The following is a 144179-nucleotide window of genomic DNA, read 5'->3' on the forward strand; positions in this document are numbered from 1 at the left end:
TTGGTTAGATTTATTCCTAGGTACTTTATTTTTCTTGTTGCTATAGCAAATGGGACTTTTTCCTGATTTCTGTTTCTGATATTTTGTTGTTGGTGTACAAAAATGCCTTTGATTTCTGAATATTGACTTTGTATCCCACTTCATGTATTAGGTTGAGTAGTTTTTTGTGGAGTCTATAGGGTTTTCTATGTACACTATCATGTCATCTGCAAACAATGACAGTTTTACTTCCTCCTCTCTAATTTAGATGTCTTTTATTTCTTTTTCTTGTCTGATCGCTGTGGCTTGGATTTCCAATACTATGTTTAATAGAAGTGGTGGAAGCAGACATCCTTGTCTTGTTCCTGATCTTAGTGGGAGAGCTTTTAATTTCTGCCTGTTGAGTATGATGTTGGCTGTAAGTTTCTCATATATGGCCTTTATTATGTTGAGGTATGCTCCCTCTATTTGCTGAGTGTTTTTTATCCTAAATGGGTGCTGTACATTATCAAATGCTTTTTATGCATCTATTAATATGATTGTGATTTTTTGTTTTTCCTTTTGTTTATGTGATATTATATCATGTTTATTGACTGTGAATATTGTACCATCCTTACATCCCTGAGATAAATCCCACTTGACCATGGTGTATGATGGTCATACACCTTTTTAATGTATGGCTGGATGCGGTTTGCCAATATTTTTTGAGAATTTTAGCATCTATGTTCATCCACGATACTGGCCTATAGTTTTCTTTCTTTGTTGTGTCTTTATCTTGTTTTGGAATTACGATGATGCTGGCTTCACAAAAAGAGTTTGGGAGTCTTCCATTTTATTGGATTTTTTGGAGTAGTCTGAGAAGGATAGGGGGGTTAGCTCTTCCCTAAATGTTTTGTAAAAATTCTCCCGTGAAACTGTCTGGTCCAGGGATTTTGTGTGCTGGGAGATTTTGATTACTGCTTCAATTTCTCCAGCTGTTCTTGGTCTGTTCAGGCTTTCTGCTTCTTCTTCATTCAGTTTTGGAAGATTATATTTTTCTAGAAATTTGTCCATCTCACCTAGGTTTTCAAATTTCTTGGCTACATAGTTGTTCATGGTAATTTCTTATACTCCTTTGTATTTCTGTGGTATCAGTTGTAATCTCTACCCTTTCATTTCTGATTTTGTTTATTTGGGTCCCTTTTCTTATTTCTTGATGAGTCTGGTTAAAGTCTTGTTGATTTTTTTCTCTTTTCAAAGAACCATCTCCTGGATTTGTTTATCCTTTGAACTGTTTTTTTTTAGTCTCTGTGTCATTTAATTCTGCTCTGATCTTAGTTATTTCCTTCCTTGTACTTGCTCTAGGCTTTGTTTTTTGTTGTTCCTCCAGTTTTTGTAGGTGTAGGGTTATGTTGTTTATTTGAAATGTTTCTTTTTAGGTAGGCCTGTATCACTATGAACCTCCCTCTCAGGACTACTTTTGCTATGTCCCATAGGTTTTAGAGTGTTGTGTGCTCATTTTCATTTTTTTCAAGAAACTTTTTGATTTCTTCCGTAATCTCATTCTTAAGCCATTCAGTATTTAATACAGTGCTATTCAATCTCCATGAATTTGAGTGTTTTTGAGTTTGTTCTTGAGGTTGGTTTCTGGTTTCAGGCCCCTGTGGTCCAAGAAAATACTTCAGATGACTTCAATTTTCCTGAATTTGTTGAGGTTTGTTTTGTGTCCTAGCATGTGGCCTAATTTTGAGAATGATCTATGTGCATTTGAAAAGAACGTGTATTTTGCATCTTTGGGATCAAATGTTTTTTATATGTACCAGTTAAGTCTATTTGTTCTAGGGTATTGTTCAATGCCTCAATATCTTTGTCGATATTTTGTTTGGAAGATCTATCCATTTTGACAGTGGGGTATTAAAATCCCCTTATATAAGAGTTTTGGCTGTCAATATTTTTCTTGAAGTTCTCCAAGATTGTCCTTATGTATTTGGGTAGTTCCTATGTTGGGTGCATATAAGTTTATAATGTTTGTATCTTCTTGATGGATTCTTCCCTTGAATATTATAAAGTGTCCTTCTGTGTCTCTTTTCATGGACTTTGTTTTGAAGTCTATTTTGTCTGATATAAGTATTGCTATAGCAGCTTTTTTTTCCTGCCCACTTGTTTTGAATATTTTTTCCAACCCTTCACTTTCAGTCTGTGTAGGTCTCATGTTCTGAGGTGGGTCCCTTGTAGGCAGCATATGTGCGGGTCATGTTTTCTTATTCATTCAGCTACCCTATGCCTTTTGACTGGAGCATTCAATCCATTAACATTTAATGTTATTACTGATAGGTACTTATTCATTTTTCCCTCATTGTACCTGTTCCCTCTCTCTCTCACTCCTTTTCTTCCTCTTCTGAAAGCAGACCCTTTAGCAAATCTTGCAATGGTGGTTTGGTGTAGGTATATTCTTTTAGTCTAGTTTTGTCTGGGAAACTCCTATTATGCCTTTAATTTTAACTGAGAGCCTGGCTGGGTAGAGTAGTCTTGGTTTCAGGCCTTTGCTTTCCATTACTTGGAATATTTCTTATGGTTCCATTCTGGCTTGTAGTGTTTCTATTGAGAAGTCAACTGCTAGCCTTATCAGAGTTCCCTCATATGGTACTTCTGGTTTCTCTCTTGCTGCTTTTAAGATTCTTTGTCTTTAAAACTTGGTATTTTAATTATGATGTTTAATTATGATGTGTCTTGGAGTAGGCCTCTTTGGGTTCATCTGGAATGGGACCCTCTGTGGTTTCTGAACTCCATGGCTTTTGCACTCTCTGGGTTTGGGAAGTTTTCTGTCATAATTTTTTCAAACAGGGTTTTTTATCCCTTGCTCCTTTTCTTCTCTTTCTGGTATTCCTATGATTCGAATGTTGTTGCATTTCATGTTGTTTGGCAGTTCCCTTAATCTATCTTCATTTCTTTTTGAGTCTTTCTTCTTGCAGCTACTGTCCCTGTGTATTTCTTTCTACCTTGTCTTCCAGCTCACTAATTTGGCCTTCTGCTTCATCCAGCCTGCTTGTAATTACTTATACTGTATATTTTATTTAAAAAATTGTATTCTTCATTTCTTCCTACTTCTTGTTTATAGTTTCTATTTCCTTTTTCATGCTGTTGTAGTTCCCACTCAGTTCCTTGGAGCTGTCTATGAGGTCCTTGGCATCCTTATAAGCATTCTTTTGAATTCTATATCTAATAGTTTGCTTTCCTCCATTTCATTTAGCTCTTTTACTAGGGAATCTTCCATTCCTTTCAATTGCAGATGTTTCTAATCTCCTTATTTCAGATGACTCATTCTGTTTGTTTCTGCAATACCAGATGCTCTACTTTGCCAGCTGTCTTTGTAAGGTGAACTTTTGTGGTAGGGATTCTGTGGAACTCAGTGGAGTGGTCTCTTTGATCTTCTTGTCTGGATTCTCTAGGGTTGCCCTTTCTTCCATTTGTGTGGGCTCTCTTGTACTTGAGCTTTCTCTACTGGTGGCTCCTTTGTTGGTGGGTTCTCCCCTCCAGCAGGTTTACTGGTATTCACACCTCCCACCTTGTATGCTGTTGTACAGATGTTGGTTAACACAGAATTATTACCAGACAACCAATCCTACGCCAGCAGAAAGAACCCCCCTACCACATCAGCAGTCTCAACAGCAATTGATCCAAGATTAATAAAAGTAAAGAGAGACAGCAGATATTGTAAGCTATAAAAAAAGGAATATGAAATGACTAACAGAGGGGGAAATGTTGTTGTGTGGTTAAGGAGGAGAATTGATAACAGTTGGAATAGAACCAAGGTAAACAAAGGGAGAGAACAAAATTTACGTTAAATAAAACATGAAAGAGTGATGACAACAATGGGGCAAGAAGAGACATAGTATACTAAGACATTTGAAGCAAAATTGAATAGGTGGTGGACCAATGGAAGCAAAATTGCAGATGAACCTTTCTACAGCAGGGTTGCTAGCAATGACAGCTGAGTGAAGTTTCATAAAGGTGGAACAGGAATAAGTATATTGTGAAAAGTGAATATGAGATGTCACAGTGAAGAACAATAGAACATAGTATGGTTGGGGGAAGAAAACTGATAAGAGTAAGAGTAAAGCCCCTGTTGAAAGAGGGGAAAAAAGAAAAAAAAGGGAGAGAGAAAACAATGAAATAAAATTCCTCATTCAACTGATCAGGAATAGGGTGAAGGTGAAATGGAGTAAGATGGCGGGAGAGTATTCTATGGGATTTGAAGTACAAACAAGTATTGAACAAGCAGAAGTTCCTTGGAAAAGTACAGCAATAACCCTGATATTTCATCCAACTAGCCACTGTTTACAAAAGGTGAAAAAGAAATAAGACTCTTATTAGAAGGGAAAAAGAGTGTGAGCTGACTTAATAGAGAAGAATGCTTAAGCAAGGTTATATGGGGAAGAAATAGTAAGAGTCAGGGGTAGGAATTTGGTGCAGTGTGAGAGAAAATAAAGTTAACCACAACAGTAATAAAGCTCAGGAGGATGGTGAAATGGATTAAGACCAGGTAAGCGTGCTGTGTGGGATTTGGAATAACAATAGTATGATAAGAAGTACATAATCTGAATAAAAAGGATAAAAAGTAAAAGACCAAGAATAGTGTGTTATTTGTAATACAAGTGAAGTGAAAGAAGAAAAATTAAAATGCAATATGAAAGTGAGAATAAAGACACAAACCAAACAATGAAAACAAACAAAGAAAAACCCAAAGTAAATGGAAAGGAGAGAAATGAAAAAAAAAAAAAAAAGCAAGTTCTGAAAGGTAGCAAAGTGAAATTTGTCCCAGCTGTTGGTGTTTACCTTCTGACTTCTTTCTGGATCTGTCTCTGATTTTCTCACAGCTCTAGGTCTTATTGTTTTACTCCGGAAAGGAGAAAAAAAGCCTCCTGCTGATTTTAAACCTGCCAAGCCTGTTTTGAAGGTCTTCTTGGATGTGCAGGCAGACTGGGGCTGGGCGCCATTTCCCCCTTTCCTGTGGTTCACCAGGGATAGGGCTCAGTCTGGGCTACAATAATCACAGGTGCCCAGTTTCCAGCCCACAGTGTGTGACCCAAACTATCCATTCTGTGCATTTGTGTCTGGCTGGTGTTTATAATCTACCTCATTTTGCAGCCCTTTGGACAGCACTGAGTGGGAGCAAATTGAGCCCACCCTCCTCCCTCTTTGTTGGCCTGGCCACTGAGTGTGCAGGAGGTCCCTGCATGGAGGGCTCAGTTCCTCTATTGAAAAAAGTCTCTCTGATTGTTGCTGCCTCTTTGAGCCCTTGCTGACCCCCTTTGATCAATCCGTGAGGCACCTTGAGTGGGAGCAAATCTTACCCATACCCCTTTGATGGCCCGGGCAGCTTTGTGCAGCAGTTGAGTGTGCAAGGTTCCTGCGAGGCCGAGGTCCTTGCATGGAGGCCCAGTTCCTTCTTTGACAAAAATCCCCTTGGGTGGCATCTGCCACTCCTAACAAGCACCTGGCTTCCCACACAGTCCAACTCTGACCAGTTCAGAATCTGTTTGGGTCATGGCCAATCGTGGCCCATCTCTTCTCCCAGCTTCAGGTGTCACACAGCTCCCCAGTTTCTGTGGTACTGTCCTAGCCAGTGATTACTGCCCCAGCTGGGGTACACCTCTAACTGTGTGTCACTGACTGCCTCTTTATCCCCCACAGCAACTTTAAGAGTCCAGGTCTCTTATGGAGCAGGACTGGGACTTCCTTGCCCTGGGAGGGGTGAGAGCTGCTAGGTTGCTACCACTGACCTAGCTCTCCTCCAAAACTCCCATAGCAGCCCTGGTTTCTGGCTCAGGGTCCAGGGACCTTCCTGTTGGACTACAGAATCTCCTTATGACACGTTTTTAAGTGTCCTCTGTACTCTTTGGATTCCAAAGTTTATATTAGCTGGGGTTCTGTTGGCTGTTCACTCTGCTCTTTGGAAGATCAGCTAGGTGTCCCAGTTGGGTGCACTAGCAAGTGGGCTCAGCTTTCAACTACATTGTCACCATCTTCCTACTGATAAGTTTTTTTTAAATGCACGCTGTATGACAGCTGTCCCAATATTATCTAATGAATTGTTTCATAAGAAGTTAAAGACAACTAATTACCATTAAGGACTTCTTACAGAAAAAAAAACCTTTTTGGCCAACCCAATATTGTGTATTACATGAATTGCTCTTTAGATGTTAAACCAACCTTGCATTCCTGGAATAAATCCCACTTGGTCATAAAACATAATTCTTTTTATGTATTGTTGGATTGGTTTGCTGGTATTTTGTTGAGGATTTTTCACAGTTCTTGACCCATTTTCAAAAGATATTTTGCTGGATAAAGAATTCTTGGAGGTTTTTCTTTCATATTTTCAAGGTATAGTTTTATTGTATTATGACCTATATACTTCTGATCATATATCAGAAATTACATACACATATAAATTTTTCCTCTACAACTTTTGTTTCTCTTTTCCCTGACTTTCTTCAAACTATTGTAATAAGTTTTGATTTTTAGTAGCCTGACTATGATATGCCTAGGTGTGTTTTTTGTCATATTTATCTTGTTTAGAATTTTCTGAGGTTATTGCATATATGGTTATACATATTTCATTAGTTGTATGTAATTTGTGACCATCATATCTTCACATAATTCTACCTCATGTTCCTTCTCTGCTACCTCAATTATGTATATGCTATACCATTTGATACTAAATTCAAGACATTGTATATAAAATAAAATTGGAGACAGATGTATTTATAACTAGAAGTGATGATTCTTTTATCTGACTATTAATGTAGGTTTGTTGATGTCAACAGAAATAGAGTTGGATTTGGGTTTTGTTTAACCACAGGCTTACATTTTTCTAATGGGTCCTGTAGTTACCGTGTGCTTTATGTGAAACTATGAGTGCTGGAGAGCTTGCAGCAGGTCCAGCATGTCTGTACCAGAGACGGGGCCTTTCTTTTGCCTCTCCAACTTGTATCTATGCCCATTTCTTCTATGGATCACTTCTTTTACTTCTGTGATTTTCTAAATATCTGCTCTCTTATAGTTTGAGTCTCGGCTCTGAATTCTTTCCTAGACAGAATGAGAGTGCCGAGGTTGCTCAACCAAGGTCTCGTCTGACCCCACAGGTCTAATACCCGGTGCTCTACCAAAGGTGAAACAGCCTGTGTGTTCCGTTCTTTTTCTGAGGGGTTTGTTAGCCTTTAGAACCAATTTACCTTGTTGCTTTGGACATACAGGTCTCTGATGGACAGAAAAGGTGATAGTGTTTTTATTGCCCAGTTTTCTTTTGGAGTATTGTTGTTGGAGTGGAGTTTACATTCTACTTGGTTCTCTGTGTTTTGAGTAGAAGCAAAAGTCCTAGTACCATTTATTTTGAAAAGAGCTGTCTTTTCCCTTCTACTTCCAGACCATGCCTAGTCTGGTATCAAAGCATAAAATGAGTCTCTCCACATTCCTACCTCCTAGGAAGTGTGTTCCCTTTATGCTTATTAATGTCTTGAAGCAATGTGGGGGCATCCTAGTTAAGTAGGAAAGATACATGGAAAAGGGCATTGCTCCTTCTTACATAGTGACTGATGATTCCCCTTTTAGATATTGGACACACTAGATCTCTCAGTATAGATGAACATTTCTACTCACTGATGGGCAGAGAGTGCTGGAGAGGCAAGTTCAGGCCTAGGCTAGTGGTGGGGCCTGTGGGACCCTTCTCCCAACTCTTCAGTGATTTTCCCCCTCACTGGTCTACCAGCCCCGGCAATTTCTAGCAGCACAAAAACTTGTTGAAGGAGCTGGATTGTTTTGGTGACACAGTGTCTACTACATGGTAGGGAAGATAGTTTCAATTTTCCTGGACAGTTTACCATCCCCACATACATGATCTGAGTAACTTACATGTTGCCTAAGAAAACCAATAAGAAGTCACATTTTTGTATAAACAATACATACATTTTGTGTCCTGTAGCTAGTCTCCTACATTCTTTCTTTTTAGTTTAGACTTTTGTACCTGGGGAAGTAAATCATACTCTGGGACCTAAAATTCTTTCTGTCCTTGGCTAGATAGAGATAGAGTTTCCAGGATGATAATTTCTACATGTAAAACACTTTACTGAGGAGCATTCATTGGAACACTGTTTTATGACTTTACTGGTTTAAACAATTTTCAGGGTGTTTCTAGTGAGATTTTGTTTTTCAATTTGGGAAAACAAAAAGTAATATCTGGGGGAGTTGGGGGACACAGTTCCATTGTCCAATTATTGCATCTTTCTCTTTCCTTGCTTCCTAACGAGATTACTTCCATTAGAGTTATGCTGGTCCTTTCCATATTAACAGTTATCAAAATCCAATAGTACTAGTCCCCAACTTTTTCCCCCTCCTCCTTTCCCACACAGAAGTGAAGAGGAAACAGCCCTGGAAGTTTTCTTAGGCCAACTGTCAACCTTCTGGCAGGGATGTTTGCCTCTAGCTCAAGAAGGAACGTTTCCTCTGGAGACCTGGGCTGCGGGCGCCAATTCCATGACGTCCACGCCCGCGGGCTGGTCAGTTGGAAGAGTCGGAGCAGTCAGTCCCCAGTGTGAGCCACGCCCTGGCCTCCGCAGACACCCCCTGCAATGCCTGAAGCCCTAGTGAAAGTGGAGCCCCAGGCCACACAGGCTCAGCCTGCGGGGAGCACGGTGCCCAGGGAGGCCAGGGAAGCCATGAAGGCCAGAGAGACCGGAGAGACCAGAGAGACCGGAGAGACCGGAGAGGCTGGAGAGGCCGGAGAGGCCAAGGAGGCTAGGGAGGCCACAGAGGCCAGGGAGACCAGAGAGGGCAAGGAGGCCAGGAAGGTCAAGAAAAAATCCCGGTTAATCAGGGCGCTTTCATTTTCCGTGATCAGTTTCGGCAAGAAAAGAAAGAAGGCTAGGTCCCCACCCTCTGTTGTCAAGAACACGGGAGAAGAGAATGAAAATTTGGAGAAGCTCTGTAGCTTGGGCTGGATAGTTATTCCCAGCTGTCAGCGATTTAATAATATGCGCTGCTTTATGGTTTTCTTCTGCATCCTGCTGATCTCTCAGGGTGAGCCTGAGGGGGCGGGGTGGGGGTGCATGGGTGGGGGAGGCAGCAGAGGAACCAGGTGGTTCCCCTGGAAGCAGCTATCCTTTCCAATGCTCTTGAGGTATGACTAGGATAAAAGCTTGTTAAACAGGCTGCCACCATGGCTTGGGCTTCTGTTATCAAACACCTTATTGACGCAGTTACCCCTCACAGTGTGGGTAATAGGGGACCGTAGTTTTTGAGTCATTAGTATTTTTTGGTCACCAATACTGAGAAGCTCAGGGTTGAATCGCTTGCAGGATTAACCTTGAAGACAGTATTGTGACCACCAGGATTTTTCTGCTTCTGCTCACAATTTTGAGACAAACTGGCCATGTCATTTCTGCCTGGATCTTGTTTCATTGGGGGTGAACTGAGGAGGTGGAGTTGGAACCTCAAACAATCTATATGAAAGAACCCAGACTCCAGGGTGTGCATCTTTGCCCACACAGTTTGTGGAAGAATGTGAATTTGAATGCTTTTAGAGAGTCATGCATTCCCTGCTCAGCCAAGGCCCTCACCATTACGATTACACTTAGGTTCCTTATCACTGGCCTGTTTACACTCATGGCATTGGAGTTTGCCAAACATGATCTCTTTTTTTTCTCTAAAATGCTGTGTCTAAAAGTGCAATGAAAAAGGACTAAATGTGATTAGAATCATATGAGAGGAACAAATAAGTAGTCATCAGTTTATTTTTCAGATTATCGAAGAAGTTTCTCTGAGGAAGAAGCATTTGAATTATGCCTTGATAAATAGGTATAGATCTGATATCCCAGGAGGTAGTTAAGGAATTTTTATCGAATAAGGAAATGAATGAATAAATGGGAGGTTTTGATATAAATGTTCAGATACAGGAAAGCCTTTTTTTCAGAATGCTGAATGACAGGATAATGTTACCTAAGAATCAGAAAGGGTAATTATATTTATTTTATTTGTTGTCCCCCAACCCAGCCAGGACCTAATATAGTAAGTGACTGAGGCAAAAAAGATAGTCAATAAATATGTATTGAATACATAAATGTATAAAAAAGGAAAAGACAAATTGTGGCTGCATTATAAGGTTATCTAAATACCTGGTGGAGAATTTTGAAAGAACACTAGGTGTTTATTTCCCTCTTACGTACTAGGTGATGAGTAAGGTTCTTTGTAGGCACTTTCTAACTTGACATAACCTCCTTATTATGTGGGTAATGAGCCATTTAAGTCTTTTGAACAAGTGGTTGACAGTGAATGGTTTTAGTTCCAATACCTACTAAGTGACTTCATGCAGGTCATTAGCTCAGTTTAAGTATAATATTGAGTTTTCCATTCATAAAAATGGTATATCTCTTCGTTTACTTATTTTCAGTTGATATTTTTATTGTTACATTTTAAACAATTTTGAAATGATTTCAAACATACGGAAAGGGTGCCAAGAATTCCTGAGTGTCCTTCTCCCAGATTCTCTAGTGGTTTACATTGACCACATTTGTTCCTTCTCCTTTTCTTTCCCTATACATACCAATTTTTTCAGCATGGTGTCCCATTATTGCTAATACTCCAGTGGGCATCTTCCCAAAATGAAGACTCTCTCCTATGTAACCCCTCCTCACCCTCCAGTCAGGACTGTCAGTGCACACTAACCTCAAACTTGGAATTGATGGCCCTGTGCAGGTGTTACCAACTGTCTCACTAGTGTTTCCTTTCCTTTTGACCCCAAATTCTATGTAGGCACACATGATGCATTTAGTTGTTATATTTTGGATGTCTTCTTTAATCTGCAACACTTCCTCCTCATCCCTCACCCTCTCTCACTCATCTTATGTCCATGAAGTCTTAAAATATGTGGGTGTTTCATTCCTTATGCTGGACTTCAAGTTGGACATGTTTGATGTTTCCCAACAAGACCGAGGCCATGCATTCCCGCCTGCCTGTCTGCCTCTCTTCATCCCTTTCTCCCTCCAGTCTGTGGTTTGTTTTTCTTTTCTTTTTTCACCTATGTCTTTTTTGATGAAAAAGGGATTCAGGTTTTAAATAATTTTTTCCTTACTGATTGATGAAAGAAAGAGAGAGATTTGTTGTTCTACTTATTGATGCATTCATTGGTTGATTCTTGAATGTGCCCTGACCCAGAACTGAACCCAAACCTTCATGTATCTACATCCAGATGACACTTTAACCAGCTGAGCTACCCACTTAGGGCACTGTTCAGTTTTGTTGAAGTCCAATTTGTTAATTTTTAATGGTTCATTCTTTTTTGGTTTCTATCAAAAAACATTGCCTAAATCAAGGTCATGAAGAATTTTTGCTTTGTTGTCTTTTAGAAATTTTATGATTTACCCTGGCCAGCATGGCCCAGTGGCCTGGGCATGGTCCCACAAAGTGAAAGGTCACCAGCTACGTACACATCTGTGAATCAGCACAGTTTTACTTCCTTCTTCCCAATCTGTATGCTTTTTCTTTTTCTTGCTTTGCTATACTTGTTACATCTTCCAGTAAAAATGTTGAGCAGGAATTCAAAAAAAGAAGTTCATGTATTTTTATTGATTTTAGGTAGAAATAATTTAGTGCCTCACAATTAAATATGTTAACTAGATTTCTTTTTGTAGATACCTTTCATCAGTTTACATGTCTTCCCTTTTATTCTTAGTTGGTTGATAATTTTTTTCCATGAATTGGTACTGAATTTTATCATTTTTTGTGTATCTCCTGAGACTCTTATATGGTTTTTGTAAAGAAAATATTTATTAATTTTTATACAGAGGGGAAGGAAAGGAGAAAGAGAGGGAGAGAAACATCAATGTGTGGTTACCTCCTGAGTGCCCCCCACTGGAGGCCTGGCTTGCAACCCAGGCATGTGCCCTGACTGGAAATCAAACCAGCAAGCCTTTGGTTCACAGGTCACTGCTCAATCCACTGGGCCACACCAGCCAGGGCTGGTTTTTCTTATTTATTCTGTTAATGTTATATACTGCATTCTTTTACTTTGGATATTTTAACAACCTTTCAATTCTGGGGTAAACCCTTATTACTGAATTATTATTATCTTACATGTTATTGGATTCAATTTGCCAAAATTTTGTTCTGTCCTCTTTCACACTGTCTGATTTCAGCCCTTGAGTGTTTTATCTCAGCCCTAGAGGAAGTGGCTCTTCCTTATACTGTTTATTTCTATATTCCTTAGCATTCCCTTTACTTCTTACTACCTCATTCCTTGTTACTTTAATTCTCTGTTATAGTTAATAATCCTTTATATTAAACTGTCTTTGTTCAAATTACTGTGTAGTTTCTCTCTCCTGATTGGATCCAGACTATTATGGAATTGCTATGACTAGTGGTCCCAGAAGATATACCCACAAAGACAGGATTTTAGGAGTTTTTATTATGCCTTTAATCTTGAACAAAGTGCTGAGCTCTCTGCCAGTACAAAATGGATTCTTGTCATGCAGTGGCATCATACTTCATCAAGTTATCACCATGTCTGGTTGCAATAAAGCGCCAACTGAAGCATATACCTTGAAAACCCAAGAGGTTCCTGCACTTTGGTAGAAATGGTGACTATAAGAATCTGGTGTTGGAACAAATCTTTTCAGTGACCTTAAGCACTTGTGAGGAGTGATGACAAACTCAGGTCTCAACTTTTAGCTCAAGGTATGGTCTGAGAATTCACAAACTCCCATCAAAGTTCTAAAATAAGCTCTCATTTTTATTTAACCCCAGAGCTGACATTTCTGGGGATGAAACACAAAATTTAAATGTATGGCTTGGTGAGTTATGATGACAGTTAAATTTACAATCTCATCAAGTTTGCTGTTTCTTTCCCTCTTCTACGTATCCAAAGAGTTGTTAATTTTTCAGTTTGTTAAGTTTGTTTCTAGTTAGGACAGAGTGGTGACTTCCAAGGTCCTTACACATAGAGCAGGAACTGTGTATAAGTTTTTGTGTGGAGAGAGATATATGTATTTTTCCCTCTGGGGTTTATACCTAGGAGTGGAATTTCTGGGTCATATGGTAACTCTATTATTGACTTTATAGTTGTGTTGTAGAATTTTCCTATACAGGATGGGACAAAAGTAGGTTTACTTTTATGCAAAAGTAGTTGTTCATATTGAAAGTAATACAGTAACTAAAAAATAATAATGAAAGAATAAACTCTGTGTTTTATATACTCACAACTGTAAATCCACTCTTCTGTCCCACACTGTATGTACTTTTTATCATTTTGGGAAGGTTGCCTTCTATTCCTAGTTCACTGGATATTTTTATTATGAAAGTATATTGAGATAATAATAAAAATTTTGTTATCTCATTTATTAATTTTATTGTATTTTTTACATTCCTTTTAGTCCCCTTATACACCCCTGCCCTGCAATCAGCACACTGTTGTGCATGTCCATGAGTCCTTTTACTTTTTGCACAATCCCTCCACACCCTCCCCTTCCCCCCACACCTCGGCTGTTATCCTGCTCTCTATCTATGAGTCTGTCTCTATTTTGTTTGTTAGTTCCATTTCTTCATTAGATTTCACATATGAGTGGAATCATATAGTATTTATCTTTCTCTGACTGGCTTATTTCACTTAGCATAATGTTCTCCAGGTCCATCCATACTGTTGAAAAGGGTACAATTTTCTTTCTTTCTTTTTATGACCAAGTAGTATTCCCTTGTATAAAAGTCCCATAGTTGTTTTATCTACTCATTTACTGATGGACCCTTGGGCTGCTTGCACATCTTGGCAATTGTAAATAACACTGCAATGAACACAGGGGTTCTTATGTTCTTTTGAATTAGTGTTTTGGCTTCCTTTGGATATATTCTGAGAAGTGGGATCTCTGGGTCAAAAGGCAGACCCACTTTTAGTTTCTTAAAGTATCTCCATATTGCTTTTGCCACTGGTTGCACCAATCTGCATTTACACAAACAGTGCAAAAGAGTTCACCACATTCTTGCCAGCAATTGTTTGTTGATTTATTGATGATGGCTATTCTGACATCAAGTGTGAGGTAATATGTCATTGTGGTTTTAATTTTAATTTTTCTGATGATTGGTGATGTTGAGCATCTTTTCATATGTCTCTTGGCCATCTGTATGTCCTCTTTGGAGAGAAAGTGCATTGGGTTTTTGTCAAATTTCTTTTTTGGCATTCTGATATTCATGTTGTTTTTGCTTTTTATTATCTTAATATAGTGAATGACTGATTCTTTTTCATATATTACAATGAAATTAATAAGGGGTATGGCTTTGCACATTTACCTTTGGAAAATGTTTAAAATAATAATAAATACAGACAATGTATTGAAGAGATTTTAAAGTATGTGTCAAAGAAAGATTCTATGAATGATTTTCATGTGAAATATTTCAGTATAAAACAGGACAGGAACACTATTTAGTAGTGTTTTCATAGATACAAAATTGTAGAAAGTATTTTCTCAATTAAAATATTATAATCTACAGTGAAGAGTCTTTAGGAGGCCTTAACAAACTTCAAATTTGTTTACTAGTATATTGTATGTCCATATGACTTCACTCAGACTGAATGATTCAATAGAAGGACTGATGACCCAGAGAATGATGTTGTACTCATGCTATGATTTATTAAAGTACAAGGATAAAATCAGCAAAGAAAAAAGGCACGTGGGATAACATCTAGAAGAAACAATGCCCTAGCTTCCATATGTCCTTTCCTAGTCGGGAAACGTAGATATGCTTAATTTTTCAGCACATGCAAAGAGTTTCTGACCAAGGAAGTTCACATGAGCCTCAATGTCCAAGATATTTGGCAGGAGGGTGAGTCACGTAGCATGCAGCATCTGTGTGACTGACTTTAGCTACTCAGACCTCAATACTTTCCCTCATGTTCCGCCCCAGCAAACAAGGTGTTCAAAACCTAAATATATTGTTAACATAAGCTAATTAAACTGACACAGCCTCAGGCATACAACAGATATTCACCTTAAACCACCCTGTTAGTATAAACTACCTGATCTGATTGGCACTGTGTGGCCCAAGGCTTCAAGCATATAAAAGCACTCTTCTGAGGCAGAATACTGGAGGGCTTGGAGGATTCCAGGAGCCAGAAGTCAGTCTCGAGACAGGTGTGGTTTGAGCAAGCGAGTCTGGCTGAGTCAACTTTTGCTGTGGAACTACAAAAAGCAGCTTTGATGGATTGTAACTAAATTCATGAGAACTGTTAGAAATGGGATCATATTAAAATATCTATTCTTCAGATAAATATTCATAACATTTCATTAGAGAGAACCATGACTAAGAAATTGATTAATGTATGTATCAAATAATATTCCTTGTAAAAATATTTTGAGATATGAAAATGTTTGAAAAGTTTTTGACTAAACTTTTAGCTTCACCAATGTAATTAAACTAATTGACCTATAAATCGCAAAAATCATATAATTTTTTATATAGTACTTCTTCATACCAAGCATTGAATTAGGACAAAACAAACAAACCAGCCCTCAAAGATGGGAATCTGGATTGGTCATCTGACCTAATTGGGCTTGAAAGCAGTAAAAACACTATTCGTGCCTGTGGAATATGGTACACTGGGTACTCCATGGCATATGCTGACAAAAGAGTTATTTCAAATGTTGCCTGAGATAAAGTCGTATTGAAAGCAAGCCTTTGGAAGACCAACAGCTTCTGCAGTTGACTTCTATGGTGGAACCTTAGACTACAAAGATTCTGGGGTTGACTGACTGAGTCCTTCTGACTGTGCGGGAAAGTTTACAGGAAGAAAATTAGGGCATCATTAGAAAACGTGTGAGCTTCTCCGATGGTTGTAAGAGAATCTCATCACTTTTAGCCACATACTGCATATTTTGAATAGTACCATACCAACCCTAATTCATGGTTGTAGAGTTACAATACAAGTTGAATTCATGGATTCATAAGACCACGCATGTGAGAGTTGGGGCATTGTTTGACCCTGAGAATTGGGATGAAAGCATTTGGTGGAATTCGGTGATTCTGAGGACCATCAGTCCTGAAATTCCAAATCTCCTTTCCCAGTAGGAGCAACTTTTCTTGCTATAACTGAGGAAAAAGCAATTCCCTGCTTGAAAACATGAAATTGTCTTACCTGAGTTAAGGGAGCGTGGGTTGCCCTCATGACCCATCTCACCACCCCTTACTGCTGTCACACTCATAACTAGACTCAGATCCCAGCCTTCTCAGAATGACTTACCTGAAGTCTGCCCTGGGAGATAATGTCTTCAACATCCAAAATTTTCCTGCCACTTCAGTGACGTCTCTAGGGACCAGTTGGTTTGGAGTATGCAGGGCTACCTCTTCTAACATACAGGAAAATTTTCTTTGTACCACTCACTACTAAGAAAGAAGCATAATCTTTTGTGCCTGTGGTTTTTGAAGGTGGAAGTATGCTATTGTAACATAATAGTCCCACTCAGAGGTGTCCCTGAAAAACTGAGCAAACAGGAAATCCTCCCAGTGGGCAGAACGTTGAGCAGTATAATTTGATTGTCTGTATTTCCTAGATACCATGCTGCCATTGCCCAATAATGACTAGGAGGGCCAGATACATGGTGTCTCTGAATGGGCAGAGTTACCCTTTGCAAATGTTCACCAAAGAAATCCATTGTAGGTGAAGCTCTCAGTAATGAAGTACATAGATAACCATCCTGTGAATATGAGCCAGCCCCTTTTCCCAACCATTGTATGTCTTGTTCAATGAGCTCATGTTCAATTGCATCAAGCATGGAGTTTATGCAAGAGCTGAATCCATAGATTTATCTTCACTGGAGGTGATCTGGCTATTGTACTGAGTGCCTGACTTACCAATCAGGAAGAGTCATCACAATCCAGGAAATGGCTCCATTCCTGATGAAATCAATCAGCTACCTGGAGGCAAATCGATTGCATCATCTGCTTTTATTATGGCATGGACAATAATTGCTTCTCATTGGAACAGATATTTGTTTTGAATATGGATTCTTTTATCACCATATTTCTGCCAAAAAACAACTATAATTGGACCTCACAAATGCCTTAAATACCATTGTGATCATCTTATTTATTACATTGCCTTTAATGAATAAATTCATTTTATAGCAAAAGAAATACATTCAAAGAGTTTGTATTTATGGAATTCACTGATCTTTCTCTGTATCTCAGTAATGAGAAACTCTTGGCCTTGTAGATAATTATAATGTCCTACTGAAGATTCAGATAGGCCTTCAGCTAGGAGACAACCATCAAAAAGTTTGGGGTGCTGTCCTATAAGGTGAAGTATATGCTTTGTAATAATGTATATGTTATGTGGGTTCAGAGGTAGAAGAGGAAGTGAATAAGGAAGAAGGAGGTTATAAATATCAACTATGTCTCATAACTGCTTAGAGAAATAAAAACTGTAGAAACTATGCATTTTTCTTTCTCGTTTTTTTAGGTATATACACAGTCCATTTGTGTGTGTATTCCAACTTTTTATTTTTTCACTTCCCTTTCTGTACTATTTTATAAAAGGGTACCATGTGCTATAACTTGACAATTTCATCTCTAGGTTAAAGGATATTCCTGAATTAGATGGGGAATTAATACCCGAACCCCAGAGCTGGACATAGTTACTGACAGGACATTTTTGCCTGGGATAATTCCTTCTTCGCCATATCTAAAATGATAGTTCTTAACAAATGAATAAATAAAATGAAATGAAAATTGAAAACATTGTTCTCTTGGATGCAGCAAAGTATTTATGTCTTGTTTTCTGCCACTCTTGGACTGTTCAATTCTTGTGGTTCTAAGTTGGATTTATGGTGTCTTGCAATATAATTCCCTCACAAATTTAATTAGGCCTATTATATGTTTGCTTAATTACTTATTTATAACTTTTATACTTTTCTATGCCATTTATACCTTTGCAAATTAGTTTTTATGTTAAAAAATCCATTCATGTGTGTGATTAAACTAGAAGAATAACATTGCCTTGATATGGATACTATAACTGATTGAACTATGTACCTCCCATTTTTAGGGAAAGAGTAAGATGGTTTTTGTAAGAATAATTGAAACACATTAGGAAGATGCATGATGGTGTTGTTGCTATTAATTTGCTATGGAAATGTAAATATGGGGAAAAGGGTGAAAATATATCCTGAGTGGTCTAAAATGTGAACTTTGCAAGTTGTTTGTCTGTTGGCCATAAACTCCATTGCTCCCCTTTTGGACTCATTCCTGTTTGGTAAGAGACTGGCAGCCAGTAAACTACATTTCCCAGATTTCCTTGCCAGTTAGCTTCACCTAGGTGTTACCAGTGAGAAGCTGTAGCAGATTTGAAAAAGGAACAAAGGGAAGCCTATTTTTCATTTGTTTGTTTTTTGTTTTCTGGTCCCTGTTTCTGGTGATATTTTTAACAACAACAGTAATCCTGGGGTTGAGAAGGCTCCAGGATTTAGTCAGTAATCAATGCAGCTGTGCCAGCAGCAAGGGTGGATGACTCAGCAGCACAGTGCTCAGGGGCTGTCTCTGGGAACTGGAAGAGCAGCAGGAGCAGCAGTGGACCCCGCAGCTGCCCATGCACCAGCAACTTTAGTAACATTGGATATCATGAGTTTTGATTAACAACTATTTCCCCTTTCCAATCCAACAAATGCAATACTTTGTAACCAACCTCTCTGTCAATTTCCTTAAAAGAAAACACAACGTTTAGAATGATTATTTTTTTCCCAGCTGGATGCTGAGTGAACATTTATTTAATGCTCAAGAACATGACAAACAATACTCTGTATTGTCCAAGGATGTATATATTTTCAAAAAAGTGTTAAGAAGGCTAGGAAATGGTGAACTTCAAGGATAGGACATGTGTTACAGAGGGAGAAAGTAGAACATGTTTGGGGAGTACATGTTGGGCTTCAGCTATTTTTTTAAACTTTTGATAACATTTTATTTTCTGTTCTGGATGGTAGATATTAAATTGTTAATTATTCATTTTTACTCATCTAACCAAAATATACATCAAAGTAAATATTAGTACTGAGATGATAAAAAGATCATACTCTTCAGTAAATTACTCGTGAACGTAGTTTTTAAAAATGGCCATTTATAATATTCCATTAGCAACTATTTCATAGAGGTTAAGGCCTATTAGTGTTTTTAAAAAGGGAATCCTTATATGCTCATAAATCTTTAACATTCTGAACAGTGTGAAATAAAGTTAAATCACTGTAAATTAAGTTTTGCTCTGCAATGATTATAATAGTGATATATTTGTCTGTTAAAATGCATGTTGTTTCTTTCTTTTTTCTTTTCTCTTTGAGGTATGGTGTTTGGTCTTGTAATTCTGAGTATCAACACGCTTGAGACTGGCAACCGTCTGAAAACCACTGAGGCTATGTTGTTGTCCTCAACTTATGATATTTCGTCTTTCCTGGTAGTCCTGTTTATATCATACTATGGAGGGAAAGGAAACATACTAAAGTGGATTATATTTTCCTCCTTTTTAGTAGGACTTGGATCACTTTTATGTGCTTTTCCTTACACTATTGGTGAAAATTATGACCTGGATATTGCAACTGAAGGTAAGATTTAAATGACACTGCCATACTTCAAATCATTAATTATTTAAATCATTGCCTGTAGGAATTTAGACTATGATACTTGTCTGTCTGTACATCCATCCATCTGTATCTATTTATATGACCAAGTTTATTAAACTAAGTAATTGTAACTCCCTTGTTACAATTGTAATGTATACCCATTCTCTCAACTTCTCATGATCATATTCCCCTTCATGTAAGAGATGGGCCTAGGAAGAAGAAAGAATATTTGGGGAAAATTATTTTGTAAAATTGTTTTTCTTTTATCTATTTCTGTATTTAAATCTTTTGAGAACTTCAGTAATTCTCTATGTCTTCCACAATATGCTTTAATTAATCTCTTAATTTTGACTTCAAAACACATGCATACAGCACAAATACAACCATTTAAAAAAAAAACAAAACCTCCCCTGGCTGGCATAGCTCAGTGGCTTGAATGCAGGCTGTGAACCAAAGCATCATAGGTTCAATTCCCAGTCATGACACATGCCTGGATTGAAGGCCTCGGCCCCCAGCAACCGCACATTGATGTTTCTCTCTCTCTGTCTTTCTCCTTCCCTTCTCTCTCTAAAAATAAAGAAATAAAAAAATTAAAAAAAACCTGAACACACACAGGAAAAGATCAGACATTTTCTAGCTACTAATGAGCCTGCCCTTTGACCTAGGGCTTTGAATCTAAAATGATTGGTGGCTTCCTCACTTTGTCCTTTGTCAAAAACTCATTCCACAATCTTTTTGTGACTCCCAGTTACTAAAGGCTATTTGAAGTTTCGTAGTACTATTTCTGACCCTATTCACTACTTTTCTGTTGTGAATAGGCTTATGAAAGTGTTGGAATGTGTCCACTGATTTTGGCATCTTTAAACTGGGATTTAGCAGGACATGATGGAAAAACACATGAAGGTGTCTCTGTGTGTGTGTATATGTATAAGCTTATGATGTTTAAAATGTATGTTCATAATGTGTATTTACAATGTAAATAAAATAATTCATATTAATCTAGAACTAAATGAACATAATCAATAGTTATATACTATAAAATCTTGCGTTAATATTCTGATAGACATTGTATCAATAAATGGACTATATACTATGCTCATATATTTATAATGTATAGTATGTGTGGAATATAAATATTTCAAATGAAAATATTTATTTATAGAATATATTTTAATATACTTATCGTATTTGTTGAATGGACAGCTAATTGAGCGAGAAGGTGATTTATGGGAAGAAGGGAATGAAAACCACATCATTCCTATTCTTCCCTTTATCCTGTCTTGGTCAGAAAGGATGAGAAATTAGGAAGCACTGCTTGAGACATATTTAATATAGTCCTTGATTTGCATTCAATAGGAGCCATGAGAGTAGAAATAGGACAATCTACCTCCCTTTGTGTCTTTAAGTCATCTTGATTATAGCTTATAAAAGGTAAAATATTTCATAAAAGATACTGTATATTTGTTGTATAAGTTTTGACTCATTTAACAAAAAATTAAAATTATCTCTTCAAAGATATTTGCAAAGAAGCGAAGGTTATGAAAGCTTGCAAGAAACACATATCATTTCAATCAAAATATGTATCTTTCTTCCTCCTTGGGCAGACTGTGCAGGGAATAGCAGGAATGCCTCTTTATATCCTCGGAATCAACTTTATTCATGAGAACGTTGCCACACACTCAGCTGGTATTTATTTAGGCAAGTTTTTTTTTCCTTTCTAATATGATTTACCCATTCTGAAGTTTTATTGAGATTCTGTATTTTTTTGGTGTGCATATTTAAACTGATACGCAAGTGCTAATTATTGGTTCTTATAATAATATTGGAATGAGTGCTAACTGGTATGCCTAACTTCAAAATCACATTGAGCTGCTTGATTCTGAAGATCTGCTTGAGATTTGGAATTATAGACAAGTCATCTGAAGGCCACCCTAAAAGATATAGAGCAAATGCATTCTTGAGTAATAAAAACTGTACTCTTTCTAAATATACTGCACACACACACATGAATATATGTATATACACACACATGTGAGTGTATGTCATATCAAATTATATAGGCTGTATGTAGTTCATTTTTCTAGAAAAAAATCTTTAAATTACCAGGTTGACTCTCCTGAGTAGTTACATGCTTAACCTTTGGGGATATGTGTGGGAAGTTGCTGCCATCATATTGGAAATATGAAAGATGGAAACATTGTGTTATTCCTCTTCAGTACTGTGGTGCCAAAATAGTCATCATTGTATTTGTTCTTTCCATATATTAACCTGGTCTTTTGGGGGGCTCTTATATTTTGTAGTTAATCAGTACAACCTGGTTCATCCCTTCCAGGAGAGGAGTGATATGTTACTTAATTGACCACAGTGTAGTATCCTCCATTTACACTGTTTTATGCTACTGTATCCTACAAAAACTGATGCCAGGGTACAACTCAGAATAATCTGAATTTCCTTATATTGCAATAGCTTCTAGTCCTGGTGGGTCATTTATTTGTACAGGGTTATTTAACTACCAGTTTTTAAAGAAAAAATAAAATTGTTTTTCTATACTTATTGTGAAGATGACTTAAAAGACAATAGCATTTTGAACCAAAATAATAATTTTTTCATCAGAGGTAAGGAAAGTCATGCCAATAAGCTAAATTAGATGACATTAATATATATGTTTGCTTTTAGAAAAAAATCTAGCAGTGGTTTATTGGTCTCATGTGAGGTGGAAACAAATATCTTTGTTTTACACTTGGTTCTACTAAATAATAATTAAAACACACATCTATATACTGTGAAGAGAAGCTGATTTTATTGCCACCTCTTGTCACTCTAGCAGCTAAGATGAAAGATGCAAAGGTGATGATAATGTATCATCATAAAGTATCATCTTATTTTAGTTCCACAAATTAAAGTGAAAGAAGGTATATTGAATTCATATTTATATTAAATATAAATATATTTATTTATATTACATTAAATATATAGATTAACCAAAGTACAGTTAATTATATGATTAAAGTATCTGAGTTTTTCTAATACACACATTGGATAATATGTATGATGGTTAATTTTATGTGTAAACGTGGCATAGTTATGGGAGCAAGTTGTTTGGTTAAACAAGAGTCTACATGTTTCTGTAATATTTTCTAGATGTGACTAACAGTTACAACCAGCAGGCTTTGAGTAAAGAGATTAACCTCCAGAATGTGCATAAGGCCCATTCAGTCAGTTGAAGCCTTTAGAATAAAGACTGATGTTTTCCAAAAAAAGAAATAAATGTTTCCAGACTACAACAGCGAAACTCTGAGTTTTCCCAGCCCTCTGGTCTGCCCTGTGGATTTCGACTTAATTATGCACTCAAGACTGTAACATTAACTCTTACCTGGATTTCCAACCTTCCAGCCTGTCATTCAAATTTGGACTTGCCAGCCCACACAATTGCAGAAGCCAATCTTTAAAATCTCGTACTCTAAATATCTTATTTGTTCACCTGAATGGCTCTGGAAATCCTGACTAATAAAGTGTGCTGTGAAGCTTTCACAAAGGATTCATTTTCGTGATGTAGCCTTTTATTATCTTATGACATAGCTGGCTTATACAGTTGTTTGATGTTCAGTATTCATTTTATAGGCCTTGCAGATGCTTCAGTGTCAGTTGGATATGCTTTAGGATATGCCATAGCAGCACCCATAAATGAGAACTCTGAGAATAGTACTTTTGATAACAGGTAAGCTATTTTCTTTCCCTTTTTGTCTACATTGTGTAAAATATTGGATACTTTGATTTATAAATGTAGACATTTAATTTGTTAACCATATTTTAGAAAAATATATGTAAATGTGCCTGATATGTACATATATGTTCATATAAATATGTCCAAATGTACATTTTTAGCATTACTGCTTGAAATATAATTTTAAAAACACCACTTGTAATAGCAACCTTGCTACTAATTCTGCACACAGTTTTTATAACACTTCTAGTAAAGAATATGTAATATAAAGTTTACCATCCTAACCAGTTGTAAGTGTATAGTGCAGTAGTGTTAACACTATGAACATTATTGTGAAACAGATATTTAGAAATTTTTTTCTTCCTAAACTGAAATGCTGTATCCATTGCTTGACTTCCCTTTTTCCCCTTCTCCCCAGCTCCTGGCAATTACCACACTACTTTCTAAACTTGACTACTTTAGATACTTCATTCACTTAGCATGATGTTCTCAAGTCTCACCCCTGTTGTAGCATATGATAGTATTCCTTCTTGTTTAAGGCTGAATAACATTCCATTGCATGTATATACCACATTTTCTTTACCCATTACTCCATCAATGGACATTAGGTTACTTCCAACTTGTAGCTATTGTGAATGATTCTGTAATTAACATGGGTGTGCAAACATCTCTTTGAGATTCTGCTTTCAGTCCTTTTTGATATATACCCAGAAATGGCAAATTGCTAGGCCACTTGGTAATTCTTTTTTTTTTTTTTGAGAAACTTTTATACTCTTTTCTGTAGTGGCTGCACTATTTTACATTCCCACCAATAATGCATAAGGTTTCCAGTTTTACAACATCTTTGCCAATGTTTATTTTCTGTTTTGTTTTGTTATTTGGTAACAGCCATCCTAATAAGTGTAAATTGATATTTTGTTGTGGCTTTTATTTTCACTTCCTTCATATTTAGTGATGTTGGACATCCTTTCCTATACCTCTTGTCAATCAGTAATTTTTCTGTGGTGAACTATCTATTTCAGTTTTCATGACCATTTTTAAATCAGATTTTGTTGTTGAATTGAAGGAGTTTTTAAAAATGTATTCTGCCCTGGCTGGTGTAGCTCAGTGGATTGAGCGTGGGCTGTGAACCAAAGGGTCGCTGGATCCATTCCCAGTCAGGGCACATGCTGGGTTTGCAGCCAGGTACCCAGTGGGGGCCACATAAGAGGCAACTACACATTGATGTTTCTCTCCTTCTCTTTCTCTCTCCCTTCCCCTTTCTCTAAAAATAAATAAATAAAAATCTAAAAAAATGTATTCTGGATATTATCAATTTATCAGATACACAATTTGCAAATATTTTCTCCCATCTAATAGTTTGCCTTTTCACTCCCTTGACTGTTTCCTTTGCTTTGTATTTATTTGTTTTATTTTATCTTTTTATTATATTTGTTGGGGAGAAATTGGTTAATAAAATTATATAGGTCTCAAGTGTACAACTACATAATACATCATCTGTATATTTCATTGTGTGTTCAGACATTTCTTGAGAAATATTTTTTCTGATGTATATTCTTGAGCGAGGGAAACAAAAGAAAAAATAAACAAATGGGACCACAGCAAATTTTTGCACAGCAAAGGAAACCATTAACAAAATGACAAGATAATCCACTGAATTAGAGAATATATGCACCAATGATACATCTGATAAGGAGCTAATATCCAAAATTTATTTATTTTTTCAGATTTTCTTTTTTTTTCTTTTTTAATTTATTTTTTATTGTTGTTCAAGTACAGTTGTCTCCATTTCTAACTCCCAATCCCCGCACCCCACCTATCCCCACCTCCCACCCTAGATCCTACTCCCTTTGGCTTTATCCATGTGTCCTTTATACATGTTTCTTGACAACCCTTTCCCTTTTTTCTTCCTCATTATCCCCTCCCTACTCCCCTCTAGTTACTGTCAGTTTGTTCTTAACTTCAATGTCTCTGGTTGTATTTTGCTTGCTTCTTTGTTTCATATGAAGAGCTTATACAACTCAACACCAAGAAAACAAACAATCCAATTAAATAATGGACAAAGGACCTGAAGTGGAGACACTTCTCCAAAGAGGACATACAGATGTACAATAGACATGAAAAGATGTTCAATGTCACTAATCATCAGAGAAATGCTGTGTAGTTTTTGTGTTTGATGCAGTCCTGTTTGTTTTAATAAAGCACATCCATCCCTGTGGTTTCTCATACAATGTTGTCTCTGACTAGGGAACATGTGATAAGACAAAGGAAGTGTGACAGTATGATAACTCTAGAATTCACTGATCTTACTCTCTGCCCCCAACATCCAGAAGTAGCTGGCTTGATAGAATGGTGTATGGATTGGTGCCATGAGCAGATGTTTTCGGTGCAGTCTTTGGGGCTTTCTATGTATAGTATCCATAACATCTTAAAACAAAGCCAATTTTACTTATTCCTTTCTGTTATGGATTCCATTTCTTCTCCTCCTCCTCCCCCCTCTCCTCCCCTTTCTCCCTTGCCCCTCCACCTACACCATGTCCTCCTCCCCCCACTCCTCCTCCTTCTTTTTCCCTAATCACTCTGACTAGTACTGCCAGTCCTATGTTGAATAAAAGTGGAGACTGGGCATTCTTGTCTTGTTCTTGATCTTAGAAGAAAAGGTTCCATTTTACCATAGAGTACGACATTAGCTATGAACTTGTCATATATGGACTTTATTATGTTGAAGTATGTTTTATCTATACCCATTCTTTTGAGGGTTTTCATCATGAATGGACTTTGAATTTTGTCAAATGCTTTTCTGCATCAGTTGACATGAGCATATAATTTTTATCTTTCATTATCACATTGATTGATTTATGGACATTGAACCAGTCTTGCATTTCTGGGATAAATTCTTCTTCATCACAGTGTTATAATCCTTTTAATGTTTTGTTAAATTAGGTCTGCTAAGATTTTGTTGAGGTTTTTGCATCTGTGTTCATCAGGAAAATTTACCTTTCATTTTCTTTTCTCCTAGCATTCTTGTTTTATTTTCACTGTACATTTAAATTTAACTTCCAATTAAAATTTACTATTGCATATAATACAATGCAAGGGCCAATATTCTATTTGTTTTCTCAAAGGGATATCTAATTGTACTAATGACAGTTTAGGTAATTTCATTTTTTAAATTAATTTATTTTTAGTGATATTAAATACCATCTTTATCATAAATTAAATTTCCCTGTAAGTATGAGTTTTTTTCTTATCTATCTAATCTATTCTCTGATATATTCTTCTATTTCGTGCCAATACTCCAATGTTTTAATAACTAAATAAAATAACTAATTTAACTAAACATAAATAGTTACACTTAGTAACTAAAGCTTTATCATGATTTTCAATTTGGTTGAATAAGTCCCTATTCATTACTATCCATTAAATATCAGGGGCTGTTTTGCAAAATTACTTTCTAGATATATTTGATAATCTTAGGTTATAATTCAAGCATTTTGATTTGAATTATTTAAATTTATGTGTCAAATTGAGAATAATTGTTATCTTTCCATGCAAGAATGTGGTATGTTGCTCTTTTCTCTCTGCTTTTATTCTGATAGGTTTTTTTTTTATTATTGTTCAATTGCAGTTGTCTCCATTTTCTTCCCAATACTCTCCCCACCACACCCACTCTCACCTCCCACCCTCATTCCTATCACGTTTTGGCTTTGTCCCTGGGTCATTTATACATGTTCTTTGATGACCCTTCCCCATCTTTCCCCTGTTATTGCCCTCTCCGCTCTGGTTATATTTTGCTTGCTTTGTTTTGTGCATTAGGTTCCATTTATAGGTGAGATCATATGGTATTTGTCTTTCAGTGCCTGGCTTATTTCACTTAGCATAATGTTCTCCAGTTCCATCCATGCTGTATGTAGCAAAGGGTAGGGACTCCGTCCTTCTTTCTGTGTAGTAGTATTCCATTGTGTAAATGTACCATAGTGTTTTGATCCACTCATTTACTGATGGGCACTTAGGTTTATGTCCTTCAATGAAGTTTCATGATTTTCTTTATTGAAGATATCCTATTAAGCTTATTCTTCCTGACTTTATATATTTTGTTAGTTTTTGCATGGAATATTTGTATTATTGCATTTACTAATCATTTATTTGTATGAGGAGGAAATCATTGATTTCTAAGTTTGTCATATATATGTTACATTATTAAATTATTTGCTTATGCTTTGTAGTTTTTAAAGTTTATTTTCCTTAAATTTCTGGCACTCAATTACTTACACAAATGTAAGAATCATATTATATGCAATATAATGCATATAAAAGTTTATTTGCCTTAAATTTCAGGCACTCAATTAGTTATACAAAGGTAATAATCATATTATATGCAATATAATGCATAGTATGCAATATTATACTGAATCCAGTATAATACAACTGGGTTCAAAAGTGAAAACAAAATTTCTGAAAATTATAATTATTGAGGAAACTCATACCTCTAGAGAGAGTCTGAAGTCAAAACTCTTTAGGCATAGCATGTGCCCACAGGATAATGGAAGTCAAAATTGGAACCCTGTGTCACTGCACTTTGGAATTAGTATCCCTGAATAACGTAGCAATGGATAAGGAGTTGGCCCATCAATAAAACAGAATATTCTCCACACTCTCTGAGAGACAAGGCCTATAAGCAAGCTACTCCTCGGGTGTCTGTTGGCAGTAGAGTCACTAGTGAGAAACCAGCACTTCCAAAACTGTAGTTCCTGAGGATGTGGGCCTTTTCCCACAATGGCTGGTTGGACAAGGTCTTACAGGTCTGTGAAACTGAAGGAGATGGTAATTATGTAGTAATCAACTTTCCTAAATCTCCACCCTAAATGACACCAAATAACTTCACACTATGAAACTTTTCCACAAAGTCATTCTTTGAGACAAAAAAAAAAGTGCTAATATTGTGAAATAAGTGGGAATTAAAAGAGCAAATTTTAAAATCCCAGCACAGGACTTTAACATTCCCATCCCACTCTGCCCTCTGTGAGGCTTTGTGGTTTACAAAGGTACAGCAAGACAAACTGCAGGGAAGTAGGAAGACAATGGCTTGACAAAGGGTCCTGAGAGTGAGCAGTTATGATCATTAGAAGGGTAACTCAGTCTTAGCCTGAGAGCTCAGAGAAGGGATTAAAAGCAAGAGAGTTCACAATAAATGTGATTTAAAGGGATAGCCGTACAACTTAAAAGGAGTGTTTTCACTAAAGGTCTAGTTGCGTGATTTAAAGGGACAGGAATGATTTTAAAGGAGAGATGGGATTTAAAGGGATAGTCTTCCAAGTGCACAGCTTCTGTTGGAGAGAAAGCATTAAAAAGATTCGAAGAATTACTATTCATCACCTTAGTGAACAGGGGAGAAGAAGAAAAGGGAAATATTTAGGATCATACAGGACAAAAGGGAGCAACATAATTGGAGGCCTCATAACTATTCATTCTCAGCAAAACAAACAAAGGGACAAATTAATGGAAAATGTTTCATTTCTCTCTCCCTTTTTGTTTTTCTGTTAGATTACGGCTTTGTCTGTAATAAAATACACAAACTTGAAATCTTTCATTTGTTTTTATTAAAGCGTTGAAGACAGTGATAATGATGAACACTGGCTGCAGACTTGGTGGATTCGTTTTGTTTTTGTCTCAGTCATTGCGTGGTCCACAATGGTACCATTTTCACGCTTTCCAGAGCACATACAAGGTGACCGTAGTGATACAACCCATTATTAAAGGACAGTAGGTTCCTCATCCCACCCTCATCTTCCATTCTAAGAATGTGTCTGAATTGCATTTCTCTCTGTGTAAAGGTGCAGAGACATGTGAGAGAGAGGTTTAGTTGGACAAACGAGCCTCATGTGGCCAAATACTACTTTATTTAAGTACCAGGCTTTCATTAGCACATATTTTTGTTTTTTTGTCATTTAGTTTTTAAAAACCTGTTAGGTATGGAGTTCATATATTTTTTCAAAGAAAGAAACATATATACATCTATTTACTTAGCATTATTTAATCCATGTACTACCACACAGAATAGCTGTAAAATAAAATGGTAACTATTGAAATTCTTTTAAAAACACTAAAAATACATGTAACATTAGGGAAATCAAATATTCTCTTAATGGTAGAACATTTCATTGACAAAAAATACTTTTAGTAATATCAAAGGTTACTCTTCCACGTTTTAGGCCTGTGCTGTCAAATACTGTGGTAACTGGCCACATGTGACTATTGAAATTTTAAACTAAATTATGTTAAAAATTCATTTGCTCAGTCATAGGAGCTACATTTCAAATGCTTAATGGCTGCAGTAGTGTACAGTGTAGACATGGAAATTTTTTGTTATAACAGAATGTTCTTTAGGATAGTGCTATTAGAAAAATGTAAGTTTTACTTAATTAGATTGACTTTAGCTTGTTCAAAAACAGCTCACTTGTCATTTCAAGTGAAATTAAGTTTTATAGGATGTATACGTGTGCTTATTTTTTTATATATGTGTGTTTGTGATTTGAATATGTCAGAAGCTTCTTTTGCTTGTTAACATCAGGTACAGCAAAGATCAACTCTGGAAAACACAAGAAGCTTCATTTGTTGGATAGAAAATACAAAGATCAGGAATCCAAAGCTAGTATCAAAGATTTATTTGCTTCTGTTTGGGTAAAGTAAAATATGTACATGAATAAGCCTATTAAGTTGACTCATAAAATTTACTAATAGTGAATTAAGACAATAATCATAATCTGTTCAACTTATACCTGAGTGGGACTTTTGAAGTCTTTTTTTAAAAAAAAATTGTTCAAGTACAGTTTTCTGCCTTTTACCCCCAACCCAGTCCAACCCCCCCCCCAGCTCTCCCCACCTCCCTGCCATTTCCACTCCCCCTTGTTGTTCATGTGTCCTTCATAGTAGTTCCTGCACACCGTTCACCCTTTTCCCCTGAAATTCCCTCCCCTTAATTAACCTCTTTATTTTATGGAAATGAAAAATAAGACCCAGCTTACATAAGAAGTATTTTCAAGAACTTGGCTAGTGTCAGGGACTGGTACCAAGTGTTTTCTTTTTCTTTTTCTTTTTTTTTATAGATTTTATTTTATTTGTTTTTGGAGAGGGAAGGGCAGGAGAAAGAGAGAGAGAGAGAGAGAAACATCAACGTGTGGTTGCTAGGGGCTGTGGCCTGCAACTCAGGCGTGTGTCCTGACCGGGAATCGAACTTACAATGCTTTGGTTTGCAGCCACACTCAATTCACTGAGCTATGCCAGCCAGTGCTTTTTTCTATTTTTTTTAATATTATTTTGTGTTTATTTTTTTCCTGCTGAAATATAGGTTTTAACATTATATATCTTCTGATTATGTTTAACTTAGAAATCTAGAAGTTAACAAATATTCTAACAAACATATTGAAAATATCTTATCTCAATTTCTTTTTTTTTGAAGATTTTTTATTTATTTATTTTTAGAGAGGGAAGGTGGGGGGGGAGAGAGAGAGAGAGAGAGAGACATCAATGTGCGGTTGCTGGGGGTTATGGCCTGCAACCCAGGCATGTACCCTGGCTGGGAATCGAACCTGCGACACTTTGGTTCGCAGCCTGTGCTCAATCCACTGAGCTACGCCAGCCAGGGCTATCTTATCTCAATTTCAAATGGAGAAGTGCTCTGTTACTGTAGGTGAGAAAGAAGATGTACAATACAGACATAGTGGGATTAAAGACACCCAACTTCTATATAATGATTCTGCATTCCATTTGTTTTCTATTCACAACTTTGTCTTTTATGTTGCCTGTGGAATTGTATTTCTCACATGTAGACTTCATCTAGTCATTTTCCAGATTACTTGGTAGATGAATTTCATACTCTTTTACCCTTCACAATAACATCAACTGAATTTACCCACCTCATTTCAGAATTTTATCCCTCTCTCCCCAACATTCCAGCCACTTACTCTTTAATGGATGTATTAGGTACTTTCATAGTTCTGTACCTTTGTAGATGCTAATCTCTCAACTTCTTCTCCATTAAAAAAAAAACAAAACTCTTTGTCAAATCTTATCTTACATGATTTCCTCCTTTCTTACTGCTTTCATAGACATTTGTTTAAAATGTAGTATAGAAAAATATAACATATATATGGGATAAACATATACATAGTGCTTTTTATTGTATTAGTCTAATTCTTCTTAAAATGAACAGATTTCTTATATAAAATCACAAATTTTATTTACTTGTTTTCATTCAAACACATGTGTTTATATTTTTAGTAAATCATGTATCTTTCCTAGTAATGATTTATATTTTATTCAGATTTTTATTTAATTTTAATTTTATCAAAATTTTACATATATGAATTTTAATAATACAGAAATAAATTAGGTGTAACCCCTTTTGTAGTGTTAAAAATTAAGATATATTTGTTAAAAATGCTTTTCAGAAAATTTAAACATGAACATTTTAAGTTTTTTTTAAGATAACTGCCATGCAACAAACAAAAACAAGCTAATTCCAATACCTCTCTCGGAAATACTGTTTTGATTATTGTTAGGATAACAAAAAAATATAATGCCTTGTTAACAGCCTTAGACTTTTGACTGATACCTGTCTGGGTAAGTAACTAGAAGATATCTTAACACTTTTTAAAACATTTTAGAAGCTTGGGACTTCTAGAATATTAGAGTGAGGGGCTTGGAAAATCTTCACCTTAAAAATACAGTAGCTGAAACTGGCAAAATTTTTAGCAATCATTTACAAATTCTGGAAATTAGGACTACACTCTCAGAATCACTGATCTGATTTATCAGAAATCTTTCTACTTACCCTAATTCTGAAAGCACAATTACAGAGAAGACTCTGCATATGTCACTGACCTGTACCTTTGGTGCATGGTAGGTGCCTTCCCTAGGAGAAAGGAAGGCTAGGAAAACCATGAATAACATTTTGATATTCCTAACACATTGCCAAAGGTGGCCAAGAGCAAAACATTTGTCAAAAGTGAGGTTGTTTTTCTTTAATCCCACCTGGACTTTATATAAACAATAATTTCAGAAATTCTTATTTTCAACTTTCAAGTAAGAATTGGTGTATAATTAAGTTGGAATATTTGTCACTCTTTAAAATATTTTTTATTAAAACCTGATAGAACCATACCCATTTAATTTCTAAGTGAGTACGAGTTAACAATTGTTAAAGTCCACCATTTAAAAAGGCCCTTAGATAATTTGGAAGGCATTTTTATTTTATATGCCTTAGGTTGTATTCTATTAAAAATGGTTACAATAGTATATACCTTGTATATGTGCTTAGAATTAAATGTGTTTATGTATATAAGGTGCTTAGAACTGGCATATAGTAATACAATATAAGTATGTTATTTTAGTTTTACTTATTCCTGTTTTTTTGTTTTAATTGTATAGTATGACTGTGTTAGGTATTGACAATACAATAGTAACTAACACCCATGCCTTTGTGGAGCATATGGTCTTGTGTGAGTCTCAGATTTCAAAAGAAAAAAAATCAAAACTGGATTAACAACAACTGATTAACAGTAGTTAATCCTTTGTGAAGCCTACTTTAGATGTGAGGGAAAAAAAGGCTTCACTGAACAAGGAACATTTAAATGGGGGAAGCTAAAGCATGATAAGGAATAATCCATGTGAAGAATGGTTGTTAATTAGATACCAAGCCTGAGAGACTCAGGTGGAAACACCTTAAGTCAGCAAAGATTTGGGTATGTTAAAGAAGGTCTTTGTGGCACATGGTAAGAACTTTAGATTTTGTTCTTAATGCAATAGGAAGTCACTAATATACTTTAAGTGGGGGAATAATTTGAACACAAGATAAATTTTGTTTTAATAAATTTTAAATGTTCCTGTGTAAAAATTGTATTACAATGGGAAAAGAATTGAAAATGCAGTGCAATTTGGGTGTTGTTTCAGGAAGTTTTCCCTGGGTACTATAAGTGGTTGTTTTTTTTTGTTCAGCTGTAGTATATACCAATTGCAGGAACCAATTGAAGAATCACTTGGGATTTATCAAATTCAGGGCTACTGACAATGGTTTCTGTAAGAATACCAAAAGAATAAAAATAATTTTCCAGGTATCAACTTGATCTGAGCTTCTGGAGCCTTAGAAAATAAATAAATAAATAAATAAATAAATAGCTTAAAATATGGGGAAGCAAATGTACTAAACTCTAGACACCAGCATATAATATTAAGATGCAATAGAAGGGCTTTGCGTTTAACATTGTGCCAAGTTGAGTTTCAGAAAGAAAACGGAGGGATAATGAGTCATATTTAGGGAGCTGACTAGATTAAGACAAATTCCCAGTGTTTGTTCCACGGTTTTAGCACCTGCCAAAGCTAAGTTTCTCAGCAGAGCATATCTGTGAAATGACGCTGATGAAGTTGAAGTCCAGCATGTCTTCCCTGATAATAGAGGAGTCAGCCAATTTTGCCTACTAGGTTGGTGTTCACCTATGAGTCAGTTAAGCAATGAAAATAATTAAAGGATTCATGCAAGAAGAGTCAAGTTCAGCGGTATTCATAGATATACCTTATCAGGTAAGGGCTAGAGATGCTATGAGTTTCTTCGAATGAGTAAGCAGTACAGTTCAGTGTGAGCTTATGCTTCTCTACGATAATCTCATAGGCAGAGAGATTTTCCATGTCAGGGTCTGTTACTTTCACCTAAGCCAAAAAGCTGGGTTGCACACTAGAAACTGACCACCTAGTTATCATCCTTTTCTTCTTCGATAAAAAACCTTAGAGAGAGCCAGCTCCAGCCTTCTCTTTGTGATCCATGGTTTATCCAAGAAGTAACAAGACAAACGGTAAATCAGGTCCCTCCTAACCCATAGGTTCTGACCACTTTACAGACTTAATGACTAGTAGGATTACCCAGTGGGGACATTATATAACATTTACTACTGGTGATGCCTTATGCAAATGTCCACATTTCTTTGATTCTAAGACACACACTTTCTTCCCTTCACATTTTAACACCTTTGAAATTGGGTTGGGTATTAAATTGATGGAGTCTCGAAATAGCTATGTCAGGAACTCATTGTGGCATAGTAGATACTGCCTGAGTACGGGCAAAGTTTGTCATGGTTGTTCATATTTTTATTACTTTGAGTTATAAACTTCAGTTGTGTTGCCCATATTGAGTGGAACTGCTTTTTTAACTCTTTAAAAAGATGATGCAATATTTATGTGTTGAATTATAAGGTTATTATATGTGTAGAAAGGCAGAGACAGTAATAGGACATAATTTTGACATTAGTAAAACAAATACTTGCTGTTTGGAAGAATGAACACTTGATCACATTTTCTTGCAAAGTATTATCCAAGTGTTTTATGGGACTTAAGGAAAGCATCCTCACAGTAAAGATCATTTTATTGTCCTTTTATTGGGACATCTGCAAAAGGATTACCTACCACACACCAGGCTATTCAGATGAATCAGGAATAAGTGTCAAGTACTTCTTAATAAATCTAATATATTTCAAGAGCTGGTGAGATTGATAACTGCATAGCAGTGAATTTTACTTAAGGCATTGTATCATAGTGTGTAAGTGACAGTATTATTTTTCCCTAGCAATGCATAAAATAATGGTGCCTCTTATAATTGAGGGAATTTTAGATTCAATGAAATATGGTATTTTAATCTTTCTGAGCCTCACTCTCTTTGGCTAAAAACTTGCTATTATAACAACACTTACCTCATAGAAATGTAAGGTATGTCCAGGTCCTCTGTCCATTTATTAATCAGATAAAATGCAGAATTTAAATGTCTCTATTTTTTCTGTATGTAGAATTTACAGTAGTAAAATATTCCAGAAACTTGACTGCAATCCTAGTGAATTTTCTTTAGCATTGCTTAAATTATTTTTGTCTATTTTTCAGCTAAATAAAAATATTTGCTAAGAAAAAATAAACTAAATAAAGTTAAGGGAAAATCTAGACAACTAGTTAATGATATCTACTTTTTCTTAATCTTTCTGGCAAGCTGCCAGACTCACAAATAAAAATTACAAATGGTATGGACATCAAATTATAAATAAAAATGGTTCAAACCCTCCATGCCTTTCATGGTATGTGTCTATTGGTGAATAGGAAATTTCTGTTGGATAAGTATATATATATTATATGCCATATTTTGCCATGTATAATGCACACCCATGTTTTTTGGCCGATGCTTGCAGGAAAAAAGGCTTTCATTCTAATTTTTAAATCCAATTATTTATTTATTTATTTAGATTTAGATACTTGTTTTATATTATAAAGGAATTTTAGCATTGGATTTTGAATATACTATGGTACAAGAAATTTTATGTAACAATCAATTACAAAACACAAGAACAGATACAAGGTATAAAAAACTTTTTATAATGGAAACAAATTAGTACTATCTATGTATAATGTACACCCTTAGTTTTCCCTTAAAAACTTTGGGATAATAAAGTACACATTAAACACAGCATCATACAGTGTGTATATATATATATTTTTAATTCAATTTACACTGAGAAATGTTAAATTTTTGTTGGTTGGTTTTTAACCTAAGAGTGAGATAGCTGTTCCTTTTTAGCAAAGTAAAGAAAATAATCCATATATAACTTTTTAAATTTTCAGATACTGATAAAGACGCCAGTATTTGTATGCCTGTCTCTGACCAAAGCTTCAGAATCTTTACTTATGATTGGTGCTTCTGAAATTTTGCCTAAATATCTAGAAAATCAGTTTATATTAAATCCTCATCAGGCAGCTGCAGTTTCAGGTAACTTTTCTGCTCATTGAATTCATTTTAAAATTTTAATGTAAAGTTTCCTTATATGTATTTATAAAACATTTCAAAAAGGAGAAAGTAGATGAGTAATAGTATTTGCTCAGATATTTAATACCTAAATACCCTTTGCTCAAAATTTAAAAATGAACAATTTGCCATCATTGCATCAACATTTTAAAATATAGTTTACTGATTATGTTATTACAGTTGTCCAAGTTTTCCCCACTTTGTCCCTCTGTATTCAGCACCCCCCATTCCCTCCAGCAATTCCCCTCCCTTAGTTCACCTCCATGGGTCATGCATATAAGTTCTTTGGCTTCTCCATTTCCTATACTGTTCTTAATATCCCCCTGTCTATTCTGTACCTACCAATTATGCTTCTTAATCCCTGTACCTTTTCCCCCATTCTCCCTTTTCTCCCTCCCAACTAATAACCCTGAAAATGATCCCCATATCTGTGATTCTGTTTCTGTTTTGCTTGATTTCCCAGTTTGCTTTTTAGATTCAGTTGTTGTTAGTTGTGAATTTATTTCCATTTTAATGTTCACAGTCTTGATCTTCTTCCTTTTCTTAAGTTAGTCTCTAATATTTCATATAATATTTGCTTTGTAATGATGAGCTCCTTTAGCTTTACCTTGTCTGGGAAGCACTTTCTCTTCCTTTCTATTCGCAATGATACTTTTGCTGGGTGGAGTAATCTAGGTTGTAGGTTCCTTGCTTTTCATCACTTTGAATATTTCTTTCCAGTCCCTTCTAGCCTGCAAACTTTCCTTTGAGAAATCAGCTTATAGTCCTATGGGAACCACTTTGTAGGTGACTACCTGCTTTTCTCTTGCTGCTTTTACATTTCTCTCTTTATCTTTAACCTTTAGCATTTTAATTATGATGTGTCTTGGTGTGGTCCTCTTTGTGTCCATCTTGTTTGGGACTGTATGTGCTTCCTGAACTTGTATGTCTATTTCCTTCACCAAATTAAGATGTTTTCTTTCACTATTTTTTCAAAAAGTTTTCAATTTCTTGCTCTTTCTCTTCTTCCCTGTGATTTGAATGTTGGTATGTTTGAAGTTGTCCCAAAGGCTCCTTCGCCTATCTTTGTTTTTTTTTTTAACTCTTCTTTCTACTTGCTGTTCTGATTTAATGCTTTTTCCTCCCTGTGTTACAAATTGTTGATTTTATTCTCAGCTTCATCCCCTCCACTGTTGGTTCCCTGTAAATTTTTCTTTATTTCACTTAGTGTAATCTTCATTTCTGCCTGGTTCTTTTTTATGTTGTTAAAGTACCCCAGTGTGTTCCTTGAGCATCTTTGTATCCAGTATTTTTAACTCTGCATCTGATAGTTTGCTTATGTCCTTTTTGTTTAGTTCTTTTTCCAGAGTTTTGTTTTGTTCTTTCATTTGGGCCATATTTCTTTGTCTCTTCGTTTTGGCAACCTCCCTGTGTTTGTTTCTGTGTATTAAGCAGAGCTGCTTTAACACCCTGTCTAATAGCATGGTCTATTGTAGAAAAGCTTAGATGGGGCAGAGCCTTAGGTCATTCCCAGGGCAGGGCAACTGGTGTTGCCATTCTGTGTCTCTGAGTGTGGCAGGGCTCAGAAAAGGACTATGGCTGCTGCCTGGCCTCTGGAGTTTTGTCCAGGAAAAAGCTGTCTCCAGGAGGAAGCTGTCACTCATCCTGATGCCAGTCACTTCAGTTTCTCCCTGCATGCCACTGGTGCCCTTACCCCTGCTACCCTGACGGTAGAACCCAGAAGGAGTGAGTCTGTGTGAGTCCCAAGTCTGTTGTGAGTACCTTAAATAGACTAGGAATGATGTGTATGTAAATAAAGTTTGTCAGATTGGCAGGGGAAATCCACTATATTACTTATAAGAGGCACTCCTTAAATGTGAAGATATGAAAAGTTGAAAGTAAAAGGGTGAAAAAGTTGCATTATATGAACACTAACCAAAACAAAAGGTGGTGTTAACTATAGTAACTTTTTTTATTTGATTGTTGTTCAAGTACAGTTGTCTGAATTTTCCCTCTGCCAAGCACCCCCCACCCCAGCCATCCCACTTCTCTCCCCTCCTCCTTGGTTTTGTCCATTGTGTCCTTTATAGCTGTTCCTGAAATCCTCTCCCCTCTTTCCCCCCATTGTCCCCTCCCATCTCCCCTCTGTTTACTGCTAGATTGTTCATAATTTCAATGCCTCTGGTTATATTTTGCTTGCTTACTTTTTTTGTTGACTAGGTTCCACATGCAGGTGAGAGCCTATGGTCTTTGTCTTTCACTGCCTGGCTTATTTCACTTAACATAATGTTCTCTAGTTCCATCCATGTTGTTGCAAAGGGTAGAGCTCCTTCTTTCTTTCTACTGCATAGTATAAAAGTCCTAGAGAAAAACATAGGCAGGAAAATCTCACACATTCCACACAGCGGTATTTTCACTGTTATGTCCCCTATGACGAGGGGCATAAAGGAAAGAATAAACACATGGGATGTCATCAAAAGCTTCTGCATGGCTAAAGAAACAGCATTAAAATGAAAAGAGAATGAACTGTATGGGAAAACATATTTGCCAATGATACCTCAGACAAGGGCTTGATCTCTGAAAAAACCTATAGTAATTTTAAATATAGTATTTTTCAAAGCAAGAGGCATTACTTAGTACATAAAGGAATCATTTATGATGTAAGAAGAGTCAACTAGTGAGCTAGGTAATAGAGTTATACATGTGTATGCTCTCAACAATATGATTTTAAATTGCATAAAACAAAAACTGAGTTACTTAGATATTAGTGATATTAGGTCACTTAGATATCCTTATGAAAAAGAAATAAATCTTGACCTTTTCTTCACTTCATATACAAATACAAATTCTAGATGAATTGTAGATCTAAATGCGAATGATAAAACAATAAAGCTTTTCAGAATAAGGCATAGGGAAAGATCTTTATAGCCTTAGAAAAGACAAAGTTTTTAAAAATAGGACATAGATCACATAACCCTAAAGAAAAATAAGTGGTTTTACATTAAAATTAAGAATTCCTGCTCATTAAATGTCAGCATAAAGAGTGAAAATGCAAACAAGATAATCTTGTTATAGAAATAATCTACAAAGGATTTATGTGCAAACATATAAAAGTATTTGACAATAATAAAAATTTAAATAATCCAATAAAAATGAACAAAAGACTTGAACCGGCATTCCGTAAAAGATGCTGTCAACTGGCCAGTATTCATATGAAAATGTGCTCCCCTTCAGTGGTTTTCAGAAAAATGCCATATTGTAATACTATTATTGCCCATTCATCAGAATGGCTAAGATGAAAAAGAGAGATAGATGTTGTTATGAATGAAATATTGGCATTTTTTCTACTACTGGTGAGAATGAAAGTTCATTTAGCATTTTATAAATCTGTTTGGTAGTATCATAAAAATCTGAATATATACCTATTCCCTAACCCAGAAATTTCACTCCTGATCACATACCCAACATGCTTTCCTCTCTTCAGAATATGCCCAACAGAAATGCATATGTTCACCAAAGGACATGTGCATAAATTTTAAAATAGCACAATTCACAACATCATAGTGAATAAATAAGTTGTGGTGTATGCATATACATTTCTATTCAGCAATGATAAGACATGATCTATTGTTCTATACAAAAACATGGGTGAATTTTTCAAGCATGATGTCAAATGAAAGAAGCCATAATGTATGCATACTTTGAGGTCCATATTTTATAAAATTTTGTAAGTGCATGAAAGAGCCTGTAGATCTTTTGGTAATGTTCAGTATTTGACCTGGTGGTGGTTACATGTGTTGTGTTTACTTTGAAAATTCATCAATATGTACAATTGTGATTTGTGTACTTTTTGCTACACTAATAAAAATATTTATTAAGATAAAAATTGATTGAAAGTTCTGAAAATTGCAGTTAAATTTTCAACTGTTTTGTTTCCTTTTAGGGTGGTCTTTCAAGGACACAGGTCTTTACTTGTTGGACCCCCAGTATCCAGTATTTTCTTATTGCTTAGGGTACTGTTTTTCACCTTTCTCATCTCATGGCACATAAATTAATTACTAAAATTCTGTGGCAACACCAATTATGTATTATATTTTTGCCAGTCTGACAAAAAAATAGGTATAATTTTGATTCATTCACACTTGATGGCTGTTGTTGTGATACCTGTTGTCATTTTTTTTTTATTTGACAGTCTAAGGGAAAAGAGGTCAGTGCCCCTGGCTAATTAGTCAGGTATTGCATGTTTCAAAAATCATTGTGGCACACCAGTGTGCCTCAGCATACTGATTGAAAATCGCTGGCCTGGGGCAGTAAGCCTGACAGCTGGTGGTTTCCTTACCTGAATAGGGTTCTCAGTTTTCTGCTTAGAGATGCAGTTGGTTTTCTCAGACCTACAGTTCTCATTTTCAAATTAAATAAATCTAGGCTCTTCTTCTTGGTCAATCATATGGCATGTGGGTGAGAATAGGAATTTTGAGGATCAAACATTCTATATAGACTGCCATCCAATCCTCTATCTCACTCTGTTTTCATTGGTACCTACTGCCTTTAACTTTTGTGAATCTGGGGTAAAATGTGGTTTGCTTCTTCTTGATTTCCTTACAAGCATACTTATTGCTTATCCTCTGAAGTCTCCTGATTCAGTTCCAATTCTCAGAATTTTCTGGACAAATATTGCCCCTCTGTACTTTTTTGCCTTCTAATAAATGAATTTGTCTGTAAATGTCTGCCTTTTTACAAGCATTTGTATGATGTTTACTCTCTGACTAGATGCTGTTCTAAGCACCTAAATATTAACTCATTTAATTCTCCCAACAACCCTATGATGGAAGTATCATCATTTATAGATTTTCTTTAGTAGAATGTCATACATTTAGGTATAATTTTATTATTGTTCAGTTGTAACTATTTTTAATTTTCATCATCACATTTTTATTTAATCCATGAATTGCTGAGATCTTTAGTTGCTAAATAAGTGTTTTTGTTTCTATTTTAAAACAACACTGTTCAAATCAATTAATATTTTTAATATCTTTAATAATGTCATAAACTGTCTGCTATGAGGATGCTGAGTTAAAATAGTACTTTGTTTATGGATTTTTAATTTTCTTGAAATTTGGGTAGTTAAGTAATTTATTTTTATACAATGTCATTTATTTTCATGATACATATTTTTTCACTATTTTGGTTACAAACTTTGCTTTTAAAACTATCAAACTCAATAAAGTGTTTTTACTAGTTTAATTTTACTTATTTAGTATTATTGTGAATTTTAATTAATTTTAACTTATTTGTATTTGCTTATTACCATTCTATTTTTCTTCTTTTATTCCTTACTATCTTTTCTGTTCTCAATGGTCATATTTTTTATTCATTACCCTTGTTTGGTTTAGGAAATTTTAACTCCCCACTGACAGCTCACTACCCCTACTTTTCAGGAGCATGTGTGTGCATGTGCATATGTGTTTGGTCTAGGTTACTAATTTTATCTTTTTAAACACCAGCTATAATTAAAATTATTTTGCAAGCAACATGCTTTTGGGCAGCTCTTATAATTTTTGCTTTATTCTAGATGTTATGAATGTCCCTAGCTTATTTTTTGTGTGAGATAGATATAATTGTTTAATTTGTACTCCTCAGTAGTTGAAGTGTAATTTTATTCCCAGGGCTAATATTTTTTGAATCATGGAACAATCCTCATCCTCAGTTATAGCTTTTCAAATATTGTTTTTCTTTTACACCTGTCATTGTATTTCTCACAACTGCTGTAAAACATTTTGTGGAGCTTTTTATCCTGTCATCACTGTGTTTTAAAACAAAGTTTATTTTTTGAACTGTTCTATGTTTAAAGGAAAATAAATTTGAAGATAATGCTAGAGTTTCTATATATATACACCTAGATTCCATTTTCTAAAGGTCTTACATTAGTATGATAGAATGGTTAGGATTACTGAAGCAATATCACTTTTTTAAAAAAATTATATACTGGATGAATAACACAATGCCTTCTTCCAATTTATTCAATTTTTAGATGTCTCTAGTCTGGAATTTGAGTTTTCTTTTTAACAGTTATAATTTTAAATATCTAGGTTTCTTATTTGTTCTTTCCTTAATCCACCTGCTCTTATTTTTAATTACTTTCTATTATTATTCTAGTTTTTATTTTATGAAAATTACACTGTCATTAATCTTCCTGAGCATTCTAAAATTATCTACAAGTGTGTCAGAAAATTTTATGACATAAATTTAATCTGGTGTTAATAAGATTTTTATTTGTTTTTACCTTATATTTCTCTTCCTATTTTCCTATTTAAATCTACTATTTCTATATGTTTGGGGCAGAGGAGACTGCTATCTTCATCTGATTGATTATTTTCTAATTACATTTCTTTGTTGTGAGGTTGTTGATATTTCACATACATTCACAGAATCAATGGGTGACTTGGTCTAATTCTTGGTAACGAATCTCCATGTATTCTTTTCACTATGGGAATGCCTCTTGCTATAAACCATTAATCCAGGCAGCTATCCAATAATAGCTCTCAATAAAACAATTCTCATCTTCTAGTTTGCATGGATTAAGTTTTGGGTTTACCTTAGATATCATTACCACATAAGAGCTAAATTTAACAGCTCTACTGTAAAATCCATTAGGCCGATAGTGCCAGCCTCACTCACAAATTTGTATTAATTGTAAGGTTTAGGTTTGTTGGGTTATTTATCATGGCTTTAAATTCTCTCTCTGTCTTTTTATTTAAACCTATGTTTGCTATATGTTTAGAGCAGAGGGGATTACATCAATGTATGAATTTTCTGTACTATCTTGAGTTGATTATTTTTAATTTTGTTTTCTCTTCTCCATTTTTTTAGGGCTTGTTTTAATTCCAGCAACTGCATTTGGCGAGTTTCTGGGAGGTCTCATTGTTTCCAAGTTACATATGTATTGTAAAGGCTATATGAGATTTGTCATTGTTACATCTGCTATATCACTTGTACTGGTTGTGCTTTCAATTTTTGTACACTGTAATCCCATACCATTTGCTGGAATCAGTGAAGATTATGGCGGGTAAATAGAATTTTATATGTTATATATTTACTACCAAACTCTACAATGAATTTGTTAGTCAGTTAATAATTATCCAGTAACTTTTATATCCTTATCATTTTTAGAATTATGGAACACAGACATATAAAGCACAGTTTAATCTTTCATATTAAGGACAGAAATATTATAACGATACCTGCTATATGATTGCTTATGCATTCACAAAACATAAAGAAAAAAACACTTTGAAATGATTAAAACCTAGAAGCAGAATTCTTGTACTGAAAGTGGTTAGCAACGTGGAAACGGTACTATCTGTACAAAGCGAGTCTTACTTTGTATTCCTGAATTGGTATGTCTGCTTTCTTAAAGACATCAAAGAATGGAACGGAAGTACATGTGAAAGTATGTATGAGTAATGTCTCCTTTAAACTAAAAATGCAAAATTCAAAGAACTGGGCAGAGACTGACATTAAATACACGGGAACAGAACTGGAATTGGACACCAACAGACTGAACAAGTAAAACAAGTAAAGAAATTGCACTTCCAGCTACAATGGAGTAACTTATGGCAGATCAACACTCCCACTGAGAATAAGTAGAAAAGCTGAATAGAGTTTTAAAAGATTTGTTTAAAAGTTGCTCAGATAACTAGGAATTTAAAAGCCAAAATGCTGAGAAAGGCACACTTTTGAGAGGAGAAGCAACTTTCTGCTGCTTCTTTCTGTCGCCCACCCCCACCCTGCAGGCCAACTGAGGATATTTGCTAATTCTGCACATTGGCAAGAAACTGAGAGTCTGGACAAAAGATTTGGGCAAAAAGCACTAGTAAGATAAAAAGAAACCAATATAAATTTTTGACAGATCTATGAGAAAAATTAGAGAATGGGGTGGGGTATGATATCAAAGAAAGAGGTGAGCAAATGAGATGACACTCTGTTGGGTTTTCACTCAGTATATTTGCTGAATTAGGAAGCTAAGAGGCCAAAATCAAGCAGAGTCTTGTAGAAGCAGAGAAAATGTTCAGTAGTATTATGATGGCCTTTACATAAGAGGTTAATGTGCTGGGAGGTTAGAATGTACTAGGGAGAGGAACTTGGGTGAATATAAGTTCTCAATATATTTGAAAGGCTAAGACCTAGAGTGAGGTCCTTCCCTAAAGCACTATTGCCTATCCAGGAGTTAATTCTGTCTTTAGTTGGGTTGATGTGATCAGCCAGCACTCTATCTAGCAGCAGAAAGAGACATCCTGCATTCTGAACAAAAGATGATACACAGAGCTGTAAACTGGCTTAGGCAAAGATGTGCATGAAAAATAAATTATCAGGCAAGCCAAGGACATGGCCAAAAAGCTATGGGACAAAACAGACAATAGAACAGATCCACAGGGGATCCAGATATTGAATAGCATGGGTTTGAACTCGTGGGTTGACTGACTGTATATTTTTCTCAATAAATAACAGAGTCAGCACTCTGTGTCCCTGGGTTTCACATCTGCAGATTCCCACTCGTGAATGGAAAATAGTATTTTTGACCCACATTTGGGAATGCCCATATACAATGGGTCAACTTAAGTTATACATAGATTTTCAACTGTGTGTGGGTTGGAGCTTCTAATCACCCAACCCTGTGTTGTTCAAGGATGAACTATGTGTACGTGTATTAGGTGTGTATATAGTTGCACTATATGTATCTATACTGGTCTGTTTACCTATACTACTGCCTGTTTTTGTATGGTCTGCAAGCTAAAGAGTGGTTTTAATATTAGTATGGGTTGTGAAAAACAGTAAAGAAAGCACTTCTAGTTTGTACTCTGATAAGCAAAGAGCATATAAATTGTTACTTGTCACAGCAAGAAAAAAAATTGAACTAATTACAGATTAATAAGTGTCCTTAGATTCTCCAGAGACTTGAGACCACAGGGCAAACTGCTGCCCCCCAAACTGGAGAGATAGATCAATAGAGACAATTGCAATTTACTGGGAGCCGAAGGTGTCAGTGCTGAACATTAGACAGTATTTGAATATTTTTGGATGTGGAGCTTGGACTAAGTGGAGAGTTAATAACTCTTGGACATGTAGTCTTAGGAAGAAACCCTCTCCACTTTAAGGGCTCTTATATTTAGGTGCCCTGACCAGGTTCTCGCAAGAAGAAAAATCCTCCTGTGTTTTGGATTGGGGGAGAGGGAATGTAACCATTTTGAAATATGCCCAAGAGAAGTCTGCTCCCTGTCACAAAACCCTGCTTTTTAGGGAAACAACCAGAGTTTCCTGTACCAAACTTTAGAACAGAGGGCAATTAGACAAGTGGGTCTTTCTCTAACCTTCCTGTCTCATACGAGGGAAAGAAAAAAAAAGAAAACCTAAGCAAAACTTATGAAGGCCACAGTCTAGAGACTCAAGCCCATGAAAAAACCTGAGATTTAATCATAAGATTTAATCATGAGAGTATAGAATACTTCCTCCCTACAATACTACCACATCAACATATATTATATAATGGCAGGTAATTACAACTGAAAGAGCTACAAGACACACTCTATTCAATAAAGAGTTTCTAAGGAAACCCAAAGACGATAGTGAAGACAAAATGGGGATACCACAGTAAGATGAGGCCTCTGATACCTACAGTTACAACGAACTTTAATCACAGCCTAATTCCTAGACAGATAATCGAAAAACCTTACAAAAAGCCCTATCTGCCTGATTTCTTATTACCCGATACACTCATTAGAACATTACAAGACATTCTAAGAGGCAAGAAAAAGCACAGGCTGAAAAGACAAAATAGGTATCAGAACCAAGTCAGATATGGCAGGTATTTTTGGAATGATGAGACTGTGAACATAACTATGATTAATATGCTAGGGGCCCTGATAGAAAAAAGTAAGCAGAGAAATGGAAGCTCTAAGAGAAAAAACATCAAAGTAAATTCTAGAAAGAAAAAATACAAAATACTATAACAGGAATGAAGAGTTCCTTCCTTGGGCTCATCAGCAGACTGGACAGGATTGGGAAGATTATAGTGACTCTGAAGATATGTCAATAGAAACTTCTCAAACTGAAAAAGAGAATAAAAGAATTTAAAAAAACCAAAACAGAATATTCAAGAACTATGCAGCAATTTCAAGGGTTTAACAAATGTGTAAAGGAAACACCAGAAGAAGAAGGAAAGAAAGGAACAGAAGGAATAAGTGAATAATGGCTGAGAATATTCCAAAAAATAATGACAAATACCAGGCCACAAATCCTGGAAGATTAGGAAACACCAAAAAGTATAAACATCAAAATAATCTATACCTAGGCATATAATATGTAAACAGCACAATTAAAAAACAAAGGCAGAGTTTTGAAAGAAGACAGAAGAAATAAAAACTTGCCTATAGAAGATCAAAGACAATTTATAACAGACTTTACAAATTATGCAAGCAAGAAGAAAGTGGAATAAAATTATTAAACATTGAGTGGGGGAAATCCCCTCAACCTAGGATGCTGTATGCAATGCAACTGTTTTTCAAAAATGAAGGAGAAATAAAAATATTCTCAGGCAAACAAAAAATAAGAGAATTGTCACCAGAAAACCTGCCATGCAAGAAATGTTTAAAGAAGTTCTTCAGAAAAAAAATGATGTAAGTCAGAAATTTGGATCCACATAAAGGAATAAAAGGCAAAGAAATATAGAACATTAGAGATACATGAAGATAAAATACAATGTTTTGTTATTCTTATTTTTATTTGGTATAATAGATAACTCTTTGTTCAAAAATAAAAATAGCAATAAGGTGTTTAGTGATGGTAGTTTATGGACAGTGAAATGTGCAACAGCCACCTGGTGGAAAGTAGGGAGGATTGGGAATGCTCTGGGGCACCTGAAGTGCCCATGAAGTAGAACAGCGTTCTTTGAAAATAGATTTGTTACTTCTAACTGTATAATGGGAACTCTAGGGAAACCACTCAACTGTTTTTTAAGTATGATTGCTGTGCTAACAGAGGAAAAAAGATGGATGGAATTCTATAAAATACTCCATTAAAACCCAAGAAGGCAGAAAAAGAGGGAAAGATGAAAATATGAAAGCAAGCATGAAAAAACAATTTGATGACATATAATTGTGCATAATAGTTTCTTATAAGCTTCATCTTTTGTTATCAATCTCCTTGTTCATTTAATTTCTTTTGTGAACTTTATTTTTATTGTTGACACTCTGACAGAGGCCCCCCATTTCCCCTGTCCTTCCCTTTGCTGAGTCCCAGCCATCCTCTCCCCTTTTTTTTTCCTTGGCAAGTCTAGTTAAAGATTTGTTTATTTTGTCTACCATTTCAGAAAAAACAGCTTTTAGTTTTATTGATCTTTCCTGTTTTGTGAGATGTAAGTCTCTATTTCATTCATATTCACTCTGGTCTTTATTTCCTTCCTTCTACTAACTTCAGGCTTAGTTTGTTCTTTTTCTAGTTCTTTGAGATGTAAAGATTGGTTGTTTGTCTGAGATCTTCCTTCTTAATGTAAGTAAGTACTTTTTGCTATGAACTTGTCTCTCAGAATTGCTTTTGCTGCATCCCATCAGTTTTGGTACATTATTTTTCTATTTTTATTTATCTCAAGGTATATTTTTTTAATTTTTCTGCGACCTGTTGGTTGTTCAGTAGCATGTTGTTTAATTTTCATATATTTGTGAATTTTTTTATTTTTTCTTATAATGAATTGATTTCTAATTTCATACCATTGTGGCTGGAAAAGATGTCTGAGACAATTCCAATCTTAAATTTATTTAGATTTCTTTGGTAGTCTAACATAACATCTATCCTGGAGAGTGTTTCGTATGTACTTGAGAAGGATTTATGTTTTGCTGTTGTTGGGAGAAATGTCTTAAAAATGGTTGTTAAGTCCATTTAGTTTGCATAACGAAGTTTAAGTTAATAGTTTTTTTAAATAGACTTCATAAATTTTTATGCATAATTTTATTCATTGCTGAAATTGGAATATTGAATTTTTCTAGTATTATTGTAATGCTATTTATCTCTTAAGGTCTGTTAATATTTGTTTTATGTATTTAGGTGCCCCTATGTTGACTGCATAAATATTTACAAATGTTATATTTTCTTTGTGGGTTGGTCCCTTTTCATTATAAAATGACCTTCCTTATTTCTCATTACAGTCTTTGTCCGAAAGTCAATTTTGCCTGAGAAAAGTATAGCCACCTGAACTTTCTTTTGGTTTCTGTTTACAGGGAGCTTCTTTTTCCTCCTTTCACTTCCAGTCTTTGTGTGTCCTTACACTGGAAGTGAATCTCTTGTATGAAGCATGTAGATGGGTGCTGGTTTTGTAAAAATATATTCATGTATTCTATGTGTTTTGATTAGGGAATTCTGCCCATTTACATTTAAAGTTTACATTAGTGCTTGATAGATATGTACATATTGCCATTTCATCATTTTCTGGCTATTTTGTAGTCCCTATGTTCTTCTCTTGCTCTTCCTTTGTGACTTATTTTCTTATTGGTATACTTTGACTCCCTTCTCCTTATCCTTTCAGGGGAGTCTAACCTTTTAGTGCCTCTGGGCCGCAGTGGAAGAAGTGTTGTCTTGGGCCACACGTTAGGTACAGTGAGACACATAATCACACAAAAAATCTCATAATGTTTTAAGTAAATTTGTGATTTTGTGTTGGGCCTCAGGTTGGACACCCTTGCTTACATATTTACTTAGGTTTTTGTTTTGTGGTTGCCATGAAGCTTACATAAAATGTCTTATTTTTATATGAGTTTCTTTTTAAGTTGGTAACAAGTTAACCTTAAATACATACTAGAGCTCTACATTTTTACTCCCCCTCCCCCACATTTTGGTTTTGATGTTAGTTTACATATTTTACCTGATACAAGTGTAAACACTAATTATTGTAATTCTATTTATTTTAATAACTTTTAACTAGATGGACCTTATCCATAACTATATCCTTACTTATAATTGTGATAACTAGATTAATTTTATTACTCAGACAAGCCAGAGCTCTTGGATGCCTCTCAGACCTTTGTGATTGTGCAAGCCACCTTCTTTGTCTTTAGAGGCTCCCAGTGGTAGAGAATGTTCCAAGAACTGTCAGTGTCCCAAAGGAGAGTATTGCAGTCAGCATGTAGATGAAGGTTAACTGGAAGCTGGACCCTTAGGCACTGAGAAGTATGTAGTTAGGACCCTTCAATGGAGAAACTGGAAGATGGGCCTTTTTGCTTGATGGCTTGCTTCTTCTGTGTTGGGCCAAAGTGTACAGTTGTAGGGGTTGTTCCTGTGCTTTTTAACAACTTCTTTGTTTCTCAGCCCCATGGGACTCATGAATGCAAGCCCCTTTGGCTATCAGAGTCAGGCCTCTAAATGCCCATCCCTTGGTTAGCAGCTGCAAAAGCTGTGGGTACCTGCATCCATGTAGGCTCCTTCTAGGGAGATAGTGACAATTTGGAGCAGAATGAAGAGAGAAGGCAGAGATGGTGTCTAATGACTTTCTTGGTCTCAGGAGGATTGCAGGCATCCCCTAGATACCTGCTAAATTAGGAGCCTTACTTGAAGGCAGTATCTTTCAAAGTATGCAAATAGGTCTCTTTCAGGGAAATTCTGAGAGATTGGCTATTTTCGCCTGCTACTTCCATGCTGAGCTCTGAGGTATGTAGCCAGAGTGAGTCCCAGAGAGACTGTTAGGAACTATTTCTTTACTATGGTCTTGTGGGTCTCCTGGACACAAGGCCTATTTCTTTCAGAACTTGGTAGTTAGGAGGCCCATTCCTCAGGTGTGAGTCTTAAAAGTTGGTGTACTTGATGTGAGTTCCAAACCCTGTGCTGCTCAGGAAGGAAGATGGGAGTTGGGAGCTCCTTCCCAATTATAGACTCTGTGCTGAGGATGGGGTTTACAATGAGAGTGTGTCTCAGCTTTTCCTACCCGTTTCAATGTGGGCGATGTGGATATTTCCTCATTTGCCCAAGGTGTAAGAGTCACTCAGCTAGTTCCTGGATTTCTTGTAGAGGAAATTTCTCCATGTGTAGCTCTCCACGGGAGGTGGTGAGTTCAAGAGGCCCCTTTATCAACAATTTGGATTAGAATAAGGATAGTCTTCTCATTAAATGGTGCTGAAGTAACAGAAAAGTTACATGCAAAAATAAAGGAAGGACGAAAGACTCTAGACAGAGAATTTACACCTTTCACAAAAAAATTAACTCAAAATAGATCATAGACCTAAATATAAAACACAAAACTATAAAACTTCTCAACAATAACATAGGATAAAATCTAAGTAACCTTGGATTTGGTGATGACATTTTAAATACAAAACCAAAAGAAGATACATGAAAGACAAAGAAATATGTTCAACTTTATAATAATTAAAAGCTTTCTCTTGAAAGATACAGTTAATAGAATTAAAGATAAACCACAAGTTGGAAAAATATACAAGTATATCTGATAGAGGACATATCCAAAATTTTCAAAGAACTTTTAAATATCATTAATTTGCAAGTAAATAAGCCAACTAAAAATGGCAAAAGTCTGAACAGACACTTCGCTAAACAACATATACAGATTATGATAAGCATATGAAAATAGGCCCAGTATCATATGACATTAGGAGGTTTCAAATTAAAACTATAGATACCATAACATTATCTATTAGAATGGCTAAAAGTGTAAAAAACCGATAAAAGAAAATGCCAGTGACTATGTAGAGCAACAAGTACTCTCATTTACCGCTATTGGAAATATATAATGGTAAGTGACTTTGGCAGTTTCTTACAAAGCTAACCATAGTCTTGCTATTTGTCATCTACCCAAATGAGATGAAAGTGCATGTTCACACAAAACCCTGCTAACAAGTTTTTATAGCAGCTTCATTCATAATTGCCAAAAACTGGAAGCAGCCAACACACCCTTTAATAGGTGAATGGATAAACTACACTATATTCATATATGGGATATTATAGAGTGATAAAAAGAAATGAGCTCTCAAGCCACAGAAAGACATGGAACAACCTTAAAAATACATATTGATAAGTGAAAGAAGTCAGTATGAAGGCCTACATAATGTATGATTCCAACTACATAACTATTGGAATCGGGAAAAGGAAAAACTATTCATTCACCAATTTTTTAAAAATGTACCATACTAAAGCAACATATTAATAATAGGTGAAATTGTGTATAGGAGAAGAACATGGTAACTCTATATGCTCAATTATTCTGATCTAAAAAGTGAAGTTTATTAATCATAAAAGGATGAAAGAATATACCACAGACAGTACAAGTTTTGTAAAGCTTAAAATATTTACTATCTGGCCCTATACAGAAAATATTCATTCATTCCTAGCCTAAACCTACTTATTTGAAGGCAGCAATTTCAGATTGGATGACAAGATTAAACCCCAAGTAAATGTAGTCTGTATGAAACCTACAACAAACAATGGCATATATAGTTTAAAACTATAAAAGATAATAAAAGTTATACAAACAGTAAATGAAAGAATGCTAGAAGGAGTATATTGATATCAGACTTCAGAATCAAGAAAATCTCAGGGATGAAGAGACATTGCAAAATGTCAATTGGTCAATTTACCAATAAGAACAAACACCTCTACTTAGGTACACAGCTAACAACAGAGCCTCAAAATATAAGAAAGAAAGGCTAGCACAACTTGGAAGGAGTAGAAGACAGATCCAGAAATATGCTTGAAGCTTGATCACTACCGTCTCAAGAGAGAATAAAGAAATACTAAATAACACAGTCAACCAACTCAACCAACTCAAACTAATTTGTGTCTATGGAACTCTCCAGTCAATAACAGCAGAAAAGGTATTCTTTCTGAGTACAAATGGAAAATTCAGCAAAACATATAGACCATATTTAAGAACACAAAACAAACCTTGAAAGTTTAACAGAAAAACTGAAACTATACAATATGCTTTCTACCCCAGTGAAATCAAACTATAGTCAATAACAAAAAGATAATGGGAAAATCTCACATTAACAAATTAAGTAGAAATATTTTTTAAAACCAAAATTGTACATACAGAAATGAAAATTAGGATGTGTGAGAAAAATACCCTGAATACTCCAAAATTATACATTGCAGAAGATTAGTGAAATCAATAGAAATAAAATCATGAAATCAATAGAAATAAAAACCTCCCAAGAAGGAACACAAAGACAAAAGAGAATTAGTAAAAATGAACAGAGCATCAGCAAGTTGGATGTCTTCAGGTGGACAACTATATATTTCGTTGGAGCTCCCAAGAAAGGGGATTTGGGGAAACAAAATATCTAAAGAAGTTATGTCCAGAATTTAAAATTTTCATATAAGCTATACATCTATGGATTTAAAAAAAAAAACTCAGCAAAACTTCATTATAAGAAACAAGAAGAATATTACACCATGGTTCATAATAATCAAGTTGCTCAAAATAAGTGTAAAGAGAAAAATCTTAAAAGCAGCAAGAGGTGAACAAAATACTTTGTATACAAAGGTCCAAATATAAGGCTAACATAGATTTTTACATCAGAAACAATATATACTTTTAAAGTACTGAAAAGAAGCCAACCTATAACTTTATATTGAGCTAGAATATCTACAAAAATAGAGAAATAATTTTAGACATAAAAATGTACATGATATACATGATATTGAAGTGCTAAAGGAAGTCTTTCTGCTTGAAATAAAATAATACTAGGTGAAAATATGAACTACACAAAGCAAAGAAAAACAAAAGAAGTGATTACTGTATAGTAAATATTTTTTCTTATTTAAATCACTTTATGTAATTTTTAAAGGGTATTTAACATGTAATATGAGTTAACATGAATGCTAGAATGTGTTGGTACACGAAGTTAAAGATGTATAGAGCAAATTTTAAAGCAATCACTAAAATAAAAATGAATTGGAGTTGATAAGCCCTCATGAGAGTTAACATAGCATTTCACAAAAATATCTGTTTAATCTGAAATTAAGCAGAAAATAGGAAAAAAGAACAAAGAAGAGATAAAATGAATAAAAACAGGATAGATTCAAACCTAGTCATACTGTTAATCACAGTAAATATAAATGGGTGTAATATCCCAATAAGGCAGAGAACCTCCAACTTGATTTTTCTTAATAATTAATGCAAGTAGTCCAAAATTAACCAGTGATGATACAAAAGATTTGAATAACACTGCCAACTGGATGAAATTGATATTTGTAGACTTTTAATCTAACTTTTTCATCTAACAGAGCAAAATATACATTCTTTTCAAGTGATGAAACACTTAGCAAAGTAGATTGCATTCTGCAAAACAAGTCTCAATAAATCAAAAGGATCAAATCATACAACAGAATTAAATTTCTAACCATGGGGAATTAAATTAGAAATAAATCAATAAAAAAGATTTCTGGAAAAATGGAAATATTTGGAAAATGAATAACTGACTTCTAAGTAACCTGTGGATCAAAGAATTTTTAAAAAAGGGAATTGGGCAGTCTTTTGAAATGAGTAAAAATGAAAACACATAATAAAATTTGTGGAGTTCTGCTCAAGTAGTGTTTATGGGATAATGTATAGCATTAAAAGCCTGTATTAACAAAAGAAAAATAGTGTTAAACCAGTGATATTTGCTTCTACCTGAAGAAACTGGAAACACTAAAGCAGATTGACCCCACAGGAAGTAGAACAAATGAAATTGAGATTGGAACAGGAATCAATGAAGTTGAGATAAGAAAAACAATGGAAAAATCAAAAAAAGCACAGGTGATATTTTGAGAAGATTGATAAAATTGCTAAACTTCTAGAGGAGAAAATTGCTATCAGAGTTAGAAATCTGATGTGATGTTAGTGTAGATTCTACCAGTATATTTTTTTAGATTTTATTTATTTATTACTAGAGAGAGGGGAAAGGAGGAAGAGAGGGAGAGAAACAGCCATGTGTGGTTGTGTCTCAGGTGCCCCCTACTGGGGACCTGGCCTGCAACCCAGGCATGTGCTCTTAGACTGGGAATTGAACCAGTGACCCTCTGGTTCACAGGCTGGCACTCAATCCACTGAGCCACACTAGCCAGGGCTCTACCACTATTACAAGTATAAGATAATAGCATGAACAAGTTTATGTCTATAAATCTGAAAAATTTCATGAAATGGATAAATCTTTTAAAAGCTACAAACTCACTCAAAAAGTAATAGATAATTTATATATTTAGGAAATAAATTTGTAGCTAAAAACTTTGTGACAGACCAAAACAAAAACAAGTACAGGCCTAAATGGCTTCCCTGGGGAATGCTACAAAACATTTTTAAAATATCTGATTTTACAAAAATTCTTCAAGAAAATGGAAAAGAAATGGATAATTTTTTTAAATTGTACTTTAATTGTTGTTCAAGTACAGTTTTCTGTCTTTACTCCCATCCCAGCCCACCCCCAGTCCTCCCAACCTCCCACACATTTCCACCCCCCTACTTTTTGTCTATGTGTCCTTTATACTTGCTCCTGTAGACCCTTCCCCTTTTCCCATGAAATTCTCCTGAAATTTCCTCCACTCTCCTCTCTGGTCGCTGTCAGCCTGGATAGTTTCTAACTCATTCTATGAAACTTTTTTATCATGATATAAAACTAGACAAAGACATTGTAAGAAAAAAAAATAGAGACCTATATCATTCATAATCCTTAATTCAAAACAAAATTCTTAATAAAATCTTAATAAATTAAACCCAATAATATAGTAAAAGGAAAATAAATTATGATCAAGCAAGATTTATCACAGAGATGCAAGGCTAGTTTAATATTTGAAAATCAATATAATCTACCATATCCATAAAATAAAAATGAAAATGTATATATAATCACAATCAATGACAAAAAAGCACTTTTTAAGTGCAATATTTATTCTTGGTAATCTAGGAAACTAGGAATGGAAGAGAATCTATGAAAATACAACACTGACATCACACTTAGTGAATATTATGTACTGAATGTTTGTTTGGCCTCCTCTCAGAAAATTTGTACGTTGGAGCCCCAACCCCCAATCAATAGTATTAAGAGGTGGCACCTATAGGAGATAATTAGGTTTAGATGAGGTGATGAAGTTGGACCCCATGATGATGGAATTAGTGACCTTAGAAGGGGAGGAAGAACCCAAAGCCTTCCATCTATTAGTCCTGTGAGGGTATACGGAGAAGTTGGTGGTCTTCAATCCAGGAAGAAAACCCACACCAGAAACTGAAGCTGTCTGTGCCTTGAGCTTGGACTTAGCTTCCAGAACTGTGAGAAATAATGCCTGTTGTTTAAGCCACCCAGTTGATTATATTTTGTTATAGCAAGCTGAGCAGACTAAAAAAAGATGAGCCACTGAATGACCAGGAATGCAATAAAGATGTTTGCTTTGATGACCTATATTAACATTGTACTGGAGGCGGTAGCCATTACTGTAAGAAAAATAAATAAAAGGCATCCAGGTAGAAAAAGTGGAAGGATACCTGCATTTATTTGAACACAACACAGTTATCTACACAGAAAATCAAAACACTATTATAACTAATAAACTGAGTTTAGCAAGTTTGCAGAATATAAGATCAACATAAAAGAATCTATCGTGTTTCTATCTATCAATAAATTGGCAGAAATTAATATTAAATAGTACTGTTAAGAACAGTATCAGGAAAAAAATTAATATTGTCAAAGAAAAGATCAATATATAGGAACCTATAGTAATTCTAGCTACTACTTACAAACAACTGGGAATTTACAATAAAAATATTAGCATTCATATAAAGAAAAAGAAATAATGATAAGTATGAAAAAGATGCTCAACATCTTTAGTCATTAGGGAAATTCATATTAAAAATCACAATATGAAGTTACTATATCCCTGTTGGAATGTCTAAAATTAAAAAGGCTGACCATACCAGCTGTTGATGAGGAATTCAGGAAACAACTGAAACTCTCACACACTACTGGTGAAGTGTGTAATAACACAACCCTTATGGAAAACTGACAGTTTCTTAAAAGGTTACATGAATACCTACCAGACTACCCAAATGTTCTTCTCCTTAATCTTTACTCAAGAGTATGGAAGACATGACCACACAAAGACCACGTGAAGATCAGCTGCATGAAAGTAGCCAGATAAAGAAAGGGTGCATTATGTATTATTCCATTTCACTAAAAGCTATGAAATCCAAACTAATGAATGGTGACAGAAAGTAGATCATCAGATGTCAGGGTGTGGAGGAATTACAAAGGAGCATGAGGAGGTTTTCTGGGGTGATGATTATGCTTGTTAACATGATTGATGATAATTTCACAAGTGTATGCATGTATCAAAATTTCAAATTATAAACTTTAAACATATATAGTCTATTGTATACTCATTATACCTTAATAAAGCTGTTAAATTATTTTAATGTTTTGTGAACCTCATTGATATCTTATTTGTACATTAATAAGTATACTACAATGGCATTATAATTACATTCAATGTCTTTTTTTAAATATAGGACAGGGAAGTTGGGAGACCTGACAGCTCCTTGCAATTCTGGCTGTAAATGCTCAACATTTTATTCACCTGTGTGTGGAAGAGATAATATTGGATACTTTTCTCCTTGCTTTGCTGGTTGTACATATTCTAAAACAGTAAATGATCAGAAGGTAATTATTTTAAATTATACTTCTTCCTCTCCAGTAAGATTTTGAAGTTGTAGATGATGTTTACATTATGGCAGCAATCCAAACAAGTTAAAATTGAACATATGTTATCTGTATCTGTCCTTTGATATTTTATTTTTTAAATATTTGTGTTTTTATGTTTAAAGTGACTTTGTAGCCAGCATATAATATGGTTTTTCTCTGTCTTCAGTTTTGTTAACCTGTTTTTTAATCTGAGTTTTTAGAGTACTCGCATTTATTATAATTATTGATATGGTGTGTTTAGATCTATCTTCCTTTTTATTAATGGAAATAAGTATATTTTACTATATTATTTTGATATGACTTTTGGCATTTTGATTATATCTCTTTGAATGTAATTCCCTCATTTTTTCTTTGACCCTTTCAGAACCTGAGATCTTGTGATTCTACAATCTGTTCACCCACATTCTTCATATTTTCACTTTTGCCCTGAGGCAGCCTAGGTTCTATAACCTGCAAACACTGGCTGTGCTACATATCTTTTGTCTGACCTCCAGATCCACTTTTCATACTTCTTCCCAGTCCTCATTGTTCCAGGAGACTGATTTATATGATGAGAGCTTCTTTGCCTTCTGGCTTACAACTACACTAAACTAATACAGAGTTCTAATAGAAAATCAGAAAGATGAGGAACAGCAGTGAAGTCAGCGTCATTTTTTAGGTGCCCTCTCTGACCCATGGACTGACTACCTCCCCAGACTGAAGGTCTCAGTTTCCTTCAAGGAAGCCTCCACGTGACTTTTTCCTTCTGAAAACCATTTCTACCCTAAAAGTTTTCAGACAATCCTTTTAAATCTACTTTCAGAATAAATGCTGGATCTAGCTACCTTCATCATTGCCTCTGTTACTTACTGTGGTCCCAATCAGCATCACTTTGTACCTTGTTTCAATATCTTTTTAACTGTTTTCTCAGCTTTCACCTTTACCTTCATAGGCCAAGAGTCTTAATATAGCAGCCAAGTGATCTTTTAGAATGTCATTTATACATATATCCCTCCAATGGTTATACATTACTAAGATTAAAATCCAAAGTTTTTAAATTAGCCTTGTAATTATTTACCAGTCTCTGTATAATCTGATCTTCCCCCCACTACTCCATTATATTTTCTTGTAGTTTACTTTATGTTCCTCTGCTCCAGCCACATTTTTCTCCTTGCTTTTCTTTGAACTTATCAAGCAAGCTCTAGACCCAAGACCTTTAAATTTCTGTGTTTTTGTTTCTCTGCCTAGAATGCATTTTTTAAAAGATAACAAACGGCTCCTTCTCTTCCCTTCTTCATATCTCTGCTCAGTTTATCAGTGAATCATGGGGTAGTCATTAATTATGATAAGTTCACAAACATGATTTTTGGACCTACATGAATCATTCAGATTCAAGCCATCTTCGTTTCCTCTTATACCTTCACTAGTAACCTAGTGCCATATTTCTGTTGAGTTTATGATATTTCTTAACTTAAACCCTTTTCAATAAATTAATAAATTGCTAATTTGTCTCTGTATCTTCAAACTCTGTTTAGTTCTTCTGAGACAGTATCACCTATTCATCTTTCTTGAATTATCAACCCTACGACAACCACCCCCAGTTTTCATTTGCTCCCAGTTAAGTCTATCTTGTGACTTTGGCCCTAGAAACTTTGCTTTTGTAAACAAAATAATAATAATGATAATAATAATAGTAACAGCAACAATAATAAATTTAAGCATTTATGTACAACTGCATTAGTATAAAGACAAATATCATTCAGGCCAGATTCATTATTATTATATTCATTTTTTTAAATTTCAAAGACACTAAAATTACAATTTATGTGGTCTAATATGTTTGGGGCTATTGACAATGCCTACTCTGCCTAATAGATAATAGCCCTGCCATCATGACATACAAAATAACATCTTAGCTTTGCAGTAATAGTCCCCATACCTCCACAGTTGGGTGACTGTCGATATTTCAAATCCTAGTTAAATTTTTAAAAGATTGTATTTATTGTTATTTTTAGAGAGAGGGGAAGAAAGGGAGAGAAACATTCATGTGTGGTTGCCTCTCATGTGGCCCCCACTGGGGACCTGGCCTGAAAGCCAGGCATATGCCCTGACTGGGAATCAAACCCATGACCCTTTGATTCATAGCCCACGCTCAGTCCACTGAGCTACACCAGCCAGGGCTAAAGTTCAATTTTACTTATCACATCATCCTTAACTGCTCTCAATTTACATAACTCTCTGAAAATTATCTGTGCAGTTAGATGTCAATATTTTTGGTGGAATTTCTTAAATTAATAGAATTTTTTCTAAGTAACTATAATTACATACACACACAAACACATGAGTCTTTAAAATAGCTTGGACTTACATCAATATTTCATTTCTGAGTGATGACTAGCAGATTTAATATAAGGGCATTTACTGTTAAAACTGGCTAGTCTCAATATAGTTATTGATTTAATTTTTACTTTATAATAATATGTTTTTGCTTTATAACTATATTTCTAAAAGATAGTATTTTATCTTAATTTTTAGACATATTTCAATTGTTCTTGCATTACTGATGGATTAACAAATGCAGATGAGGAAGGTGATTTTATTGATGCCAGATCTGGGACCTGTGATACAAAGTGCTATAAATTACCTTTGTTCATTGTTGTTATGTTTTCTACACTTGTATTTGCTGCTTTTTCTGGTACACCAAACATGCTGACCATCCTTCGGTATGTATATTATTATTTATGATAGTTGTCTTTTAAAATAAAAAAGTCAATTTCAGGAAGATTTTATAATATTATAGTAAATGATTTACTCTTGTCTCAAGGTAGCAACTGCTAGAGGGGAAATTGTTACACTGTCAAAATTCATGTGTATGATTTATTCTCTATATTGACTAATTTATTTCCATAAAGCCTATAGCCATCACATTTAGTTCAGTAAACTTTAATTTATAACATGGAAAATTTATATATAGGCATATTGTTACATTGTCAAAATTTATGGACATGTCTAATTCTTTATCTAATTTATTTGCATACTCTACAGATACCACATTTAGTTTAGCTTTAACTTAAAATTAAGTTTAAATACTTAATTTACCAAACCTGGAAATTTTGTAAATATAGAGAAATTCTTAAATATGACAAAGATTTAATTATAAGGTTTAATTGGTTATAGGTATTTATTGAATATTTACTTCTATATTAACCAATTTGACAACAAAAAAACTTCAGTATCATCAAGAAAGGAACATAATTTTAGAATTTTATTTATTATAAGGTTTTTTAAAAGCTTTTATTTATTTATTTTAGCGAGAGGAAGGGAGGGAGGAAGGGAGGAACAGAAACATCAATGCATGGTTGCCTCTCATGTGCCCCTTGTTGGGGACCTGGCCTGCAACTGAGGAATATGCCCTGACTGGGAGTTGAACCAGTGACCCTTTAGTTTGCAGGCTAGTGCTCAATCTACTGAGTCATACCAGCCAGGGCAATTTTTACAATTTTAGAATGTTGTTACATGTTTATTATTATTCTAAATTAAAGCAACATTTGTTATTGATTTGTTTTTCCTGAATATGTATTGATAAAATAAACTTGATATTTATTTTTATTATAGTAGCAGAATAATTGGTCATTATTTTCAAATTATTATTTTTTTGCCAGGGGCTAACATAAAACTTTAAGTCATCAGGAGTGCTTTTTTTGGTCTCTTAGGAAAGCATACTAGAAAACTTGAATAAATATATGCAGAAATAAAATCTGAATTGGGCTTATGTGACCTCTGTCCTCAGTAAAATTGCAATTTAGATGGGAGACAAAACTCGGGCATATCAATATAGGAAGTGGCTTTTTCATTTACTTACATGTGTCTGGCACTGAACCTGTAAGGACCAATAAAATATGGACCTTGACCTTCAGTTACTTAGAGTTTAATTGCGAAGAAAAACACTTAAAAAGAAATAGAGTGAATATGTAAAAATGCTTTGATTAAAGCCTATACAGACTGATCCAGGACAAAGTGAAGAGAAGGGCAATTTTTACCTAGGATGATTTAGAAATGCTTGCAGAAAGTGTGTCACTTGAACTAAGGTGTAAAGATAAATGATTTCTCATAATGTGAGCAGACTGGGGACAAGTTCTTAACAGGAAAAGTGAGCAGTGCAAGTAGAGGCAAAATGCATAAAATATCTGAACAACAAGTTTTGTTTTGACTGGAGTGGTATGATGGTGAATGGGATGAGGGGATTTGAGCTTGGGAAGGGCCCGATAATGGGCGGCTTCTTTGCCACATTAATGCAAATGATGTTATTGTGTGTATGTGTGGAGGTCATGACCACAATACCCCTCAAAAGTAAAAGTGATCAGCCCTGGCTGGTGTGGATCAATGGATTGAATGTCAGCCTGTGGACCAGGGTTGCTGGTTCAATTCCCAGTCAGGGTACATGCCTGGATTGCAAGCTGGGTCCCTGGTGGGGGCTATGTGGGAGGCAACCACACATGGATGTTTCCCTCCTTTTCTTTCTCCTTCCCTTCCCCTCTCTCCAAAAATAAATGAATAAAAATCTTTTTTAAAAAGTAAAAGTGATCAAATACACATTTTAGATAGAATACTTTTAAAATAGTATGGAAGATGATGCTGAGGGAGAAAACTTGGAAAAAAGAAAAAGTACTTAGGGTATCATTTTAAAATTTAGTAGTGGTTTTTAGAGATAGAGATAATATTTTATTTATTTATTTATTTATTTATTTATTTATTTATTTATTTATTTTTAGAGAGGGAAGGGAGGGACACAGAGAGAGAGAGAGAGAGAAAGATCAATGTGCGGTTGCTGGGGGTCATGGCCTGCAACCCAGGCATGTGCCCTGACTGGGAGTCGAACCTGCAATACTTTAGTTTGCAGCCCGGAGCTCAATACACTGAGCTACACCAGCCAGGGCAAGATAATATTTTAGAAAAATTTAGTTTACATAAAAGGGGGAAGTTATTACTTTGATATTTCTGGAACCAAATATGAAGAAATTTATGATTATGGCCAGATTTCCAGTCTGGGGAGCTAAATTAATGATAGTGCATTAACTGAGTTAAGAAATTTAAGGAGAAGAGAAAGCTCAGATTGAAGATAATCAGTGCAATGTTGAACATACCTTATTAAAAGTTTATGTGAAACATCCAAGGAAGTATTCCCCACAGTGTGGTAAGAAAGATGATAGTAATATTCCCGAAGTTCAGTTCTGAATCTTCTCAATTCTGAACCTGATAATGATCCAAAGCAAAAAGGAGACCAACACACACACATACATGCACACACTGTATTTTCAGTGCTATTATGAGACAGATAAAAACGATAAAATTGAAACTGCATGTAAGTATTTCTTAAATTGAAACGGACTGGAATCTAGTTTATAATTTCACAAAAATGTTAGAAAGAAAAACAGGAAATGTGGAGAGTGTCTCAGGATTGACCAATTTCAGATGTCTCCGTTATATATTTCTGCTTAGGAGAAGAAGACATCCAATTTTATTTATTTTTTAAAGATTTTATTTATTTTTAGAGGGTTAAGGGAGGGAGGGAGAGAAACACTGATGCACAAGAGAAATATCTATTGATTGCCTCTCGCTCGCCCCCAGCTAGAGACCTGGCCTGCAACCCACACATGTGCCCTAACCACCAGTTGCACCAGACACCTTCCAGTACCCAGGCCAGTGCTCAAGCCACTGAGCCACACCAGCCAGGGTGACGACCTCACCTTTAGATGGAAGTTATGGGAGCATTACCTAGGTAGATAAGTTAAGGCTGAATATTTCTGGAAAGAATGAAAGAAAGGTTTAGAAAATGCCCATGAGGGCCACATATGGCAGATCTGAAGGAGTGCCAGTAAAATATGCCTTCTACACATGAATCCATATCTTTGGAAAGCAAGGAGTGTGGAGACTTCAGAAGCCCAGGGCTGGCACAAGTTCTTTTGAAACAGCCCAGGTTTGGGGAGGCAGAGTCTTCCCTCTATCCACGGAGGAGATAACACTATTTGAAGCTAAGAAACCCTGGCTCATGTTCCATTTCCATAAACTTCTGCCTCTACTTTCACAAAATAATCTCATTCAAATATGAGTAAGTAGAAAAGGAAAACGTTCTGCCTACATACAAAATAATTTTAGTGAAAGAAATGAAGCATTTTAATCACTACTACAAACCACACTAGAAAAATAATACCAAGTGCTAAAATCAGATAAAATACACAGGTAACTATATGTAAGTTTAAACCAAAAAATTTAAACAGTCATGTTCACAAAACAAGAGAAAAATATCTAGTTGAAGGAAGCTACGAAGTAAAAATGAACAGAACTCAGGAAAAAACCCAGAAATTTCAGAAAGTAAAATTAAGTTATAAAGCACACACAAAAGAAAAGACGACATACAAAAACAAGTATGAGGCATAGAAAGTATAGAAAGAGAGGGAGAGAGAGAGAAATGGAGAATACAAAATAAATTTAAGATAAAAGGTCTTAAGAGAAATGAGGCAAACATAGAAGACAGATGATCCAACATACTACATAACTGGAGTCCCCAAAGAAGAAAACTAAAAACAGTCAAACAATAAATATTTAATCCATAGTTAATTAAACTTTACTGAAATGATTTAAAAATTTTTATTTGTTGATTGTGGAGAGAGAGAAAGGATGTGGGGAGAGAATGGAGAGAGAGAGACAGAAAGCAGTATCGATTTGTTGTTCCGCTTATGCATTCATTGGTTGCTTCCTGTATGTGTCCTGACTGGAGATTGAACCCACAACCTTGGTATATCGAGACAATGCTCTAACCAACTGAAGTACCCAGTCAGGGGCTGAAATGATTTTTAATAAATACTGAAATAACAAGTAATAATAATAAACAATGAATAAATAAAATAAAATGAAATAATATTTGAATTTACATATTGAAACTGCACATCAAATATCTAGGGAAATTGACCCAGAACAATCAACACTGAGATATACCACAGCAAAATTGGATTTAAAGTAAAGAGATAATTTTTTTTATTATCTAAGAAAAAAAAGGAAAGCAAAAAGTTTGGCATCATGTTTCTCAAAAGCAACATTCACCTCCAGAAGACCAGGAAGACCTTCAGGGAAAGAAAACATAAGCTAATTATTTCATCATCAATAAACTGCCTCATAATTATAAATAGTTTTGATATGGAAGAACCCAGGAAATGTTGTTATGAGCTAGTCTTTAAGAATGGACAACAAGGCAGGTTATAAGCAGCCAACATACGTTTGCTGATAAAAGGGAAACTAATAAAAGGTCTGGTGGAGAGCACTGAATGTGGCAAACTAAACAAATTTAAGTCATATATTTAACTAAATATATTCATTTATGCTGGAACTAAAAACTGAGCATAAGGGTGGCAAAATAGAATGAAATGTAATATATTTTGATAAAGTAGAAATTACATAACTAACAAAAATGGGAGAATAAAACAAAAGAGAGCTCAAAAGAAGGACAAGATTGCTTGCTGGCTAGTAGTAAGTGGGAATCAACAGATGTCATTTTTATAGACATTTTATTGAAGATTAATACATATTCAGAAGAGTGCACAAATTGTAGACTGATGGATTTCTACAAAGTGAAGATACCTATGTAACCACAATCCAGTTCAAAAGGTTGATAATTACAGTTATTTCTTTAGCCCTTCCCCAACTCCCTTCTTGTCATTAACCCCCCTCAACTCTAAGGTTACCACCATTTTGACTTCTATAATGAATAAGTTAATTTGTTTCGGTGTCTGAGCTTTATATACACACAGGAGGATACAGGACATAGCCACTTGTGTGTGCATCGTGTTACTCCACAATGTGCTCATAAGAGTCATTCACACTGTCGCACACAACAGAAATTCATTTTCATTGCTCTGCAGCCGTGCTGTCTAGTCATATTTTCTATGAGGATGGATATATTCTACATTTCTGCCATCCAGCATAGTTGTCTCTAGCCAGGTGTGCCTATTGAGCATTTGAAATGAAGTTAGTGTGGATGTGGCACCAAACTTTTCATTTTATTTCACTTTAATTGACTTTTAAGTAGGCACATGTGGCTTATGGTTACATACGGGATAGTTTTATAGCAGTCCAGTGTATGAACATATACCCAAATTTGCTTCTTTGTTCTACAATTAATGTTGTCTTCAGGTGAGGGCTATCAAGACTTGTTTTTAAGAAGATTCTTGTACTTGTCTTTTGGGGAACATATGACTACATTTCTTTCAAGAACGTATAGAAACAGCAGAATTGCTGGGTTATAGGCTACACATATTTTAAGCTGTTTAATAAATTATAAAAGAATTTTGACAAATTCATTCTTCCAGCAGTTTTGTTATTATTTTAAATTTGATCAATTTTGATGGGTGTGTGTTTTTTCCTTTGTGATTTTAATTTCCTTATTCAGAAGACTAATATTATTAAACTTATTTTTCTTTATTTTTAATTTTTTTTACTTATTGATTTCAGAGAGAGAGAAAGAGATTTGTTGTTCCACTTATTTATGCATTCTGTTTCTTGTGCTTGCCCTGACAGAAGATCCAACCCACAACCTTGGCATATGGGATGACTCTCTGACCAATTGAGCTACCTGGTCAGGGCAAATTAGTTTCCTTTATCTATTAGCCATATGAATATGACATTTTGTCAAATGTCTGTTCATTTCTCTTGTCTATTTTTATATAGTGTTTTTGTCTTCTTTAATAATTTGTAAGAATTCTTTATATGTTCTTTTTATACTCCAAGTGGGGAGTTATTTGTCATGTATTTTCATGATAAATATATTCTCCAACTTTTCACCTTGCCTTTTTACTCTGATAACAGCATCTTTTGAGTGAAGTAAGTTTTAATATTCTGTTTAAGAAATCTTCACCTCATCAAAATCATGAGGACATTTTGTATTTTAATAAGTATAGTACATAATCAATAATTCAGCTGGAGATTTTTTGTATAAAGTAGGGGTTGTTTTATTTTTTATATGAATGTTAATTGACTTACCACCATTTATTTAAAGGCTATCCTTTCCCAGAGCAATGGACCAATAGGCTGTATCTATGTGGTCTGTTTCTGCACTCTTTTTGTTCCATTGGTCTGTGCATCCCTGCACCCATTTTATACTGTCTTAATCACTATATATTTATTGTGAATATTTATGTCAGGCTTTGTTGCAAGCCCACCTTCCAGATTTCTTGGTCATTCTTGACCCTTTGTGTTTGTAGGTAATTAAAATTACCAAGTCAATGCCCATAGAAAACACACTTAGATTGTGACAGGGTTGCCTTTGAATCAGTCTGGGAGAATTGCAGGCTACAGTTACCACACTGAGTCTCTTGATCAATCAGTGAGATAAAATAACTTTATTTATTTAAAGTATTTATTTCTTCCAATGTTTCCTAATTTTTATCTTCAAAGTGGAGGTCATACGCCTCTTTCATTAGATCCATTCCTAGGTAGTTGATGTTTACTATAGTTTAGTATAGTATACTTGTTTATTGCTGCTATGAAAAAATTGCAATTTATTCTTGTGCTTGGGCCTCATATCCTGTGGTTGTGCTCATAGTAATTTCTAATAGTTTGTTGGTAGGTTACTTTAAATGTTTTGTGTACATAATCATGATCTGCAAATAATAGTTTTTATTCCTTCTTTTCCAACCTTTATACCTTTTCTTTCTTGTACTGATTAAGCTATCCTGTACAATGGTGAATAGATGTAGTGACAGTTGCTCTCCTTATTTTTATGCCCATTAAGATAAAGACTTGACATTTCATTGTTAGATATAAAATTTACTGTAAATTTCAGTTTTAAGCATGGTATTTTATAATGTTTATCACAATAAGCCAGTTTGTTTCCATTTCCAATTCATTAAAACTTTAAAATATAAACTTTGAAATTTATCAGATTTATCTCATATATCTAATACAATTATTGCAATATGATATGTGTACTTTTTTCTAGGAATAAACTGGGTTTGGTTAGTTGCTTGATTTGATTTGTTGATATTTCATTCAGAATTTTTGCATCATACTCATGAATAAAACTGTCATGCAATTTTCCAGTCCTATTAATGAACTTGTTATGTTTTGGCATCCGTGTTATGCTGCCCTCAAAAAAATCCGTTGGGAAGTATCTCCTCATTTCATAATATCTGTGTTGTTTTATGAAGGTGTGGTGTCATTTATTAAATTAAATCTTTGGAAGGAATCACTTGTGATGACACTTGGGCTTGGAAATGTGAGAGGTTTGAAATTAAACATTGAATAACTTTGTGTGTGTAGGTGGGAGAGATTAATAAATATTTCTGCTTTTATAATTTCTATCATTTCCCTTTTATGTTAAAAATATTTTCATTTTATTCTCATATATCTCCTGTATGTTAGCATATATGACTTTTCTATCCAAGTGTGCACCCTGAAAGTCTTGATGTGTATTTTTCTCATTCTTTATATTCAAATATGCCTTTTAATGTATTTTTAAAATTTGAACCATGTGTTATTCAGAAGTGTATAGTTTAATTTCTAAACATTTGGAAGTTTATTGGTTATATTTTGTTATTTACTTGTAGATTGATTCCACTGTTTTCAAAGAACATATTTTTAAACAAGCATATGTTTCTTGAAAGTTTCTTTAGATTTACAAAAGATTTTAAATCTTTGTTTGTTATGGCAGATTTGTCTGTTATTTTATTTCCATCATCTTTGCTATATATAGTTTGAATCTATATTAGTTGAAAACAAATTTAAAATTGCTACCACTTTCTGGTTTATTGACCTTATGAAATAGCCTTCTTTCTCTCTAATAACTTATAGTTACTACTTCTGACTTAAAAATTGCTTCATCAGCTATATTTTATTCATACTTTCATAATGTTTACTTTCTAGTATTTTGCTTTCAGTCTTCCTCTGACTATATTTATTTAAGCTATTTTCTTGTAGGCCACATATAGGTGACTTTTAAAAAAAATTAGCAACTTAGTTTTTAATTGGAGTATATAGAAGATTAAATTAAAAGTAATTGCTAATATGTTTGGGGTTTTATCTATTAGTGTTTGTTTTAAATTTTTTTCTTGTTCTTTCTATTCCTTTTTAAAAATTATTTTAAATTGATATAGTTACTGCTAGTTTTTATTATTTCCCCCCCATTATTTTGCTAATTATGTACTATTTCATTCTTCTTGTGGTAGTCACCTTAGACATTACGGGAGTATATATTACTCGTTAGAGTCAAATTACATTAGTACTTCTGCCACATCCTAGATAATGTCAGGACATAAGAACACCTGCGTCTCCTCCAAACTTTTTCTTTTTGTTCTCATGTATTTTGAGGCTACATAAATTTTAAATCCTAAAATATATAATTTTAATCTTTTCATTTTTTCTTACATTTCTTAGGGATTATTTTCTTCCAGAAAAAAAATCATTTTACTATGGCTCTGCTGGAAATGTATTTTATTCATTTTTTCTTGTGTAAATATGTCTTTAATCTATCTTCATTATAAAATTTATTTTGGCCATTTATGGAATTCAAAGTTAGAGATTATTTTCTATCAGTACTTGTGTCTTTCTGGCTTCTATGGGAATATTTTTATTAAAGTTCCTTTGAATGTGATGTGCCTTTTACTCTAGATGTTTTTAACATTTCCCCATTGTTTTTGGCTGTCAGCAATTTTACTATGATATTCCTGAATGAAAATTTGTTTGTATTTATGGTGCATGGAGTTTTAAAATTTCCTTATGTCTTTAAAAGAAAAGTATGCCATCTTTCCCTGTTATCTAAAAGAATGGCAAGTGTGTTAGTTTGCCAGGCTGCCATAAAAAGGTACAACATGCTGGAAGGCTTAAACAACAGAAATTTATTGCTTCTGCTCTATTCTTTGTCTACTCACATTTGGGATATCAATTATACATATCATAAATCTTTTATTGTGTCCGTGGGTTTCTTCTGCTCTTTTACTTTCTATTTTCATTTCTTATTGTCCTCTCTTTTTCAGATCAAAGTTTTTTTTAAAATTTATTTTTATTCTAATCCACTAATCAATCTGACCTTCACCTGCTTTTCCAGTTACTTATACTCTAGTTTACTAATTCTGTCTTCATCCATGTCTAAATAGCCTTTAAATTCACCCATTGAGTTATTAATTCTAATTGGTATACTTTGCCATTATAGAATTTCATTTATTTTTAGTAGCTTCTCATTCTCTGATAATATTCTCTATCATGTCATTTGTTTTCTTGGACATTAATCTCCCAAATTTAAAATCTTTCAGATACTTAGTATCTGAATGTACTGAAGGACTCTACATTTTGTATGTGTGTTCCTCTTGACCCTGTGTCTTATAATTCCTGTGATACTGGAGGTAAAAACAACTAAAAGAAATAACTGAATAACTAAAATGGTAACCTCCATGTAACCCAAAGGAGTGTGGGGTAGTAATGGGGGGACATGAGGGCAAGGATTTAAACAGACAAGTCTCTCAAGCATGTTTTTCTTTATATCGCTTTGCTTTCTAATGCCTGTAATTATACTATGAATTTAACAAATAAATTTCAATTAAAAATTGAAATTTCAAATACCATGAAAGTCAAAACTTAAAGGCATAAATTATGAAATCATTATCAAATAAGTGATTATTAACATTGTGAGAGTTGGGTAGGATGGAGTAACTTGCAACAGACCACTGCTCCTATAGGGCATGATTAGAGAAGATGGATCAAATGATAAACATCATATTGTTTAAGGCAGAAAGCAGAGGACTAGAGGAATTGAAATTCGAGAGAGAGAAGAAGGTTTTAGAGGTGAATCAGGATCTAAAGCTTTCCCTGAAATCCTTGATGGTTCTTGAGAAGGGGTAGATGCTGATACTCTGGACCAGGTCCAGTCAGCAGACATTTGGTCCTATTAGATGTCCACAAGGACAGCTTGTCTATACCATAAGGTGTAGATATTTGGTTCTGTCCAAATGTTCCCAGAGACATTTGGTCCAGAGTTAATACAATCCTGCTCTTCTGCAAGATTCAAACCCAGACCCATCTCCATCACACTGGCTACCAAGGCAAGAAGAGTGATTCTTGGAAATGCAGCCCCAGCACAATTATTAAACCTATATAACATGGTAGTATTTTTATGTATTAATCCTGTAAACCCAAAGTAGAAATAAACTTTGTGGGTGGTTTGAACACAGGGATATTTTCTATGGACTTTCCATAGATTTTTTTGACAGGACCAAATATTGAGGACCATTTGTCATGGACTAATATGCTTATGGTCAAAATGGAGAGGACCAAGTGTCCTGCAAGGCTAGATCCAGGTGGAAGGTCACTACTGGGAGAACCGCAAATTAGCAGACCTTTGCTGCTCATATGAAGTTAAGGATGACAACATTTTTTTCCTCTGAAGAAATTTTTTGAGTTTGAAGCTGTGTGAGGCTTAAGTCTAAATAGAAAAGTATCATGATTTGTCTGTATCTCTTCATCAATGTGATTATTAAGAAAAATTAGTTCTTCCATCTTTCCCTTTCATTCCTCATTATTTTAATATGTTTGTGTCTTCTCAACTATGATAGACACCATGGATTCAAATAAGAAGATAGATGAAAACTTTAAGGGAAAAAATGGACTAAAAGAGGAATAAAAGTGACCGGGTTCCTACTGCCTTAATGGATGTTTAAGAGTGGGAAGAGAGACAGGAAAAAATAAACAAATAAATAAATTAGGTTTCACTAATTAAGTATTTAATAATATTGCAATTAACTATTTAAGTAAATACTTAAGTATGCAATTAAGTATTTAATTGCAATACTAAAACACGCTGCAAAAAAAATAGAAAAATGCAATGAGAAAATTATAGGATTATCTAATTTAGTCTGGGCATTCAGAGAGGGTATGCTGAAGAAATGACACTTAAGCTGAGCCCTAAAGGGTGGGGACAAGTATTTCACTCAGCGGGAGAAACACACGTAAAGATTCTGATGCAGCTTTATAAGACTGTTCGTATTTTTGAATGTTGTGAACAAAGAGAGTAAGAAAGACAACAGTTGCGAGGTGTCATGGAATGAGACTGGTAAGATTGGATGACCCTTGAACCTTTGTTTTTTTTAATTCTAGATTTTATCCTAAGAACAATAGGAAAACTTTGAAGGATCCTAGTGGAGCAGTGAAATAATCAGACCTCCACCCTTAATAATATCAGTGTGTCTCTATGTGGAAAGTGGAATGAAGGATAATAGTGTTGGGAGGTATGAGAGGTAAATTAGGAAGTCATTTCGGTTTTATTTTAAGGCAGAAGATATAGGCTTGGAATAGATAACTGGACTTAGAGATGTAGAAAATCAGAAAAAGAAATATAAAAAAAAAAATTGTTTCTACCTTATTTTTGGCCCTGGCTGGCGTAGCTCAGTGGATTGAGCGCGGGCTGTGAACCAGAATGTCGCAGGTTCAATTCCCAGTCAGGGTACGTGCCTGGGTTGCAGGCCATGACCCCCAGCAACCGCACAGTGATGTTTCTCTCTCTCTCTCTATCTCCTTCCCTTCCCTCTCTAAAAATAAATAAATAAAATCTTAAAAAATAAATAAATAAAATAAAATTGTAAAATAACAGTATTTGATTATTGATTGCAGTGAATGGGGAACAGGATGGTATCAAGGATGCCACTTTCTAGGTTTTGGGCTTGAAAACCACATGGATGATGGTTCCCTTCTTGTGATAGGGAGCATTAGGGGAAGAACAGCTTTAGGGTAAGGCAGGAACTGAAGTCTACAACTGATGCCTTCTATGAAAGACATGGACTGAAAATGTACATTTAGAAGTTGTAAGAGATAGTAGGAACTGCCTTTTACATTTTGAAAGAGTACTAACAAAATTTTTGTTTACTCCCTGAAGTTCTTAAATCATCCTATCATAACCTTGCTTGTTAGAATAATAAAATGCATTTACTTTGTTATTAAAACATTGCAGTTTTTCATTAATTTTTTTATAAGTATCTGTTATTTATTTTTGTGTTGTTCATTTAACTGAGTTTGGAAAATCCTGGGAATCATTAATCTTTCCATCTTGTTTTGTATATCAGTTAGGAAGGGGATTGTAATCAAACTGAAGATACATAAATACTTCTAATGACTCTACTTATGAGTTATGGTCTGCTCTATAGGTGCTTCAGAGAGCAGCAGTATTACATTCCATATAAGAAAACTACTTATGCTAAATGAAGCAGAACACTCAATTGCAGCTAAGCATGTAACTATTTCCACTTTATACCAAAACCTTTACACTAAAGTGTGGTTCTAAAATGTGAAGCTTTACTTATTTTATCTCTCTTTAATGAATCTGCTCAGAACAAAAGTATAAAATCTTTTATTTAAAACTAATCATTTGAGAATTGGTTCATTTATTTTCATTTTACTAGTAGTAAGCATTAGAGGAAAAGATATATTTTCCAGACTGGTACAGGTGGAATTATCTCACTTTCTGAAAAATAATCACAAAATATTATACATATGCTACATTTTAATAAGTTGAGTGATGTTGGGTGAAAATATTTGTCATGCTAGTTTTCTGTCCAAGTTCTGGAACAGGAAGCAAAGGACAAGTATAGAGTTTACTTAAAATATTCATTTAAAATATAGCTAGTTTTTTATAGTTCCAATTCCTAAAAGGTTGAAATTTTTAAATTTGTTTTCCATTTATTTTCCAAACTACAATGTATGATATTATGCATTATTTTTCTTTTTGAAATAAGTATTTAATTGGCCAATAGAAAATACAGAGATCTTCATTGTTTTTATTTGGGAACTTTATTTTTTATATATTTTAGCTTTTGAATAGTAAGGTAACAGTGAGAGGTCCAACAGGAAAGAGATGACACCCCCAAATTAGGGCAACTCAAGCAAGGTTGACTAAAGTGGCCATTTAAAAGGACAGCAGGGTTTAGGGAATCCCCAGGTATAATGCAGTACCTCTGGGTTCCACCCCAGCCAGGCCCAAAGCAAAATGGATAGGAAGGACAGAGACTTGTATGGAGAACCTCTTTGTCTAGGGACCAAGTCATCCTGAAGGAACTCTTCAGGGATGGAGTTTGGGGATGAAGATCTTGATGTCACTTTCCTTCCTCACTGTGGAGGGTTCCATTGGCAGAACCCAATGAGAAGGCAAGAGAGCCTATTGATATAGTCCATTTAGGTCAGCCCATTCAGGGCAAACAGAAGGGTGAGAAATGTAGAGAGTGGATCTTCCGGGGGCAAAAAGAATAATCTAAGACAATGAGAGTGTACCACAGAATGACAAAAGAGAAGTGGGAAAGGTGGTGGTATGACTGTTTTTTCAGGATTCAGGGACAGAGGGTTTGGGTCATCACTGCCTACTCCTTGTGAAGTGCAAGAAGCTTTGGAATTGGTTGGCAAGGGGCAGGATTTGGAGAACTGGGAGGAGTAGCAATTCTATAGTTAAAGCAGGCTGTACTCTGTTAACTGACCAAAGATTCTTAGTTTAATTCATGCACAGGAAGGAAAAGTTCACCTAGAACCTAGAGAATGTTCTCTGTAACTAACAATAATGATGCTTTGATGATATCATTGAAATTTGCTTGCAGGATCGTACCTGACAAACAACGTTGTCTGGCTTTGGGCATGAGTTTTGTGATTTTGAGAATATTTGGTATGTACTTTTAGTAATCTTTTATTGTATCAAAATTTTACTATTTTGATATGTGTATATGCATATTTTACATACATATTTATGTAAAAATATATATGTTTACATGTATATTTATAATTTCAAATAAATAATGAAGGTAAACAGAAATAAACCAAGTGAAGGAGGAGCTGCTTTGCAGAATTTAGGAAGTAATACTTAATGTAAAAAGATAATAACTAATGTAAACCCTATTCTGCCATATAAAATATGCATTAATATTGTATTCAATTGGGAGAGATAATCCACTTGATCACAAGTATGTTCACTAAGCTCACACAAGTGGTTTGGTAGCTGAAATAAACACTTATATGAGCTTAACAACTACACATTGCTTTGTATTTGGGAAGTCAGTAACCTAAACTACTGCTTTTAAACATTTCATTACCAAAGTGACTGAATCTGATATTTTTAAGGATTTCCACCAAAAGAAAGAATTAGTTTTGCTGAGGGTAATATACTCTGTACTCCATGCTTTCTTAAAATAGCAAAAACTAGCTTTCAAATCCACATTAGGACTATATTAGGGCCCCTGATTCAAGGAGCTGATTGAACATATTGGTGGGGTAAGAAAACAAGATTGGCCTGGATTGAAGACTGACACATGATAAATGCAGTCAAGAATGCAGACATAATTTTAGTGTGGCTCTGATGTGAACCAGAGAAACCATTCCAGACCTACATCAGTAGGGGGTTTAAATTAGCTTTAATAGGGAAAAAAAAGAGGATATTTTTATGGTGCACAATGATCCACTAGAGAAGGACAGGCTTGTAATGGAAGAGAGAACATAAGAAAACTGCATAGACAGTTTCCTGCATCAGAAACAAACCCATTGAAAGTGATGCATTTTTTAATGAAAGTGGGTAGAATAAGATGATATTTTAGATACAGACTCTCTGGACAGGGCTTTGCTATCAGAGAATTTTAAGCAGAGGATAGATATTATCTGATTTACATTTAAAAGATAACTCTGCTACTGGAGGGAGAAATAGTTAATAGAATATAATGTGGAGAATATGAAAAAAGGAGGCTTTTACTGAAATATGTCCTAGTCACATTAGATTGGTGTCTGGGGCTTGTCATAGAGACAGAGAGAAACCAGCATATCCAATCTATGTTTTCAGTTAGTGTTACAAAAATTTATCATGGATTGGGAATGCATAGTAGGCCGAGGGTTTTTTACCTTGAACAATTACAAACAGAGTGCCAGCCCTCATTGAAACAAGATTTCTGGTGTTAGATAGTAGTCTTTGGCAGAAATGAAATCATGAGGCATGAGGGCCCTCATAATTTATTAAAGAAGATGGTCAGTCATTAGACATGTTAGTTTTCAGAACCTGGTCCTGGTGTCTTCGGGGTGGCTTTATAAAAATGACTCAATTCACCTTTACCTGCAAGTGACACTGTTGCCGAGCAGACGCGGCCTCCGAGGGTAGTAGAGGCTTCATGCAGGCAGCAGCGCTCAGCTGTTCTGCGAATGTGGACTGGCAGTCATCTGAACCCAGGACCGCTATTAACACACCAAAGTTTAAGTTATTCTCCTCAATATTTTGATAAATAACAGATACACATTTGATTATAAAATTAATTTTTCAGTTATTGAAAATTTCATAATTTGAAATTTTTGGAACAACACTGAGTACTGAAAATCAGTATTTAGTATCTCTGTTGAAAATACTTTGTGCTAAGTTTTCATTAAAAGATTAGCCATTATGAGATGCCAACTAAGAACATACACACCTTTGTGAAAAGATGCAAATCTACCAATTTTTTATACTTATAGGGATAAAATTTTTTTCAAAATCATATTGTTTCCAGTTATTAACAATCCTATTTGTAAGTAAATTGTTAGATAATTTTCAATGATATGTTTGATAGCGATGATGTCTAAATATATATGTAGAAGTTGAATTTTAGGATAAAAATTATTATGATCCCAAACTATAGTGTTGTCATGAAGAATTGACAATCCCTGCATTTTTTCATAGGGAGTATACCTGGACCAATAGTGTTTAAAATGGTAGGAGCAAGTTCTTGTACCTTTTGGGACAGTGGGCACTGTGGAAACAAAGAACACTGTTGGATCTATAACAAGACAAAAATGGCCTACATGGTTTTAGGAATAGGTAAGTCATATCTACTGAAGAATTGTAGAGAGGTAAAATTATTTTTAAAATTATGATTGTTCATAGTAAGTTACAGTAACAATAATGAGCAAATGGATACTTTGATGATTAAAGAAGCCTTATATTACTACATAACAATATTTTGGAAACTAAAGTACTATAGAATATATGTAAATAATTGAGTCATTGTATTAGATATACAGTTGTTTTATATTATTCCTGAATAAAGGGTGAAAATTACTAGATTTTCAATTTGGGAAGTAGTTTTACCTATATACATATTCAGCCAAGTTGTTTGACCCTGCGACCCTTTCCATTTCTACCATGAAAGATTGGATGATTTAAAAAAAGGTTTTTGCACCACTAAAGAGCATCAACATACTCTTACCCTACTTAAATATAAGTTTCATATTGTCTCTTATGCTCAATGATGTAACAGTGCTTGGCACACAGCAAGCATTCATTGAAGAAGTGAGAGGTAGAGGACTTGACATGCCGTGGGGGTGTGAGCTACAGCCAAAGTGCTGGGATAGTCTAGATACGTTTGTATGAGTTTGGATAATTCAGTAGATCTTCCTGCATCTTTATTCATCTGTAAAAGGAGGATTTGGCGCTATATAATTTTGAAGTCTTAATCATTACTAACATTGAATGATGTTATTGTATAGATGCTATTGGTGTGATAAATATTTTTAAAGTGATTATATGTTTTGTGATTTTACTAACTGGGTTCAGTAATTCAAAGAACCACATAATGTTAGACTCTAATGTTTAACAATAACAATTACCTGTTTGATAAAAAATATAGAGCAATGCCTTCTAATTCAGAAATTAATTACCTGGAAATTTAGTCAACACTTAACCTGAAAAGTAAAATTTAAGAAAAAATTAAAAAGTCAAAAATGACATTTAAGAAATCAAAATAAATTTCTCAGAGGCAATTCAACAAAACTAGGCATTGTTCCTAAGGACATCCTCTTAAAATACTGCTGAGCCTTTCAATTTTATGCTAAACTACCTTTAAACAGAGTTCATAATTGAGAATGATGATAAACTACTCAGTCCTTTTAAGGAGCTACTAAAAGGAGATCACAATAATAAAAACATGGGAAATTACAGTAAGAGAAGGCAAATACAGGAAACTGTGATAGGAATATGCATTTGTGGCAATTTTGTGTAAACCAGTACATTTTAAAGTATATTTCATAAGTCACTTGAATCAGAAAAACTTGGAGTGCTTGCTAAAAATATAAGTACTGAAGCCCTGAATTAGGATCCCAGGGATTAGAGGTAGGCATGCATATTTTTAATAAAGCACTTCAGGTGACTATCTAGAGTACCGGAGATTCTAGAGCTATTCTGTTAATATGGTGCACCTTAACCATGTATAGGTATTCAAAGAGAAATGAAATAAAATTAAATACAATTAGAAACTCAGTTTCACATCAACAAAAGCTGAATTCCACCTGTTTGATAGTCACGTTGGACTGCTCTGTTGGACAGAGCAGGTGAAGAGCAGTCATTGCAGTGGGATGTACTCAGTGTGTGACTACGGCCACGATGGAGCAAGTCTCATCCAAAAGAGATCCGTGGACCCTAGAAGCCCACACTAAGCTTTAGTATATCTTTGAAACCCTAAAATTCTTTTCATTCAGTTTATATCCAAGAAGTTTTTTTTTCCTGTGGAGGGAGGCAGTGGCATTCACCATTCTTAGAAATTTTATCACTCAAAAAAGTTGGTAAGAAATTTGTTATATCAATCCTTCAGTTCTCTGTGGTAGCAAGAAAATTCTTCTGATCTTTCTCTTAATTTTCATTGGAATGACTCACTACATATGTACATTACATACATACTTTTACCTTAAATGAAGGATTCTATCATCTTTCTTAAATTGCACTAGAGAGATGATTTATAAGTCTTTTGCAAACATGTCCTATGTTAACTTGCTATGTTTACCACTTCATTAGGCTTGTTTTATATTATTTTTGGAGAATTTTTATTGAACTATATATATTTTCAGAAAAGGACACATAAAATATAATTCAACACATTTTTATAAAGTGAACATATCTGTAATTAGCATTAATATCAAGAAATATATATATATAGGAATTAAGAAGTGAATTTAGTATGCTCATTAAATATGCAATCAATATATACAAATCAATTGTGTTTCTATATACCAGGTATAAGCAAATAAAAAATAATACAATAACTAAAATAACATAAAAAATAACAAGAAAAATATCTATTGAAAGTGGTATAAAAACTGTATACTAAAGACCACAAATTTCACTTAAGAGATGTTAAAATATAAATACAGTGGTACCTTAGTACTTGTCAACTTCAGTACTCTTCAAACCTGGTACTTGTCTCATTGATGAGAAAAAAAAGATTTCAGCACTCAGTGCTTGCACACCACGCTTCGCACATATTAGAACTTGTATGAGTTACAACGCCACCCCACAAGAGAAAATGCTTCATCAGCTGTCGCTTGCTCACCTCTCATTGGAGCAAATTAATGATGAGTACTGAGGCACCACTGTAAATGAAAAAATGCATATGCTTCCAGATATAAAGACTTGAAAATGCCACTTCTCCTAAATTAATTTATAGCATCAAGAGATCACAAACAAAAATCCCACAAGGTATTTATTTTTTTTTTAAATTGACAAGGGAATTGAAATTCACTTGAAGGTCAAAGGGCCAAGAGAATCTTGAAGATGAAACAAAATTGAAGGATATATTCTACAGATACCCAAACCTATTATCAAGCTATCAACACAGTAGGATAGTGAGTGATACAAATGTCATCACACTGACCAATGGAACAGAGCAGGGGTGTCAAACTCATTTTCACCAAGGGCCACATCAGCTTTGAGGTTGCCTTTGAGGGGCTGAATGTAATTTTAGGACTGTGTAAATGTAACTACTCCTTAAATAGGGGCAAGGAGCTTGGTGCTGCCTCTGGGTAGAAACAAGGTGCCAGGCCAGATAAAACAAGGTGGAGGGCTGGATTTGGCCTGCGGGCCTTGTGTTTCCACCTTCGGAACAGAGGACCCAGAAACAAACCCACACCTGCACACTCAACTGGGTTATGGTGAAGAAAGACAATGAAATGTTAAAAAGATGGTCTTCAAACAGGGTAATGGCTCATTTTATATATGCATATCTAAAAACATATCTTGATCCCTACCTCAAATCATATGTACAAAAAGCAATTCTAAATGCATAGCAGATGTAAATGTAAAAGATAAAACAATCAGTACTTTTGAGAAAAACAGGAGAGTATCTTCATGGCCTTGGAGTAGGAAGAAATTTCATAAACAGGATACCAAAAGCAGTAGCTACAAAAATCAAGCTATATGAAAACTAATAAATTCTGATCATCAAAAGAAGTAATTAAGAGAGAGAAAAGAGAGCTGCAGTGTAGAAGACAGTGAAAAAGGTGAAAAAGAACAAATGTCCAAAATATATAAAGTACTCTCACAAATAAACACTAAGCAAAGGAGTAATAACTTAATAGAAAAGTGGACAAAAGACTTGAAAGAAATTCACAAAAGTAGATAATCAAATAGCCAGTAAACAATAAAGTGGATAATAATTTTGATAAAGGCAACAATAGAATACTATACAACAATGAAAAAGGGAAAGTGCCCAAATACATAAAATATAGATAATTCACACAAACATAATGTTGAAAGAAATAAACCAGTCATAAATCCGTTTGCAGTGTATGATTCCACTTACATAATTTTGACCTGCCATCAAACATTTCTAAAGCAAAGCAAACCAAACTAACCCTTTTGGGTTAGTGAATTTGATTAAACGTGAAGAGGGATTCTCTGTTGTAGACAATGTTTTGTTCTTGATTCAGATGCTGGTTACACTCTGTTTCATTGAACAGATAAAAAAGCAGTGGTACATTTACACAGTGGAATACTATGTGGCCATGAAACAGAAAAAATATCTTACCTTTTGCAACAACATAGATGGACTTGGAGATTATTATGCTAAGTGAAATTAGCCAGTTAGTTTGATTCTCACTTATGTGTGTAATCTAATACCACACATATAAATCATATACCATATGATCTTCACTTATGTGTGTTATCTAATGGACAAAATAAACTGATGAATAAAATAGAAACAGGCATGGATACATGGAACAGACTGACAGCTGTCTGAGCAGAGGGGGAAGGTGGAACTGGATGAAATAAGGTGAAGGGATTAGCCAAAGCACATATATACATGACACATAGACACAGACAACAGTGGGGTAATGGCTAGAAAGAAGTGGGAAGGAGAAGGTTGGAGGTAGGCAAAGAAGTAGTGGATGGGACATCTGTATTAGTGTCAACAATAAAAACGAATGGAAAAAGTAAAAGAATATTAATGATAAAAATGTATCAAGCAACAATCTAAAATAACTGATTTTTTTGTAATTAATATATAGTTACATAGTATAGATCTTAGGTGTTTGGTTTGATGGCTTTTGGTAATTGACTGCACCTGTGGAACCACCACCCAAAACAAGGTATAGAAATTCCCCCTGCGCCCCTTCCCAGAACATCCCCCTCCTCCACAGATAAACATCGTTCAGATTTCTACTACAATATGTTGGTTTTACCTGTCCTAGAAATGTATGCAAATGAAATCAGCATATACTGATTTTTTGTTTATTCGTTTGTGTCTGTCTTGCTTAATGGTATGCTTTTGGAAAATTCATCCATGATATTTTATAGCAGTAGTTTGAGCTTTTAACTTTTTTTGTGAATGTACTACAGTTTCTCTATTTTCATTCATGTACATTTGGATTGTTTATAGTGTTTGGCTCTTATAATGAAATGTACAAAATACTGTGTCATTATAAATGATATAGGCTTGTTAATTTTTTTCTTTTATCTTTTGAAATCACTGCAATTTACATTATCAGATAATTGATATTGTTGATCTGTAATATTTTTTACTTTAATCAATAGGGTTATTTGAACCCAAAGCTCAAGTACTTTTAAGTAATACTTGTACTATATTAATTTTCTGAAACTTGAAACATAAAAATCATTTAAACCCTCCTATAATTAATTAATATTTCTAAAACATTTGTTTGTATTTGGAGAATGATGAATATTTCAAGAAGAGTAAGGCTGCATGAAGTGACTTAAACAGATTCCAGTTCCTATTGATAATTAAGTTTGAAGGTAGAAATTAATTATTTTTTGTTTTTGACTTAACACATTCTGTGAAATAGCAACGCACCTTGCATTTTTCTTGGGCTACACATTTAAGAAATCTGAAAGTTTTTGTGACTATTTTAAAAATCTCCTTTAAGTAACCTGATATGTTTATGACTTTAATTACATTGTACAATAAGAAAATTGGTACCTTTAGAGACAAAGTACACTTATTTTTTCTTTGGCAACTAACATTCTTTCCACAAATATTTTTGCTTTAAATAAATTGATGCATCTGATGGTGGTTGTTTTTTTTTTTTATTTAGGTTGTTTTTGCAAAGTATGCACTATCTTGTCCACTGCTGCTGCATTTTCCCTATACAAACATTCACTAAAGGAAAAGAGTGCATTCCTGTCTATGCCTGTAAAAATTCTAAAATTTAAAAAAAAGAGAGAGACGGAAGAAACTGATTTATAACCAGATCGTCAATGTGTAAGAATTATATGTTGTCAGTCCTTCAGTGAAATATTATACTAATAAATTCTAAAATAATTATAATATAATTGAATGTTTAATAAATGAATGTGTTCCATATGATCCCATAAGTTTTCATATATTTTAGTATAAATATAGAAATACAGTCTTTGTGTTTTCAATTTTTTACAGATTCTAATATATATATTTCATACTTTCAATAAAAGAATAATACTTGGAAGAAAAGGATGAAGTGGATATGGGAAAACACACACAAGTGACTGAATGCAGTACTGTCTCACAGACTAGTCATTGGCCTTTGGCTAGACAATGTTACTTGGGTTTCATATGTTTTCTTTGTGGTACTTTTTATTTGCATTGAGGATGTTTATTTCTCAATAATTTTTCAAAATTAATTTTGCCAATTGAGTTCATATAATAAAAATTTAAATTAAGGTCATATTTATTCTCCAAAAGAAAACCTATTTTAAACCCTTAAAAATGAACATTTTATTTTTCTTTTATTTGGTGATCGAGAGATTTCCTTAGAAAATGTCTCTTGTCAATTGGCCAGTTTGTTATCATATTTTCCATAGTCTTTTAATTTTAGTAGACATAAAATTCAGCATGATATTGTAACCTTTCTATTTTTACCTTGACTTGAATTTTATTGATAAAACCTACCTGATACCTGAATTAATATCTACTTTTGTGTATTTAAATGTCATTTTATGATTAATAATAATTATTCCATGTGAAGAAATTTTCAAATTTGTGTGTAGAAGATGTGTCAACCCTTTGTGGAATTTTTCTTAAGCTTTAGCATGTCAATACAAAGTTTTAGTTTTAATTACTTCATATATATTTATGCTCCCATCCAAATTATATAGCAAATTCGCAAATATTAGAATGAAAATCAGGTTATTATAAAACAAAAACTTCTTTATCAACAATAGCTTTTAGTCTCTTGAGAGAAGGAACAACTGACAAAGTTTGTCCTTTGTTACTCACAAGTAGCCAATGACTGTGTGTGTAAGGGTACTCCCTTCCCCATTCAGGGCCCTGTCTAGCAAGAAAGAAATGTGAAGCAGGGAGTATTTATATGATACTATATATTTTTCTTCCTTAACTTAAATATGCATTTATGAACATCTATAAACTAGTTTTTTGGGTGGAAACTCTACTTAACTGCTAACTCTTCTGTTTGAACGAGCAGGAGTGCAGAATGTCTACGGAGCTGCATGTGAAAACAGGAGTTTCTTCTTCAAAGCTTCTACCAGATGTGATGCTGTGCCCTGCATTTAGAAAGGGAAATCACACAGGATCTTCACCTGTCTAGTAGAAATGTATCTATGGAGATCTTTCTTTTCATAATAAAGTACTTTCTTGTGAAACATTTCTAATTTGTTTTTAATGTATATAGGATTTTACATATCAGTTTACAATATGGCTCTTTCTAGGAAAATTAAGGTTTAATAGTTTTAGTTTACTTTCATCCTTCCTTAATATTCTACTGTCTGAAAAATATGTAAAATATATTTTAAAATTTATATAACCAGGAATAAAGTAAAACAATGACATTCAGATCCATTTTGAAGGTGCTTGTAATGTGTATGTATAAATATGTATTGTCTATATATGTATTTTTTTAGAAAACAAACTAGCAAAGACATACTCAAAATTATAACACTTTAGAGAGTAGCATTAAGTTTTTAAATTTGAATACAACTTTATGCTACGAAAGAACATACAACAGTTTGTATGAACATACAAACTAGTTTGTATAAACTAGTTTAAAGAGAATTAGTAAATAGAGAAATGATGTAAGTATAACCCAGATGTTGCATTGGTTAACACCAGTTTAGTGGCTTTTGAAACAATGAAGGGAAGTTTTCTCATTATTAAAGAGAAGACCTTAGCAATATATTAAGCCTTAAAAAATAAAGATAAAAATCGTACACAAGTACCTTCCTTTTGGAGTCAATTTTGAATGATTTGATGTTATCAAGAATCTGTATGTTTTCTACAATGTTTGTGTATCTAGTGAAGCTATAAGTGCCGATAAAACAAGTTGCAAATATTTCTAAATATCAAGACTTTTAATTTGTGTTGAAATATCTCCATTGAAAATTCATGCCCTCGAGGACCTACATGCAAAAAATGAAAGGTGAGCCCCAGTGTTTGAACATACAATTGATTGACCCTGGTCCTAGGTGAAAATTCCAGTGGGGATTTATTTGTGCTAAGATTTGTTAACATTTTGAGTCCTTTATAAATGTTCCTTGATGGCCCTTCCCCTAAAGCTTAAGGGTGCAGGTTCAAGGTCAGGAGGTGGGGATGGGTGGTATAGGAGGGAGGGCACATAGTCGGGGTAAAATGGAAACAGCTGTACTTGAACAACAATAAAAAATTATAAAATAAAAAAAGATTTATTAAGACTGATTGTTTTCATTAGGACAGGTTACAAAGTTGCATAGGTTTTTGAGTGGTTTACCTTTACAGTATTTTCTTTCTAAGCCTAGTTATTTCTGGTGCTTGATTTTGCCTAAAAGGACATTTTAAAGGAATGCATACATAACTTTATAGGAGAAATGCTCGTGTTTTAGAGTTAATGAGTTTATTTGTGCTCTTCAAATAGAGTTTTCTCCAAACCTGCAGAATAAATACTATGAAAATCCTGGTTCCTCAAGCTTTTCCTTTTCTGGATTCTTGTTTGTATTGGATGGAAGGTTTCCTGCTTTAAATGAAGCATGTGCTCTTTCTTATGTAGAATAAAAATGTATCAACTTTCTATTCTATATATACATGTATATATAAAAATATGTGTATTTATATATAGATATAGTTATACATATAACTATATATATAACTACATATATGTGTGTATATATATACACACACACACACACATATATATATATACTTTTTAACCCATCACTTGGACACTTAGGTTGTTTCTGTGTCCTGCCCATGATAAAATAAAGATGTTATGAACATGGGAGTGCATATCTCTTTGACATGGTATGTTCATTTCTTTTGGACATATTGCTGGAGATGGAATTGCTGAATCATATGGTAGTTCTATTTTTAATTTTGAACAATTTCTATACTGTTTTCTGTTTTCATTACCAACTTACAATTCTACCAACAATACACAAGGGTTCCCTTTTTTCTATGTCCTTTTCAGAATTTGTTATCTCTTGGCTTTTTGATCACAGCCATTCTAATTGATATGCGGTGACAAATCTCACTGTGGTTTTGATTTGCGCTTCCCTTATGACTTTATGTGTCTTATCTGGTTTTGGGATTAGGATGATGCTGGCTTCACAAAAAGAGTTTGGGAGTCGTCCTTCTTCTTGGATTTTTTGAAACAGTCAGCGAAGGATAGAGTTTAGCTCTTCGTTAAATGTTTTGTAAAATTCTTCTGTGAAACTGTCTGATCCAGGGATTTTGTGTGCTGGGAGTTCTGATTACTGCTTCAATTTCGCCAGCTGTTATCAGTCTGTTCAGGCTTTCTCATTCATCTTCATTCAGTTTTGGAAGATTATATTTTCCTAGAAATTTGTCCATTTAACCCAGGTGTTCAAATTTCTTGGCATATAGTTGTTCATAGGAATTTCTTATAATACTTTGAATTTCTGAGGTATCATTTGTAATCTGTCCTCTTTCATTTCTGATTTTGTTTATTTGGGTCCTCTCTCTTTTTTTCTTGATGATTCTGCTTAAAGGCTTGTCAATTTTGTTTATGTTTTAAATGAACTGTCTCCTGGATTTATTGATGCTTTGAATTGTTCTTTTAGTCTCTGTCATTTAATTCTGCTCTGATCTTGGTTATTTCCTTCCTTCAACCATCTCTGGGCTTTGTTTGTTGTTCCTCCAGTTCTTGTAGGTATAGGGTTAGGTTGTTTATTTGAAATGTTTCTGCCTTTTTTTAGGTAGGCCTGTGTTGCTATGAACTTCCCTCTCAGTACTGCCTTTGCTTTGTGCCACAAGTTTTGGGTTGCTGTGAGGTCATTTTCATTTGTTTCCAGAAACTTTTTTATTTCTTCCTTGATCTCATTCTTGATCCATTCATTGTTTAATAGCATGCTATTCAAACTCCATGAATTTGAGTGTTTTTGAGTTTTTTCCTTAAGGTTCATTACTAGTTTTAGGCCCTTGTGGTATGAGAGGATGCTTGATATAATTTCAGTTTTCTTGAATTTGTTGAGGCTTGTTTTGTGTACTGTCATGTGGTCTATCTTTGAATGATCTATGTGCATTTGAAAAGAATGTGTATTTTGCTTCTTTGGGATGGAAGGTTCTATATGTATCAGCTAAGTCCATTTGTTCTAGGGCACTGTTCAGTGTCACAATATCTTTGTTGATATCTTGTTTGGAAGATCTATCCACTGTTGACAGTGGGGTGTTAAAATCCCCTATGTAAGTGTGGTGCTGTCTATATCTTTCTTGAAGTCCTCCAAGATTTTCTTTATATATCTGGGTGCTCCTATGTTGGGTAAATACATGTTTATAATGTTTATGTCTTCTTGGTGAATTCTTCCCTTGAGTATTTTGAATTGTCCTTCTGTGTCTCTTTTTATGGCCTTTGTTTTGAAGTCTGTTTGTCTGAAGAAAGTATTGCTACTCTGTCTTTTTTTTTTCTCCATTTTCTTGGAATATTTTTTTTTCAACCCTTCACTTTCAGTCTGTGTAGGTCTCATGTTCTGAGGTGGATCTCTTGTAGGCAGCATATGTGCGAGAGTCATGTTTTCTTCTTCATTCAGCTACCCTATGTCTTTTGATTGGGGCATTTAATCCATTAACATTTAAGGTTATTATTGATAGGTGCTTATTCATTTTTCCCCTGTTGTACCTATTCCTCTCTTTCTTACTCTTTTTCTTCCTCTTCTTAAAGCAGACCCTTTAGCATCTCTTGCCAGAGCTGGTTTGGTGGAGGTGTATTCTTTTAGACTTCTTTTGTCCAGGAAGCTCCTTATTTGGCCTTCCATTTTAATTGACAGCCTTGCTGGATGAAGCAGTCTCAGTTGCAGGCCTTTGGTTTTCATTACTTAGAATATTTCTTGCCATTCCCTTCTGGCTTAGAGCATTTCAACTGAGAAGTCAGCTGCTAGCCTCATTGGGGCTCCCTTGTATGTTATTATCTGTTTCTCCCTTGCTGCCTTTAAGATTTTCTCTTTGTCTTTGAATTTTGCCATTTTACTTATGATGTATCTTGAGTAGGCCTCTTTGGGTTCCTCTTGACTGGGACCCTCTGTGCTTCCTGAACTTGTGTGTCTTTTTCTTTCCTCAAATTAGCGACGTTTTCCATCATTACTTTTTTTTCAAACAGGTTTTCTATCTTTTGTTCCTCTTCTTCTCCTTCTGGTATCCCTATTGTATTATATTATGTTTCATGTTGTTTCATGAGACTGCCAGGGATCTACTCTCTGTGGCTGTCTCCTTCCATTGTTAATCTAGTCACTCTGTAGTACCCTTAACCCCTCTTCATTCTTTCTGAGTCTTTTTTCCTTTTCTTGCTCTTTCTGGGAGTTTTTTCACCTTGTCCTCCAGCTTGCTAATTCAATCCTCTGCCTCATCTAGCTGCTTTTGATTCCTTCTGTGGTGCTCTTCAATTCAGAAATTGTATTCTTCATTTACTCTTGGCTCTTGTTGATAATTTCTACATCCTTTTTTATGCTGGTATAGTTTGCCATAAGTTCCTTGTAGTTTCCCTGTAGTGTTTGGTAATTCTCACTGAGTTCTTTAAGTTTCCTTATAACTGTTGTTTTGAACTCAGTATCTGATAGTTGACATGCCTCTATTTCATTTAGCACTCTTTCTGAGGATTTCTCCTTTTATTTTGATTGGGGGTGGTTTCTTTGTCTTCCCATTATCTGTGAGACTCATCTTGTATGCTTCTACTTCTTAAATTGATCTGTTTTGACTATCTGAGTTTGTGGTGTGAACTTCTACGTTAATAGATTTGTGGGATTCAGTGGTGTCATCTCCTTGATCTCCTGAACTTGATGTTCTTGTGATGCCCTTTATGCCATTTATGTTGGCTGTCTGGATATATTTGGGTTTTGATTGTTGTTGTGTCATTCTTTGATGGGTCCTTTCCTCCAGCTGGTTGACTGAGGGTCCCTCCACCCACCACATCTTGTATGCTGTTTTGCAGGTCCTGCCAGAACAAAACCACAAAGCCCAGGAAACAAACCCACTTCCACAAAAATAAGTTCCCCCCACAGTGCCACAATCAACAGCAAATGAACCAGTATTAACAAGGGCGTACAAAGATTAAGACTATTATATGAAAGGAGAGAAATAAACTCTAGTATAAAATCTAGTGTCGTAATATGCACAACCTTGATGGACAAGAAATGAATATTAAAAAGCTGTCCAGGAAAGTAAATATCACAAATCATGGAGAAGACCACAGTGGATTTTGTTTTGATAGCCTCTAGTATTTACCACTATTTTTTATTTCTGGATCTGCCTCTGGTGAAGTCAGATGTTGACCTTGTCTGACCTTAAGCAGCCTGCCCTGAGACTGCCAGGGATCTACTCTCTGTGGCTGTCTCCTTCAGTTGTTAATCTAGTCACTCTGTCCTCAGCAATCAGACTTAATCCCCATAGAGCATGGCAGAATGCAGAAAGCCTCCTGGGGTTGGGGCTATAGTTTCCCCTCATGCTGCTGCTGCTCATAGGGGAGTGATCTGCCTGAGGAGGATAGCTGCTGCCATATTGGTGATGACTGAGCACTGGGCTCCTGTCATCTACCCTTTCAGGTCTCTCCCCAGTCTTTCCTCAGGCCTCTCTAGCCCACTCTGCCCCAACCTTTGTGGGAGACCAGGGTTAGTGGCTACAAATGAAAATTTGTGCATTGGCCGTTTAAACAGCTCTTTAATCATCCATCTCTGGCAGAGAGCAATCTTGCCAACTTTTGCTGCTGGTTGGTATCTGTGTACTTTTGGGGCTCTGGTGCTCTAGGCTGGGGATTCCAGCTTAGGGTTTAGACCTGTTTCTTCTCATGGGGATCCAACCTGCTTCTTAATTATCTATCCCTCAGGCGCTGCCATCCCTGGCCACCTACCCAGCCTTCTTTAGCCTCCACTGTACTCCTTACCAGTCAGGCTGTGCTGAAACTGATTCTTCTGTCTGTCCTGGGTTATAAGTCTTCTCTTTCACTATTGCTCAGTTGTTTGTTCTGAGTGATTTCTCCACAGTTTTGTTGTAACTCCAGATCGGTCCTGGGAGGAGGTGAGTGTGGCTTTTGTTCACTCCTCTGCCATCTTGTGCCTTTCCCACATAATCTTATAACAATATAGCTTTACCATTTTTTTATTTGTCTGGGGTAACTTTTCCCGTATTTTAATTTTAACTTTTCCTATGTATTAATATTTTAATTATACTTTTTCCATCTAATGTGGCAATATTTGTATTTGAAATGACAATATTAAGCCATAATTATTTACATAGTTTTAGTAATTTCTGCTACCTTTTATTTTTTAGTGTCTCCTGAATTTCTGTTTTTTGTTTTTTTTTTTTAAGTTTAAAGCAAAATGTTGGCTTAGGTTTCACCAGCACCGTGCATAGTGTATGGACACTTTGGTGCTTATGCCCAAAGCTATACAGGGTACCCACCTCCCTGCAAATAGTTATCTGCTGGCCACTCCTGGGGCTTAACAGTGTGCACATTAGCAGTGTGGTATGACCTCCAGCTGATGGATTTAAGGAAGAGGAAGAGGCCTGTGTGGACTGAGGAAGCATGATTAGAGCTGCTGAATCAGAAAACCCCAAGTTCTTGGAATTCCTGATATATCCAGTAGGCATCAACAACTCCTCACCCAATGGGAAGGGGAAAAGCTGGAATTGAGCCAGAGTGAGTGAGGCCTCATAAGGCACAGATCCTAAGACAAGGGTACTTCCTGCCTAGGTCCAAGATAACATTGAATATATTAATATGCATAAATATTACAACTTCTCAAATTCAACCAGCAAAAGACAAACCCTCAATGGAAAAATAGGCATGTTATAAAAGAGGAAACACAACGGCCCAATAATAGTATGGAAAGATATTTGCCCAAATTAAGTAATCATGAAAACACAAACTGAGAAACATTATAAAAATACCATTTTGTACTCATTAGGATTACAAAAACTAAAAAAGCATGAAAGTATTTCTTGTTGCAGATCTGACCAAACAGGAGCTCTCTTAGACTGCAGGCACCAGTGTAAAATGGTACAAGCCTTGCAGACAGCCATTCAGTGTTAGCTTTTGTAGTTCAGCAATTTCATTCCCAAGAATATATATCTTAGAAAATTTTTATATATGTCCAAAAACAGAAATGTTTGAAATGTTTAAAAAAGCCTTGGTTTGTATTAGGAAATAAATAAAACATTATAACTATTAATAAGATACTATACAAATACATTGTGTCATATTTTTATGATGGAAAGCATACTACCGTGAAAGTGAATGAAACTCAGGTGTAGCTGTCAAAATAAATACATCTTAGAAAACAATTTTGAACAAAAATTCCAAATTACAGTTTAAATATATAAATGTTTATAACTTATAATAGTACATTATTTATGGACATATACATTTGTAATATGATTATAAAGACATTTAAAGTAGTAAAACATTAGTCATAGCAGCAAAGCTAACATGCTGCATTTTGTGCATTCATTGGTTGCATGCCTATGCCCACAACAATAACAGTTGAAAAGGTAATAATAACCAGATTGCCTTAAATTTGAGCTCCTAAATTAATTAACACCAAGGGGAATATAATTGATATAATTGGATGGTTTAATCAGGTCCTAGCCTTGGAGCTGCAGATGCAATCAGCTTTCACTAGGTCCCAGGGGTGTTTGGAAGAGGCATATATCATACACCAAACGTAATTCTTTTAAGAAGAAATTTGTAGGAGTTAAAGTGTTAGAAAGTCCATGACTGCAGTGATACAGTGAGATTGAGGGTAGGGTATGCATTGTAAGGGATGAGGGATGAGACAGGGAGAAAGAGAGGGAGGGAGAGAGACAGAGAGAGAATGGGAGAGGAAGTGAACTTGGTATCCTTGGCTTGTATGTTTTGATACAGAGTATTACCATTTATTAATATGTGGAACACAGGAGGAATGGAAGATTTATAAGATATGAGTTCAGTTTTGGACATATTACTTTTGAAGTATCCATGAGGTAGCCAAATGCCTTTTGGCATTGAAAACACAGATACAAAGATGGGGTTAGAGAGCTCAATTGGAGTCATAATGGAGGATCATCAGTATGAAAATAATAAGTTGACTTGTGGAAAAAGATGGGTCAACTTCCAAAGAAGAGAAAGCCTACTACAAACTGAGGAGTTTTGAAGAGCTTAAAATATAAGAAATGGCTAAAAGAAAGATAGAGGAAGAGACTAAGAAAGAGAAAAAAGAAGAAGACCTGGACTGAAATCAATACAATAAAATGCAAGGTAAGGGAGTACAGGAAGATGATGGGTGTAGTCAAAACTGCCACGTGCTGCTGAGAGGTCAATAGCATGAGAGAAGTTTCAGAGGAACTGTAGGAGCAGAAGCCAAATGTGCTGGAAATGAGCAATTGGACACATTAAATGTAAACAACTTTTACAAGTGCAGCTGTAAACAGAAGACGTAAGCCAGTAGTTGGCTGGAGTCCTGAGGTTTATTGAGGGTGGCAGAAATGGTAGTTGTTGATACTAGTGTTATGATGGGGTAGCTTGAGTGTGTCCAAAGGCTATTGAGAAGGAGGAAGTTAGGAAGAGATTGTGGTCAAAGAGCAAGAATGTACTTAATAGAGCTAGATTACTCAGGAAGAGATAGGATGGATTCCAAAGAACAGGAAGAAAGATTAGCTGAGTGAAGTGAAGAGATTTCTTCCTGGGCAGCACAGGGCATAAGGAAAGAATGGGTACAACTGCAGATGGTGTTATAGATTTGGTGGTTGGAACCTGAGAGAATTCCTCAGTCCACACAATGTTCTGTGTGTCTTTGTTTTGTCCTTACAAAAGTTTTGTCCTTTGTTTTGTCCTTTCCTCATGACCTAACCTTTGTAACTTCTGTTCATATTAGCATAATACCTCTCTCACTAGTCTCTTGGCCTTTTCTTGTTCCAATCCAATCACCATCTTTTTGCGAAAGGAGTTCCATTTTTTGTTTTGTTTTTTTTTTATATGCCAGCCTGATTGTGTTACACAATGAGTTGTAATTGCTTACTTTTCTGGCTCTTTTCTAGACTACAGCTTTGAAAGGAAATATTGTGTTGTTCATTACTTTATTCTTTTCTGTGTAATAAACTTTCAAAAAACAGTTGACCAAAGGAACGGCTAGTGCCTTTAATGTCATTGAAACCAAAGTCTGACAGATTAAACTACTGTTTAATTAGTTCATGTAATATTAACCAAAGCAACTGAAGATAAAAATGAGATATAGCTTTTGCTTTTTCACTTACTATAAAATATTGCAACAAGTAAATTTGTTATCTTTTATTTGAGATAGATGTATGGTGATGAGTTATTTAAAGTGGTTATTGTCATATACTATTTTTAATATGTAATTCTGCCTTTTGTAGGCAAGTCCAGACCCAGGGATTCCCAGGATTTTTTAGGAAAAATAGCTTTATGTTTATTTCAGCTCAAAGAGAGGGAGGAGATAGAGATATGAATGCCAGTAGTTTATTTCTTGTGCAAAAGCAAGGGACTATGGCAGTCACTTCTGACCCATGCATTTCTTCCCATATAAGTCACAGGGAGTTTTGTTTATTGGGAGGTAGTATGTGAGGCAGAAGAGGAAAAACAAAGGTTAAGCCCTTAAATCTGTACAGTCTAAATTTTTGGTCATTTGTCATCTGGAAAAACAATGAATAGAACTATTTTGTGATGGTTACACCCTGTTTGCAGGTGTGTATTTGACAAATAGCATTCCTAAGCTGTGGATATAAAATGTTTATTCATTTTCTCATTGGGTATGGTTGTTTGGCAACTCTTTGTTTTTTAACAGATTGATACAACTCTATGTATACTAGAAAACTTTTGCCATAAGTAAGATGTAAATTCAAAAATGTGTGCATAAGAAATGAGTTTTTAGAATTTAGAAAGATAAAATGTAGTTTTCCTACATTGTAATGAAAATCCTTCCTAAAATAATCTATAAATGCAAGTTACACACTAGCAGTGTATTTGGTAAAAGAGATTGTGTTTACTAACTGCTCAGATGAGTAGGGCTAACAACAGTCCCCTTTCTAGAACATTCAAGTACTAACCAACTTAGAAATGGTGGTTCCAAACCATTTCATCAACAAGGTTGTTTTTAATTGGTCTCTTCCTCCCCTTGTGATCTGTTAATTTGATAGATTTTTGCCCAACAAGCATTGTGTTAATTTTTTAAAATTTTACCTAGTTTTTTGAGGGATCAATATGTTGTTCTTATTAGTCCTTTTTGCCCAGCGTAATGATTCTAAAGTTTATAGAGCAAGCCAAGAGTCTCAGAATAGCCGACAAAATAAAAAGAAAAAAGTTGGAGGTTTGAAGCTCCCAGACTTCAGGACTTAATATAAAGCTACAGTGATCAAGACAGTGTGATACTAGCACAGAATAGACAGCCTGAAAAAGATATACGTCACTAGAGTCAGCTGATCTTTGACAAATTAGTGTTTATAACTAATAGTGTTGGCATGTTGAAACAACTGCATTTCCACATGGACAAAAAATGAATCTAGGTACAAACTTTATACCCTTCAAAAATTGACTAAAAATGAATCACAGATCTAAATGTAAAATACAAAACTACAAAACTCATAGGAGATAACAGAAGGAAATCTAGATAACCGTGGATATGATGATGACTTTTTAGATTAAACATCAAAAGCATAGTCCATGAAAGAAATAATTGATAAATTGTATTTCATTAAAATTAAAACTTCTGCTCTGCTACATACTGTATAATTCCAATGACATGCCATTCTGGAAAAGAAAAAGTATGGAGACAGTAAAAAGATCAATAGTTGTCAGGTATTAAGGAGGAGGAAGGGAGGCATAAGCAGAGAATGGAAAATTCTTCAGGCAATGAAACTATCCTGTATACTTTAATGGTGGATACGTGTTATTATAGTTTGCCCCAAACCATGGAATATACAATATCAAGAGTGAAACCTGATCTAAGTGACAATGATTTGTCAATGTAGTTTCACAAATGGTAACAAAGGTACTACTCTGGGGCTGTTGATAATTGCAGAGGCCATGAACGTGTAGGACTGGGAACAGGTTTACATGGGAAATTTCTGTATCTTCTCTCATTTTTGCTGTGCACCTAATACACAGCTCTAAAATAGAATTTATTGTTAAAACACTTTTGTCCCATCACGTCTTTTATCATGTAATTATTCAATTTTTCTCCTTTTCTTCCTAACTTATATAGCATTGATATACACTTTTCTGCTGATTTCATGCTAGGTGTAGCTAGTTATACCTTCATGGAAATGGTTTTCTTCATCACAAATAAATGCTGTGCTTCTTGAGCAAAGAGATTCTATTTTATTTCTCTGAATGTTGTTTCTTCAAAGTTCATATATGTCTTGATCTCTGTGTGGTTGTAAATAAAATATAAGGGTAACTATTCCTCAGAATAATGTTCAATATTTATTTTTCCTTTCACTTTGCATCCAAATTTCTACAATTTTTCTTTCAGAAATGCTGACATTATTATTCTATACTTTCATTAATGCACTTCTTAATACATTTTGATTCTAAAAGCACTGGAAGCTATAGGGAGCATTTTTTTAAAAGGAGAAATAAATTATGGGACTACCTAGGAAAACAAGATTTACTTGTTCCAGAAACTGAAAGTGAAATGGGTATGGCAATGTATTACTGAATTCACTTTTCTTCTTCCTTGTCTCTAACACTAAAAGGAAAACATATTGTGTTACTCTGTTTCCATGAATAGACAAAAGGAAACTTGTCAGTTCTTAAAATTTTTTTAAAATTTGAATTGTATGTAAAAGTCATTGCAGAACATAATATGAATTATCTTTAACATATCTGTGTCAGTACAGCACAAATAATTTTACATCCTCTTCAGCAGGCAGAATGATGGCCCCTCAAACATGTCCATATCCTAATCTTTGGAACTTGTGAATATGTCATGTTATGTGGCAAAGGAGAGCTAAGTTTGCAAATGGAATTAAGATTCTAACCAGCTGACCTTAAAACAAAGAGTTTGTCCTGGTTTGTCTAAATCAAATGTAATCACAAAGATCCTGAAATGTGGAAGGCGGATGCTGAAGACTCAGTATCAGAATGATGTGATGTGACAGTCAACTGTCCACTTCTTGTTTTGACGATGGAAGGACTAGGGCAACAAGTCAAGGGATGCCAAATGCTGATGCTTTGATTTTAATTTTTGATTTCTGACCTTCCGAACTTGAGAGTAATGAATTTGTGTTGTCACTTGTATGTGGTAATTTGGTATAACAGCAATAAGAAACTAATGTGTCTACTATATTAGTCCTCAAAATCTTGTTAAATTGGCATTGTCACAGAGATAATATTCATCAAATATTCTATTCCCTCTCCTCACTTGCATTTTCCAGTCCATCTGAGTTAGATGTTACTCATTTTGGCCACTAAAATTTGAGAAGTGAAATGGGTTACTTTCAGATTAGACCCTTTTCTTCTGCTGTGTCAGTATGATTCAGATGGCACAATGCCAAGATAGTAGCTCCTCAAGCAACCGAGGCCTCTGGGTTACTATGTGCAGTGCAGCAATCACTCTCAAACTCTCACTGAACATTGAGCTAGAAATAAAATTTTTATTATGATAAGTCACCACGATTTAAGTGGTAATTTGTTACAGCAATGTGACAAACATGTGGTTTACCACAAAAAATAAGAACATGAAATTATAGTTTAGTAAAAATATTTCTACCACAAACTAAGTTTCTCTAATTTCTAGAGTCCTGGCTTGAAGATAGAATTTACAGAATTTAGAAGACTTTATAGCTAACATTATGCTTAGACTCTTACTTTTAGACACTTTTAGTGTACAGTGTTTACAGTTCTAAATTGTGCTCTGTGGCTAGTGCCTGAAATGAAGCCTGTATTTTATTGAAAAGATCCATATGATCTTTACTGACAATCATTAGTAGCGGTTGAACAAGTTAAGAGGTTGTCTTATTTTTGCTTAGCTGTAATCCCAAGAAATTTCTTCCTCACAAAAGTGAGTGGTTCAGAGTCTACAGCTATGGCAGGATAGAAGTCAATATTTTTCCCAAAGAACTTGCAGCCTCTTAATTTTTTCTTCTTATTGTTTAATTACAGTTGTCCCCATTCCCCACCCCCATTGCTCTCCCTGCTCTATCCACCCCCTACTTTCCACATTCAATCCCCCCACCCTGTTGTCTTTGTCCATGGGTCCTTTATACATGTTCCTTGATTTTACCCTTTCCTTTCTTTTCCCCATTATCTCCCTCCCCCTTCCCCCCAGTCACTGTCAGTTTGCTCTTTGTTTCCAAGTCTCTGGTTCTATTTTGCTCACTTGTTTGTTTTGTTGATTAGGTTCCACTTATAGGTGAAATCATATGGTATTTGTCTTTCACTGCCTGACTTACTTCACTTAGCATAATGCTTTCCACTTCCATCCATGCTGTCGAGAAGGGTAGGAGCTCCTTCCTTCTTTCTACTTAGTAGAATTCCATTGTGTAAATGTACCACAGTATTTTGATCTACTCATTTGCTGATGGGCACTTAGGCTGTTTCCAGCACTTGGCTACTGTGGATAATCCTGATATGAGCCTGTTGATGCCTGAACAAATACATCTTTGACAATTATTTTCCAAAGAACTAAAAGTTATGATTTTGTCTTAGCTTAGTGGTTTTTAAAGGCAAGTTGTTGCCATTTGACCCAGTCAATTATAGAACTTGAGTGTGAATCTATTATGTAAATGAACCCAAGTGGTTCCTAGGTTGTTTATCTCTTTACAGTGGCTTCTAAGATCTGTTAGTTCAAAAGACCCTTGTGCCAAACTACAATTTTTACATATCCAATTGGTTTCAACAAAGCCCAAATAAACTTTTTTTAGCCATTTTGAGTTATCTGCTTTGCATATCACAGGAAACTGTGCCCCAAAGATAAATAAAATAGGTAAAATAATAGATAAAATAGATAAGATAGCCATAGATAAAATAAATCTGTAAATCTGTAGCTATGAAAGACCCCAAACTGCTGCTGACCTTTTAGAGCTCTTGTCCCAGACTTCCTGCTCAGCTGCTGCATGACATCACCTAGACATCTAAGCACCTCACTCAGTTTCCTCTCCACCCAGAGTTCCCTTCCCTCCTCCCCTCCTGGATACTGCTTCTCATCTCCTTCCTTTTGCTACCTCCTCTAGGTGGTGTCATGCTGTGACAGACTTCTCTCACATGCAAACTTGTCAAAGTGTTGCCCAAATAAGGCTCATATGTGCTACTGCCACCTCATGGTTATAATGTTTTCCTTGATGAGCTCTAAAATCCCTTGAACACACTATAGAATCTTAGAGAATGTCTGGTTTTATCTATCATTGCTGGACCCACTAAATGCTAATTGCAAAAAGTATTTCCAAGTAGCTGAGAGAACTCACTAAGTGGGATTACTTAATATTATCCATTTGGATCATGGTGAAAATGCCCCAAAACCCATGGTTTTCCTTTGACTTAGTTATATATTAGGGGGTATTTTTTCTTAATATTACTTGGCAGTAGGTTCAGATGTTTTGTAAACTTGATTCTGGTTTAGAACAATTTTATTAAGAAATACAACTGCTATTTTAAGGGACCTTATGAGGACATTATAATGCAGTGATTAAAACTATAGACTGTCTCTGAAAGACTGGTGTTTGCATGTGATTTGTCAATTATGTAACTGGACAACTATCTAAGCTACTTTTCTCATTGGGAAAGTAAGAATAATAATAGTATAGAGACATGGGCCTTTGCTTTCTATTACTGTGTAACAAATTCATCTAAAACTTAAGGCTTAAACACCATACACCATCCAGTTTCTGTGGGTCAGGAATCTGGGTGCAGTTTTCCTGGGTTCTATGGCTCTGAATCTCACAGGGCTGGATCAATGTGTCATTGTGGCTACAGTAATTGCAAGGCTTATGTAGAGGAGAGTCTGTTTTAAGCTCAATCATATAATAGTTACACAATTGTTGGTAGGATTCAGTTTCTCAAGGGATTTGGATCAAGGACTTGAATGGCTCACTGGCTTTTGACCAGAAATCACCTTCAGTTCCTTGCCCATGAACCTTTCCATGTGTGCTCACGTTGTGGACCTTGCTTCATTAGTGTGCTAAGTGAGAAGACCCAAAGAGTAAATGGAAACAAATGGAAGTCAGTCTTCTACAGCCTCATCTCAGGACGGACATCTCAACACTTTTTTTTTTTAAAGATTTTATTTATTTATTTTTAGAGAGGGAAGGGAGGGAGATAGAGAGAGAGAGAGAAACATCAATGTGTGGTTGCTGGGGGTTATAGCCTGCAACCCAGGCATGTACCCTGGCTGGGAATAGAACCTGGGACACTTTGGTTCCCAGCCCACGCTCAATCCACTGAGCTATGCCAGCCAGGGTCAACACTTTTTAAAAAAACTGAACTACAACTTTATTCAGAATCTGCCAGATTTCCCACCCATGGTTTTCTGTTTCACAGTTTAATCCAGGATGTCACACTGCATTTAGTTGTCTTGTCTGCTTAGTCTCCTTGATGAAATCATTCCTTAGTCTTTCCTTGTGTTTCATGATCTTAACACTTTTCAGAACTGGCAGTCATTTTGTAGAATGCCCCTCACTTAGGTTTGCTTGATATCTTGTCATGATTATATGGAGATTTTGCATTATGGGAAGAATAACAAAGAAATGGTTTGCCCTTTCTATTGCATCACATTATCAGGACATGATGTCAAACTGTGTTGCCAATGTTATTAACCTTGATGATTTGGTCATGGTTATATACACCAGATTTAACTTCAGCAAAGTTACTGTTTTTTTTAATCATCCCACCCCACCACTTTTGACATATCCTGACTGTTAGAGACAAGTCAATAGGTCCAGCCAGCACATACAAGGGAAGGAAATGATGTAATGGTGTGGTTGAGATAGGACTCATTGGAGCCATTTCAGAAGCTGCCCATCACACTCTGAAAGGTAAGGTAAGGAAGGGTACAGTGGTAAGTAAGATGAGGATGTGGTAGGAAATTATACACATATAGCATGTTACTGTCAAAAGAAACAGTAGCTATCAAAATAATTATTACAAAAATAACTATATCGTGGCTCTCTTTCAAACTGATTTATCCAACACATATTGAACACTCATCATGCTAAAACTGGAAATATAAAACCACTTTGGTTGAGGAGAAAGATAATGATAAACTAGTATAGAAAATACTTGTGAATTGTGATAAATAATATAAGGAAAGTAATTAGGACAAAGTAATATTGTTTTGTGTGTGTGTGACGAATGTTTCAATCAAGCCGTAGAAAGACACCCTGAGATGACATGCATACTGAAATTGAATGATCAGGAAAAGTCAGCTTCACTAGATCCTAGAAAGTAATATTCTAGGCAGAGAGTAGCAAGTTCAAGGGTCAGGAAGCAGAAAAAAGTAAGTCATGTGAAGGAAATGGGGGGGGCCTTATGACTAAAATATACTGAGCAAGATGTAAAGTGGTATGAGATAATGTTGGAATGGTGGGTAGGTACTATAATAAATAGGACCTTATAAGCAATGGGAAGAACATTATTTTATTGTGAGTATGGTGGGAAGCACTGGAGGATTTTATAAAAGATATTGACAAGGTCTTCTTTTTACAAATTTTGGTCTATTGAAAAATTACAGAAAACTTGCAATAATGGTGCAAAGAAGTTCCATATATACTTCATGTAAAGTAAAAATTATATGGCAATTTTCTGTATCCATAAGTTTTGCATCCACAGATTCAACAAACTGCTGACTAAAAAATATGAAAAAAATATCAGAAAGTTCCAAAAAACAAAACTTGAATTTGTCACCCATACCTGACATTCCACTGAATTCATGCCAGTGAAGTGATGTGAAGGAATAACCTGCTGTGTGTGACTTATCTGCAAATACTACCTATTATATGAGGTGGGGACCCAAGAAAAACAGAATTTATTTATAAAAAAATGTGTATTTATTCTTACATGTTTAAACTTCAATAATCTTCAAGGTACTTTTCATCTGATACAACATACCTATAATGATGTTTTTTTCCCACTGCTCAAAACACTGTTTGAACTCATTGATTTGATGCCTTTTAGTGCTTCTGCTGTTTTTTGTTTCACCTCTTCCACATTGGCAACAGGTTTCCCTTTGAAGACTTTTTCTATTGGGGAAGTGAAAAAAAATTTCTCAGGCAAGATCAGGTGAATTGGGTGGTGGGGCACAGGGGTCATGCTGTTTGTGGTCAAAAACCACTGAACACTCAGCTTAGTGTGGGCAGGTGTGCTTGTAAATCACTCATCATGAAATGGGCAGATGTGTTGAAAGAGTCTTCCAAAAAAATTAACTGAAGCTGAACACAGCCTCTCACAGCAATGCCAGCTGGTGCACTGATACAGACGTGTTCCTAGAACACTCACTGAGCAGGGGAAGCCTGTACTACAAGGGACCCACCCTCCAGAAGATAATTCTGTATTTGGGGGTGGGTCTCCCCTGATACATAAATTTGAGCATCTGCAAATTTTGGTATTTGAGGCGGGTCCTGAACCAATCACCCTGGTATATGGAAGGATGGCTGTGCTGGCATTTACTTTCCTAAGATTCAAAAATGACATTTCTATACCTAGTATTTAAGAACCAGGAACCATAATAATTATGTCACTTTGCTTTATATTTTTATATAATAAATGCAAAAATATTTGGGAGTTATTTAAATTATCTTTACTGTTTAAGTTTGGGACAGTCACAGGGTGGTACCTAGTGGCTGGTGGAAAACTATTTTCCAGATTAGCCTCAACTCTCTGGTGTCATTGTAAATACCCTGGGGGAAGTTTTATTTTACTGCTTGAATTTCACTTTAGGAATTTTGCCTTTACTCTTGACTTTTTTTGGCAGGGTGAGGGGCAAAGAAATACAGGAATAAGTTTCTGAAACAAGGACATTATAAAAGAATATGTAGCCCTGACCAGCCTGGCTCAGTTGATTGGGCATCATCTTGCAAAGTGAAAGGTCACTGATTCAATTCCTAGTCAGAGCACATGCCTGGGCTATGGGTATGGCCCCTGGACAGGTGTATTCAAAAGGCAACTGATTAATGTGATGCTTCTTTCCCTCTATTTCTCCCTCCATTCCCCTCTCTCTAGAAATAAGTAAATAAATAGGTAGATAAATAAATATTTTTTAAAAGGATGTGTAATTTATCCAAAACTTTGCCATTGATAGTGATGCTTAAATATTATGACACATATATTATAGTAACTGATTAATGCTTATGTTTATAGTATTTTCATGCTTACAGCATACCAAATGTACTATTTTGTTATACTATTTTAGGATGTCTTAAGTGGCATTCATGAAATGTACCTTTTACCTTCAGGCCCATTATTTGGGAAAGTATTTGTTTGTGTACAATTGTGCGTGTTTTTTCACTCATTTCATTGAATGAATGACCTCAAAACTAGGTAGCATTTTCATTCTTGTTTTCTTACTTCCCACCTATATCCCAGGACTGAATTTTTCTTTCTTTGCTAACACATACTTTGAATGCCTTAGACATAGAAAGAAAACAAGAGTTGGGGTAAACAGTACATCGGAAGCCTGAGAAATTTATTTTCTAGACAGTCAAAAAATGCTAAGAAAAGAAAGTGGTCACAACAAACAAACATCTTAGCCAATGAGGTCAAGAATAGTTCCAGTCAAATTGGAACACAGTTCCTTTATTTGCCTGGCTGAGGCCTGGAGGGAAACAGGTTGCTAGCTATGGGAAAAGACCAGGGGAAGGAATAAAAATGTCCTAGTGGCAAGAGAACAGAATTCTAATCATGGCCCTGGAACTAAATAATTGTTTAAGGAAACAAATTTAACTAAGTTTATAACTTGTTAGTGTTTTATAAAATTTATGAATGATTATAGAGTTTTAGCATCACTGAATTTTATATTTGGAGTGGTCTTCAGTGATCACCAATGAAAATCTCTATAGCTTGAATGCCTCCCACAAAATCCCCAGTAACTGACCTGCTATGTTTTCTAGTGACAGAAAATTTATCTATTGAAGCAGCCTATCCCATTTTGTATGTCTCTAATTCAATGTGTCTGAAACTATTTTTGTTTCAGAACTACCCCCCTAGTCCCTGTTTTTAGCAGGTGGTCCCAGCTGGAGACAGAAGCAGGCAAGATGGATTTTTTCATTTTCAGAAGTCTTACTTCACAGAAAAAATACAAGCCAAGAGTCATTAGTAGAAGCTCATTCAACTGCCAAGCCCTCCTCACCCACAAACATATCTACATCTGCTCCGTCCCTCTCTCTGCGAAGCCACAATGTGTTCCCTTCTGCCCTTGGCTGCTGATCCTGTGCTCAGGTGATTCTCAGAACCCTCACAACATGGTTTTTTTATGCTCCCTCTTTGCTTTGGGTTTTATCTTTCAACATATAAATATGTTCAAGTCTTCCTCTTACCTTGGTCCTTGTCTGCATTAGCTACATTACCTGTATTTTTATTTTTCTTAAAACAGCTTTATTGAGATACAACTCACATACCACATAATTTGCCCATTTCATGTGTACAACTTAGGGGTTTATCAGTATAGTCAGAATTGTGCAGCCTTCACCAAACCAAGTACTTGAATTCAGTAGGGCTGCAGGTGCTGTCTCCTGTCTCATCTCCCACTAACTCTTCAGTGCACCACATTCTGGCTTCCTCCTCCACCTCCACTCAAGCTTCCCTCGCCAACTATACCCTAATTGAGAGGCAGGTATTAAAATCTCTGAGTGTAATTGTGCATTTGTCTATTTTTCCTTGCAGTTTTGTTTTGTGCATTTTGACATGTTGTTTCTAAGTGCATAATTGTTCAGGATACTTCCATGCTCTTGATGAATTTACCCCTTTATTATTAGGAAATACCTTTCTTCAACCCAAGTAATAGGTTTTTATTTATTTTTTTTTTGCTGTGAAGTTTTGCTTTTGAAGTTTTGTACTATTATTAATGCAGCCATCCAGGTTTTTTATTATTAGTATAAACATAATATATAACTTTCAATTTTTTACTTTTAGACTATTATAATTTATATTTCCTGTATGTTTCTTGTGGGCAGTATTTAATTGGTTCTTACATTTTGTATCAGATCTGATAATCTCTTAATTTTTCCTGTTTTTAATACTCACCTGAGGATAAGTTTTTTCCTAAATTAATTTTAGAGACAGATGAAGGGAGAGAGACAGATGTGAAAGAGAAACATCAATGAAAAAGAAACATCAATCAATTGCCTTCCATACACACCCGGGCTGGGTATCAAACCTGTAACCCAGGTATGTGCCCTGCCCTGGAATTGAACCTACAACCTTTCAGTGTAAGGGATGTCTCTCCAACCAAGCTATCCAGTGAGGGCTGATCTTTTCCTTTTAATTGAAATGTTAACCATATTTACACTTTATGTGATTATGAACATAGGTTTAAAAATATCACCATGTTACTTGTTTTCTTTCTGTCTCATTCACTTTTGTTCCCTTTGTCTTCTTTTTCTGCATCTTTTGTTCTTGTCTTTTAGGATGTTCTGAAAGCTTTCACAAATTATAAAGTAGAAATGTAAGAGTTTTTGTTTTGTTTTAACTATTTCTGTTGCCTTCAGCTCTGTTTATTGAAGCTCTTATTTGTGTTTACAAGTAAATTATTTTGCTAAATAATAGTAGCCTGCTATCTTCCTCAACCTCACACTAGACTTCTCCTAATTCCTAGTATTTATTAAAAGATTGCTCTGCAAGAATATATAAAAGTTCCTTACTCACCATTCACTTTAATATTGGCCCATTTCCTGCTTCTTAGTGCATTGAGCTTTTGGTTGCATTTGACATGAATCTTCCCAGAAGCAGACTGCTGGGAACAATTGATATCTTGATGTCCCTTACAGTTCTATTAATCTAAATTTTAATAAGCTTCATCATCTATTTTCTTTTGTTCAAAAAATGGGTAGAAATTAAATTGTGGGTTGATGAGACTGTCAAGTGTTTTAGTTTGTGTGTTTATTCAGCAAAGATTGCATTTTGACCTAATCATAACATTGTGATTATATATATCCTCTAGAATCATAGAATATTAACAACTGTTTCAGGCATCAAAAGCAGATCTTGAGTGGAAAATGCCTTTAGATGTTTTAGAAATAATATTCTAATTCCTAATTTACAGTAGAAAATTCTTGTAGTTTAAAGCATTTCTCAATATATGTAAGTTAAACAATGCTTTCTTCACTATATCTAGTGTTGTGATATCTGTATAAGTATGCTTTTTGGAGTTGATATTTTAAATGAATTCTAATAAAATAATCATATATTATTGAAAAGATCAACTTGATATTGTATAGTCATTTTTACACTAATAGTTTATTTTTCACAACTGACTGGGTTAGCTTTCTCATGAGATTATTGTATTAAATGTTTATTTGTTTTTTTTTTTTAAATTATGATTGTCCATGTTTGTGGATGTACTGCCTTAATAATTTATGGTTAGTAGGACTGAAAAAAATGTACAGCTGCAATTTTTTCAATATAAATATATCTTTCTATGAAACTGCAATTCAAAACAGTATTTAAAATAATCCAGTTCAATTCTATATTTTTTCTTAGATATAATTTGTTATTTCTAATTTATGCATTTTGTAGAGCATTTGAAATGGAAAAGTGAAGAATACTAAGGTAACTTAATATTCTTCATTGCTTTTATTAATATGAAATAAAGCATCATTAATAAATTTTTAATATTGGGATTTTTAATTTTCTTCAACCATATCTGCCCTTGACCATCTTTGTACTCAAGTTCTCTCAAGTTCCCTCTAATTTTAATATTCTATGAGCCTCAGAGCATTATACTGGTAAAGGATTTAGTCTGCAGCTATAAGGAAACCAATAAAATACTAAAAGCACATAGACAGGAACATGGTACTCAAGATAGGCACATAAGCGCATTTTCATTCTAAAGGTATATATTTACATGGAAGGTCTACATATAATCATACAATTGCTTTTAAGAGTGGAATCAGAGCAAGAAGAGTTAGTGAGATAATCTGGATTGCTGCTGTCATTAAGCCACTTTCCCTTGGTTCATCCTGTTCCTGATTGGGAAGACCTACCTCCTATACATTCCAGAGAGTGATATCTGTAGGCAGAGGCATCTGCTCCTGTGTACATTGTTGGAGCTCTGCCATAAAATTTGGACACCCCTCTTTGTTCCATTCTCCACCTTCAGAAAAATGGCATATAAAATCCACTAAGATAATAGCAACTTATAAATTTCCTTCTGAAATTTAATATGGTATATTTTGACTACGCTCCCTAGATTTACCTTAGATTGACCAAACAAAAAATGATAATTTTCCACAGAATGAATGCAAACAAAACCCAAGAGTTTTATATTGTCTCATTTTTCTCTCTTTATAGCAAACCTGAACCCACTTCCTTACATTATTGCAGCTTAAAGGATGTAGGGGGAAGGAGAGGGATGTTGATAATCACTTTCAGTAAGAGCAAGATGAATTTAAAATGAAGCAATGCTACTTTTGCTAGTCTTTCAACAAAACTCTATGACTCTGCATGGGTAGAAATTTCTCCTTAGAGAGTACAGATTTAAGTGCATGATGGCTGTGCTACTTTGTTTTTAAGTATATTTTATTGATTATGCTATTGCAGTTGTCCCATTTATTTCTTCCCTTTATCCCCCTCTGCCCCACACCCCTTTTCCTATAAGCATTCCCTCCCTTGATTCATGTCCATGGACCATACATAAAAGTTTTTTGGCTTCTCCATTTCCTATACTATTCTTAACCTTCCCCTGTCTATTTTATACCTACCAATTATGCTTCCTATTCCCTTTACCTTTCCCCCTATTATCTCCCCACCTGCTCCCCACTGATAATCCTCCATGTGATCTCCATTTCTGTGATTCTGTTGCTATTCTAGTTGTTTGCTTAGTTTGTTTTTGTTTTTATTTTTTAGGTTCAGTTATTGATAGTTGTGAGTTGGTTATCATTTTACTATTCAGATTTTTTATCTTCTTTTTCTTAGATAAGTCCCTTTAACACTTCATATAATAAGGGTTTGGTGATAACTCCTTTAACTTGACTTTACCTGGGAAGCATTTTATACTGCCCTTCCATTGTAAATGAAAGCTTTGCTGGATAGAGTAATCTTGGATGTAGGTCCTTGCTGTTCATGATTTTGAATACTTCTTTCCATTCCTTTCTTGCCTGCAAGGTTTCTTTTGAGGAATCAGCTGACAGTCTTATGGGAACTTCTTTGTAGGTAACTGTTCCTTTTCTCTTAGTGCTTTTAAGATTCTCTTCTTGTCTTTAATCTTGGGGAATGTAATTATGATGTGCCTTGGTGTGTGTTTCCTTAGGTCCAAATTCTTTGGGACTTTGAGTTTCCTGGACTTCCTAGAAGTCAGTTTCCTTGGCCAGATTGGGGAAGTTTTTCTTCACTATTTTTTCAAATAAGTTTTCAAATTCTTGCTCTTCCTATTCTCCTAGCACTCCTGTGATTCAGATATTGGAAAATTTAAAATTGTTCTCAAGCTCCCTAAGCTTCTCCTTTTTTTAAAATTCTTGTTTTTTGTTCTGTTCTGGTTGAATGTTTACTTCTTCCTTCTGCTCCAAATCATTGGTTTGAGTCCAGTTTCCTTCCCTTTACTGTTGATTCACTGTGTATTTTCCTTTATTTCACTTTGCATAGCCTTCATTCACTTCTTTCTCTATTTTTTGTCCATTCTCAATCATTTCTGTGAGCATCCTGATCACCAGTGTTTTAAACTCTGCATCTGATAGGTTTGCTATCTCCTCCTCACTTAGTTCTTTTTTTTTTTTTAGTTTTGATGTGTTCTTTCATTTGGGTCATATTTCTTTGTCTTGGTGCACCTGTTATGTTGTAAGGAGCAGAGCCTTAAGTGTTTACTAGGACAGGCAAGCCTCATTGCTGCATTGGTGGTGCTGTATGTGGGGGAAGGGTCAGAGAGGGAACAATGCTACTTGCTCAGCTCTTGCTCCACTTTCAGTCACTTCCCCTGGTACCCACAAGCAAACTGCACCCTTTTGCTGCTGATTCCTGAGTGGGTGGGCATGTTTACATTCTAGGACCCTGTGGTTCTCAACAACCAACTCTCCTGTGAGTCTGGGAGTTTTTCCTGCTGCCACAAACCCCACGGGTTTTTACAGACAAAGGTTTTGAGGCTTTAGTTCCTTGTGCTGGAACATTGGATTGCATGGTCTGTCTCACTCCCTAGTTGTTCCTTGGCCTTTGTGCACTCGAATATGGGACCACCCAGTCTGCCAGCTCCCACCTTATCTACCTAGTCCACTGTCTTCCTGAATCTCCTCTCTGCCCCAGCTGCCCATCTCTGCCCCTCCTACCTGTCTGGGTGAATGTTTCTTCTTTAACCCCTTGGTTGTCTGACTGCCATACAGTTCTATTTTCTGGCAGTTCTGGTTGTGTTTTGTTTTTAAATTTGTTGCCCTTTTTTGGTTGTTCAAGAAAGTAAAGCATGTCTACCTACACCTCCATCTTGGCTGGAAGTACATAATGGATCAATTGTGTTTCTTTGAATCTATTAATTCAAAGCTGCAAAATAATCCTAAATTATAACTGTATTTAATTACATCTCATGAAAGCAAAATTTGCTTATTGGTTAAATTGCTTCATATTTCATAGAGAAAATGGTGATCATATCTATTTACACCTTTCTACACTACCTTAAGTCCATTTCTGTCTAACCATTTTTTGATAGCCTAATTTGGGTATCTGAATACTCTGGGGTATTCTGAGCAGAATTAGTCTTCAGACTGCATCAATAGGTAAATATGAGTCTTGATCTCTCAGAATATCTATGTAATAATTCTAACCAACAGAGATAAGCTGTAGCAATTTAAAGAAAAAATGCAAAGTTCAGGGAAGATATCTGACTGGGAGTACTGACTTCATATCCTTAATAGGTGGCAGGCCATTTATTAGCTGTACGATTTTGGGTGACTTACTAATCTACTCTTTAATATGTAAAATGTAGATAATGATAGCTGTTGTTCTTGTAAGGATTAATAACGGGACATATAGCAGACATTAAAAAATGTTATTTCCTATTTCTACTCTCTCACTCTGTTCTAGGTCCATCTAGACCTATTTTGACTGTGAAGGAACAAGAAACAGAAAGTATGTCTACTCCAAGTAAGATGTACTTTTTAAAAAATCTCAATCCTTCAACTCAGTAAATAAAGCATATATAATTGAAGCAAAATTTTCACAAAATACTATTTATATTATGTTCCATGCACTGTGTATTATTTTCTGAATTCTAGTTTATTTTATTAAGTAAAAGTGTTTGAAACCATTCCTCCAGGTTATTTTAATTGAGCCTAATGCCTACAATTAGAAGAAACAAAAACACCTTATTTCAGTATGAGAGGAGCTCCTTCCATTACCATATTCTCTTGTCTGGGTTAAAGCCTACACTGGAGGTGACCATCATATGCTATCAACTCACTGCCATTCAAGAGGTATTAGCACTGAATGTAGAAGTAGCCTCTTGGGCAGGCAATCAGCCAGGTGTTAAATGAGGATAGCAAGACAAAAATTCTCTCTAGAACTTGATAGTATGATTAATCAGTATGTAGTGAAGTATCTAACTTCTAATAAAAGGACCTATATATATGGATAATAGTAGCAGTGCATTGAAAACAACATAATATAGCAGTATATCATGCAGTAACACCTCAGACCTGTCTTGAGATATTTTATAATTAGTAATTAGATCTGAGAAAGTAGTTTCCTTAACTCTCTACAGTCTTGTGAAGCATAACAACTTTGTACATGTGATTCTGATTGACTAGCAAAAAGAAAATATGTATGGTTTCATTATGTTCTTTATTGGAATCAACATTTAATTTAGGGAAAGATAAACATTCCGAGATCTTTAGGTATAGTTTTAAAAGCATTTGTTTAACATATATTACTTTGGGATAGATTAGTCTATCTTCTGAAGGGGAGAGAGGATGGATCATTTGAAAACCTTATCATGTCAGGATCATGTCACTCCTTGGCTCCAAATCTTCCTGTTTCACTCACAATAAAAGCTAATGCCTTGTAATGGCCTACAAGTCTGGCCCCAATCACTTCTCCTCCACCTGGCATGCACTCCTTTACCTGCCCTCAACTCCTACTCTCTCCAACTACCTCATTCCCCTCGGCAGCCATCATTTCCCCAACACATCAGGCTCCTCCCTTACCTCCCCCAGGTCTTATCTCAAATATAACCTTCCCAATAAGGCCTGCCCTGACCACCCAATTTAAAATAGCATCGTGTTCCTCCCCTCCCCCAATACACACACTTTCCAGCCTGTCCTTGATTTACTTTCCCCCAAACACTTAGCACAATGAAATCTACTATACATTTATTGCTTATTACCTGTCTTGTTAGAATGCAAGCACCAGAAGGCTAGGGGTATGTTTCAGTTTTTATGCATACTGTGTCCCCAGATCTTAGAACAATGTTTGGTGCCCGGGAAATAAATATTTTTCCATGAATGAATAAATTGTAACTACTATCGTAAATGGTGTACAGTTCTTCAGAGTGTTTTTCCTATTTATTCCCCAGGTAGAAATTATTTATGATTATCAACACTGTAGATTTTACGTCTGCAATATACTGCAGAAAAAATATTACATACATGTGTTTCCAGTTTCTTAATTTCTATTCCTTCAGTTTTGGGGAAGTAGAATCAAAAAGGTGGCTATGTTGTGATGTGGGACGGGAGGAGGGGGTGGCAGGAGGTAGGGATTCCCTTTTTTAAGGAAGGTGGCAGGTAAAATTCTCACCATGACATTCATGGAATGCAAAATATTGTACCTACTATGGCTGCTAGGTTCTTCGAGTCCAGACCTAGGCTGGTTTGGTAAACAGCTAAGGAAGAAAATGGTATTTTCTTGAACGACCTCCTGATGCAACTCCTGCCAGCACCCAAGGGGAGCTTAGTGATCACCAGACTCCCACGAAGTCTATTTGGTTCCCAGTCCTTGGGTTCCGGAAAGAGAGTGGCGGGCTGGAGTCCCAACGCAGGAGCCCTGCCCTCCCCACCTGGTGGCGGCTGGGCGGCACGCCCACTCCGTCGCGTTCCGGGTGGCCCCAGGGGCGACAGGTGAGGCGTGGGAGCGCCAACTCCAGCTCCGTAGGCGCCAGGCGGTGAGCTCCCGCAGGAGGGTGGCAGCCGGAGAACTGGAAGGCAGGGAGGGTGGAGTCTCCCCGCGGGGGGCGCTGCTACCTGCCGTGGGGCGGAGCCACTGCGGGACCTGTTTGTTTGGGTTTTTTTTTTTCCTGCTCGGATGCGCAGGAGACCACAGAACCCATCTGAACCATGAAGGGCCTCAAAGGCATTGAGAACCCAGCTTTCCTCGACTCCAGCCCAGACACCCCACGCCGTTTCTCTGCTTCGCCCTCGCACGTCGCGGTCTCTGTCTCATCCGCCAGCACCCAGAGAGAGGACTCACCGACCCACCAGCCCCCGGAGCCCCAGAAACCACCTCTGCCTACAGCAACTGCCCCCGACTCCCGGGAGCGGACCGGGCTGGAGTCCGAGTTTGAGGAGGGGCCCTGCGGATGGGGGAACTTCCAACCCCAGTGTCTCCAGCTGTGCAACACACCCCAGGGCTTTCTGATTCACTACTGCCTTCTGGCCCTCACGCAAGGTACTGTCCAGCGCCCGCTGGTGAGCAGAGGAAGCGGAGGGGCGGGGAGGGCTGGAGGCTTGGGGGAGGGTGAGGGCAGGTACGCAGGGGGCCAGGTGCCCTGGGGGCTAGTGGTCTACGAGCCCTGCTGGGCGGCCCGGACTGCAGACTTGTAAGCGCTCACACCCACGTTAACCAACTAGGTTCAGACTTCCACATTTTAGCTTCTCCTTTATAGCAAAAACTGTTTAAAGCTTGCCAAACAGCCTTTTCTCTCGGGTGCCCTGCATCACTTTAGCTGATTTCAGTACCTTTAAGGAAGATCGAAACTACCGGAGTCTTCCAGTGGGAACAGGGATCCCTGGGGAATGCATTATACACGACAAAAGCATGTATTTTTGATAAGCTCCCCAAGTGAAGGAATTTTTTTTTACAGTTTCTGGAATGGAAGGATTAATTAATACATTTGCTGATGAGGGTAGGGCGACTCTCAAAGGAGAAGCTTGTGGAGTACATATAGTAGAAGTTAGATATAAGTATTTGTGTTTCGCGAGTACACTTAGTTTGAATTGTTTGTGGGCACGAGTGGAGTCCTGTACTGTTAGCTAAGGCTTGAGGCGTTGTTGAAGGTTGAGGTCTTTCAAATACTCGAGTTAGGCGGTATTTGTTTTTTTCAAGCATTTCTTTTACTTTCTCTTGGGAGTTACTGGTAAAGTCCAAGTTTATACCCTCAGGAATTTGCAATCTAAGCTTTGTTTGGAGGAGGGAGTAGTATGTAGGGCATGAGAGAATGGCCCTAGGGAAGAAAGCATAGGTAGAAAGCTGAAGCTGCGTGGAGGTGGTGCGTCTAATGCAGGGGGTGAAAGAATGGGAAATTACACTAACACCAACGGGACAAATTGCGGAGAGGTATATAATGGGGTGGAGCACCTTAAAGGATTTGTCGAAGGTTAATTAGAATTTAAGTCATCATTTTAAAATTTTTTGTAAGTAGGCAAGCAAGGACTGATTGAAATAAATGCCATCCAAGAAACACTGGGGGAGAAGTTGGAAATTACTCTTTTCTAAGATCAACAGAATATATATAAAAATATATCCTACCTGTTCTTGCTTTTGCCCCTCTGTCTCAAAAGAACTCCATGTCCCTTGCTTTGCACTATTAGGTGCTAAGTGTTTGTTGATTGCACATTGGACTAACTGCAGCCCTTCTACTAAGGGCAGTTTTGTGCTGAAGAGTTATTTTCTTTCCACCTTTCTTGTCTTCATCAAAGTTTACCTTCTCTCAGTTTCTCAATCTTAGTTGTCTAAAATCCATGATTGTGAAGCATCTCAGAATCAAAAGGTTGGAAAGTTCAAAGTAGCTGGACAACAAAAACACTCTTGTGTTTTGTGTTAAAATGAATTCTGAAATTTCTGTATTATTCCAGATGTCATTTTACATTTAATATACCATTTTAAAGATGGTTATCGAATATAATTGGCACTCTTAAAAAAATCATTAGCCTGGAGCTCCATCTACCCAGAAGTCTCCAGTTTAAAAAGCATAATCTGAGATAAAAGTGGCCCACCATTCTTGTTTCAGCTTAAGTTTGCATGATCCATATGTTTCTCAAGCATGATCCTTGGGAAGACCACTTCCATGGAATATTAATAGGTGTTTTACTGGGGAGAACCCCAACACTTGTCAAGTGAGTTATTTAACTCAACTCTGAGTTAATTTCTCTGAGATAACAGAATTTCTCTGAGAACTTAACTCCCTAATGTGCCTCTTATCTTCATGTGTTTATGGTAGAGAGACATACTATGCAGTATTCTGTGGAATTTCTTTCCTTTTTTTTCTTAAAGCAGAGTTCCTGGAACTTCTGTAGCACAGAGTTCACACTGGACATGATTAAAGTGTTGTACTTCTGCAAGAGTTTACAAATTTACTTTTTCAGAAAAGTTTTACTGTAAAGGCCAGCTGTTCTAATGACTAACTTTTCATCAGTATGGCAAATGTTTTGAGAAGTTGATTTTTGGATGATGAAGTTTTCATATTCTCAGATAACCTTAGCTCCTTATAAATATGTCATTCCTAGGTATTTTAGATATTTTTTTCTACATTGAAATCTTAGGAATTATAAATTGACTTATAGACTTATTAAACTGGCATACAAGTAAAAATTATTTTAGGACTTTTAAAACTCATTATATTAATTTTCTTGAAATATATTTCCAGTTATAGTCTTGACAAAGCAAAATTTAAAGAAATTGTAGAGATCATGGCTTGTGTACACTCTTTCTATTAGTTAATAAATGAAAACAATTTATTGTATTCTCTAAAGTAAAAGGGCTGGCCAAAAAGTTCTTTTGTTTTTTTTTTTTCCATAAGATGGCCCTGGTAGTGCTTAGGTGTGTTTAACTGCATTCAAAACAATTGTGTTAGATTGTATTGTGACAGCTGTTGTATCAGCATGCATTTAAAAAAAACATCAAAATTGGTGAATTTCTGTGTGGCCATTTTAATATTGAAGATAGAAGAAAATAACTAACATTTTCAGCATACTATGCTTTATTATTTTTAGGAAGGTAAAAATGCAACTGAAACAAAAAATAAGATTTGTGCAGTGGATGGAGAAGGTGTCATGACTGATTGAACATGTGAAAAGTGGTTTGCGAAGTTTTATGCTAGAGATTTCTTGCTGGACAATGATCAGTTGAAGTTGATAGTGATCTAACCTGAATTGACAACAAGCAACATTTCACCAAGTGGGAGATAGCCAACATACTCAAGATATCAAAATCAATAAAGTTATTGGTGAACATGAAAAATGTGTCTTACTTTACAGAAGAAATATGCAGACTTTTTGGCCACCCCAATAAATAAAAACTTTGTAATTTCATCAGAAGCATTTTCTTTTTAATTTATAGTAATGTTTAAACTGTAAATTGAATCTATATTTGGACAGGATATTTTTTTCAGTCAAAATTGGATTTTCAGCTTTTCCTTGTTTATATTATAGTTCTCTGTCATAGTTATAATAAGCAGATGAAGTGTAAGTTTGTTTTTCCTTCTACTTTGCCTATGATTTAAAATGCCGGTGGTTGAAATAAGGCTCTTAATTTATGTTCACTTTCTCTCCAGGACCTTTAACTTTAGTGTCCATAAGAGTGTTAAAGAAAGAAAAATGACTTGAGAGTTCAATTTTAACTTTCTTAAGACTAAGTCAAGGATCACTTGTTATAGGTAAATATGTTTAAGGATTGAGTAACTTGGGAAGTGATTGAGCTTTACTCAGATGACCTCTGGAATCAGTGGCACTTTCTGTACTCTTCTGAATGAGGTCAGTGAGAGTATGTTACACTTGGAAACTCATCTGGCCTTATAAGACCTTCTTTACCAGTCTGACTTTTGGATTACCATTTAAATAAAAATGAAGATAGCTACAGTGTAGGATGTGATAAGCATCAATTTTATTTAACACCTGAAAATTCACAAGTGTGCAATTAAAAAGGAAACTGATTTGTAAGGAGGTGTGTTTGGGTTGCCTACCTTTTAAATTTTGAGTCTTTTAAAACTGGTGCATTTAAGGAAACAACCAAACTTTAGTACATTGTGTTAATAATCATGATCTATATGGCAAAATTGTAATAATGCACATATTTTTTTTCTTTTTTAGGTGTCGTAGTAAATGGCTTAGTAAATATTAGCATTTCCACTATTGAGAAGCGCTATGACATGAAGAGTTCCCTGACAGGCCTGATATCTTCAAGCTATGATATCGCATTCTGTTTGTTGTCTTTATTTGTATCGTATATCGGTGAAAGAGGACACAAACCAAGATGGCTTGCATTTGCTTCCTTTATGATAGGACTGGGAGCCCTTGTATTTTCATTGCCAAAATTTTTTAGTGGAAAATATCAATTAGGGTCCCCTTATGAAGGTAAGTTTCTGTTGTGTTTTTTATTGTTTTTACTTTAAGAAGTAACATGAAACTAGGCCACTAACTATATATTGCAACTCTCTTGTACAGGTAAGTTAGGGTAAGGTCTCTTCCACTGCTCACTGTTTTGTTCTGATGTGAATTTTGTGAAGTAGATTACAGAGGAAGATTATGCGTTAGCAATCACTTTAGTGGTTCCAAAGTTTTAATCCTCTGATAGTCATTCCCCATATTATACATAGTCCTCCTCAAAAAGTGATAGATAACCTGTTTTCCTTTGAGGTTGTGACCTCACTGGAATTCTAAGATGGATCATTTTTCCCTTTTCAGTTTTATTTGCTATGGTTACAGCTCTACCTCAGGACTTGTTGATTCCTGATGTGACATACAGACAGGTGAAATTTATAGTACTGAAGCTTTTCCTAAGAACTGAAGGACTTATCACTCTCCAGAGATACAGAAACTCAGGAGTTATCAAACATGTTGCTCCAGTTAGATAAAGCAGCATTATTCAGAGGCTCAAGCAAGAAATTTGATTATTTGTCTTCCTACTCCCTCCCCCCAAAGTATCATTTTTAATGGAAAAGCAATTATGGTGGTAGGAGAGGAATGTGCTAATGAAAGTAGACCTTAATATTTCTCTTGTCCTTCCTGGGATTTTAAGAGCAGATATGAAATAAAATCAGAGAACTACCAAATCAGAAGCTTTCAGGTCTAGGAAAGTGAAGAAAAGTCTTAGAGTAAGAAAAAAAGGAGAGTTGGGACCTGCTGCAATATACACATTATTATTATTTTTTAAAGATTGTTTTTAGTTATTTTTAAGCAAAGGGGAAGGGAGCGATAAAGAGGGAGAGAAACATCAATGTGTGGTTGCTTTTGTGTGCCCCTTACTGGGGACCTGGCCTGCAACTCAGGCATGTGCCCTGGCTGGGAATCGAACCAGAGACTCTTGGGTTCGAAGGCTGGCACTCAGTCCACTGAGTCACACCAGCCAGGGTATAGGCATTATTTTTTAAAAGCTAAGATTGTTACTTTTATGAGAATTAATATTGAAAATTAATATTAAAGTATTAAAATTTCCCAGGACCAATTTCCCAATTATAGAATGATAAATAACAAAGTAGTTTTGATAACAAAGTATATATTATGCAGCATGATTTTAGAAGTACTTTTTACATAAGCATACTTCATTTGGAAATAAAAATAGAATTTGCAAACATATGGACCAATAGTATGTTTTTAAAATGTGGTACAGTTTGGAATGAGTGAGATAAGGAGAATATGTTATCAGTGGAAAGAGGACTTATTTTGAGTCTAGTACATTTTCTAAGATTGGGTAAGATTTCATAAAGCCAACTTCACATAAGTTCTCTGGGGTAGTTTTAAGAACAAAGCACACAGGCTTTTGTATAATACCTCTGAAATCTTTAACAGTAAGGGAAAAATCTAAATTTCAGTGTGTCACACAAGAAACACAATACTGATTCTATGATAGCAAAAATGTTACTATGTTTATAGGATGTAAGAGGTAACCTTTGTGCTGAATCTAATTTCTCACTCTTGCAGTTTATCAAATGCCCTACTAGTTCATATAGTATACAGACTTTGGTAACAAATCTCTGACTGTCTCTAAAACACAATTGCCTATTCCATGACAAAAGCCTGACCTATCCTCAGCAATGTTCTTGGCTTCATCTCTTGCCACACACCCATAAAGTTGCCACCAATCAAATCAATTTATATTTCCCAAAGGGAAATGGCCACAGATTAAGGTATGTGTGTGTGGCCTGAGCTGAAGCCAAGAAGATTGCTGAAGCCAGATGATAAACTTTTAGTACATTATTATATATTGTGTAATTTTTCACCACATTCTTACTGATATTTTTTTTTATTTTAGTTGAAGTAGGTATTGGCTGATCTGTCAAATTTTTACTCTAAATTAAGACTCTTAATTTAAACAATAGCTTATCTGTGGCAAATGAAAGCAAAAACTCAGGTTGCCCTTATGTTAGTCTGTCATTCATATAATAAGTATTTATTGATAGGAACTATACATGTTGCTGGTAAAATAGTGAAATCATTAATGGCATCTGCATTTTATGTGCTAGAGTGAAAAAATTAAAATTAATAAATAAACAGCATAAAGATGCAGGTGAGTATATGAAGGGGACAGATATTATGAAGTAATACTATACAAAAAGGAAAATACTTGTTGGTGGACAAAGTGAAGGCTATTTTAATAATAACTGGATAATGAGGAGCCAGCCTTGGAAGATGATTTCCAGGGAAGAGAAAAACATGATCAAAGGCTTTGGAACAGGAAAGAGCTTGGCAGGTTTTAGGAACTGTCAGTTTTGCTTGGCATGATCAAAGCCAGGGAGAAGATGGCAGGAGATGAGCTTGGGAAGACAGGTAGAGTTATGAGACATTTACATTCTGTAAGTGCATGGAAGGTGTGAAAGAGTTTTACATGGGGAAGTGCATGATTTTATTTAAAATGATAATTTGGGCTTCCATTGTTCTGAGGAATAAAGGCTACGTAGGAGGATATTAGGAGGTTCTTGCTGTTGTCCAGGTGAGACATGAAGGTGTTTGGGGCTGGGGTGGTAGCAGTAGAGACCTAGTGGAGTGACTGATTGCCTTTGTATTTTAAAGGAAAAAGAGATAGGATTTTTAGAGGGTTGATTGTGAAGGAGTAATGAATAATAACTTCTTGATACTTGCCTTGATCAACTGGAGCCACTTACTACAATGTGGAAAACTAGGTAGAACAGAATCTGGAGTGAAATCAAGATCTCAGGTTTGGACTAAAGTTTGAATTGCATATTATATATACAATGTTGTAGTATATATCTTTGAACATGTATGTTTATGGAAATGTGCAAGTCATTCTTTATTCTTCATTCCTAGAAGTGCAAATACTGGGTTTGAAGGGCTTCCTCATTCTAAGGTTTCATAGATAATGTCATGCTTTAGGAAGGATTATGGCAGGTATTCTCCCAGTCAATATATCAAAATGCCTTGTTGCTATTTTGAATTTTCACACTTTTCTTTTCCTGAAAAAATTTTTAATAGAAATAGTATTGTGGTGTGTTTTTGTGTATGGGTAGATGTTTACAATGTAGCAGATACAAAACTCGGGACTCAAATTGTAATACATATCTGAAGGACCTCAGACATTTAGAAGCATAAGGGATGTTAGAAATCATAAACCCCCTTTTCTACAGTGTAGAACCTTAGGACAAGAGGTGAAGTGACTCAGTATTGATTTCATAGATGGTCAATAACATCTAAATCTAGTTTTTATGTGTTGTTTAATATTTTCCAAATTTTTGTTTATTATTCATAGTTGGTTTATATCAAATAATTTAAATATTTTTATGAATTTAAACCACTTCTTCCCCAGTTTCAAAATGCCAGTTATAATGGTCTGTACTTTCTTTAAAACATAATAACTTGTCTGCTTAAGTGAATTAATCCAGTTTTACAAACACAGAATCCTATAACCCAAAATTTGAATTATTTAGTGTAGAAGAAAACTGAGGGTTTATGTGGTAAAAGGAAACAAATTAGTTGAAAACCTCCTATGCATAAATTAGAAGCAAGGGAATGTACAATCTTCTCAGGTAAATAGCCTAAAGAGCATAACATTAAGAAATTATTTTACTAATTAAAATCATACATGTAATTTAATTTGAAACTGACACTGAGAGAATTAACATATTCCCTGAGTATTTTTTTTTTGTAGCCACTATTTTTGAATTTGAGGGAAACCAAAGTCAGGGCTCAGTTTGGATGAGATAATCTCTGTAAGAAAAAGATTAAAGTAATATAGAAGTAAGCAAAATATGAAGTACAATGAGCATTATAATTTCCAAAGTGTGAGAACACAAAAGGAGGTTAGGACTTAGCAAATGGTAGAAAGGTGTGTTTTGAAATGGTCTGAATTTTCTATTCTGTAAAAAATAAATTTGAGTAGGTTTGGGAAAGTATGTTTTAAAGGGAGCTTTATGGAGACATAAGGGTTAGAAGTGACTATCCAGCTTTGAATGGAGATGAAAACATTTATCAGAGGGAAGTTTTGGTGGTTCTTACCAGATTCAAAAATGGGAAGAATTTAAACTAGAGAAATAAATGCTTCTAAGGGCTAATTTTTGTGTATGTTAACCTGAAAAATAAAAGGGTTATAAAACATTTTCAAGTAAATTTTATTTCACACTTTGCATGTATTTTAATGTAACACCATATTTTTATAAAATGTGGTAAATGAATCTTTATCACATAACATTTCGTTTTCATCCAAGCACTGTTTAATTCTTTTTGGATGATTGTTAATTTAATGTTGTTAAGCAAATAGTATTTTCTCTCTTTGAGACTTTGGGTAGGAGCTTCTTAGTCATTAGTAAATAATTGGAAATTGTAGAGGGTAATTACTAAATCTAATAAAGTTTCTGTTTTCTTTGTTGACTAATATTTGGATAACTTTTCTTAAGTTTTATTTTCTTCTCTTTTCTATCCCTTTCTCACAAAAAAAGGTAGTTTGCAACACATTTCATTTGCTTCAGCACTGAGTTTCTAATGTTGTGGATTCATAGGTCAGAGACATATACCAAAAAGACTTTGATTATGCAAGGTGACTACTTAAAAACTTAAATTAGGAAAAGAATTGAAGTGGGACTCAAAGTTATACTAATTTTTAGTTACTGTTTTATCTTTTATTTTGTATGCATAAGGATTTTTTTAAAACTATGAAATGCTTGCCTAGATTGGAGAAAACACAGTGCTGAGAATCTTAGTTTTTCAAGCACTAATTCAGTTCAGGGTTCAATAATTTTGCTTGCGTCTTAGTGTTCTTTCTTCTTGATATTGCTTCTTCCTCATGAAATCACTTTTATTTTTTTTTATATTTTAATTTTATTGTAACTGTCAAGCTATGGTCATTGACACCAACAGGAATCCCCGGTATGAGGTGTAGTGAAGACGGAAACTTTATTCAGTACAAAACATCTCAGCGGTGATACAGCATGGCTGTGGGACAGTTCAGTAGTGATGCAGCAGATCTGTGAGGTGGCCCCGGGGCTAGGCCCTTTCCAGCTAGGCAGTTCTGCTCTAATCTGCTTAGTTCCACTCCTCTCTGGTGGTTGGTATTTCAGCTCCAGCTGGAATCTGGAGATTCAGTCTTCAGTGAAAAAGGAAAGTGCATTCTCCAAGCTTATATAAATAGCAGTCCCACCCTTGGTCCCTAATTGGTTCATTCTCATGCAAATGAGGACTCCAAATCTCCCAGTTTGATTGGTCTGAAAAGCACTGTCCTGATTGGTCAGAGTGGAGCTATTCTGATTAGTCAGTGAAGATGTTGAAGATGGTGAAGCCTTGCTTTTATCGTTTGAAACAAGATTCCAGGAACTTCTCAAGGGCTGGTTCAGATGTCAAAGACATGGTGTAGGAAGGCAGTTCAGTGCAGGGCTTTCTCTGAAGTACAGTTTGTGTGAGAGGCTCTTGTTGAGAAATGGCTTCCAGGCTCTGTTTTTGTTCTTTTGGCTGTTATTCAAGTTGTTTTTAAAATTTAAGCCAAGTTAAGATATCAGCATCCCTTCTTAGTAGGTATTTTCTTTCTCAGAGCCTATATAATTGAAGTGAATAAAAAGGAGAAGTGACTTCTTAGGTTAGAAAATGAAATGGTGTAATAGAACAAATTGTTCAGAAATATTTTTATAGTTCACACACCAATAAAAGAGCTAGAGCTAATCAGTGCTCCAGATTAAATTATCATGGTTTTTAATATCAGAGGCACATCAGTATTCCCCAAATTCTTAGATAATGTAAATTACCCTCTATGGTTGTTACCCTTATTTAAGGTCCACTGGAAATCCTTATTCAGTAAATCTGAAGTAGGGCTCAGGAATTTATATTTTTTAAAAAATTACCCAGGTTATCTTATCAGTCCATTTTGGGAAAGACATGTCCAGTTTAATGTTTAATAATTTTATAAACTTTCAACTGTATGCAAAGAGAGAAAGGTTTCTCTTCATTACAGGATTATTGCTTTATATTTTCCTTTAAAATAGGAGTTTCACAATCATCATGAAATACTATGTACCTTAATGTAACCACTTTTGTTGAAATTCAAATGACCAAACTTCTGAAATAGAGGAAACTCACAGAGATAAATAAGTAGAAAAGCATGTGGAAATGAGAAATTAGCACAGACTCAATTTTGCTCATAGCTACAGTTTGCAGATAGGTAGACATCTTAAAAATCCATGACCTTGACCAAGAGAATATGTCTCAGCATGTCCCAAAGTATGATCTGCAAAGCATAGTTTCTAAAGATATTAATAATATGTTTAAAATGTGTTCCATGTTTCAATGAATTTGGGGAGAAAAGGGAAAGTTAAAGAGGTATCTCCATTGCATCACTGTAAAAATGAATGCATTTTGTGAATCTTTAGCTAGGTAAACGATGTGTAGAGTTCTGAAATTAATAATGAAAGGACTTGGCTGTTATGCTGGTGCCCTTTTACCCTGCTTCCACTCCACATTTTTTTTTCCAGATTAGTGTTGCATTGAATAGTCTTTGGGAAACTCTCCTTTGTGCTCTCTTATGTCTAAGTACATGGTTTTTATTTTTAAACATTTCTTTATTTTTAGAGAGAGGGGAATAGAGGGGGAAAGAGAAAGAGAAACATCTATGTAAGAGAGACATGGATTGTTGTCTCTTGCAACACTCCCGACTGGGGACCTAGCCCCCACAGCTCAGGCATGTGCCCTGTCTGGGAATTGACCTGGTGACCTTTAGCTTTGTGGGATGACACCCAACCCACTGAGCCACACCAGTCAGGGCTAAGTACATGATTTTTAAAGTGCTTCTTGAATTTAGAAACATCATTATGGCTAGCACCTAGAACAGAATGTGATATATAGTAGGTGCTGAGGAAACATTTGTGGAGTTGTTAAATGAATTCATGAATGAGCAATCCCTTCAAAGGAGGCGTATTAGGAATCTGAAGACTTGTTTTTCCACAGAAGGCATTAAGAGTAGGTAATGGCAGATGAAAAGCTGTTTTAATTCTCTGTTCACATATTCCATAAACTTGGCCTAAAGTATAATGGGGCATTTTCTCTTTTGGCCACTGAATTTGGGAAGAAATGTGTTATCAGAGGCAAAATTTTCCCATTAATGATCTTTTTGTGGTAAGATTTGGGATCTGAAAATTTTACAGTATGAAAAAGGAAGCTAAAATGAGAAGCATATTCAGAAAATAGTAGCTTTCGGTTTTTGTCTTCCTTGTTAAAATATTGGTTTCAGTATGTATCTACTGCACTATTGTACTTCTAAGGTGGTACTCAATGCCAGGATTATTTTTTGATAGACAATCAGTAGTGATTATCCTTATTTATCTTAATGTATATAGCAAAAAGGAATGCTTTGACAGGGCATTCAAGTGGATTGTAGCCATAGCTGTGTCTAACCACATATAATGTGTGTGGGAAGTAAAGATTAAGCAATGCTTTTTGTAGCTTCCTCAGAAAGGTTGGTTAAAATGTAGTTTGTGGCAAGAAAGAAATGAGGAAATTCTCTTTTTTTAGTCAGTGTTCTTAAAAATGCACAAGGTAGCCAGTGAGTGTGTATGTGTTTTCCTTCAATTTTAATGCTATTAAATTGCATTGAATGATTGAATAGAAGTATGGAGTAGTATAGCAGGGATATTAAGGGCAGACAAAACTAAGCTTAAATTTTCTTTAGCACTCTATGATAGCATTGTGTAACTCTGGACAAGTTTTTTCAACTCTAAATCATGATGATAATAACTACTACCTTATAGGAGATTGTACACAACAGTGCTAAAGCAGAGCCTGGTGTTTGGTAGGTGCTCATTAAAAACTAGCAGTGACTAATGATGATGTTTTTTAACTCAGTGACAGCTATACTAATGTTAAAAAACTGCCTTTTTTGGTTTGTTTAATTGTTGTCAATAGTAGATACAGAATAGTATGAACAACTAAAAATATTTGAATACGGTGTATTTGCGGGGCGGGGGGGGGGGGGGAGTGCCACTGATACTGACATACTCCCAAACTGTGGCAGTATGGCTAACCACTTTGAAAGTAATGTTAGAAATGATGTTAATTAGTTATGTTTGCAGGATTGTATTCTTCTTGTGAGATAAAAAATCAATTTATTTGGTATAGCTCAAGATTAATTGAATCCTCTCAAAATATCATGTCGAAATATTGCCATTTAAATAGCCCACTTGCTTCTTTTAAAATATCTTATTTCTAATTTAAAATTTCAAATATGTCTTTTGTAAAACATTCAGAAGATAGAAAACACAAAGATAGAATAAAAGTAAAAAATAGAAGAAAAAGGAAATAAAAATTTCTTGTAATATAACCCAGTTATGTACAGTTAATATTGCTCAACCTTTAAATGCATATATACATTCATACAATTCATACATTCATACACACAATTACACACTTACATTACACAGCCATTAACACACAGTCATACATACATGTCTACCCACACACTATTATTGACATTCAGACCTAATCATCATTACATTTACACATGCACATTCAAATGCACATTTTAAGGAAATAAGACTCTGAACTTATAGATATTTTTTTTTACTTAAAATATATATTGGACATTGTTATATATGGAAAAAAAGAGCTGCAGAATATTTACACTCTTATGTTAGTTCATTTTATAGATAATCTATTTAGTCAACCCTTCTTTGTTGTGTTTTTATTAATACTATTTTTTTCTGGCTAGAGAAGTTCTATTAGTCATTATAGACAATTTAGATAATACTAAGAAGTGGAAAGAGAAAAATACCAGTTTATTATTAATAATCTTTTCTCAAGGAGAACAACTTTGGAGTTGTCTTAATCTTTTTACTGTGGCTTTATTTGATAGAGTTACAATAATATTTTACATAGTTTGCAACCTGTGAGCATTCTTATTTTTGCATAGCTTTCCATTTTGCATTTTAACCTTTCTCATAGAGTTGAATATTTTCATTTAAAAAGTTTTCTATTATGCATTACCTTACTTTTTGTTAAAGATTTTATTATATTTTGGTAATTATACAGTATTTAACATTTTGGAATTGGCTATTTTATTCAGAATATTCTCTGAAGACTCATCAGGGTTCTGTTTATCAATTGTTCATTTCTTGTTATTGCTAATTAGTAGGTATTCTGTGGCTCGAATGTACCACAGTTTGTTTAACCATTCAACCATTAGAGGACATCTGGGTTGTTTTAGTTTTTTTGCCAATTAATGATAAAGACATGAACATCTGTGTACAGGTTTTTGGGTGCACATAGTTTTCATTTCCCTTGGATAGAATTGCAGGAGTAAAACTGCTGGGTCACATGAGAGTTCTATGTTTAGGTTTTCAAGAAACTGTTAAAAGCGTTTTTTGGAGTGACTGTACCATTTAAAAAATCCCATCAGCAGCGAATGAGTGATCCAACTTATCTGTGTACTTGTCAGAATTTAGAGTTCTCATTTTTTATTATAGCTGTTAAGGTAGGTTGCATTGAAATCTCATTGTGGTTTTAATTTTCATTTCACTAGTGACTAATGATGTTGAGCATCTTTGCCTATGCTCATGTGCCATCTGTTTATCCTCCTTGGTGTAATATCTGTTCATGTTTTTTGCACATTTTCTAACTGGATGATTATTTAGTTTTTGCCATTGAGTTTTGAGAGTTACTCATGTATTCTAAGTACTACATCTTTTTTCCAATTATAGGGATTTTAATTAATTTATTTGTTTTTATTAAAGTATAGTTGATGTACAGTATTATGTTAGTTTCAAGTGTACAATATAATGGTTCTACATTTATTTACCTTTAGATGAGCTTACCATGTTATGTCTAGTAATCACCTGTCATGGTACAAAGTTTTTATGATATTATTTACTATATTCTCTGGGCTGCACATTACATTCTAGTAACATTATTTTACAACTAGAAGTTTGTACCTCTTATTCCCCTTTATCTTTTTCACCTGTCTCCTCACCTGTCACTCCTCTGGCAACTATCAGTTTGTTCTCTGTATGTATAAATCTGTTTCTGTTTTGTTTGTTTTGTTTTGTTTTAGATTCCACATATAAGTGAAATTGTAAGGTATTTATGTTTTTCTGAATTGTCCCACTTACATTATACCCTATAGGTCCATCCATGTCACAAATGGCAAGATTTCATTACTTTTTGTTGTTAAATAAGATTCTGACATTTGTGGTGTGCACATGCATGGGCATGTGCGACACACCTTTATGCATTCGCCTAGGTACAGACACCTAGGTTTATCTTGGCTATTGTAAGTAATGAGTCAATGAACATAGAGGTAAACATATATTTTCAAGTCAGTGTGTTTGTTTTCTTTGGATAAATGCCCAGAACTGAAATTGTTAAGCTGTGTGGTCATTCTGTTTTTAATTTATATTAGATATATATTATATATATATATTTTTTAAAGATTTTATTTATTTATTTTTAGAGAGGGAAGGGAGGGAGAAAGAGAGAGAGAGAGAAACATCAATGTGCGGTTGCTGGGGGCCGTGGCCTGCAACCCAGGCATGTGCCCTTACTGGGAATCGAACCTGTGACACTTTGGTTCTCAGCTCACACTCAATCCACTGAGCTACTCCAGCCAGGGCTATATTTGTATATATTAATCCCTTATATGTCATTTGAAAATACCTCCTTTCACATAGTGGGTTGTCTTTTTGTTTTGTTATTTCCTTTGCTATAAAAAAGTTTTTTAGTTTGCTGTAGTCCCATTTATTTGTTTTTGCTTTTGTTGTCCTTGCCTGGGGAGACATTCAGAAACTATTGCTAAGACTGACATGAAGAGTTTACTGCCTATATTTTCTTCTAAGAGTTTATAGTTTTTCTGTCACAAGTCAGGCTTTTGGGGTATTCCTTGTATGTGACTACTCAGTTTCTCTTGCTGCCCTCAAGATTCTCTCTTTCTCTTAAACTTTTGTCATTTTAATTACAATGTGTCTTGGTGTGGGTCTCTTTGGATTCATAATGTTTGGAACTCCCTGTGCTTCATGGACCTGGATGTATTTTTACTTCCCAGGCAAGGAAAGCTTTGTCTATAATTTCTTCAAGTAAGCCTTTGCCTCCTTTTTCTTTCTCTTCTCATTTTGGGATTACTATAAAGTGAATGTTAGTGTGCTTGACATTGTACCAGAAGTCTATTAAGCTATCCTCATTTTTTGTTGTTGTTGAGAGAGAGAGAAGGAAAGAGAGGGACGGAAAGAAAGAGAGAGATTGACATCAATTTGTTGTTCCGCTTATTTATGCATTCATTGTTTGGTCCTTGTATGTGCCCTGACCTGGAATCAAACCTGTAACTTTGGCCTATTAGGACAGTGTTCTAACCAAATGAGTGACCCAGCCAGGGCCCATTTTTATACATTTTTTTCTTTTTGTTGATTTAATTGGGTGATTTCCACTATTCTGTCTTCCAGTTTGCTAATCTATTCTGTATTATCTAATTTTATATTGATTCCTTCTGGTATATTTTTCATTTTGGTTACTGTATTCTTTAGCTCTGGTTGTTTTTTTTTTATTATATTTTCTAACTCTTAAAGTTCTCACTGAGTTTCTTTATTCTCCTCTCAAGTTTGGTGCATTCTTATGAGCATTACTTTGAATTCATCAGGTAGATTATTTATTTTCATTTCATTAGTGCTTTTTTTCTGTCTTTCTTTGGAACATATTTGTTTTCTTATTTTGTTTGACTTTCTGTGTTTTTTTTTCTAGGAATTAGAAGCAATAGCTATCTTTCCCAATCTTGAAGGAGTGACCTTGTATAGGCGTGACTTCTGTGTAAGACTACTTGTGTCCAGTGCTGTCTAGTGCATGCTTGGGGAACCCTGGAGAGCTAGCTGGCTAGTCAGTATTGGCTGAGGTGGCCCAGGACATTGGGCTGGGAGAATTAAAATGCTTGGTGTATCTTAGCTACTATGTTAATGTTTACTGAATTGAATTAACACGGCTTTTTGCTATAAAATCTAATTTCATCTTGTATTCTTACATTCTGATTTTGTTTTTCAAAAGTTAAGAAAGACCTGTGGGATATGCATTGTACTGGATTGTCTTCATTTGCCCATGCAGATCCTGGAGAGATGGAAACTAAAGTGGCTATACTATATTTTAGAGGCAAGTTTGGCTTGTTTACCCAAACAAGTTACAGAGGTTGAATTAACATAGTGGAAACATTCTAAGTCTTTTGGGCAGAAACCCTATCTGAATCAGTATGGTGGGGTTTCACAACCCTTTAACCATTCCCAGACCTAAGTGAGTTTATTATTCTTATGGAGAATAAATCTCTTTGAAGAACTTTATAACCTAGCCAGGAGTATATAATGTTTCTTTTCCTCTAAACCTATCCTGAGTGTTGAGGGGAAAGAGTAATATTCAGACTCATTGGAAGTGATTCAATAATAGCTTTGGGCAGAGCTGATGTCTAGAATTCTAGAATACTTAAGAAATTCCAGTAATAACTTCTTATTATTGGGGCCATAGAGTGGCCCAAGGCTACCCTATCTCACATTGGGTCTATCCTGTAGTTATTTTCCAAGTCTTAGGGCAGAGAAAGGGTGTAAATATACTAGCTGGCAGAATCCCCCCATTGGTTGTCTGACTTGTGCATTAAGAAATATTATTGTAGAAAGAGCTAAGTAGAAGTCCCTATATGAGATAGTAAACCAGAGACAATACTGTTTCCTTAAGGGAATTATGGAGATTAGTGATAGTATCAAATATTTGGAAGATACAGGGGTGGTGATTCCTACTGTGTTCTCTGTTTTATGTATTTGGTGCAAATACAAGATAAAAAACACTGTAGATCATGGTAAACATAATCCAGTAGTAATCCTAATTATAGCTACGGTTTCAAGTTTTGTGCCTCTTTTGGAACAAGTCTGCACCGACCCTGACACCTAAAGTATTGTGGGTGTGGCAAATGTTTTCTTTCCTTCCTCAGTGGCAAAGACAGTCTAGGTGGTTTGTTTTTCTGTGGAGAAACGAGAGTTTCTCCATCACTATCTTATCACAGTATTACACACATCTTCTTTTTCTTTGTCAAAATATAGTCTGGAGCAGTGGTTCTCAGCTGGGGCTGGTCTTTCAGTTCTAGAGACATTTTTGATTGTTGTGGTTGGGATGGAGAGTGCCACTGTCATGTGGTTGGTAAAAACCAGAGACACTGGTAAATATCCTACAAGGCACAGGAGATCTCCCACACAAAAAGAATTATCTGGCCTCAAATGTCAATAGTGCCAAGGTTGTGAAAGTGGTCTAGATGCATCACGATTACCTTACTACTCACAAAACTTCACATTGGACTCTATAGTGGTGGTATTAAACTAATAGGACTTGGTGAGTTGAAGTATTTCAGATGCCTTAGTAAAGCGTATGCATGCCAGATGATAGGAGATGTACCACAAAAACATTAAAAGACATACCATAATCATTAAATTCTTAGGGGTCCAGTGGCCTGGGCCATGTCATAGCTTCCACTTTCCACCATGTGCCCTCTGCACTTACACAGGGCTTGGGATGTGGGAGACATCATCTACCACAGTTATGTGGATTACTCCAATCCATTTACTAGATAATGCATAAGGCTGTAACAAGACAAAGTTCTTACAGCAGATGCAGGCAGTATTTATGGCAGACAGAGAGGATGTAGGAAGCCTCTGGCAAGTCTGCATGGCAACATCAAGATGAGAACCCCTAGGTTTTTGTGGTAAGATGATGCTTTCTTCTGCCTACACTATTCTTCATTTGAAAAGCAACTGTTGGATTGCCCCTTGCTGCTGGTTCGTTAGACATAAACATAAGTATGAACAATATGTGACCTGAACAACTATCATGAAGTATGTGCTGTCTGTGTTGGCAAATCATAAAATTAGATGTGTGATGTAGCACTTATTGCTAAAAGAAATCTTAGGTACAGGTAGGTTAGGAAGACACAATTAATTATGTAGACAGACATCTCAGACTACTGTGCTACTTATTTTTATTGTCTTGCATTTCTCCCTTTTCAAATGCAGAAAGGTTATCATTATAGGCAGAAGTCAGCATGGCCTTACTATAAAAACATAGATGTCTTCATTATAAGGATCTCACAGAGTACTCTGTGGCTGGCTAACAGAGGAGGAAGAAGTATAGCCTGGTTTACAGAGGTTTTGTAAGGTATGCTGGCACCCACGGAAAGTGGACTGCTCTTGAATAACAACCATAATCAGGCAGGTTCCTAAAGGGCAATGGTAAGTGGAGATTCCCTTTTGATAGAAGAGAAGCATAAGGCATAGATTTCTACTGATTCATAAACAACACTAATTTATAAGTTAGCCAGTCAGAAGCTTGGAACAAACAAAAATGAAACTTGTTTACAACATTTAAGAAGTTCCAGCCAAGACATGAATAGTGTGCCCCTTGGCACGGGCACAGAGTGTAAAGCTAGTTTTGCCACTTGTTAATGCTCACTTGAAGGTATTCTTTGTGGGAAAGGCTTGCAATCAGGAAGAATAGATGACCTGTCCAGTGAATGTCAATCAGTGTTTTTCCCTGGCCGCTGTGGGGCTTATGAAATTGTCACATGTTAAAAGTGGCCATATAGCATAAAAGGAAGCTAAGCCAGAGTTCAAAAACATGTCATTACCTTCATCAAAGTTGTTCTGATTATCTCCACTGCAGATTTACTGCCTGGTTCACCAACCTGCAACGGCCAGTTGTGAGAGCTCCTGGTATTGCAGCATTCCCCGGGGCAACCCGTATACCCCAGGGCAGCCAAAATATATCTACCCTGGTTGCAATTTGTCCTCCTGAGATAAGTGTATATTCTAGATATGAATTTGTTTTCACTGCCTACAATGCTTCTGTCTACACTCAGAACTGTTTGGTTTGCAATATGCCTTATTCATTGTTACGATATCCTATACAACATCAGGTCTGATCAAGAAACTCACCTGCAGCAAAAAAAAGTATGGTAACAAACTCCTACTCGTGAAGTTGACTTGTTTGTCTTACTATGTATGCCAACACTCAGAAGCCTCTGACATGCTAGGATGGTGTCTGTTACAGCCTGCAGAATAAGATTTCCTTCCCTATAGAACATGGTATATGTGTTAAATTAGGCAGAAACCACTTTTGGGTTGCTGGCTCCTCCGTCGCCAGAATACATAGGAAAGGGAACTAAGGAATGGCCGTGGATTGCTGCCTCTTGCTACTGTACCTAAAAAAATCTGCTCATAGAATTTTTGCTCCCTGTCTTGGTCTCATTCAGTCCTACCCCCCAGGATGAATGCTTCCATAAGGCAACACAGTCCTATTCCCTTAGAATCAAAGATGAGATTGTTCTCTAATCATTTTTTATCTGTTCATGCCAAATTCCAAATTAGCACCATGAAGAGAAGGTGGTCACTGAACTAGCAGAAGTGAGAGATCCTAGTTAACAAGAGTACATTTCTATACCTTGACAAAGATGTATTTTGGACTGAGGGAATTCATTTGGGTGCCTCTTAACATCCCACACTCAATAGTACTTGTTAAAAGGAAAACTGCCCCAAAGCAACAATGATAGGACCACCGAAGACTTGTAAAGACAGAATAAAATCCCAGACCAACTAGGGCGCAGGCAGAAAAGTAATGGGAACATGACCTGCATTACAGGAAAATAAGCAATGACTGTCAGCTCAAGTTTTCTGAACAGCTACAGAGGGAGAACTATAGAGCTCATTAATTGTCCAACTGCCTTTGTTTTGTGCTACTACTTATAGGAAGCCCATTGGTGGTGGCTAACATTTCAGTGTTGAGTATCAGGTGGGAGAATAAATGCATTGACATTATCCCAAGGTGATATTTTGCTGACAGGTTTTTGTGGACTCCTTGTGTTGCAGATACATTTTTCATCTGGACAAAGGTAAAAGTGGATGCTAAGGTACCAAAGGAAAAATTGGACAATGATGGATATTCTCTGTTTGTCTTTCCAGATTTGCCATTTGCCATTTATCACCTTGTTTTATCATCCCTCAGGAGCCCAATGGCCCCAGCACATTTTCCCCCTGGTTTTTAGTTGGGTTCAGCCAAAAGGAGTTTGCATGTTGACAGAAGGTCGTGGTGCTTATTTCCCTCATTTGCTCCCCACCAGAGACGTTGCAACAGTCCCTGTGCCTGCACCTGAGGCCACAGCTCTCAGAGGTGCCACCTACAGCTACAGTACTCATGAGGTTTTGGTAGTAGCCCTCACTGTTCTCTTAACTCTGCCTTCCTTTAAAAAAAAATTCCACCCCATAAAACAATCTACAGTCATTTAAAAATGTTAAATTTGCTTGAGTTATTCCTATTGTTTGTATTCTACTGCAGTTTTAACTGATACTTAAAAATATTCATATATGCGTTTTAAGTTTTGTGTTTTAAAAATATTTAAAGTTCCTCTTAAAATGACTGTTGTTTTGAAATGAAATTGTGCTAATGTTTCTATAACAAGTTGGGAATCTTTATTTTCTATTTTGAGTCAGTTTAACACACAAAGATTGGTTGTTTTTATTGATATTTAAGATAAATTTTTTAGAAAAATTATTTCAGATAGGTTGATTTTTGAGGTAGACTTTGATTCTTGCTTTAATTTATTCCAGAATCATAGCTTCATTCAAAATTTTTTTATCACTTATGGCCAATACTTTTAAGAGATTTTCAAATTTCTTGGTATAAGGTTGTATGCAGCATTTTCTAATGTTTTAAAATGTTTTTATATATCTGTGGTTATTCCTAGCATATATATGGTACTGAATTCTGTTTTTCCTTAAATTTAATGGGTTAATTAGGTCACGAGTTTACATTTTTTGAGAAGATAGGGAGATTGACTGTTAGGTCTTATGTCAAAAGTTTTTTGTTTATTTTATCCTGGTAGTCAGAAACCCTTATAGAAATGTTTTGAATTCATATCCCAGATTATTTAAGTAACTAATTTATTTTACTTTATGTCACTGTTAACCATGAGATGAATCTGTTAAATGTTTAGGCTCTTAAATCTTAGAGATTTTGTAGAAATTAATCTAATCCTGACTTTACTCATCTGTAAAATGAGGAGAATAATTGTCCCTCCTTCATAGGATATTTCTGGGGATTATAGAACATAATGCATAGCGGTGAAGGACTTTGCATAAGATAAGCGCTCAGTAAATATTACTGTTCTTGTTTGTGTCTATGCTTGAGGATGAGAAATGAGTAAGGCATGGTAAGCAAGAACCTGGTGAGACATGCATGCAGTTAAAGCTTCAGGGTTTACAGTTACTGCAAGAAGAAGGAATTCCCTTTGGGAAATTCAGGGGAGACCTTCTAATAGGAAGTGAATTTGAACTGGGATTGAACAATGGGTATAATTTCAGTAGGAAAAGCATGTGGTATTGTCATTAAAGGTAAGAAATATAATAATATTGAAGGATTTTTATGTTCTAAACTTGATTAGAAAACAGATGTTATAACCAGATATTAGAAAATCAGAGAGAGAGGTTGGTTTTGTGAGAAAAAGGGTGAATTTGCTTTAGAGATAGAAATTTGGTATTAGAATATGTAACTCTCTATTGTAAGACATACTAGGAATTCAACATTGAGATTTGGAGTCATTTTTACAGTTTCTCCATCCACGGTAGTGAGTGTTTATTCTAAAGAGGAAAGCTAGTAGAGAGAAGGTGAAAGGCCAAGTCCTAAATCTTGACAGTAGAAATCATTAAGTGATCATTGATAAGATTTAACCATCTAAGATTTAAGTCTCTCAATACAAGGACTAAATTAAAAAAAAAAATGTATTACCTGGAATTGTTTTGTTTTACCTGACACTTTTGTGGTACCTCAAACCAGTATTTTTCAAAACTGTGTTTCATAGAGCATTCATTCTGTGAGATGATAGGCATCAATGTACAAAAAAATTAAATACAGGATGGATAATGTGTAAAACTTTCTTATATTACATGTTAGTGCATGCATATTACTAAAAGGAGAGGTGCAATGATAGAGTACATGTTTTCCAAACTAGTTTGACCATAGAACCTGTTAGAGAACTGCAAGAGATTTTGTACCCAGTGCTAGCACAGCTGAACACTAGACACTGAGAATTGCAGTGGATAAATATTGGCTATTTTACTGTGAATGGCACCATCCAGGAGAACGGGAAGCTCATGGTCAAAAGCCTGAACTTCCCAGTGGCATGGAGGTTTCAGATCATATAGAGGCTTGGGGCCATGTTGGGAGCTGATGGGTGGGAGGCAAGGTAGGAATGATGAATCATTTTTTCAGGTCTTGCAGGCAGCTCTGAGGTCTGTTTTGGTGTCCCTCTATTCAGTCTCATGGGAAAGTAGCTGGGAGGTATTCCACCTTAGGACTAAGGAGCTGAAATATAACTTAGGTCAAGATGTTATCTTCATCCTGCTAGACATAGAGGGCAAGGGAAAGGAAGATGTGATTTCTAGATCTAGGGTTTAAATAAATTAAAGTCAGGAGTACCCTTTGCTTTGAACCTTTTTGTTCACAGAAATCCTCAGAAGCCTAGGTTCCAAAAAGTGTATGTAGGGAAATCTTCCTTTATACCTCTTCAGAGGATGGTTCAGCTTATTAAACTGTAGGTCAAAGCTCATGGAGAATACATAGGAGGGTCAGAAGAATAGGAATCAGATTATTGGGTTTTGTTGTACAGTATGACTTTGGGTCTCAGTTTCTGCATTTATAAAATGTTTACAGGAAGTTGTAAAGATGAGGCTAGGAAATATATTAATATGTGAAAGCTTTGGGTATCGAGAAGCAGCATGACACTAGCAGTATTTATATATAGTTTCTTCTCCCCAACAATGCACTGTGACTAAAATAGGATATATTCATTGTAGTTACATGTTAGTGGGTTATTTGTTCAGAAGGTGTTATGCATATTTATAGCTCCTGTGTTTTTCCTTTGTACATTCATAATTTGATCATTGCCTCTTTTGGAATTTCTTAGCTCATTCTTGCATTACTTAAGGACTCAATAGCCTCTCTCCACCTGTGTGTTCTGAAGTTACTTGCAAATGCTTGTGACACTCATTATATAGTCTGCTGCTGGTATCCTCTAAAAATAACACGTTATTCTCAATGGTCCATATGTCTGTGCTATTCAGTGTCTCTTCAAAGCCCAGTCCAAGCTTCATGTCGGCTCTGACTATTCATGTTGTCTTTCCCTGGCAGCCAGTGATGCGATTGAAGTTGAATTTATAGGCATATTTTTGAACTTTAGGGACTTTTCTTCAATTGTATCTTTGAGTATTTGATTCCATGACAGTCCCCCCCGCCTCAGGTACATCAGTTATGTGTAAATATGATCTTTGACCACCTCGTGCATTTAACATTCCTTATCATTCATTTCCTCACATTTCTCATTTCTCAACTCTATGCCTATTCGATGTTCTCAATCTGTTCATCTTTGCACCCCAGGTTTATGTTTTTCCTATGGGGTTTCTATTTTCCTCTTTTATGTCTTTCCTGAATTCTGCCAGCACATGCTGAATCTCCTTTATTTTTTCTCTCACCATTTCATTTATGCTTTGCTGTCTTCCCCGTGTAAATAATAGCTTTGTTTCACGATGTAATGTGTGGTCAGTTGTGGTCAGTTCACACTTTCCACCTGTTCCATGAAAATTTTTTGTGGTCAGTGTCCTAATATTAATAAAAATGCATTGCTCTTTCTTCTTATAACATCTTTGTATGGATGCTGTGGTATTTCTTTTGAAAATCACTTGAGTGGCTTAGGGAGGTACTTAGAGGCGGTGAATGATAAGGCTGGCATCCCAGGCAAAAGTTCTTATCTTTTTCAGTTCCTGCAAAGATGGAGTCTTGCATTGTCTTTGAGATTCTTTGTGCAACCTCTTCCTATGCAAACTTTTATTTTTAGGAACAAAAGAAACTCATGAAATCCTTGCTGTTACGTTGACCCATCTCTTGTTCCTGTGTCAGTTGTTGCAGGAAAGGAAAGTCTGGACTTTATTGTTGCTTCTGACTTTCAGGAAGAGTATTTGTCTTGCTTTCTCCACCAGCTGCCCTTACGCTTAGAAAGTAGGGCCCTACTCTGAGCCCTGTGCATGGAGCAAACCACATTACAGACACTGAAGCTCAAAGACATTTTTTCTTTTGGAAAATTTTGTAAGAAAGGTTTTTGAAAGGTTGGCAACAGAATCGGTGAACAGAGGTTATCAGAGAGGGATGTGAGGGTGACCTATACTCTCTAGGCCAGGAGATGGTGTTTAAACTTGGGAATGGTCAAGCTGAAATAAAAGCAATAGCTCTTTCTTCTTCAGAGCAGTGATTAGGGGATGGGAAGTAGAGCCAAGGGAAGAAATGTAGTCACTCCCTGGGAAGGGAGAAAGAGGTTGTTTTTTATTAACATTAGCCACCTCAGAGTTCCTGATACAGGTAACTAGGCAGACCCGAACACCCCTGTTCTGCTTCACATGAGACGTGGATACTTCCTGGAAGTACTTTCAGAAAACTGTGGTTGAGGGTGTGGAATTTCATCTCAGACTGGGGCACCCTGCCTTACTGCAGGCAGCCGGATGAACCCGGAAGAAAACATGGTCCCTTTTAATTTCCCGGTTTTGAAGGTAAATACCTGGGGTGAGGTTTGAGATGAACTTGATATTTAACAACTAAACATCCTGCTATGCAGATTTCATTTGGTCCCTTTGCCTTTAGTTCCTGCATGTTAGTAGGGCCAGACAGGTCACTAGTTTGTCCATTAAGTTTTAAGCCTTAATTTTATTAGCAAGGCTCTCTGTTCATAAACAACAGAGGAGCTCCCTCTTGTGGTATGTAGTCATGTGCTTTTTAAATGTGTTGGAAATTTGTTTTTCCAGAAAATGTTAAATTTCCCATTAGTAGTTGAAATTCTAGGTTCAAGTAGTTTACTCACTAAATAATGCTACAGAATTTAAATTATAGGTAAATCTAGCTATTTTATAAAGATGTTTTTAACAGATGCAATGTAATAAATTATTTAATGTTACTTATGATGAATGGTGTTCAGTCCCCCATGGCATCTCTGAAATTCAAGCTCTCAAAGTCTTCTTCTTATCTCCCCCAGGAAAGGTTAATTTTAAATATATTTAAATATTTGTTTTTTTGCCTTTATGTTTATTTTTTTATTTTTCAACATTTTATCATAAAAATGTTTAAGCGCATAGAAAAGTTACAAAGAATAAAATGAATTTTCCTAACAGTCTCCCTGGATTTAACCATCAGTTTGTGCCAAAGTTGCTTCGTTTATGCACAAGTATGTATTGTTCTCTTTACTTTGAACCACGGTAAGTTGCAGACAACAGGATACTGCACCATGTTCCTCCGAAGAATAACAACATTGTTGTCATAGGCATGATAATAATGTCATGTCAGAAAAAGTCAGCGGTGCCTTTGTGTTTAAATGACAGTTGGGACATAACATTTGTGAATCCTGTTGTCTTTCACTGTCTTTGCCAGTGCCATCCCTTTGCTGTCTTTGTGGGATTAGTGTTGCTGTAAGAAGTGTGATTTCAGCTAAGCATTTTTCATTTCACTTGGCATAAACTGACTTTTCCTCTGACTGTTCAAATAAGTCTTTCTTCACCTTGAAAATCCAGTAACTTTCCAAGGGAATGTCTTATTGTTGAAAGTCCTGAAACGAAATTTTCTGGGATGCACTATGCCCTTTTAAATATAGATCAGTCCTGACCTACTTCAGGAAAGTTTCCTAAGTTTTACCTTTTAATATGTTTTTTAAAATATTTTGCTTGATTATACATAGGTTTGATTTTGTTTGGATCTCATTTATATAATTTTCTCTGTAATCTTTTAAGTCTTAGTTTTTGTTCATCTACTTTTGTTCATATTTCTTAAGCTGCCTTTGTCTGTTTTTGTAATTCTCAGTCTCTTTTCTCTCTTTTGTTTGTGCTGGTGTCTTCTATTTCTATAGGAGTTTTCAGTGTATTCTTTCAGCCTGTTTTTTCCTTTTCTAATCTTGCCACATTTATGATTGTATTAAATCCCTATTTTCAGTGTTTGGTTTTAAGAAACAATTGCTTTTATTACTTTTTTTTAAAGTATGGCAATATGATAATTTTTAAGTCTACATCATGGTGACATTTTTTCTAGACACTATGGTGACATATTTGCTTTACCTTTTTTATTTTAAAGGGCTCACATGATTAAATTGAGCACAAGCAGATAATCCTCCTGACTTGTTCAAAGTCCACTGAGTAGTAACCTTAAATTACAGTGCAGAATCCCTTTTGCCACTGTAACACAACCAAAGGCATCCTGTTGCCATAGTCGCAGCCTCAGGGATCAGGATGGGGAATTTGGGGGACCATCTTGGAGTTCTGCGTAAAACTGTAGTTATGCAGGACAGAGACTGTTCTGGACAAACAGGGATTCTCTGTTGAAGCTTTTACTTTTCTCCCCCACATAAACATTTCTGTTAAATTTTAGTCTTTTTTCTGGCACCTTGACAATGGCAAACTCTTCCTTGTTCTGCCCCACTTCACTGGTTTATCTGTGATGCTAGGTAGAGTGTAATCTTCATACAGGATGGTCCCATTTATTTTTGAGTGTATTAGTTTGTTTTTCCTACTGTAGCTTGTTTTTTTCATCCCTCACATCATCTGCCTTGTGCAGATAAAGTCTACTGATTTTTTATATGTTAATTTTATATTTTACTACTTTAGCGAATTCTCTTACTGGTTTTATTAGTTTTTCCATTAACTTCTCAGTGTTCCAGAAAGACAGTTATAACTTCTGCAAATTAAGAAAGCTTTGCTTTTTATTTGTTAATAGGCCTCCAGTTCCTTTCTCTTCCCCTCCAAGAAAAGTTGCAGAGATTTGTAACTCCAAATTTCCTTGTGCCACTCCTATTTTAGTAGTATGTGGGTGTGCATGGGGCACGCATACATACTCATATACTTGATCATTTCAAATAAATGTCAATTTCTGTTTATGTTGATATGATTTGGTGTTGACATTTATCAAATATCTGATTAAAAATCTGTGAAAATGATCATTTGATTTTTTTGGTTAGATCTAATATGTTAAATTCTCTTAGACTTTAAAAATGTGTTTTTTAAAAAAGACCTGCTGCTATGTTTTTAATATGTTTCTGGATTTTGTTGCTAATATTTTATTTGTGATCTTTTGCATTGATATTCAGGGAAAATATTTGTCTATGATTTTCTTCTGTTGTTAATCTTTTTTTTTTACCAGCTGGTATCAATTTGTATTCAATTCATAAAAATATTTTGGTGATATTACCCCTTTTTCTATGTTCTGGAACAGTTTAAGTGGCATTAAGTAGTATAATATTATTATCATCATTATTATTTAATATTTAAAAGCTTGGTAAATTCATGTCTAAATTATGGGTTTGGGAATTAATCATTTTTGATTTTCAAATTTATTTTCTAGAAATCTGCTGTATGTAATCTCCTGTGATTTTTAAAAAATTCCTCTCTGTAGAGTTTATTTCTTTCCTTTTTTCTCATGCATTATTTGTATATATGTAATTTCTCCTCTTTCATTATGTTAGCTACTGGTTTATTTTACTAATTATTTCAAATGATTTACTTTTTGTTAATTTCTAATAAGTTTTATTCCATTGGTCAGATTTCCATTTATTTGTTAATTATTTTAATTAGAGAGGGCTCTTAATTGCTTACCTTTTTTTTTCTGGTATTCTCTTGCATGTTATTTTCTCCATAGATATCCTATGATAACTTCACCTAGCTCTAGTGGTGTTTACTGTTGGGAGCAACTCATGAATGTGTGATTTATTTTTATATATTTTTTATTTTGATGGGGAGGGCCTTTTTCTGCTTGAATGAGATGATTTTCTTGTAAGAGCTATTGTAGTTATAGCACACAATTTTTGATGTGTATTGTCTATGGTATCATTTTGAGAAATTTGGTAATTCCAGATATTTTGGTCTAAGAATAATTTAATAGAATTTTTTTTTAAATTTCAGATAGAAGGGCCTTTTCATTTTCTGTTATATTAGAAGTTTCTAGTTTTTGATCAAATCTTTATTTTGATCATAAAATATTACTGTTATTTACTCTTCAGAATGCATATAGATATTTTTGCATTGCAATATTTAGTCAGGTTTTATTTTAATCCTACATGAGACCTAAAAATTGAAGGCACAATTTTATTAGAGAATATAATTTGACATGCTTTCCTAAATTCAGTGTTACAAATGTTTATATCTTCTCTGTCCTTTCCTGCTGTTAATAATTTGTTCTCTTGGACTGAGAAAAGTAAAAATTAAAGTCTGTTGTTTTATCTTTTTTTTTGTCTAATCTTGTATCTCTGGCAATATCAACTTAATGAAAATTGCTGCTATATATTTTCATTTTTTATTTACTTTCAATGTTTATGAAAATGTATTTGTATTTGTAATGGGTTGTTTTATTCTATATTTTCAAAATTTTTAATAAACTTGATTTTAGAACAGTTTAGATTTACAGAAAAATTGCAAAGATAGTATATAGTTTCCATTTCCCGCTATTATTAACATTTTAATTTGTAGACTATATTTGTTATGATTGATGATCTAGTAGTGATACATCATTGTTCATGTTTGTACTTATTAACTAAAGCCTTACTTTATACTTTATTCAGATTTTCTTAATTTTTATTTTATGTTCTTTTCCTGTTCCAGGATCTGATACAAGATACTGTATTACATTTACTTTTCATGTTCACTTGGCTTCTCTTGGCTATGATGATTTCTTATATTTATTCTCCCTTCCCTTCCCTTCCCTTCCCTTCCCTTCCCTTCCCTTCCCTCCCTCCCCTCCCCCTCCCCTCCCCTCCCTCCCCTCCCCCTCCCTTCCCTTCCCTTCCCTTCCCTTCCCTTCCCTTCCCTTGCTTTCTCTTCAACCTTGGTAGTTCTGGGGGGCACTGGTCAGATGTTTTGTGGAATGTCCTTCAATTGATAGTTGTCTGATGTTTTTCCAGTGATCAGACTGGTGCCATGAGTTTTTTGAGAGAGTACCACATAGGCACATTGCCATTTTCATCATATCATATCAAGGGTTTATGCTATCAGTACCACTTATCACTCTTGATGATGACCTTGATCACCTGGCTGAGGTAGTGTTTCTCAGGTTAATCCACTGTGAACTTAATTTTTTGTTTGTTAGTTTTCACTTTCCGTGCTCTACTCTTTGGAAGAAAGTCACCACATGCACTCACACTTTAGAAGTGAGGTGTTATGCTCTCCTCTTTGAGGATGGAATATCGATAGAAATTACTTGAAATTGTTCTGAATTAGACTTTTAGACTTTTGTTTCTTCCACATTTATTTAATTATTCAATCATTTGTTTTTTCAGTGTGGATGGATATTTTATATATAATACCTTGGGCTATAATCCAGTGCTACTTTATTTTGTTGCTCAAATTATTCCAGCTTTGGCTACCAGAGTGCTTTTGGTTGGCTTGTGTCTCTTTGACAGACTTCCATGATTGTGGGGTTTTATTATTATTATTATCACTATTATTTTAGAGGGCGAAAGGAAGGATGGAGAGAAAGAGAGATAGAGAGACATTTGTTGTTTTACTTATTTATCATTCATTGGTTGATTCTTGTATGTGCCCTGACCGGGGATCAAATCTGCAGCCTTGACCTATCTGGGTGACACTCTAACCAACTGAGCTACTTGGCCAGAGCCCATGGTGGGGTTCTGTTTGTTTGTTTTGAGTACTTCTTTACTTGCTGGCACTATGAGATAATTCAGGCTAGTCCTATATGTTTCTTGTCCCTATCTTAGAAGCCACCATTTCTGCAAAAGAGGCCCTGTAATTAGAGAATGGGAAATAACTTTATCATCTAGAAAACAGTGATTATTTACAGTTCCTTTTGCCTGCAGTCTTGCAGACTCCACTCATTTTTAAAGTTACTTAGGTCAGCACCTTTACCCCCACCCTCTTTAGTGAGGTGATTTTATGCATTTTCATTATAGTTAGATACTTTTGTCGCTTTCTGCAATTCATCCTGGAAACTTCTGACCTCTTAATGATTTTTAAAAATTTATGTACATTAAATGTTCCTTTGTGCTATAAAGTTCAATGAATTTAGACAAATTCGTAGTTACATATCCACAATTAAACTATCATATAGAATGATTTTACCACCCTAAAAAATCCTTTGTGTTGCATTTATTTAACCCGCATTCCCTCTTCCTGATCCCTTGGCAACCACTAATGTATTTACCATCGCTATGGTAAATAGTGTCTTTCCAGATTGTTATATACTTGGAATCATACAATGTGATTCCTGCCAAGCATACATAGACCTTGACCAACTACTCTGACATCCAGCCTGGTGTGCTTATTCCGGTTTATGAAGGTGAGCATGCTGTGACCAAGGATAACAACCTGTTTGGCAAGTTTGAACTCACAGGCATACCTCCTGTATCTCGTGGTGTTCCTCAGATTGAAGTCACTTTTGCTGTTGATGCCAATGGCATCCTGAATGTCTCTGTTGTGGATAAGAGTACAGGAAAAGAGAACAAGATTACTACCTCTAACGAAAAGTGTTACCTGAGCAAGGAAGACATTGAGTGTATGGTCCAGGAAGCTGAGAAGGATAAAGCTGAAGGTGAGAAGCAAAGGGACAAGATGTCTTCCAAGAACTCACTTGAATCCTGTGCATTCAACATGAAAGCAATTGTTGAAGATGGGAAACTTAGAGGCAAGATCAATGATGAGGAAAAACAAGATTTTTGACAAGTGCGATAAAATCACCAACTAGCTTAATAAGAAAATCAGACTGCAGAAAAGGAAGAATTTGAATATCAGCAGAAAGAACTGGAAAAAGTCTGCAACCCAATCATCACCAAGCTGTGCCAGGGTGCAGAAGGCATGCCAGGAGGAATGCTTGGGGACTTCCCTGAGGGTGGAGCTCCTCCATCTAGGGGGTGCCTCCTCTCAGCCCACCATTGAAGAGGTTGATTAAGCCAACCTCTTGCATAGAATTAACATTGTTCCACACAAAATATTGAAGGACCCAAATATATAGCAAATTCAATGGCAGTTTTAAAAGTTGAGCTGCTGTATGATAAAACTGTGTATTATTGATACTTGAATATGAACTGTGTGCACAGGGAAAGGAAATAATGCACTTTATAAGCACTGTATTATAAAGTGGAAAATGCGATGTCTTAAAACTATTAAAAATTGGCACCATAAAAAATGTGTATCTTTTTCAGATTGGATTCTTTTACTTAGCAATAAACATTTAATATTCATCCATGCCTTCTGTCCTGATATACTATTTCTTTGTATCAAGTCTAAGAATATCAATAGAAGAAAATTATTTAGAAATAATGCAGAGTGATATATTAGACACAATGGTTTTTAAAAGTAGCTCTGGCTGTGTAGCTCAGTTGGGTAGAGCATCATCCGGAAATGCCAAGTTTGTGGGTTCAGTAGCTGGACTGGGCACAAACACTAATCAACCAGTGAATGTATAAATAAGTGAAACAACAAATTAGCATTTCTCTCTGTCTTCTTTTCTCTCTCTCTCTCTCTAAAATCAATAAATAAAATAAATAAAAGTTTTCATAGATAGATCTAAGGCCTTGTTAACTTGGGAGAATGATAAAATAAAATGTTAATTGTTTCAGAGCCTTTAATGTAATACTGAAAAATAAGTTAGCTGCAGACTGAGGTATTGATACCCACAAAGCTTAGGCATCTGAAGTAATTGCCAGAAATTTGTGCTCGTGAGGGGCTGCACAATCATTGATATGAACTGAGCACTCAGAAGTAAACCCACATGTAAGAAATGTTATAAGAGATGTGCTCTTTTGTTAACCCAACAGAATACTGCATTCTTGTCTCTTCCCACTAAAATGTATTACATATGAATGTTTAAAAAGTAATAAAAACATTAGGATAAAATCATTGCAAATTTATATGTAATCTTGGAGAAAGGAAAACTTTTATATGTCAGAACCTATGAAGTCAATTTGAAAAGCTCTGTTACATAAAAAGTGCAAGTGGCCAATAAACATGGAAAAATGCTTAATTTCTTTATACTATTTAAAAATAAATTTTAAAATTATGTTTATGTATAGAGATAGGCAATGAGATAAGCAGTTTTTATTATGTAAATGCTGCATTGGTGGTGGGATTAAATATTTGTATAACTTTTTGATAAGGCAATTTGGCTATATCGAAATATACATACTTATACAGTTTGACCTGGCAGTTTCACTTTTTTGACCCAGTATTACAGATAGACTTGTACAAATATGCCAAGGCAAATTTTAAATATATTAATTATAACATTGTTTGTAGTGATGTAAACATATGTATAATATTCATAATATGTTATATTATTATTACAGATTGTGGACTAGGTAAATGAATCATGGAACATTCATGCTGTGGATTAATATAACAGTGGCAACAAAGAATTTTAAATATGGCTTTAAGTTCCAACATCAAAGATGTTCAGGACATAATAACTGAAAACTGGAAGTTGTTAAATATAAGAATCATATATTTAGTACAATCATATTTGTGTATAAAAATAAATGGACATAAAACATGAATGTGTGAGAAGAATGTCTGAAAAATGATAAAAGGAACTGTCAACAGGGGTTCATTGCCTCTGTCTCAGTACCTGGGAGAGCATAAAGGGGAGCAAGTGGGGGGAAGGGGCAGTTATGTTCTTCTCTAATATTCTTCTGTGCTATTTAAAATTTGTCTTAAAAAGCATGTTGAATCCTCACAGGTTACTTCCTCTGGAAAACAACAGCACATACCAAAACCCCACAGAATACTCTTATAGTGAAAATGTCTACCAGATTACTACAGAAGGATATTTACCTATTACAAAAAGGCAATTTACTCACTGTGCAAAAGAAATGGAAAAAAATAATAAACCAAGAAATATAACATGTATTAAATCTTGCTATATGTCAAATAATGAAGTTGTTAGTCTAATCTACTGAGAAACTCTGAGAAAATGAATATTAAAACCAGGAATTACAATTCAAATATCCAACATAGCCAGGGAAGTAACACAAATAATGCCAGGAAATATCTTGATCTGATATTAAGGAAATGAAAATAGAATTAACTGAGGTCATTATTAAAATGACAACTCCTGGATACTACACCAGATTCAAAGGGGCGAGTTAAACTATTTTTAACAAGCATCTTTGTTTATTAATATTATCAGATAAGTTGAGGAAATACGGATTCAGCCAGGGTTTGACTGTGATTTTTAAAGTTTAAATAAAATTTTAAAGAGAACCATTTTTCTTTTGATGATATTCAAAAGAATATCCTATAAACCCATAGATTTCTTCAAAATTTAAAGGTAATAAAATAGTTTGAGTTGTAAAAAGAAACTAGACATAGCTTCCAACTATTACTGCTTTGTGGTGAATATTAAGAATTACTATTTTGACCAAAATATTTTATTACCCAAGGACACGTTTCAAATGTGTTGAAAATGTTCATTCATAAATTCAGTATGGTAGTCATACTGTATGCATGACTTGGCACCACTTGCTTCAATTTTGTTTATATTAATGTGGCTGAAAATTTGTTAATTTTGATTATTAAAGTTTTGGTTTTTTAGTCTTGTTCTATATTTTCTAAATTTTAACATGGTAATATTTCATAATTTTCTTTATTAGTATAGTATTTTAAAATAGCTAACTATAATCAAAGTGAAGTGATGGGGAAAAATAAAGAGGGTTATTTTAGGCAGGTATAATTCATGAAGATAAATGTTTAAAATATTAGTTGAATTTCTTTATATTCATCACTTTATTTGTTCTCCTAAAGATACTTGCTTAATAGCAAGGAATAGAACCAGTTGTACCTCTTCAAGTTCTTCACTCTCCAACTACTTGTATGTCTTCATCTTGGGACAACTATTGCTGGGAACAGGAGGAAC

At 35.2% G+C, this 144179-nt stretch overlaps 2 protein-coding genes across 2 annotated transcripts in view; both read left to right on the forward strand.

Moving 5' to 3' along the window:
• Positions 1 to 8585: 8585 nt before the first annotated feature.
• On the forward strand, positions 8586 to 77295 carry SLCO6A1 (solute carrier organic anion transporter family member 6A1). The gene is made up of 13 exons (XM_045848341.1): positions 8586 to 9033; positions 19320 to 19580; positions 21114 to 21296; positions 23220 to 23316; positions 28929 to 29050; positions 29894 to 30003; positions 35974 to 36118; positions 43004 to 43199; positions 56667 to 56817; positions 59374 to 59561; positions 73455 to 73519; positions 75545 to 75682; positions 77186 to 77295. Exons 1-13 carry the CDS (start codon positions 8586 to 8588, stop codon positions 77293 to 77295), a joined length of 2214 nt encoding a protein of 737 aa, XP_045704297.1.
• Positions 77296 to 109758: 32463 nt separating this feature from the next.
• The window catches only part of SLCO4C1 (solute carrier organic anion transporter family member 4C1), a 58423-nt gene continuing 24002 nt past the window's right edge, over positions 109759 to 144179 (forward strand). The window contains exons 1-3 of the mRNA XM_045848413.1: positions 109759 to 110271; positions 113910 to 114173; positions 144068 to 144179. The exon at positions 144068 to 144179 is cut by the window's right edge and continues 71 nt beyond it. Coding sequence (XP_045704369.1) covers positions 109941 to 110271; positions 113910 to 114173; positions 144068 to 144179 — 707 coding nt within the window. The 5' untranslated portion in view covers positions 109759 to 109940. The remainder of the gene's footprint in view (positions 110272 to 113909; positions 114174 to 144067) is intronic.

This window comes from Phyllostomus hastatus, unplaced genomic scaffold (genome assembly GCF_019186645.2).
Source record: "Phyllostomus hastatus isolate PE091 unplaced genomic scaffold, TTU_PhHast_1.1 phas_contig_58, whole genome shotgun sequence".
In the NCBI taxonomy this organism is placed as follows: Eukaryota; Metazoa; Chordata; class Mammalia; order Chiroptera; family Phyllostomidae; genus Phyllostomus; species Phyllostomus hastatus.

What these genes read in the sequence shown, in the direction of transcription:
- SLCO6A1 (XM_045848341.1), top strand. Translation starts at nt 8,586, where the DNA reads ATGCCTGAAGCCCTAGTGAAAGTGGAGCCCCAGGCCACACAGGCTCAG. An exon ending in CTTTCCAGAGCACATACAAG is followed by an intron (nt 29,051 to 29,893) that starts GTGACCGTAGTG and finishes TGTTAACATCAG; the next exon opens with GTACAGCAAAGATCAACTCT. An exon ending in ATTTATTTGCTTCTGTTTGG is followed by an intron (nt 30,004 to 35,973) that starts GTAAAGTAAAAT and finishes TTAAATTTTCAG; the next exon opens with ATACTGATAAAGACGCCAGT.